This window comes from Eleutherodactylus coqui, chromosome 2 (genome assembly GCF_035609145.1).
Source record: "Eleutherodactylus coqui strain aEleCoq1 chromosome 2, aEleCoq1.hap1, whole genome shotgun sequence".
Taxonomy (NCBI): Eukaryota; Metazoa; Chordata; class Amphibia; order Anura; family Eleutherodactylidae; genus Eleutherodactylus; species Eleutherodactylus coqui.
In genome coordinates, this window is record NC_089838.1 from 202,946,091 (window position 1) to 203,062,699 (window position 116,609).

General features: G+C 44.9%; 2 protein-coding genes across 2 annotated transcripts; both read left to right on the top strand.

Moving 5' to 3' along the window:
- Positions 1-9,911: 9,911 nt before the first annotated feature.
- On the top strand, positions 9,912-106,532 carry LOC136612123 (TRPM8 channel-associated factor homolog). Its single transcript, XM_066592244.1, has 9 exons — positions 9,912-9,994; positions 37,802-38,428; positions 39,743-40,695; positions 43,483-43,577; positions 43,705-43,918; positions 45,245-45,484; positions 47,551-47,885; positions 48,572-49,175; positions 106,362-106,532. Exons 2-8 carry the CDS (start codon positions 37,812-37,814, stop codon positions 48,821-48,823), a joined length of 2,706 nt encoding a protein of 901 aa, XP_066448341.1. The 5' UTR covers positions 9,912-9,994; positions 37,802-37,811; the 3' UTR covers positions 48,824-49,175; positions 106,362-106,532.
- On the top strand, positions 91,714-106,532 carry LOC136612122 (TRPM8 channel-associated factor homolog). Its single transcript, XM_066592243.1, has 8 exons — positions 91,714-91,851; positions 94,993-95,619; positions 95,754-96,706; positions 98,364-98,458; positions 98,614-98,827; positions 100,310-100,549; positions 104,610-104,944; positions 105,771-106,532. The coding sequence occupies exons 2-8, from the start codon at positions 95,003-95,005 to the stop codon at positions 106,020-106,022; spliced, it is 2,706 nt and encodes a 901-aa protein (XP_066448340.1). The 5' UTR covers positions 91,714-91,851; positions 94,993-95,002; the 3' UTR covers positions 106,023-106,532.
- Positions 106,533-116,609: the final 10,077 nt, after the last annotated feature.

The following is a 116,609-nucleotide window of genomic DNA, read 5'->3' on the forward strand; positions in this document are numbered from 1 at the left end:
CAACCTGGACAATAAGTAACTAAAAAGTTGAAACAGGAAAAAAAGCGACCACCATGCCTGTCTAACATAACTAAACCAAAAGGAGGAATCTCTTCCTAAACAATACCCTTTATTCCAGGAGCAAGCCCTGCCTAACTGGCAGGCCGATCATTCTGATAAGTGCGGACCCACGCGTGTACCTAGGACACTGATAAATCCCTACCAGGGAGCCCTGAATACAATAAGCAATGCAAGGTAAATAACTGTGGCACTTATCTGTAGCAGCAGACTGGAGCAGGGAAATGGAACTCCAAAGACAGGCTGTGCTCCTCATAGCAGATCCAGGAGCAGACTGAAATTGACCAGCACTGAGTTCAATTCTAAAACAGATTATATAGGGCAAGGCCACTAGAAACAGGTGAGAACTGATATCACTCACCCAACACCACGCCCCTCATTCCCAGGAAAGGCAGAGACACTGTTAAAACTTGATCCGGCCTGAAAGCAAGATGAAGATCTTAGAACAGGTGCAATAACTGCTTTCACCACCAGTCCCCTAAACTCCAGGCGAGTCTGTAGGACAGGAGGCTGGGTTTTCTCTCCAACAACCCTCCTGTGGCTGATGGATGTAGACCTCACTGCTCTATCTAGCCTTTTTAAATTGGCCAACTCAAAAACTCGTAGATTAGACAATGTACCCATTCACTGCCATCTACTCTTTCAGGCCCTCTTACACCAATTCTTACAAATTCTCAATTTCCTGGAACCACCCTCAAAACAAATATCTTAGGCCCAATAAGAACCATTGTCTCTCGTGCATGTTATTATTTACAAGTTAACATTCAGTAACATGGTAAAAAAAGACAAAATGGCAGCCATGGGAATATTAGATGCCCTTCCTATCAGTGCATGATCGCTGTGAGTTATGATGGATATTGATCATTATGCATATTTGCATTGGATTTAGGATGTTGGAATTAATATTTATTATGTAAAGTTAAGTTTACTGTATTATTAGTCCTGTTTTACTTGAAAGATGTGTCCCATTAGGAACTTCTATTAAAAGAGAAATGCATTGGGTGGTCAGGGTGATCCAAAGATATAGAGACAACTAAGTAAACAGAAAATGGTAGTTGGGAATACTATCTTGTGTGGGGCATGTTGCTAAGGAGAAAGGGTCAAATGTGAGAGGGGTGGTGTCCAACAGGACGGCCATTTTGAAAGCTGCCTTCTTCAACCAAATCAATATTTTTAAATGGGAAGGGATGCATGTAACATATGTATCTGATAATGAATTTGATGAGGAATCCAAATCTGCGCTTAAATCTCATGTACAGACTATACAGGCTATATGCCATATCTCTCTTCCTTTACTCAGGTGTCATTTCCAGTTGCTGGGATGCTAGTGCAGACATTTGCAAATGCAGTGGGCTGGAGTTGGCAGGAGTAGCTTGAGCGGGTACTCTAACTTCAGCTTGTGTCACGGTGGTGGCTACTCTACCCAGAACGAGGGCTCGTGCAGCAGGCGGATTACACAAAAGGTTTTAGGCGGTAACAATGGTGTATATGCCATGTAACGCCAGTGCCTGTTAATGTAATGTACCATTGAAATAAAGAGACCCGTCCATATAAGTAGTAGTAAACGGAAGACACACAGTTTACTTAAAGCTGGCAGTTTGATGATACAATACACAGTTGCAAATTGAACACTTGGTAACCGTTTCAACACTTCTCGATCCCTTTACATCAAGTACAATCTTCCCTCAACTCTGTCTCTTATTTGAAGGTTACTTGTGGAGGAATGGAGAAAGTGGAGCAGGCTCTCCTGTGGTCTTGCTAGCTTCTGCTTCTGCAGGGACAAGATAACTCACATATTCCGCAGGGTCCTGCCCTGGTTTAGGTTCCCACTTAAACAGGGAGGAAAAAGGCTCTCCAACAACTGGCTCCACAACTTGAATCCTAGCTTTAGCTGAAGAGGAATCGGCCTAGGTTAAGCCGAGCTTGACCGGTGCTAGGCTCAGACTGGCTGGTCTGAGCCTAAGCTAGACTCGACTCCTCTCTTCTCCCTCTCTCTCATTTTCCTACCTTCTTATACACTGCCTTAGGTCGCCGCTTACCATAACTCCTCTCCCTAACCAATCTTGAGCTTGACAGAGATGACTGACAAGACACAGAACAGGCTAGGGTGAACCAGGCACTGGCATAAACAGATTAGTTGACACTGACACCAGACAATGACCTTTTGATGACCTGGGTAGGTCAATAAACATAACTCAACCACAATTAGCAGAACAGACATAGAGGCATAGACATTCCACATGAGATAGCTAATAGAGTTAAGCGAATGTACTCTGCCGAGCTTGATGCTCGTTCGAATATTAGCATACTCGAACACACACGAACCAAAAAAAAAATGCTCGAGTCTCTCATTGTAGTCAATGGGGTTCATTACTCGAGCAGAGCTCTCGAATTTTATGAAAAGCTCGACTCGAATAACGAACACCCGAGCATTTAGGTGCTTGCTAGAGATGAGCGAACGCGTTCGTCCGAGCTTGCTATTCGTGCGAATATTAGGGTGTTCGGGATGTTCGTTATTCGTAACGAACACCATGCGGTGTTCTGGTAAATTAAACTTTCTTCCCTGAGACGTTAGCGCTTTTTTTTGGCCAATATAAAGACAGGGAAGGCATTACAACTTCCCCCTGCAACGTTTAAGCCCTATACCACCCCCCTGCTGTGAGTGGCTGGGGAGATAAGGTGTCACCCGAGTATTGAAATCTGCCCCTCCCGCTGCTCGCTATGGATGCATTCTATATGCGCTCAATGGGGCCAGCGGCAGCAGCGCTGACCCCATTGAGAACATATAGAAGACAAATCCTTCTTCTCTGGCACAGCTGTAACAGCTGTAGCAGAGAAGAACGATGTTTGCCCATTGAATTCAATGGAACCGGCAATACAGCCGACTCCACTGAATGCAATGGGCTGCCGGCGATCGCAGGATGAATGGTCGGAAAGGGGTTAAATATATAACCCCTTTCCTGCAATTCATCCAGAAATGTGTTACACTAAAAATATATACCGGCGTATAAGGCGACGGGGCGTATAAGACGACCCCCCAACTGTCACCTTATACGCCGGTAATACAGTGGAGCAAAGAATAAAAAGCATTACTTACGTTTTTAGATGATCTGCGGCGCTCCTGCAGGCTGTCACTCCCTCCTGGTCCACGGCAGACAAGCTTTCTCCACGAAAGACTTTAAATCCCTGCCTCCAGAAGCACATGTGCCTTCAGCCAATCACAGCCAATGACAATGATGTCATTGAATGGCTGTGATTGGCTGTGTTTCTGGAGGCGGGGATTTCAAGCCTTGAAATCCCCGCCTCCAGAAACACAGCCAATCACAGCCATTCAATGACATCATTGTCATTGGCTGTGATTGGCTGAAGGCACATGTGCTTCTGGAGGCAGGGATTTAAAGTCTTTCGTGGAGAAAGCTTGTCTGCCGTGGACCAGGAGGGAGTGACAGCCTGCAGGAGCGCCGCAGATCATCTAAAAACGTAAGTAATGCTTTTTATTCTTTGCTCCACTGTATTACCGGCGTATAAGGTGACAGTTGGGGGGTCGTCTTATACGCCCCGTCGCCTTATACGCCGGTATATATTTTTAGTGTAACACATTTCTGGATGAATTGCAGGAAAGGGGTTATATATTTAACCCCTTTCCGACCATTCATCCTGCGATCGCCGGCAGCCCATTGCATTCAGTGGAGTCGGCTGTATTGCCGGTTCCATTGAATTCAATGGGCAAACATCGTTCTTCTCTGCTACAGCTGTTACAGCTGTGCCAGAGGAGGACGATCTTTATGCTGACAGTGGGGGGGGGGGGGGGGCACTCTTGCCGCTATTGTGGCTTAATAGTGGGACCTGTGAACTTGAGATGCAGCCCACCATGTAGCCCCTCGCCTGCCCTATCCGTCACTGTGTCATTCCCATCACTTTCCTGAATTGCCCAGATTTTCACACATGAAAACCTTAGCGAGCATCGGCGAAATACAAAAATGTTCCGGTCGCCCATTGACTTCAATGGGGTTCGTTGTTCGAAACGAACCCTCGAGCATCACGGGAAGTTCGTTACGAATAACGAACACCCGAACATTTTGGTGTTCGCTCATCTCTAGTGCTTGCTCATCTCTAATAGCTAACTAAGTGCTGTGGGGGCCCTAATTCTGGGCCAATACACAAATTTGGACACATTATATATACATGAGCAGGTAATACATACCTATCCCCCGACTAAGCTACTGTTGATAGCAACACATGTGGGACATTTCTTTCTCAGTTAGCCCTTATTTGTACATTGCTGACTTTTGCTGCTTGGCAGTATTCCCAGTATTGGGAGATTTGGTAGTATAAATTCATGTATTAGATGCCATGTTATTGGATTAGTCTTCTACATCATATAAATTACTTATTGCACTTTATATGCACTTTATTAATATTATTGTTTACAATTGTATGATAGCTGTGGATATATTTTTGTATATGGATTTATCTTACATGAATTGAGTGTTATTTCGGTCACTATATTTATTATGATTTTTTACCACATTTTTTCTGAGCTTGAGGCTACGCCTGTGAATATAGCTTATTTTATGTCTTATTTTGACGGGCTGCATTGGGTTTGTGCCCCTTAATATATGTCTTAATTTTATGTCTTATTTTGACGGGTCTTTCTTGGCTTTTAGATGTTTTTATATTTCTTATTTTTTGTGTCCTTTGTTTAATAAAATGATAGAGAATCATAGAGTTAGAAGGGACCTCCAGAGTCATCTGGTCCGATCCCCTGCAGTAAGTGCTAGAGAGGCAAGGTGTTATTATTTTCTTACTGCTGTATTCTATCTTATTTCTACCACAACCATGATAATAAAGCTCACTCAGTGTCAGTTTGAAATATATTCCTGGTTATTCGCTCCATGATTGATGTGAGTCCTTTGACTTCAGCAAAAGCGATCCTGGGCTAATCCTGCCACAATACAAACACGGATCCATAACATTGAGGGCTCAGTCAAACGGGCGTTTTTAACGTGCCTTTTTCCGCACGTCAAAAAATTTGTACTAGATATAACCAATGCTTTTCAATAGCAGCGGTCACAAGTGTGAATTTTACATGCGGAAAAACGCCTGCGGCGAAAATGATAGAACACTGGTTCGCAGAACGCATGTAACTGTGGCAAACCGGTGTTCTATGTTTGTGAAACCCCTGGATGCTTTTGCATCCAGGGGTTTCACCTTGCACTCAATGGGGCCGGCAGCAGCAGCGCAGACCCCATTGAGAACATATACTGAATATTGCTGTATTGCCGGCTCCATTGAATTAAATTTGAGAACATCGCGCTCCTCTGCCACAGCTGTGACAGCTGTGGCAAAGGATTTCTTCATCTCCGCGGGGAGTCCCATTGTCACTGGACACTGTGACAATGCTGTCACAGTGTCCAGTGACAATGGGACTCCCAGCGGAGACGAAGAAATCCTCTGCCACAGCTGTCACAGCCGCAGCAGGGGATAGCGGGAAATGCCTGTGTGACCGAGCCCTTTTTAGTGTTTTTTCCGCCGTGACGCCCACTTAGGTCACGCAAATTTTTGAACGCATCAGTTATGCATTCAACAATTTGTGCGTCAAAATGCCCGTGTGACTGAGCCCTAAAGCTTCTGATAGGGAAAGTGAATAACCTTAATTATATTGTGACAATAGCACCTGTTAAGGGGTGAAATATTTTAGGCCTCATGCCCACGGCCGTGACAGACTCCACCAGCGGAATGTCACAGCGGAGTCCGTCACGGCGCCCCCCAAAGACCCCATACGTACCTCTCCGAATTCGCAGCTTGAATCCCGTACGGTGAGCCGGCACGCAAGTGCAGTACAGCGCATGACGCATCGGCAGTGGGGGATGATGCGTCCGGCAGTCGGCGGTGACACGCAATCACGTGTGCTCATAGCGGAAGTATCGCATGATGGCCGACTTCCATTGACTACAATGGAAGCCGGTCGCACATTTTCCCGCGGCATATAGAACATGCAGCGGTTTCTTTCACGCTGCGGAATTCCGCGGTAGAATTCTGCAGAGTGAACATTGAGCTATTAAGTTTAATAGAACCTAATATCTGCAGCATAACGCCGTGGATTTCCGACGCATTTCACGTGGCAGGAATCCGGCCGGGGGCATTAGCTCTGAGGTAGCAAATTAAGTCAGTTCTTGAAGTTGATGTGATGGAACAGGAAAAATGATAAGCAACTTTGATAAGAGTAAAAAGTGGTGATGGCTAGATAATAGCAGATCCTGTGGGGTGTACCCAGAATGCAGTGGTTAGTACCTACCAAAATTGGTCCAAGAAATTATAACTGGTTAACTGGGAACAAGGTCTTGAGCGCTCATTGATGCACATGAGACGTGAAGGCTAGCACCTTTGCTCAAATTCCACAGAAGAGTTATTTTAGTACAAATTGAGCAAACTATTACTGCTGGCCATGGTAGATGATCCACGCTAAAGAAGGATTAATATACTATCATAAATATAACACAAAAATATAACTTAATCGCTTGAAAAAGACAATTTAGATACAACACATTTTGAAATATGATCATCACTAAAATACCATACAGAAAGACACAAACACCATATAAATCTAGAAATAAAATACTTAGGATGTAATCATAAATAAATACCCAGGTTAGAACATTGTGCATCTAGCAAGTATTTGCCTCGTAAGGTATAAGTAACTGATCAATCAAAAAGCTGTAAAATATATTATACATACCGCTGTCTTATTCTTATCCATATTGAGAATAAAGGTGCACCCACACTATGTGGCTTCCCAGTGAGTGAATCACTTCCTCAGGGAATACATACTAGTTGATGTTGTAGTTCATGGCCTATGCTGAGGATAGACCGCCAATTTCTACAACCCAGATAACACCTTTGAAATTAGACAGTGGCCATCTAACCTATATCATTAGATTTTTAGGAGGACCATTGGTTTCAGCGATGCTGTGCAGGGCAACATCTGTAATCTGTGACTGATTCAACCTTATGAGCTGCGTCCAGGCGGGCAGGCAGAAGCCTCTGAGAGACCCATGGCGGCACAGTAGGATGGGCAGAGACCATCAGTCACTTTGTATTTCCAACTACAGCTGTGGGGAAATGTCTACTGCTATTTATATGTATTTGCTTGGACAGTCTTGTGTGTGACCCAGTTTGAGAAGGCTATATCTGGGGGGTTGACACTGACACAAAAGGGCCTCTGCAAGAAGTATATATGGAATCCTTTCTCCTCAATGTTAAGAAAACCACAGGATAGGTCATCAATAGCAGATTGGTTGGGGTCAATTGCCTAAAACCCCTGATGCTCAGGCCTAGTGTTTTACTGGTGTTTGTAAATACCAGGTCTGCCCGAAGAGATCTGGCAGAGATTGCATACGGCTACGAGTGTACTGTGCATGCCCGCGTACCATGTGCACGCCATCATGCACAGTGTGACTTTATTTTTTTTAAATTCCCTGCTCTGTTTTATAGCTGGGTTGCGTATGAATCACTATCCATATGCAATGTATTGCATAAGGACAGAGTTTACATACGCTGCCTATACAAAAGTATATCCATTTCTCGTGCGCATTTACATGCAGTGTCTACACGCACATGTATCAATGAAAGTCCATTGACTTTCATTGACTCCATTCACCACATATCACATAGTAACATAGTAACATAGTTCGTAAGGCTGAATGAAGACAATGTCCATCTAGTCCAGCCTGTCTAGCCTCCTGTTTTGTTGATCCAGAGGAAGGCAAAAAACCCTAAGAGCAGAAGCCAATTAGCCCTTTTGGGAAAAAATTCCTTCCCGACTCCCTAATGGCAATCAGACTGCTCCCTGGATCAGCCCCTAATAGTTCCTACCTGCCTGTATACCCGGATTAACAAATAACCTTAGATTTATAGCCTATAATATCCTTCCTCTCCAGAAAGACATCAAGTCCCCTTTTAAACTCCTCTAAGGATTTTGCCATCACTACATCCTCAGGCAGAGAGTTCCACAGTCTAACTGCTCTAACAGTAAAGAACCCCTTTCTATGTTGGTGATGAAACCTGCTTTCCTCTAAACGTAGCGGATGTCCTCTTGTTACCGTTGCAGTCCTGGGTATAAACAGATCATGGGAGAGATCCTTGTATTGTCCCCTCATGTACTTATACATGGTTATTTGGTCGCCTCTTAACCTTCTTTTTTCTAGAGTAAATAGTCCCAATTTGGATAGCCTCTCTGGGTATTCCAGTCCCGTCATTCCATGTATTAGTTTAGTTGCCCTTCTTTGAACCCCCTCCAATACCGTAACATCTTTCCTGAGCATCAGTGACCAGAACTGTACACCGTATTCCATGTGAGGCCTGACAAGTGCCTTATATAATGGAAGGATAATGTTCTCGTCCCTCGCCCCTATACCTCTTTTAATGCATCCCAAAACTTTATTTGCCTTTGCAGCAGCTGACTGGCATTGGTTACTACAGTTTAGTCTACAATCCACTAGTACCCCCAGGTCTTTTTCCATATCACTTTTCCCTAGCAGTACACCATTTAGTGTATATTGGTGACATCCGTTTCTCCTGTCCATGTGCATAACCTTACATTTATCAACATTGAACTTCATTTGCCATTTTTCTAGCTTATCTAAGTCAGTTTGTAGCCGCACATTGTCCTCCGTTGCATTAATTATATTGTATAATTTTGTGTCATCTGCAAATATTGATATTTTACTATGCAGTCCCTCTATCAGGTCGTTGATAAATATATTGAACAGAATGGGGCCCAATACTGAACCCTGTGGCACCCCACTAGTGACTGTGGCCCAATCAGAGTGATTTCAATGAGAACCATGCCTGTAATTACTACCGCCGGCCGCTACATGGGAGGTCGGTGCAGAGGCTTCGCTCTGACCTCTGTTATTGTGGCGCTGACATCATGAGCCTGCACAGCTGATCGGTCAGAGTCCCAAGCAGCGGACCCCAGCCAATCAACTATTGATGACCTACCCTAAGGATAGATCATCAATAGTATTTGCATGGAAAACACCTTTAAGGCATTTCATTGTCCTAACTGATTCTTCGTCTGGTACAACACATCAGGAACATTACTTGGGGTTGTACCTGATGAAAAAGCTGGAATGACTTCTAACTATTTTACTGTAAAACAATTGAAGTCAACTTTTCAATGGAACATCTGCCATTTCAATCTAATTGAAAATATCTCCACATGTAACAGTGCCAAAAAAGGTTCATCTTTAATTTCTTCAACAGATTTCTGATCACACCAGGTCTAATGCACAGTTACAGCTTTGTGTTACATTAATACATTTGCATGGTTGTTGTGCCCTTACTGCATACCAACACTAGGCAGGAATACTAAAGTTATTACCAACTGAACGCAGACTATACCCTATGATGGACTTATACGTGGCACAAATGCGCTAACGCCCCTGTGTGAAGCCAGTCCAAGAATAGTTCATCAATATTTATGTCCTAACATATCCTAATAAAGTGTAATAACATTTGATATTCAATATTTGGATGGTGCATATCCGAAGCTTTATTTTTCGTATACTTTATATTGTATAATGGTGATATTCTTTATTTGCACCTATATTACATTATCCTTTTCTTGTTATTACCAAAAAGTGAAATAAAAATATATTGATAAAAATAATTCTCATAACATAATAACACAGCAGATATAGCTGATAATCAGCTGCTCCAACGACACAGAGAAAACACATGTACAACACATGATTCTTCTCATATACATAATGTTAAAAAAACCTTGTCATTATTTTATGCAAACAACTACTTTCCCAGCACCATCATTATCTTGTCCCCACCCTTCGCACTCTTGTTGCCTATATAGTATGAGGAAACAGACCCTGTTCATCAGCTGTGTCTCACTTTTCAGACTGAAGAGCTTCTGATACAGGTAATGTACATAAGATAAAGCACATGATGAATAGCACTGTTTGTTCTTCAGGCATTTTTCTATTTTCCCTTTTGCTGTCTGATTTGTCCTAAAGCCCATTTCATTCCTTAGATTTTGCTGCGGTTTTTGACAAGACTGGGTGCAAGACTGGTCCATGGGATATGCAGATAGCACACGACCCAACATTATGGACATGTGTCTTGGCCCTTATGCAAAGCATGAACTGGCCATAAGATATACCAATGAAGCTTTGCATCTGTAAGGACTAGAGATGAGCAAGCACCAAAATGCTCGGGTGCTCGTTACTCGGGACGAAATTTTCGCGATGCTCGAGGGTTCGTTTCGAATAACGAACCCCATTGAAGTCAATGGGCGACACGAGCATTTTTGTATATCGCCGATGCTTGCTAAGGTTTCCATTTGTGAAAATCTGGGCAATTCAAGAAAGTGATGGGAACGACACAACAACGGATAGGGCAGGCGAGGGGCTACATGTTGGGCTGCATCTCAAGTTCACAGGTCCCACTATTAAGCCACAATAGCGGCAAGAGTGGCCCCCCCCCTCCCAACAACTTTTACTTCTGAAAAGCCCTCATTAGCAATGCATACCTTAGCTAAGCACCACACTACCTCCAACAAAGCACAATCACTGCCTGCATGACACTCCGCTGCCACTTCTCCTGGGTTACATGCTGCCCAACCCCCCCCCCCCCCCCCCGCACGACCCACGCACAGCAGAGCCAGGAAAGAATTTTGCGCAAGCCTGCTGTAACACTTAGCTGGCTGCATATGAATTAGGACAACTACCCCCAGCAGAGACGCAGTACACTGAGGACGGTCACAGGCAGCCCAAATAGATTTTTTTTCCCAAATTTTTTTGGAAAAGACCACTGCCTATATAGACTGTATATGTCTTCTGTCCCTGCCTCACCACCACTACTGGCCCTGGACTATGTAAAATTACTGCAGACTGTTTCACTGTGGACAGGAATACAGCGGTGATGTGACGGGCAACGCAGAGCCAGGAAAGAATTTTGCGCAAGCCTGCTGTAACACTTAGCTGGCTGCGTATGAATTAGGACAACTACCCCCAGCAGAGACGCAGTACACTGAGGACGGTCACAGGCAGCCCAAATAGAATTTTTTTCCCAAATTTTTTGGGAAAAGACCACTGCCTATATAGACTGTATATGTCTTCTGTCCCTGCCTCACCACTACTGGCCCTGGACTATGTAAAATTACTGCAGGACGCAATGCTCTGGAAGCAATGCTCTGCACGGCCGATATACAAAAAAAAATGTGCAACACTACAAAAAGCAGCCTCAACAGTACTGCACACGGTCAGATGTGGCCCTTAGAAGGACCGTTGGGGTTCTTGAAGCCTAAAATACTCCTAACGCTCTCCCTATAGCAGCTCCAGCAAGACAGCACTTTCCCTGAACAATGTCAGAATGCATCTGTGGCGAGCCGCGGGAGGGGCCGATTTATATACTCGGGTGACACCTGATCTCGACAGCCACTCACAGCAGGGGGGTGGTATAGGGCTTGAACGTCGCAGGGGGAAGTTGTAATGCCTTCCCTGTCTTTCTATTGGCCAGAAAAGCGCGCTAACGTCTCAGAGATGAAAGTGAAAGTAACTCGAACATCGCGTGGTGCTCATTTCGAATAACGAGCATCTCGAACACGCTAATACTCGAACGAGTATCAAGCTCGGACGAGTACGTTCGCTCATCTCTAGTAAGGACTCCACACAAATAATTTTTTAGAGTGTCTTTAAATTCTTGTAAAAAAAATGCCATGAATTTCACGTGTGCATTACTAGCATTATTTAAAGTGTTTTTTTGTAATATGTAACACAAAATATGTTAGTAGCAACACTATATCCTGAGAAAGCAGTGTTTTGAAAACAAGAAGAAAATGCCACAAACCCTGATTCCCCCTTTTTCAATAATTTGCCATATAAGTGAACCCCTTAAAGACTAGAGTTAGAGATGAGCGAATGTACTTGTTTAGGGCGATTTCGCAGCACCGCTTTTTGAGCACCGCTTTCTTCGGGGGTGAGCGGGGGGTTGCAGAGGGGAGTGGGGGGGGAGAGAGAGAGCTTCCCCCTGTTCCCCACTGCTACCCCCCTGCTCCACCCCCCCCCCCCCCCCCCCCCCGGCGCCCCCTGAATCTTTTCGCCCAAATAGTCAGTTACTCGAAAAAAGCGGTGCTCGATTGCGAAATCGCCCTAAACGAGTACGTTCGCTCATCTCTAACTAGAGTATTTTGATACTAAAGGGTCATGCACTTTTTAGCAATTCTAGGGTACGTGCACATGGATGCTTTTCATGTCGGATTTTCGGACCGAAAAAACATCCAAAGATTGGAGGCAAATATTCACATTGGCTTTTTACTCAGAAGAATAGTCTGAGAAAAAAAGGTGCAGCATCTCCCATTTTTGTCCGATTCTCGAACAAAAATATTATATGTCAATGTGCAGTGTCCCACTAATAAGACAGCGCATGGACAGAATGTCCGTGTTCTCTTCAATCTGAGTTGTGCCCGAGAATTTCAGCCACAACTTTTTAAATGTCAGTGTGTAAGTACACTTATACACGTGGAGATTTTATGACGCTATTTTTTTCAAAGATTGCCAAAATTATTTCTGCTGCGTTTTCCTTTTGTGACCTTTTTTTCACTGAAATGTTTTTCTTTTTTTTGTTTTATTAGGGAAAACATGTACTAATTCAAAATAATAAAGATTTTTTTTACATTTATAGTCCTGTATATTTAAAATTAGTATATTTAAGCTAAAATAAAGTACAGTAACTGGTTCCCCATGTTTGTTTTGGACAGTTTTATATATAATATGTGTAGTCTCGGATTACAGGGCAGATATGGTGACGGTTGAGGTTGGCGTGGGCAGTGGGTTGTTTTCTCTTTTTTTTTAATATATTTCAAACTCCGCACCAGAGGGGCTGCCTGATCTCGCCTGATCTCTCCTGTACGTATTTAAGCTATGTGCAGGAAAGATAGGGCAGGTCCTATCTTTACCAAGCCATACAAATCATGGATGGGAAAAGAGGTGGTGAAAATGAAACCACTGAAATCCCATAAGAAGTCAGTGGTTTTGTTTTGTCCCATTATACGGCTGTGATTATCACAACCGTATAAGGGGACAAAACAACATTTGTCGAAAACTGCCCAAATGTGAAGAATTAAATACAATAGAGCAAATGTACTACTCCTGTTTGCCAGAATATTGGATGCCAAAAACCACAATTTCGGTGAAAGTGTGAGACTTGCAACTTTTTAGGGGTGTGTGCTGGGCCTTGGAACTTTTTTGAAAAGTAAGCAGGGCATAGTATTAGGCAGCATACAGTATAGGTTTCAGTCTGCACTACAAGGTGCCTTTAACCCCTTCCCTCCATATGACATAAGGGTACGTCATGGCAGTGGGGTACTTCTCGCAACTGGACGTACCCTTATGTCACGTAGATAGTGCGGGATCAGAAGAGATCTCGGCTATCCGGCAGCGGGAGCTGGCTGTCACCAATAGCCGGCCTCCCGCTGCAACAGTGGGGGTGCATCAGAGATACGCCCCCCGCTGTCAACCTCTTTCCCTGCCACGATCTAGGTAGATCACAGCACAGGAAGGGTTCACAGAGGGAGCGCACTCTCTCTGTGATGTTATCGGGCTCTCGCGATATATAATCACGGAGAGCCTGGCTAGTTGCCATGGTAACAGGATGCCACCTACAGGCGTCTTGTATGGCCATTGCCTATGATCGCTGTAATAAGCGATAAGGCATTGCAGGAGAGAAGTCCTGCAATGCCTTATCCTAACGATTATTGGTGCTATGGGGGGGGGGCTTTTTCTCATATTAACGTAAAAAAAAATAAGAATAAAATAAAATCCCACATATTTGGTATAATTGTATCCTTTACGACACGTACAATAAGTTGAACATGATTTTTGTCCTGCATGACAAAAAGTGTAAAAGAAATGCCAAAAATTGAGACAAAATGCAAATTTTTAGCATTTTGCCTCCCCAAAAACGCAGTAAAAGTGATCAAAAAAGCCGTATGTACCCCAAAATTATACCAATAAAAACTACAGCTCGTCTTGCAAAAAACAAGCCCTCACAAAGCTCTGTCCATGGAAAAACAAAAAAGTTATAGGACTTTGAATGCAGCGATTTAGAAAAAAAAAAAGATTTCCAAAAAAAGGGTTTTTAATAGAGATGAGCGAACACCAAAATGTTCGGGTGTTCGTTATTCGTAACGAACTTCCCGTGATGCTCGAGGGTTCGTTTCGAACAACGAACCCCATTGAAGTCAATGGGCGACCAGAACATTTTTGTATTTCGCCGATGCTCGCTAAGGTTTTCATGTGTGAAAATCTGGGCAATTCAGGAAAGTGATGGGAATGACACAGTGACGGATAGGGCAGGCGAGGGGCTACATGTTGGGCTGCATCCTAAGTTCACAGGTCCCACTATTAAGCCACAATAGCGGCAAGAGTGGGCCCCCCCCCCTCCCAACAACTTTTACTTCTGAAAAGCGCTCATTAGCATGGCATACCTTTGCTAAGCACCACACTACCTCCAACAAAGCACAATCACTGCCTGCATGACACTCCACTGCCACTTCTCCTGAGTTACATGCTGCCCAACCGCACCCCCTCCCCCCCACAGCGCACACCAAACTGTCCCTGCGCAGCCTTCAGCTGCCCTCATGCCACACCACCCTCATGTCTATTTAGAAGTGCGTCTGCCACGACGAGGGACCGCAGGCACACACTGCACAGGGTTGGCACGGCTAGGTAGCGACCCTCTTTAATAGGGGCGGGGCGATAGCCCACAATGCTGTACAGAAGCAATGAGAAATACAATCCTGTGCCACCGCCATCAGGAGCTGCACACGTGGGCATAGCAATGGGGAACCTATGTGCCACACACTATTCATTCTGTCAAGGTGTCTGCATGCCCCAGTCAGACTGGTTATATGCACCTTAACAGTAACCGCGTTGGTGGTAATGTGGTGGTGACTGCGGACCTAGTACCACGGTTGTATTTTGTTGGTTTTCGGAATGTGGCCAGGATTAAGTGGGCCGTGGCGGGGGGATGGTGGGGGGGCTCTCTTGTAGTGTCGGTAAAGGTGAAATTCTTGGACTGCCGCCAGACGAACCAATGCAAAGGCATTTGCCAACAATGTTTTCCCTGTTGGAGGAGGAGGGGGATGTTTTTGAGGCACTACGTGTCCTCTCCACGTGTCCGTGGTTATATGCACCTTAACAGTAACCGCGTTGGTGGTAATGTGGTGGTGACTGCGGACCTAGTACCACGGTTGTATTTTGTTGGTTTTCGGAATGTGGCCAGGATTAAGTGGGCCGTGGCGGGGGGATGGTGGGGGGGCTCTCTTGTAGTGTCGGTAAAGGTGAAATTCTTGGACTGCCGCCAGACGAACCAATGCAAAGGCATTTGCCAACAATGTTTTCCCTGTTGGAGGAGGAGGGGGATGTTTTTGAGGCACTACGTGTCCTCTCCACGTGTCCGTGGTTATATGCACCTTAACAGTAACCGCGTTGGTGGTAATGTGGTGGTGACTGCGGACCTAGTACCACGGTTGTATTTTGTTGGTTTTCGGAATGTGGCCAGGATTAAGTGGGCCGTGGCGGGGGGATGGTGGGGGGGCTCTCTTGTAGTGTCGGTAAAGGTGAAATTCTTGGACTGCCGCCAGACGAACCAATGCAAAGGCATTTGCCAACAATGTTTTCCCTGTTGGAGGAGGAGGGGGATGTTTTTGAGGCACTACGTGTCCTCTCCACGTGTCCGTGGTTATATGCACCTTAACAGTAACCGCGTTGGTGGTAATGTGGTGGTGACTGCGGACCTAGTACCACGGTTGTATTTTGTTGGTTTTCGGAATGTGGCCAGGATTAAGTGGGCCGTGGCGGGGGGATGGTGGGGGGGCTCTCTTGTAGTGTCGGTAAAGGTGAAATTCTTGGACTGCCGCCAGACGAACCAATGCAAAGGCATTTGCCAACAATGTTTTCCCTGTTGGAGGAGGAGGGGGATGTTTTTGAGGCACTACGTGTCCTCTCCACGTGTCCGTGGTTATATGCACCTTAACAGTAACCGCGTTGGTGGTAATGTGGTGGTGACTGCGGACCTAGTACCACGGTTGTATTTTGTTGGTTTTCGGAATGTGGCCAGGATTAAGTGGGCCGTGGCGGGGGGATGGTGGGGGGGCTCTCTTGTAGTGTCGGTAAAGGTGAAATTCTTGGACTGCCGCCAGACGAACCAATGCAAAGGCATTTGCCAACAATGTTTTCCCTGTTGGAGGAGGAGGGGGATGTTTTTGAGGCACTACGTGTCCTCTCCACGTGTCCGTTCCATGTAAGCAATAGTAGCACTCAAGACAGGCCCCAGTAACAATTCTGAAGCAGCAGTATAGCGGGAGCGCAGTCTTCGTTCCATGTAAGCAATAGTAGCACTCAAGACAGGCCCCAGTAACAATTCTGAAGCAGCAGTATAGCGGGAGCGCAGTCTTCGTTCCATGTAAGCAATAGTAGCACTCAAGACAGGCCCCAGTAACAATTCTGAAGCAGCAGTATAGCGGGAGCGCAGTCTTCGTTCCATGTAAGCAATAGTAGCACTCAAGACAGGCCCCAGTAACAATTCTGAAGCAGCAGTATAGCGGGAGCGCAGTCTTCGTTCCATGTAAGCAATAGTAGCACTCAAGACAGGCCCCAGTAACAATTCTGAAGCAGCAGTATAGCGGGAGCGCAGTCTTCGTTCCATGTAAGCAATAGTAGCACTCAAGACAGGCCCCAGTAACAATTCTGAAGCAGCAGTATAGCGGGAGCGCAGTCTTCGTTCCATTTCAGTAGCCTTAGTATAGCCAAGGCACAAGTGACATTTATGTAGCTAAACTGTAGGCCAACCCCACACACCTTTCTGTACCATGAGTGCAGGCGAAGAACATAGAAATTACTATGATTACACTGTAGGTGAGGGCCCCAAAAAATTGGTGTACCAACAGTACTAATGTACCTCAGTAAAAATTGGCCATGCCCAACCAAGATGGCAGGTGAATCGCTTTGGTTAATGTGGCTTAAGTGGTAACTAGGCCTGGAGGCAGCCCAGTGTAACGAAAAATTGGTTCAAGTTAAAGTTCCAACGCTTTTAAGCTAATTGAAACTTATAAAAATTGTTCTGAAAAATTATTTGAGTGAGCCTTGTGGCCCTAAGAAAAATTGCCCGTTCAGCGTGATTACGTGAGGTTTCAGGAGGAGGAGCAGGAGGAGGAGGAGGAGGAATATTAGACACAGATTGATGAAGCACAAATGTCCCCGTTTTGGATGGTGAGAGAGAACGTAGCTTCCATCCGCGGGTGCAGCCTACGTATTGCTTACGTATCGCTGCTGTCCGCTGGTGGAGAACAGAAGTCTGGCGAAATCCAGCCTTTGTTCATCTTGATGAGTGTTAGCCTGTCGGCACTGTCGGTTGACAAGCGGCTACGCTTATCTGTGATGATTCCCCCAGCCGCACTAAACACCCTCTCCGACAAGACGCTAGCCGCAGGACAAGCAAGCACCTCCAGGGCATACAGCGCTAGTTCAGGCCACGTGTCCAGCTTCGACACCCAGTAGTTGTAGGGGGCAGAGGCGTCACCAAGGATGGTCGTGCGATCCGCTACGTACTCCCTCACCATCCTTTTACAGTGCTCCCGCCGACTCAGCCGTGACTGGGGAGCGGTGACACAGTCTTGGTGGGGAGCCATAAAGCTGGCCAGGCCCTTAAAGACTGTTGCACTGCCTGGGATGTACATGCTGCTCGATCTACGCACATCCCCTGCTACCTTGCCCTCGGTACTGCGCCTTCTGCCACTAGCGCTGTCGGCTGGGAATTTTACCATCAGCTTGTCCGCAAGGGTCCTGTGGTATAGCAACACTCTCGAACCCCTTTCCTCTTCGGGAATCAGAGTGGGCAGGTTCTCCTTATACCGTGGATCGAGCAGTGTGTACACCCAGTAATCCGTAGTGGCCAGAATGCGTGCAACGCGAGGGTCACGAGAAAGGCATCCTAACATGAAGTCAGCCATGTGTGCCAGGGTACCTGTACGCAACACATGGCTGTCTTCACTAGGAAGATCACTTTCAGGATCCTCCTCCTCCTCCTCCTCCTCAGGCCATACACGCTGAAAGGATGACAGGCAATCAGCCGGTGTACCGTCAGCAGCGGGCCAAGCTGTCTCTTCCCCCTCCTCCTCATCCTCCTCATGCTCCTCCTCCTCCTCCTGTACGCGCTGAGAAATAGACAGGAGGGTGCCCTGACTATCCAGCGGCATACTGTCTTCCCCCGCCCCCGTTTCCGAGCGCAAAGCAGCTGCCTTTATGGTTTGCAGGGAATTTCTCAAGATGCATAGCAGAGGAATGGTGACGCTAATGATTGTAGCATCGCCGCTCACCACCTGGGTAGACTCCTCAAAATTACCAAGGACATGGCAGATGTCTGCCAACCAGGCCCACTCTTCTGAAAGGAATTGAGGAGGCTGACTCCCACTGCGCCGCCCATGTTGGAGTTGGTATTCGACTATAGCTCTACGCTGTTCATAGAGCCTGGCCAACATGTGGAGCGTAGAGTTCCACCGTGTGGGCACGTCGCACAGCAGTCGGTGCACTGGCAGCTTAAAGTGATGTTGCAGGGTGCGCAGGGTGGCAGCGTCCGTGTGGGACTTGCGGAAATGTGCGCAGAGCCGGCGCGCCTTTACGAGCAGGTCTGACAAGCGTGGGTAGCTTTTCAGAAACCGCTGAACCACCAAATTAAAGACGTGGGCCAGGCATGGCACGTGCGTGAGGCTGCCGAGCTGCAGAGCCGCCACCAGGTTACGGCCGTTGTCACACACGACCATGCCCGGTTGGAGGCTCAGCGGCGCAAGCCAGCGGTCGGTCTGCTGTGTCAGACCCTGCAGCAGTTCGTGGGCCGTGTGCCTCTTATCGCCTAAGCTGAGTAGTTTCAGCACGGCCTGCTGACGCTTGCCCACCGCTGTGCTGCCACACCGCGCGACACCGACTGCTGGCGACATGCTGCTGCTAACACATCTTGATTGTGAGACAGAGGAGGAGGAGGAGGAGGAGGGTGCTTTAGTGGAGGAAGCATACACCTCCGCAGATACCACCACCGAGCTGGGGCCCGCAATTCTGGGGGTGGGTAGGACGTGAGCGGTCCCAGGCTCTGACTCTGTCCCAGCCTCCACTAAATTCACCCAATGTGCCGTCAGGGAGATGTAGTGGCCCTGCCCGCCTGTGCTTGTCCACGTGTCCGTAGTTAAGTGGACCGTGTCAGTAACCGCGTTGGTGAGGGCGCGCACAATGTTGCGGGAGACGTGGTCGTGCAGGGCTGGGACGGCACATCGGGAAAAGTAGTGGCGACTGGGAACTGAGTAGCGCGGGGCCGCCGCCTCCATGATACTTTTGAAGGACTCCGTTTCCACAACCCTATACGGCAGCATCTCAAGGCTGATGAATTTTGCGATGCGGACGGTTAACGTTTGAGCGTGCGGGTGCGTGGCGGCGTACTTGCGCTTGCGCTCGAACACTTGCGCAAGCGACGGCTGAACGGTGCGCTGAACTACACTGCTGGATGGGGCCGAGGACAGCGGAGATGAGGGTGTGGGTGCAGGCCATGAGGCGGTAGTGCCTGTGTCCTGAGAGGGGGGTTGCATCTCAGTGGCAGGTTGGGGCACAGGGGGAGAGGCAGGGGTGCAAACCGGAGGCGGTGAACGGCCTTTGTCCCACCTTGCGGGGTGCTTGGCCATCATATGTCTGCGCATGGTGGTGGTGGTGAGGCTGTTGGTGTTGGCTCCCCGGCTGAGCTTTGCGCGACAAAGGTTGCACACCACTGTTCGTCGGTCGTCAGGCGTCTCTGTGAAAAACTGCCAGACCTTAGAGCACCTCGGCCTCCGCAGGGTGGCATGGCGCGAGGGGGCGCTTTGGGAAACACTTGGTGGATTATTCGGTCTGGCCCTGCCTCTACCCCTGGCCACTGCACTGCCTCTTGCAACCTGCCCTGCTGATGCCCTTGACTCCCCCTCTGAAGACCTGTCCTCCTGAGTAAGCGTTGCACACCAGGTGGGGTCAGTCACCTCATCGTCCTGCTGCTCTTCCTCCGAATCCTCTGTGCGCTGCTCCCTGGGACTTACTGCCCTTACTACTACCTCACTGCAAGACAACTGTGTCTGATCGTCATCGTCCTCCTCACCCACAGAAAGTTGTTGAGACAGTTGGCGGAAGTCCCCAGCCTCTTCCCCCGGACCCCGGGAACTTTCGAATGGTTGGGCATCAGTGACGATAAACTCCTCTGGTGGGAGAGGAACCGCTGCTGCCCAATCTAAGCAGGGGCCCGAGAACAGTTCCTGGGAGTGTTCCCGCTCCTGAGCAGGTGTCATTGTAGTGGAGTGAGGAGGCTGGGAGGAAGGAGGAGCAGCAGACAGAGGATTCGGATTGGCAGCAGTGGACGGCGCAGAACTGCGGGTAGACGATAGGTTGCTCGAAGCACTTTCTGCCATCCAGGACAGGACCTGCTCACACTGCTCATTTTCTAATAACCGTCTCCCGCGTGGACCCATTAATTGGGCGATGAATGTGGGGACGCCAGAAACGTGCCTCTCTCCTAATCGCGCAGCAGACAGCTGCGACACACCTGGATCAGGAGCTTGGCCTGTGCCCACACCCTCACTTGGCCCTCCGCGTCCTCGGCCACGTCCACGTCCACGTCCTCTAGGCTTACCCCTACCCCTCAGCATGCTGTATTACCAGTGATTAGATTTCCCAGGCAGGAAATAAATTGGCGCAAGACTGCAGGCCAAATATAATTTTTGCCCTTTTTGGAAAACGAAAGGCCCCACTGCCTCTAGTGAATGAATTATCTAAGTTTAATAACTGTGCTGTGTCCCTGCTTATGTGTCACAGAACGTGAGGGTAGCAGAGTTATTAACTGTGGCAGAGCAGGTATTTTTTTTTCCCAATTAAGGAAAGCAAATGGCGAAGCCAGCAGTAAAGCGTAGCTGGGTGCGTATGATTTAGCAATGTTTTTCACGCAGCTCACACGTCTCCACAGGCGTAAGGACGGACACAGGCTGGACAAATAGATTTCTTTTCAGTTTTTTCCCACCAACAGGCAGCACTGCGTATATTCAATGAACCTGAGAAGTTTAATAACTGTGCTGTGTCCCTGCTTATGTGTCACAGAACGTGAGGGTAGCAGAGTTATTAACTGTGGCAGAGCAGGTATTTTTTTTCCCAATTAAGGAAAGCAAATGGCGAAGCCAGCAGTAAAGCGTAGCTGGGTGCGTATGATTTAGCAATGTTTTTCACGCAGCTCACACGTCTCCACCGCCCGTAAGGACGGACACAGGCTGGACAAATAGATTTCTTTTCAGTTTTTTCCCACCAACAGGCAGCACTGCGTATATTCAATGAACCTGCGAAGTTTAATAACTGCGCTGTGTCCCTGCTTATGTGTCACAGAACGTGAGGGTAGCAGAGTTATTATAACTCTTGGAGAGCAGGTATTTTTTTTCCCAATTAAGGAAAGCAAATGGCGAACCCAGCAGTAAAGCGTAGCTGGCTGCGTATGATTTAGCAATGTTTTTCACGCAGCTCACACGTCTCCACAGGCGTAAGGACGGACACAGGCTGGACAAATAGATTTCTTTTCAGTTTTTTCCCACCAACAGGCAGCACTGCGTATATTCAATGAACCTGCGAAGTTTAATAACTGCGCTGTGTCCCTGCTTATGTGTCACAGAACGTGAGGGTAGCAGAGTTATTATAACTCTTGGAGAGCAGGTATTTTTTTTCCCAATTAAGGAAAGCAAATGGCGAACCCAGCAGTAAAGCGTAGCTGGCTGCGTATGATTTAGCAATGTTTTTCACGCAGCTCACACGTCTCCACAGGCGTAAGGACGGACACAGGCTGGACAAATAGATTTCTTTTCAGTTTTTTCCCACCAACAGGCAGCACTGCGTATATTCAATGAACCTGCGAAGTTTAATAACTGTGCTGTGTCCCTGCTTATGTGTCACAGAACGTGAGGGTAGCAGAGTTATTAACTGTGGCAGAGCAGGTATTTTTTTTCCCAATTAAGGAAAGCAAATGGCGAAGCCAGCAGTAAAGCGTAGCTGGGTGCGTATGATTTAGCAATGTTTTTCACGCAGCTCACACGTCTCCACCGCCCGTAAGGACGGACACAGGCTGGACAAATAGATTTCTTTTCAGTTTTTTCCCACCAACAGGCAGCACTGCGTATATTCAATGAACCTGCGAAGTTTAATAACTGCGCTGTGTCCCTGCTTATGTGTCACAGAACGTGAGGGTAGCAGAGTTATTATAACTCTTGGAGAGCAGGTATTTTTTTTCCCAATTAAGGAAAGCAAATGGCGAAGCCAGCAGTAAAGCGTAGCTGGGTGCGTATGATTTAGCAATGTTTTTCACGCAGCTCACACGTCTCCACCGCCCGTAAGGACGGACACAGGCTGGACAAATAGATTTCTTTTCAGTTTTTTCCCACCAACAGGCAGCACTGCGTATATTCAATGAACCTGCGAAGTTTAATAACTGCGCTGTGTCCCTGCTTATGTGTCACAGAACGTGAGGGTAGCAGAGTTATTATAACTCTTGGAGAGCAGGTATTTTTTTTCCCAATTAAGGAAAGCAAATGGCGAAGCCAGCAGTAAAGCGTAGCTGGCTGCGTATGATTTAGCAATGTTTTTCACGCAGCTCACACGTGTCCACCGCCCGTAAGGACGGACACAGGCTGGACAAATAGATTTGTTTCCACTTGTTTTTCCACCAAAAGGCAGCACTGCGTATATTCTATGAATAATAACTGTGTTGTGGCCCTGCCTATACAATTCTTTCCCTGCAGTATCAATGGAGGGTGGAATGCTCTGCAGAGGCGATTTTGAGAAGCCCAAAAAAAATGCAGCACAGCCAACAGCAGCCTGGACAGTACTGCACACGGATAAATATGGCCCTAGAAAGGACCGTTGAGGTTCTTGAAGGCTACACTCACTCCTAACACTCTCCCTGCCTATGCAGCACTTCTGTCCCTAATGCCAGGTGCAACGGTCTGCAGAGGCGATTTTGAGAAAAAAAAAATCCCACTGCTAACAGCAGCCAACACACAGCTATCAGTGGCCCTAATAAGGACCTTTGGGGGGTCTTGAAGCCTACACTAACTACCAATTCTTTCCCTACAGCAGCTCCGGTATAAACAGCACTGTCCCTCATCTAACTCACACCGCATCTGAGGCGAGCCGCGGGAGGGGCCGACTTTTATATTAGGCGAACACCTGATCTCGCCAGCCACTCACAGCAGGGGGGTGGTATAGGGCTTAAACGTTGCAGGGGGAAGTTGTAATGCCTTCCCTGTCTTTCAATTGGCCAGAAAAGCGCGCTAACGTCTCAGGGAAGGAAGTGAAAGTAACCAGAACACCGCATGGTGTTCGTCACGAATAACGAACATCCCGAACACCCTAATATTCGCACGAATATCAAGCTCGGACGAACGCGTTCGCTCATCTCTAGTTTTTAATTCAGGAAAGTGGAAAAACCTAAAAAAAAAAAAAAATTTTGGTATCGTTGTAATTAGAGATGAGCGAACGTACTCGTTTAGGGCGATTTCGCACTCGAGCACCGCTTTTTTCGAGTAACTGACTACTTGGGCGAAAAGATTCGGGGGGCCCCGGGGGGCGGCGTGGTGGAGCGGGGGGTAGCAGTGGGGAACAGGGGGGAGCTCTCTCTCTCTCCCCCCCCCCACTCCCCTCTGCAAGCTCACCCCCGGCGCCCCCCGAATATTTTCGCCCGAGTAGTCAGTTACTCGAAAAAAGTGGTGCTCGAGTGCGAAATCGCCCTAAACGAGTACGTTCGCTCATATCTAGTTGTAATCGTACCAGCCCGTAGAAAATATGTATTGTGTCATTTATGCTGCATGATTGACGCTGTAAAAACAAACCCCCCAAAATCTATGGCAGAATTGATGTGTTTTCTCTCCCTGCGATCATAAAAGAAAATAAATAAAGTTTTACAATATAGTCTATGTACCCAACAATAGCACCAATAAAAACTACAGTTCGCCACGCAAAAAACAAGCCCTTAAACGGCCGTGTCAATGGAAAAATAAAAAAGTAATGGCTTTTGAAAAATGCAGATTAAAATCCACCAAAAATCGTTGCGTCCTTAAGCCCAAAATAGGCCATGTCCTTAAGGGGTTAAATGTGACAAATGCATTAAGAGGCTTGCGCCTTTTAATACATTTTTTGCACTGATCCCAATACATACTATAATTAGACCAAAGTATGAAATGCGGATCTGAGTAAATATACCCAATATATATTCTGGCTTTATTAGCTAGCTTGCATATTTACATGATGTCTGATTTTCACATCTGACTTTCTTCATTGATCAGCTTCAGCATTGAGAAGAATTAGATACAGCAGATATATTGAAACATTTCCAGTTTTCTGGAGCAAATTGGACCAAGAAAACTGTCATTACATTTATGATGTGTTTTAGACACTTACTAAAAAAGGAGCGTGGCTTCATGAAAAGTAGATATAGACTTAATTCCTACTGTGCACCAAAATTTGCGCTTACATATTGGTGCAAAGTCTGGCAGAAACTAAGCCAACTAATAGGAGGTATAAGCTTAGAATAGACAGCATAAAGATTTGACAGATCTGTCATCCAGCAGACTTACTGTGATAAGCTGGCGCATTTTAAAACTGGTTGGCCTGTCTGTTAGCCAGGATTAGTAAATCTTCTCATATTGATGCTGACAAGCGAAGAAAGTCATATATCATTTGAGTTTGTAATCTGATAGCTAGCTTGCTATTTTATACTGAGTAATACTAAGGCCGGCTTCACACGGCCGTGACAGGCTTCGCCGCGGCAGAATTCCGCGGCGGAGCCCGTCGCGGCTCCCCCCAGAGACCAGAGACCCCAGTACTTACCTCCGGATCTGGCATCCTACGTCCCGCATGACACTTCAGCGCGCATGCGCAATAGAGCGCGTGACGCACCGCAGCATCATGTGACGCGCCGGCCGCTTCATATGACACGCCCACAGCATGAAAGATAGCGTGACTGACGGCTTCCATTGACTGCAATGGAAGCAGTCCGCGCGTACACCCGCGGCAAATAGAGCATGCCGCGGGTGAGGATGGGTGATTTTACGGTGCGGAATTCCGTGGTGGAATTCCGCACTGTAAGCATTGTGCTATTAGGTTCAATAGAACCTAATAGCTGCGGGCAACACAGCGGATTTCCGCCGCGTATTACACGGCGAAAATCCGTCCGTGGGAAGGAGCTGACGTGTGAAGAAATGCAGGTGTCAGACTCAGATGTTAGACACCGGTGTCAGTCAATACAATCATAGAACTGTAGAATTGAAAGGGACATCCAGTGTCCCCCTGCTCAATACAGCATTCACTAAATCATCCCAGACAGATGTCTGTTCAGCCTTTGTTTGAACACTTCCATTGAAGGAGAACTCACCACCTCCCATGGTAACCTGTTCAACTCATTGATCCCCCTCACTATCAGAAAGTTTTTTCTAATATCTAATTTGTGTCTCCTCCCTTTGAGTTTCATCCCATTGCTTCTAGTCTTTCCTTGTGCAAATGAGAATAGGGCTGACCTAGGGCTGACCCCTATGCACTGTGACAGCCCTTCAGATATTTGCAGACGGCTATTAAAGGGGTTGTCCCGCGAAACAAAGTGGGGTTCAGCACTTCTGTATGGCCATATTAATGCACTTTGTAATGTACATTGTGCATTAAATATGAGCCATACAGAAGTTATTCACTTACCTGTTCCGTTGCTGGCGTCCCCGTCTCCATGGTGCCGTCTAATCTTCAGCGTCTAATCGCCCGATTAGACGCGCTTGCGCAGTCCGGTCTTCTCCCTTCTGAATGGGGCCGCTCGTGCCGGAGAGCGGCTCCTCGTAGCTCCGCCCCAACACGTGTGCCGATTCCAGCCAATCAGGAGGCTGGAATCGGCAATGGACCGCACAGAAGACCTGCGGTCCACCGAGGGTGAAGATCCCGGCGGCCATCTTTACAAGGTAAGTAAGAAGTCACCGGAGCGCGGGGATTCGGGTAAGTACTATCCGTTGTTTTTTTTTAAACCCCTGCATCGGGTTTGTCTCGCGCCGAACGGGGGAACTATTGAAAAAAAAAAAACCCGTTTCGGAGCGGGACAACCCCTTTAAGTCTCCTCTCAGCCTTCTTTTTTGCAATCTAAACATTCCCAGATCCTTTAACCGTTCCTCATAGGACATGATTTGCAGACCGCTCACCATCTTGGTAACTCTTCTCTGAACTTGCTCCAATTTGTCTATGTCTTTTTTAAATTGAGATGCCCAGAACTAGAAGCAGTGTTCCAGATGAGGTCTGGCCAAAGAGTAGAGGAGGATAATTACCTCACATGATCTAGACTCTATGCTTCTCTTAATACATACCAGAATTGTGTTTGCCTTTTTTGCTGTTGCATCACACTGTTGACTCATGTTCAGTCTGTGATCTATTAGTATACCCAAGTCTTTTTTACATGTGCTGCTGCTTAGCTCAATTCCTCCCATTCTGTATGTGCTTTGTCATTTTTCTTGCCCAGATATAGGACTTTGCATTTCTCCCTGTTAAATACCATTCTGTGAGTTGCTGTCCAATGTTCAAGCTTGTCTTTTTGAATCCTCTCTCTCTCAGTGAGGTGTCTTAGGGTTCCTTCACACGAACGTACAGTCATGGCTTATTACCCGGTCAGGTTTTGCGCACATAATATGCTATATTAATGAGCTCTGGGCTCCCATGTTACTGCTCATTAGAGATAAGCAAGCCCACTCGTCCAAACTTGATGCTCGTTCGAGCATTAGGATACTCGAGATAAATACCACGCGGTAGTCGAGTCAATTGCATTTCCTTCCCCGCATGTTTAGCGGCATTTTCTAGCCAATAGACATGCGGGGAAGGCATTATTACCACTTCCTGCTGTGACATGCCAGCCCTATCCCACCCTACAGCAGGAAGTGGCTGGCGAGATCAGGTGACCACCGAGTACTTCAACTGGTCCCGCCCGCGGCTCGCCTCAGACGCATGCTGGCAGTGGTTAGGGATTGTGATGCTGCTGATATAGGGAAAGTGTTAGAGTAGGATCCAGTCTTCAAGAACCCCAATGGTCCTTCTTAGGGCTACATCTGACCGTGTGCATTACTGTTGTGGCTGGCTGGGAGCAGTAGTGCACCATTTTTTTTTTTCATCTCGGGCTGTACAGGCCATTTCATCTATAGCGTTCTCAGTCTGCAGTGTATTATGCAGAGTTTAGGGAAAGAGCTGCTGCTGATATAGGGAACGTGTTAGGGTAGGATCCTGTCTTCAAGAACCCCAACGGTCCTTCTTAGGGCTACATCTGACCGTGTGCATTATACTTGTGGCTTGCTGGGAGTTGTAGTGCATCCATTTTTGTATTACGCATCTTGGCCTGTTCCCAGCCTGTCAGTAATAGCGTTCTCAGGCTGCTGTGCCGTACAACCAGCTCTCACCGTAAAAATGTACTCAAATATTTCCTAGCCTACTGCAAACTACTTTATTTATACCGTTCTGTGTCTGCAGTGCATTAGACAGAGGTCTTACCGCTAAACAGTATTGTAATACTTTCTGGGCCACTGCAAAGTATTTCAGCTCTGCCGCTGTGCAGAGCGTCTCACAATACCCTTTCCTTGGTGGGGTTGACATAGCCGCAGTTACCAGCACTATCCACTGGCTTTACACTCTTCTCCCACTCCACACAGCCTCTATAATTTACAAGTCTCTGCGAGCGGTAAATTACCCCTAGGTATCAGCGCAAGACAGCGGGTTACTTTTTTCAAGTCACAGCATAGAGCCTCCGCTATCTACAAGTCTCTGTATGCGGTGAATTAAGCCACAGTTGTCAGTGCTGTACAGTGGGGTAATTTATTTGGGCCCTGCTCTATTCTTAATCCGCCATGATGAGGAGTAGGGGTAAGGGTCGAGGACGTGGACACGGACGTGGATGTCCAAGTGAGGGTGTGGGCACAGGCCGAGTTCCTGGTCGTGGTGAATCACAGCTGGCTGCTGCGGGATTAGGAGAGAGGCAAGTTTCTGGGGTCCCCAGCTTCATATCACAGTTTATGGATCCGCGTGGTAGACCTTTATTACAAACAGAGCAGTGTGAGCAGGTCTTGTTGTGGATGGCAGAAAATGCGTCCAGCAATGTATCGACCACCCAGTCTTCTACGCAGTCCACTACTCCCGGCCTAGGGACTGAGACTCTGAATCCTTTGGCTGCTGCTCCTCCTTCCTCCCAGCCTCCTCACTCCATGAAAATGACATATTCTGAGCAGGCAGACTCCCAGGGATTGTTTTCGGGTCCCTGCCATGAGTGCGAAAAATGGTACCTCTCTCACCTGAGGAGTTTGTCGTGACCGATGCCCAACCTTTGGAAAGTTCCCGGAGTCCGGGTGATGAGGCTGGGGACTTCCGGCAACTGTCTCAAGAGCTTTTTGTGGGTGAGGATGATGATAAGACACAGTTGTCTGTCAGTGAGGTAGTAGTAAGGGCAGTAAGTCCGAGGGAGGAGCGTACAGAGGATTCGGAGGAAGAGCAGTTGGACGATGAGGTGACTGACCCCGCCTGGTTTGCTAAGCCTACCTAGGACAGGGCTTCAGAGGGGGAGGCAAGTGCAGCAGCAGGACAGGTTGGAAGTGGCAGTGGGGTGGCCAGGGGGAGAGGCAGGGCCAGAGCAAAGAATCCCCCAACTGTTTCCCAAAGCACCACCTCGCGGCAAGCCTCCATGCAGAGGGCTAAGTGTTCAAAGGTGTGGATGTTTTTTAGTGAGAGCGCAGACAACCGACGAACAGTGGTGTGCAACCTGTGTCGCACTAAGATCAGCCGGGAAGCCACCACTACCAGCCTCACCACCACCAGCATGCGCAGGCATATGATGGCCAAGCACCCCACAAGGTGGGACGAAGGCCATTCACCGCCTCCGGGTCACACCACTGCCTCTTCCGCTATGCCCCAACCTGCCACACAGATCCAATCCCCCTCCCAGGACACAGGCACGAGCGCCTCCCGGCCTACACCCACACCCTCACCTCCACAGTCCTCCACTCCATCCAGCAATGTCTCTCAGCGCAGCGTTCAGCTGTCGCTAACACAAGCGTTGGAGCGAAAGCGCAAATACGCCGCCACCCGTGCACATTGCCAAATTAATCAGCCTGGAGATGCTGCCATACAGGCTTGTGGAAACGGAGGCTTTCAAAAACATGATGGTGGCGGCGGTCCCGCGCTACTCATCCCCCAGTCGCCACTATTTTTCCCGGTGTGCTGTCCCAGCCCTACACCAGCACGTCTCCCACAACATAAATCGTGCCCTGACCAACGCGGTTACTGGGAAGGTCCACTTAACCACGGACACGTGGACAAGTACTGGCGGGCAGGGCCACTATATCTCCCTGACGGCACATTGGGTGAATTTGGTGGAGGCTGGGACCGAGTCAGAGCCTGGGACCACTCACGTCCTACCCACACCCAGAATAGCAGGTCCTACCTCGTTGCTGGTATCTGCAGCGTTCTATGCCACCCCCTCCAGACCCTCCCCCTCCTCCTCCTCCGCCACCTCTCAATTAAGAAGTGTGAGCACATCGCCAGCAGTCGGTATCGTGCGGCGTGGCAGCACTGCTGTGGGCAAGCATCAGCAAGCCGTGCTGAAACTAATCAGCTTAGGTGACAAGAGGCACACCGCCCCCGAGCTGTTGCAGGGTCTGACAGAGCAGACCGACCTCTGGCTTTCGCTGCTGAGCCTCCATCCGGGAATGGTCGTGTGTGACAACGGCCGTAACCTGGTGGCAGCTCTGCAGCTCGGCTGTTACGGCACTCTGACCCCCCGAGCGCCCGGTGGGGTGCCCTGAACTTCCCGCACCCCACTGTGCCTGCCTACTTGCCTCGGCCCTGGCTAACCCCAGGCGGACAACTGGACGGTGGTCCCTGCGCTGGCTAGGGACCTGGCGACTGACAAGAAGAAACTAACTGATGGGGGGACAGAGTGCCGACAGAGAGGCAGATGGAAAAGACCAACCGGACTTACAAAGCAAAGCAAGGCTGGAGATGGAAGCTGAAAGGAGACTGACTAGCAACTAGTACTGACTGAAAATGGCTGACTAGATGCAAGCAGAACCAATAACTGGCAGTGAGCTCAGGTCACTGCCAGCCTTATAAACGAAAGACTCCGCCCAGGGGCAGAGAGTGGGAGGAGCTAGCTCCCCCATTACTGCACAAGAGAGGTGGAGGAGTGCGGGCGGTGCCCTACGGGCGGACACGCCCACGCTGCCGCACACCAGCCGCTCCACATCGCCGGGAGAGCCCCGACGTCAGGGCTCCAGGACGCCGGAGCCGACGCCGGGGCGGCACGTGCTGACCACGGGACCCTGCGCCGCCCTGCATGGTAACATCAGCAGCCTCACACACGTGCCATGCCTGGCCCACGTCTTCAATCTGGTGGTTCAGCAGTTTCTGAAAAACTACCCGCACTTGGCAGACCTGCTCGGCAAGGTGCGCCGCATCTGCGCACATTTCCGCAAGTCTACCTCGGACGCTGCCACCCTGAGGACCCTGCAACATCGGTTTCAGCTGCCAGAGCACCGGCTGCTGTGCAATGTGCCCACATGCTGGAATTCTATGCTGCACATGTTGGCCAGGCTGTACGAGCAGCGTAGAGCAATAGTGGAATACCAGCTGCAACATGGGCGGCGCAGTTGTAGTCAGCCTCTGCAATTCTTTACTGAGGAGTGTGCATGAATGGCAGATATCTGCCAGGTCCTCGGAAACTTTGAGGAGTCTACCCAGATGGTGAGCGGCGATGCGGCAATCATTAGCGTTACCATCCCGCCGCTTAGCCTGCTGAGAAGTTCGCTGCAAAGCATAAAGGCCGACGCTTTGTGGTTTGAACAGGAGACGGGGGATGACAGTATGTCGCTTGATAGCCAGACCACCCTCATGTCCATATCTCAGCGCATTTTGGAGGAGGGGGAGGAGGAGGAGGAGGAGGAGGAGGGGGAAGGGACAGCTCACCACACTGCAGAGGGTACCCATGCTGCTTGCCTCTCATCTGTTCATTGTGTATGGGCTGTAGAAAAGGAGGATCCTGAAAGTCATCTTCCTAGTGAGGACAGCGATGTGTTGCGTACTGGTACCCTGGCACACATGGCTTACTTCATGTTAGGCTGCCTTTCTCATGACCCTCGCGTTAGACACATTCTGACAAACACGGATTACTGGGTGTACACTCTTCTCGACCCACAGTATAAGGAGAACCTTTCCACTCTCATTCCCGAAAAGGAAAGGGGTATGAGAGTGATGCAATACCACAGGGCCCTGGTGGAAAAAGTGATGCTAATCTTCCCATCTGACAGCGCTAGTGGCAGAAGGCGCAGTTCCGAGGGGCCAAGTAGCAAGGGAGGCGCGGGGATCAGGCAGCATGTCCAGCACAGGCAGGGGAACACTCTCCAAGACCTTTGCCAGCTTTATGGCTCCCCAGCAAGACTGTGTCACCACTGCCCAGTCAAGGCTGAGTCGGAGGGAGCACTGTAAAAAGATGGTGAGAGAGTACATAGCCGATCGTACCACCGTCCTCCGTGATGCCTCTGCTCCATACAACTATTGGGTGTCAAAGCTGGACACGTGGCACAAACTTGCGCTGTACGCCCTGGAGGTGCTGGCCTGTCCTGCCGCTAGTGTCTTGACAGAGACGGTGTTTAACGCAGCTGGGAGAATCATCACGGATAAGCGTACCCGCCTGTCAACTGCCAGTGCCGACATGCTTAAACTTATAAAGATAAACAAAGGCTGGATTTCCCCAGACTTCTCTTCTCCACCGGCGGAACCTAATGATTCTTTTTGCTGCAACTGGAGAAAAAAGCATTCTCTATCACCGGAAAAAAAAGGGGGAATTAGCTTTGTCAATCACTCTCGGATATTATTACTCCTCCTCCTAAAACAGCATGTCATCATGCTGAACTGCCAGTTTTTCTGCGGCCCAAAAGGCTCTACTTATAATTCTTTTACAATTTTTCAAAGTTTCAAAAGTATTGATACTTTAACAGAAAACAATTTTTTCACAGGGCTGCCACCAGTCTCTGTTACAAATTAAGCAACAGCGAGCTGTATCTTTAAAAAGTGTTTATGGGTTTCACCTGCCCTCGCGGTTGAGCAATTTTTCAGGGGTACACTTGTACTCTTGGTACACCAATTTTTCTGGCCCTCGCCTATACTGTTATCTAACTAATTTTTCCGGCCTTCGCCTACACTCATGGTACACCAATGTTTCAGGGGTTCGCCTATACTCTTGCTACAGAAATGTTACAGGGGTCTGCCTACACTTCTGCTACAGAAATGTTACAGGGGTCTGCCTATACTTCTGCTACAGAAATGTTACAGGGGTCTGCCTATACCTTTGCTACAGAAATGTTACTGGGGTCCGCCTATACTTTTACTACAGGAATGTTACAGGGGTCTGCCTATACTTCTGCTACAGAAATGTTACAGGGGTCTGCCTATACTTCTGCTACAGAAATGTTACTGGGGTCTGCCTATACTTTTACTACAGGAATGTTACAGGGGTCTGCCTATACTTCTGCTACAGAAATGTTACAGGGGTCTGCCTATACTTCTGCTACAGAAATGTTACTGGGGTCTGCCTATACTTTTACTACAGGAATGTTACAGGGGTCTGCCTATACTTCTGCTACAGAAATGTTACAGGGGTCTGCCTATACTTCTGCTACAGAAATGTTACAGGGGTCTGCCTATACTTTTGCTACAGAAATGTTACTGGGGTCCGCCTATACTTTTACTACAGGAATGTTACAGAGGTCTGCCTATACTTCTGCTACAGAAATGTTACAGGGGTCTGCCTATACTTCTGCTACAGAAATGTCACAGGGGTCTGCCTATACTTTTGCTACAGAAATGTTACTCGGGTCCGCCTATACTTTTACTACAGGAATGATACAGGGGCCTGCCTATACTTTTGCTACAGAAATGTTACTGTCGTCCGCCTATACTTTTACTACAGGAATGTTACAGGGGTCTGCCTATACTTCTGCTACAGAAATGTTACTGGGGTCTGCCCATACCTTTGCTACAGGAATATTACAGGGGTCTGCCTATACTTCTGCTACAGAAATGTTATAGGGGTCTGCCTATACTTTTGCTACAGAAATGTTACTGGGGTCTGCCTATACCTTTGCTACAGAAATGTTACTGGGGTCTGCCTATACCTTTGCTACAGAAATGTTACTGGGGTCTGCCTATACCTTTGCTACAGGAATGTTACAAGGGTCTGCCTATACTGTGGGTGCACAAAGACTTCCCATTGCGGTGTTTTACCTATATGACACAAATACACTGACTGACTAGGGCAGAAATGTGGGTCGAGGCCAAGGTCCTTGGTGCGGTGAAACTCTCCCATGTTTGGGCACTCTGATTTCTTCCTGTGAAATACCATCTTTGTGCACTGACAACATAGGCGAGCCCAAGGAACGCAAAGACTTCCTTTTGCGGTGTTGAGCTATCTGACACCTACACAGAATGAATTGTGTGGGGACACATGGATTTCCCATTGCTATGTAACTCAGGGCACCTTGGGTAACACAGGGTGGAGGCTGGGATCGAGCCTGACCCTTGGCCTGCTCACATACTTCCCACACAGACTATTGAGGGTCCTACCTCGGTCATGGTTCATTGGCCTTGTTATGCCACCTCCTCCTCCTGCTTGGGGTCAGGGGATCAGCACTGGACAACATGTATTTTCTCTCGTGTTACCACAGCTATCTGAGACACTGGTTTGGGCCAAACAAAAGGAACGTTACTGCATTAATGAGACATTCACAGATGTACTAGCATCGGAGTCCGCTTTATGCCCACGATTACTGAGGGTGTGAGCTGAGGTTGAGGTCCTTGGCAGGGTGAAACTGTCTTGTTTGGGCGCTGTGATTTCTTTATGTGTAATACTTTCCTTGGGTTCCTTTGGCTTGCCTATGCTGTGGGTGCGCAAAGACTTCCCATAGCGGTGTTTTACCTGTCTGGCACAAATACACTGACTGACTTGGGTTGGGTGCAGAGTGCAGATGGCTTTCCCATTGCGTTGTTCAGCTATCTGACACCTACACAGAATGAATAGTGTGTGGACACATGGATTTCCCATTGCTATGTAACTCACGGCACCTTGGGTCACACAAGGTTGAGGCTGGGATCGAGCCTGACCTTGGGCCCGCTCACATACTTCCCACACAGACTATTGCGGGTCCTACCTCGGTCATAGTTTCTTGGCTTGTTATGCCACTTCCTCCTCCTGCTTGGGGTCAGGGGATCAGCACTGGGCAACATATATTTTCTCTCGTGTTACCACAGTTATCTGAGACACTGGTTTGGGCCAAACAAAAGGAGCATTGCTGCATTAATGAGATGTTCACAGCTGCACTAGCATCCGAGTCTGCTTTATGCCCACGATTACAGAGGGTGTGAGCCAAGGTTGAGGTCCTTAGCAGGGTGAAACTGCCTTGTTTGGGCGCTGTGATTTCTTTATGTGTAATACTTTCCTTGTGTTCCAGGGGTTCGTCTATGCTGTGGGTGCACAAAGACTTCCCATTGCGGTGTTTTACCTGTCTGGCACAAACACACTGACTGACTAGGGCAGAAATGGGGGCCAAGGCCCTTAGCAGGGTGAAACTCTGCCATGTTTGGGCACTCTGATTTCCTCATGTGTAATACCATGCTTGAGTTCCTTGGGCTTGCCTATGCTGTGAGTGCACAAAGACTTCCCATTGCGTTGTTTTACCTGTCTGGCACAAATACACTGACTGACTAGGGTAGAAATGTGGGCCGAGGTCCTTGGCGGGGTGAAACTCTGCCATGCTTGGGCGCTCTGATTTTTTCTTGTGTAATACCATCTTTGTGCACCGACAGCATAGGCAAGCCCAAGGAACTCAAAGACTTTCCATTGCGTTGTTGAGCTATCTAACACCTACACAGAATAAATTGTGTGGGGACACATAGATTTCCCATTGCTATGTAACTCGTGGCACCTTGGGTCACACAAGGTGGAGGCTGGGACCGAGTGTGACCCAGGGCCCGCTCACACGGAGGTGGCACGGGATTGGAATGATGATTGTACGTCAATTTATCATCCATGCTCAACAGCATTGTGGGCTATCACCCACAGTTTCAAAGAAGGTCGCTGCCTGCCCCTGCCAACCCTTTGCAGTGTGTGCCTCTGGTTCCTCCTAATCCAGTATGCGTTTATAAATAGACATGAGGGTGGTGTGGCTATGAAGCGAGAATGTTGCATGAGGGCAGCTGGACGCTGCGCAGGGAAACTTTTGTGTGCGCTGTGGACGCAGGATAGTTCGGGTGGGTTGGACAGCAATGCCAGCATGTAACCCAGGAGAAGAGGCAGCGGTGTCACCCACAGGCAGTGATTGTCCTTGGTTGCAGGTAGTGTGGTGCTTAGCTAAGGTGTGCCTTGCTAATGAGGGTTTGTCCGAAATAAATTGTTAGGGGGGTGATGCCGGACTCTTGCCCCCATTTTGGCTTAATATTGGGACCTGGGAGCCTCAGATGCAGCCATGCACGCTGCCCCTGCCCTTCCCTATCCGTTTCTGTGGTGTTTCCATGACTTTCTGATGTTTTCTGGTGTTTGACAAGTCATCAGCTATGCGGAGCATTGGTCCCATACAAAAATGCTCAAGTCGCCTATTGACTTCAATGGGGTTTGTTACTCGAAATGAGCTCTCAAGTATTACGAAAAGTTCGACTCGAGCAACGAGCACCCGAGCATTTTGGTGCTCGCTCATCTCTACTGCTCATACATATTGCATGAAATACCTACGCAATAAAGATTGCAGCATACTCCATCTTGGCGTGTATTACGTGCACATACATGCTAAAATAGTGCATGGTGATTGGCGACGCCCAGCAAGTAGGCAATGTATTTGAGTACTTGTTGCATGACTGTGTCATGCAGGTGGAACTCAGCAAATTACACTTGGGTGAAGCTGCCCTAAGTCAGATGTTTGATACCTGACTGACATCTGAGTCTGACACCTGACTGACACCGAAATGTAAGTGAGAAATTAGCTTCAACTTTCATTAATATTCTGTAACTTTGACATCTGAGGATGTCCTTATATGAAAGAAGTGCACAATGTGTGGAACTAAAACTTCAGTGACATGTGTTACCTCACACAAATAGTTAATATCAAACTGCAGGCTTAGCGTTGTCTCAAGATAGGGTCTATCTCTATGTATGACCACCCAAACTACACACAGAAATTAAAATAGAAAAGAAAAACTGAAAATGTTAACAATTTAATGCAGATTTTTAATTTATGTCTCAAGTAAATATAATTGCCACAGGTGCCTTAAGTGCATTTTAAAATATACATTTTCCTGCTCTGTATTCTAATGGGCATAACTTTTTATATATTGAATAACTTTTATTTATGTATTATGGGGGGATTGATTACAAAAAAAATTTATTCAACCATTGAGGTTTCTACTGGATACGTGATAAATGTTTGATTGCTGAGGGCCTACTGCTGAGTCTCCAACCAATGACTTCAATGGGAGTCCTGAACTTCCTTTTACTTCTCACTGCATGATTCTAGTGAGTATGAGTTTAAATGGAGCGGTAATCCAGCATTCGGCCTTATACTCCATTCACTATCTAGGGAGTGGTGGGTCCCCAGCAATCAGACATTTCTCATCTAGCCTGTGGATAGGTAGTAAATGTACATTGTGATAAAACACCTGTAAGTTTTCAAGAGATATTAATCCAGAATAGAATGACTAATTTAGAATCAGCTGCAAGGAATGTTTCTTGTAGGTCAGATTTTACTTTTTGGTGGCTCAAGCTTTTAAACCTGTCATCGCATGATTCTATCATTTCTATATAATATGTTGTATTCTTCTGACAGTCTAACTACTAATGACCACTTGTCTGTGAGTATGTATGTGTGTGTGTGATTCTTATGCTCCGCCCCCTGGTGATGTCATTGAAGGTCCTACAACATATATAAAACACCGAGTCTGACTCACAGAAGAACAACACAGTTGGGGCTCTTGAAAGGGGAGGACAAAAATAACAAAATGAGAATACAACTGAACCGCTATTATGTTAGACACAACTCAGCAGTACTGACAGAACACACTGACTTATCTCCACCACAGAGAGTCGGTAGACTGAAGGACCTGTGGTGATGTCACTGCTGTGGGAGGAGCCAAGCTGTGTTTGTCTTGTGTGGTAATCAAGCTGCTGTGTGTGTGATGTGTGGGGATCATAATGCATGTACCGTGCAGCAGAGCTGTGGGGCGCATTGCGCCACCAGAAACACTAGTACTATAATTTCCTACACAACTCAGCAGTCCTGACAGAACACACTGACCTACCTCCACCACAGAGATCCGATAAACTGAAGGACTTGTGGTGATGTCACTGCTGTGGGAGGAGCCAAGCTATGTTTATCTTATGTGGTAATCAAGCTACTATGAGTGTGATGTGCCACCAGAAACACCGGTACTATAATTTCCTCATAATTACTAGTCAATCACAAATCAGTTTGGTTTATCCGGGCTGCTACTGCCTCTTGTTTGGCAGTCTTATAGTTAAGTATGCATATTATGATGATTGAACTACACTACAAATTTGAGCAATGACAAAATGTGCTTATCTTGTTTTACAGAACATAGAAAATGGCTGTTAATGAAGATTACAACTCACTGGTCCGTGGTATCGGTAGTTTAGATTTCTCTATTGACAGCATACCTGGCAAACTTCTTCTGACTGGTGACGAGGCTTTTCCAGTTCTGGCAAGTCCCGGAAAACATGTCCTCATTGCTGCCTCTAAGTATGGGAAGGGTAGGATTGTGGTCCTGAGCCACGAGGAATTTCTAAACGCGCCACAATTTATGGATTTCCTAATAAATGCTGTATCTTGGCTGAAACCTTCCTCACAAGTTGTAATTGGTGTAAATGGCAATCTGGGTCATTTGGAACATACTCTTTCTGCTTCAGGTCAAAAGGTTGAAAAGATCTCTGGTCTGAAAAAAGATATAGGAGTGCTCTGCATGGATGGATATAGTGATAGTCAGGCACAGGAAATAGTCTCCTTCGTAAAGGAAGGTGGAGGTCTTCTCATTGGAGCTCAAGCCTGGTCCTGGGTGCAATGCCACAGACAAGACAATGTGCTGTCCCAATTTCCAGGGAACAAAATAACATCTCCTGCTGGGATATATTTCACTGGTCACCCTGCAGAAAGAGGGAATTATGAGGTGACTGAAAATATACCATGGTGTCCCATCTACAAAGAGTAAGTATTATTTCACTATTTATAATAATCTGTAGTGACATTGACTGGCACTACAGAATAGAAGTACTTTACCTGCAAGTTAAGAGCAACTGTTCTAACTACTAATTCACTTAACAAAGGGTAGTTATGCTGGACTTCATTTAATAATAAGAGGGAGTCAGGATAGGAACTAAAGAGTTATGGTTGTTTAGGCAGTTCCCCATCAGAAATTATGCAGCTGCTGAGCTGTGACAAGACCCCCCACCTCGGAGTGAGGAAAATTGAAGGAGTTTCTGGCTCATTTCGTGTTGCGCAGTTAGAAATTATAAGTCTTGGGAGATGGAAGTCAAGGGGAAGTATGGAGTGAGTAGGTAATGAGATCAGTCGCTGTGGAGAGAGATGGAGAGCGAGAAGCAGGGGAAAGGAATGGCTGCAGCTAGAATTTTATGAGTACCAGAGAAAACTTAAAGAATTGTGTTTCATGGTGGGCAATTTACTGTTAGTTTGAAGAAAGGAGTATTTTCTTGTCAGAAATCTCTATAGCTCTATATGCAATTTTTAGTGCTTAAAGGGGTTGTCTCGTGAAAGCAAGTGGGGTTATACACTTCTGTATGGCCATATTAATGCACTTTGTAATATACATCGTGCATTAAATATGAGCCATACAGAAGTTATACACTTACCTCCTCCGGTGCTGGCAGCGCAGACCAGCTCTCCGGCACGAGCACGCCTGAGCGGCCCCATTCAACAAAGCAGAAGACCGGACAGCGCAAGCGCGTCTAATGGAAGGAGAAGGCAGCTTTAGTCGGCGCCATGGAGACGGGGACGCCAGCACCGGAGGAGGTAAGTGTATAACTTCTGTATGCCTCATATTTAATGCACGATGTATATTACAAAGTGCATTAATATGGCCATACAGAAGTGTATAACCCCACTTGCTGCCGCGGGACAACCCCTTTAATATTAATGCAGATGACCACATGTCTGAAAAAAATGGTGTGCCTGTCATTTACCTACATATGTGTGTTATTTCACTACCAAGCGCTTTTAATCCAGGCACTGTATCACCTAATTGCATTAGTCATCCAGATCCTGTTGTATACCTTCAGCTGTGTGTGAGTTTACAAACAGTGTCCTGCACTTATTGCCACCGTGACACGGCTCTTCAGCTATATCTTAGAAACCGCTCATAAGGTGCTGGCCTCTTCCCGCTTGTCGCACGTTGCACATCTAGAAAGTAATGTAGGTCATTCAGTATTCTTTGCATGTCCTAATAAGTTTATCCAATAGAAATAATATTTTTAATTTTTTTTTTATTTCCTTATCTTTACACAGAGTGAACTTTTCAGCAGATTTCAAACAGCTAATGCAAGGTGTTAGCAATTTCGACATAAGTGGACCAAATCTTCCCTCAGAACTACTTCTACATGGACCTCTGACTTTCTCAATTGGTCTGACCAACACCAATCAGTGCTTTTTTGGGGGGGCATATTATGGCAGAGGGCGTGTTGTTGTGGGGACACATGAAGGCAATCTTTGCAAACCAGAGCTCAAAACCTTCTTGCTCAATGCCATCTCATGGCTGGACATGGGAAGACAAGGAAAAATTGGTGTTGTCCCAACACTGGCCAATTTTGCAAATGTCCTAAAGACTGAAGGCTTACAGACTGTGGTGTCTAATTTAGTTCCTGGGCTTAGTGTCTACTGCTGTATGTCTTATTCTGCTGATGAGGCAGAAAAAATCCAGCAGTTTGTGGCAGAAGGTGGGGGCCTCCTCATTGCCGGCCATGCCTGGTACTGGTCTTACTCTAATTCAGATGTTGTTTCCCAGTATCCAGGAAACAAGGTCCTCAATAAGCTTGGAATCAGCATTTTGGAGAGACAAGCTACACGGGGCATTTATCAGGTTTTGGATCCTCAGGCAGAAGCTACTACTTACCATTTTCCTAGAGCAGTCTGTCAACTCTTAGATTACTTGAAGACTAGAGCAGAATTGACCCCACCTCTGAGCAACTGGCAGTTTAAGCTAAATCAAGATGTCGCTAATTTCATGAAATTGCCAGCCAGTCCTCTTATTTCATCTCTACAGGAAGAACTGGTACAGTTGGTACATTGCTGTAGTATCCCCAATGTCAGCAAACAGTGTCCTGTGAAAAGCTGCACCAAAGACGCTTTCATGATATGTTTGGCCCAAGATGTTAGCTGCGTGGATAGACTACAAGACCTAGATTGTGATGGTGTTTCATGCGAGCCCCCTGTCACAGTGGAGATTGATGCAACAAACCCTGGTAGAGTATTTATATTATATTTTAGAAACAAAGCAAATTAAGATGTATGGAACAGATTTCAGCCACAGAAATTTTCTAAACATATAAGACACACATGAACTAAGGCCAATTTCATATGAGTTTAAATTCGGGCGCAATTTTGCAGTTGTAATACAGCTGTTGGTCTAATGAGCAGAACTAACAGATCATTATGACACTGTTAGCTTGGGTCACCAGACTCCACTGGGACTCAGACTGAGACTTGTAACCATAAGATGGAGGCATAAATGTGTCCATATTATATCCCTATTATATTGGCCTAAGGCTCCATGCACATGGCCAGTATGGTTGAACAAACGGGCCAGTATGGTGGCCACCATATAGCACAGTCAGCAATGTTTCTGGGGGAAAATAAATACAATTAGGGTAGTTTTACACATGCAAGTTTTTTCAGCAGTTTTTTGTTTGAGCCAAAGACTGCAATGTACTCATAAGGAATGAGAAATAAAAAGCATGGACTTGTATCTCTCCTTGCTGGTGCATCCACTTCTGGCTTTGACGCAAAAATCTGCGTCAAAAACTGCCACAAACTCCTGTATGTGAGACCACACTAAGGGCTCAGTCACATGGGCGCATCGGCGCCCGTGTTCCTGCAGGAGGAAGACGGCCGTACCTCAAGACGGATGTCTCTCTGCAGCGCAGGGAGAAAGAGCATGTGACCGGCTTCATTGCCGGTCATGTGTTCTTTCTTCAGCGCTGTAGAGATACGTCCATCTTGAGGTACGGCCGTCTTCTTCCTGCAGTAAGGGTTCAGTCACACGGGCGCATTGGCACCTGTGTATGGGTGCCGATGCGCCCATGTGACTGAGCCCTTAGGGTGCATTCATGTATAGCAGATTTGGTGCAAGTTTTCCATAGCGGAATATCTCCACCAAAATCCATGTTAAATCAACATCAAAACCTACCAGCAGGGCGGTTTGACAGGGGCGTATTTGAGCACCAAAGGCAGAGAATAGAACCAATTTTTTTCAAAAATTTGCAGCATGCTCTATTTTAGTATGTATTTGCGCACCAAAGGCACCATAGGAGTCTATGGCGGTGCAGAAATTTACAGCCGATACCCACGTAATTGCGCATTACACTGCCCAATTTCGCAGAAAAATCAAACGCATCTTGTACTATGTAGGTTGCATAGACTTTTAAACAATGGGAGAAACTCTGCGATCCTTCGTCTTCCCCAAAGTTATGTGAGGTGGTTTTGACATAAAAACGCCTCACATCTGCAGGGAATTCACATGTCGGTGAGTGCGATATCGGGCCGTGAAACATGGCCCAATATCATACTCACCTGTGTGAAATAAGCCTAAGGCCTTAGTCAGACAGACGTTTCTTCGCCCGATTTGCGCATGCGCATGCTCCCGGTGATTTTTTAAAACCATTGCTTTGCAATGGTATCGGACACATGAGCGCTTTTTATGCGCTCGTCCGATAAATTATAGAACAGAAATCGCAGATCGCACCTATCTGCGATCTGCGATTCCTGTTCTCTTCTCTATATGCGCTCAATGGGGCCGGCGGCAGCAGCGCTGACCCCATTGAGAATATATAGAAGACAAATCATTCTTCTCTGCCACAGCTGTAACAGCTGTGGCAAAGAAGAACGATGTTTGCCCATTGAAAGCAATGGGCTGCCGGCGTGCGCTGGATGAATTTTTGGGAAGGGCTTAAAAATATAAGCCCTTCCCTGCAATTCATCCAGAAATGTGTAAAAAAAATATATATATATATACTCACCTGGTCCCGGCAGCCGGAGTTCAGCGCGGCCGGCCTGCAGTGGGTGTGAAGGGGGTGTGAGTCAGACCTGCCCCCTGATTGGCTCAGCGCAGGGAAGGGCTTATATATTTAACCCCTTCCCGACAATTCATTCCGCGATCGCCGGCAGCCCATTGCTTTTAATGGAGCCAGCTGTATTGCCGGCTCCATTGAATTCAATGGGCTAACATCGTTCTGCCGGGACAAGGTGAGTATATATATATTTTTTTTAAACATTTCTGGATGAATTGCAGGGAAGGGCTTATATATTTAAGCCCTTCCCGACAATTCATCCCGCGCTCGCCAGCAGGCCATTGCTTTTAATGGAGCCGGCTGTATTGCCGGATCCATTGAATTCAATGGTCAGTGCTCGTTTAATCGAGACGAGTACCGCGTGGTGCTCGTCTCGCGTAACGAGCATCTCGAGCACCCTAATACTCGAACGAGCATCAAGCTCGGACGAGTATGCTCGCTCATCTCTAGTAACCATTCATTTTAATGGTTTCAGCTTGACTAGTGGGAATGTCGTGCGTTAATACTACACGTCAAAAAAAGATAGGATTTGCCTTATCTTTCTCATAGGGCAAGACCTATCCCCCCCCCCCCTTTTTTTTTTTTCAAACTTGAGCGCAATAATGTGGAGTTTGAACAGTAGAAATAAAAATTAACAGGGTTCATGTGCTAAAACACTCTGTAGCGGCGAGTGTATTAGCGCAAGCGCCCGTGTGCTTAAGGGCTCCTACCCACTAGCGTTTTTTTAACACTGCAATATCACTGCATTTTTTTATGCACATGTTAATGGGACTTTCTAATGTTAAAATCACATTGCACAAAAATCGCAAGTTTGTGCAAATGTCCCATTGACATTTGCATTTAAAAAAAACACAGTGATATCGCAGCGTTAAAAAAACGCTAGTGGGTAGGAGCCCTAAGCCTTCATAGTGCATATGACATGACCCAAAAAGACATATTATGACATGAGTGTTCTGTTCCCAGATTTTGATGCTTGGAGAAGTACTGGACTCTATTTGCCTCCTCGGAAAACAGCAACACTTGTGTTCCCAGCCTCAGCTGTGGGTAAAGGTCTCCAGGTAATCTCCAGGAATGTTATTAATGCTGTTACATAACAGCACATACTGTAAATCCTTACAATGTACCTCTGTTTTGTGTTATAAATGGTCACTTTTGAGAAGTAGTAAAGTCCTATATTTATTACAGGTCCAGGTTGGCTGTCACTCAGATGACCTTAGTACTGCAGAGAAGTTTTGCCGTGCCCCAGTGGTCATTCGCAAGAAGGATGTTGATGATGAGAAGGTTTCAATATCCTGTGTCTGGGGTGGACTGCTATATGTTATTGTCAAGGCTAAGAGTCAACTGGGCAATGTTCAGATTTCAGTGCAAGGAGCAGAGCTAGCTCCTATGTTTATAAAGGGTAAGTATAGGATGCCAAAATATTCTCTAAAATGTACCAAAGTTTACAGACACAATGAATGGCAGTACAGTGCGTCTTAGTTAGATTTTCTATAGTTTGTAGTCTGCGTTACCGTATTTCAGGAAAGGTAATGTCAATGAACTCCCATGAGTGGTGCGGTTGGCAAGTCACCACACAGTGGGTTCTTCATCTTACAAATAATATTTTTTTATTCCATCTAGCACTTTTGCATTGCCAACTCAATCAGGGGCATCGCTAGGGTCTTAAAAGATAAGGTGCATGGGCCCCAAGACATATGTTGCGCCCTTTCCCCCCCAAAAGGCATATATATACATGTACTTATCACATAACATTGCTGCTGTGCCGCTACACCAGAACCGAACATTACCACTACAGAGTAGTTAAATGTGCCTATCCTACTGTTGCTGAGCAAAACACACTATACAAGGGGCAATGATATCAATAATACAACTATACAAGGCCCAAATAATACTGCCACACCATGACCACTACCATTATCACTAAATACTGACTAAATAATCTTACCATAGTGTTACTGAGTAAAAACACACTGTACAAAGACCAATGTTATCAACTACACAGAGCCCAAATTATTTGTATATTTATTATTTTATATTATACAACTACACAGCACCCAAATATTACTGCCACACCAAGCTCACTTCAATAATACCACCATACTGTTACTGAATAAAATTCACAGTACAAAAAAACAATATTCACATCATACAGGGATCATATGGTGGTAGGTACCAGTTTTGTACAGGTGCTCTGCAGATCATATAACTAATTACAATACTTTTATCACTAGTGATCGCAGGTGATGTTCTCACTGGTGTTGTTGACTTTTCTGATCTTTCCCTTCTGACCGAGATTTCCATAATAACTTCTTCTAGCCTCGACTTTTACCTGCAAAGTTTGCAAAAAAGACTTTCTTGACTCCTCACTTTCCCAGTACCCTCCCTACTATTTACGAATCTACACAAACTCTATCCCACTACTACCCCTAATTCTGTCTTTTACTGAATCTGATATGTGAAACGGTGCCCCCAAATACCATACTTCAGTTATAATGTTGTTATACTTCTAGTTGCTCCCCAAAAATAGTGCCACACAGACAGCAGCCCCTGGAAACAATAGTGTCAGACAGGTAGTGCCCCATATTATGCCCCAGTTATGCTAACAGTGCATAACACAAAAGTTTCATTGTTGTACCTCAAACAGTAATAGTTTTCTCCACACCAAACAATGAAACCCACAGATGTTCTAAAAAAAGTTCTCAGAAATTCTTACTTTTTTTTCAAGGTAAGACTAGCAATTCATCTTGGGTGGAAAAAATACGGAATTATCAATCTCCTTGGGCTGAGCTCATTACAGAAAACGTTATTTTAACTGTCCCCTCCGATGTGATCCGCTCACTAGAAGATCCAGATGCTTTAATGTCCATGTGGGATAAGATGATGAAAGCAATAACTGATCTTGCTTCAATTCCCAAAAAATTTTCACGTCCAGAAAGATTTGTTACTGATGTGCAATTATCACTTGGTAAGTACAGTACAATCCGTCACAGTCTTCTCATAGACATTAGAGTGACATTTTGATTTTGCCAATAGTTTGCAATTTTGAACTAGATTTTAAAGAATAGTTTAATTGTGGTAATGCTATAAGGATAGAAGATTTATTTTTTATTATAGCAGTGTTATAGTAAGGATATATGTATTTTATTGTATATATCTTTTCATATGTTTCTCACATCAGTCTACGTAAACACCTGTAATTAGGACTCGAGTATGTACCTGTCTGGTCTCTGCACCTGACTTCTATAAGAAACAAAGGGAGGGACTGTTATAGTAAGAATATATATGTTCTATTGTATATATCCTTTCATATGTTTCTCACATCAGCTTATGCAAACACACACACACACACATATATATAGCTATATCTATCTATCTACCTATCTATTTATCTATCTATCGATAAATAAATAGGTAGATATAGGTATATTTTCCTTTTTAGCAAATAGCAGCAGCTAAATGGTTAACTTGTTCAATATTATACACTAGAATGTGTTAGATTCTTGTATTCACTTCCCATAAGCCTTTCTCATGAGAGAGGCCTAAATTCTGATAAAAGAAGCTACTCATCCCCTAAAGGGGGTAATGTATTACTACAATTGTAGGTGGGGATTGAGTGTTAATAAAATCAGTGTATAGCATGCCAGCTACAGGTATGTGTATGTAGCCAAGCTGTGTTGCAGCAGGTATTGGTTTTCATTCCCGGAAGTCTAGTTTATGTTTTCGATTTTCCTCTCAACTTTCTCTAGCACTGGTGCGAGTGTTTACGGGAGGGTTTTGCTACCTGTTGCACCTGCCTAGAAATTAGGGAAGCCTTTTATTCTTGTCTTGGCTGTAAACCTATGCTGATTATTCTCAGTCTTCATCTGATGGTTGTTGGAATCAGAGCTGGATCTTGGTCTCCTGTTTTTACCTGCTCATTTCAAGCTAAATACTGTGGTTACTGGTGATAGTTGTAGTCTTAGTTGTTTATGCCTGTCTCTGGTAGGGAGAGTAAGTGCCGAGGAACGTGGGTCGGGTGCGTTATTTTCAGGAAGGGACATCCGCTATAGGCAGCTACAGTCTTTTATTCTGAGTCATAATGGGAAAGTTATTCACTCAATCTGTTATTCCACATGTTACCTGTGGTGGTTTATGTTCTTTGTTTCACTGTGTAAACATAGCCCGGGTACTGTTCAGGGGACCGGTTTTGGTAAATCCTGGTCAGATGTGACAAGCTGTTTATGCGTGTGTATGAACAGAGCTGTATATGTGTGTTTGCATGTAGCACAGCTGTATGTGTATATGTAGCAGAGATGTTTATGCTGCAGAGCTATGTGTGCATGTTATAGAGCTGTGCATGTACAATGTGTGTGCAGTAGTGCAGCGTATGTGTATAATGGTAACTTATGTGCTACACCATTGTTTGAATGGACACAGTAGGTTTAATAGCAGCTGATTGTTAACTATTAACCCCTTTTTCTATACTAGAACACCAAATTTAATGATGGTAGACCTTCCACTTTGTTAGACTTTCAGAGACATTTAAATTAACCCTGTACACCTCCGATGTCAGAAGACGTCTGGCAGGGTATTCTTATTGTATATAACTGGCCGCTCTGTTGTCGGGGGCCTCTCCGGCATGTCATATACTGCAGTACTGGCTCTAGCCAGCAGATGGCGCCATTGTAAAATGGCAGAAAGAGAAAGCCCCTAGGAAACTCTGAATCCAAAATTGAATTGCAAAGGGTTAATATTAAATATTTTTTCCTGCTGTCTCAATCTGGGGTGCATCTTATAGTCTGAAAAATATAGTAACTCCATCCACTTTATCAGAAGAGCTGCACTCATGCATGGCAACTTCTCCAATGAATAGGATGAGCAGAATCTACTTGTTTTTCACACTGGCAAAGTCCCAGCTGCTAGATCACCAGTATTGTGACTGATTATGTTTATCTTGTTGACTGTGTCACATTTGAATACCCCTTTAGCTTGTCCAGGATAAATTGAATTCAGTGCTCAAGAAATGAATAATGTTTTTATTTCTTACTACAGGATGGATGCATTCTGGATACCCAATAATGTGTCATGTGGAATCAGCACCTGATTTAGTAAATGTTGAAAAGATAAAGAAAGGTATGTGGGGATTTATGCATGAACTTGGTCACAACCAGCAGAGAGAAGTTTGGGAATTCCCTTCTCACACCACAGAAGCCACCTGTAATCTGTGGTCAGTATACGCGAATGAAACAGTGCTGGGAATCTCAAGGGATAAAGCTCATTCTTCTCTCAGACCACAAGAAAGAGAAAGCAGAATCAAGGAGTATTTGAAGAATGGAGCCAAACTGGCAGAATGGAATGTATGGACAGCGCTTGAGACTTATCTTCAGGTACTTTTATAAAAATGACTTGTTTTTATAATTATAGTAAAAATAATTGGAGCAGCATATAGTATATCACATACGATACCAAGACTCTATTATACATGTGTTGCATTCATTGCAAACAAACAGTTGTAGACATGTACCAAATTAGACAGTAAACTGTAGCTTTTAAATTTGTTGGTGTGTAAGGCCCCCCTCACACAGGTGCTCTTTTCCACGACCAACATTGCGCTTTTAGCGCTGCGCTATTCGTGGTATAACGCTCCCATTGTTTTCAATGGAGCCTCTAAGACAGCCACTCGGTCTTGGCGCTTTTGAACACCACGATTTTCGAACGCGTCTGTTCTATTTTTGACATTTAGCACACCTTGTCCATGATGAGGTATGCTAAACTCCTCTGTCATCCGCGTCCGAAAGTGAAGCCGTGGCAAAGCATCGCTATTGAAATCGTAGCACTTTGCCGAATGCCTGTGTGAGAGAGGCCTGAGACAATATTATAACAAAATATCTTACCAGATTTTACCCTAAAGTAACCTATTTTTGTTAGCCAACTGGTATAGATTACAATACTTAAAAAATTTAAAGTTTTGTTCTATTTTCATAAAGAATAGCGGTCTATATGTGTGTACAGTTTTAGTTAAATACTATGTAGTAATTCTAATAACATACTCTATACTCTTCTGGTTTTTCAGCTACAGGAGGCCTTTGGATGGGACCCATTTAAACAAGTTTTCTCCGAGTACCAAAAAATGACAAATGTCAGCAAGGACAACGATGTTAAGATGAATCTTTGGGCATTGACATTCTCTAAAGCAGTCAATAAAAATCTGGCCCCATTCTTCAAGATTTGGGGATGGCCTATTGATGATGCAACCACCAACACACTGTCCACATTGCCCCTGTGGGATAAGAATCCTATGATAGCTCATGTAATTTCAAAATAATCCTAACAACTCAGAACATGTGAAAATGAATTGAACACTGCCACTTATTTTCATATTCATTCTGGAACCCAACTAGCATGTGATGTCCTGTTCAGCTGTTATATTATACACAATGCTTCCTATCAATGTGGATTATTCCCACCACTGTAGAGATATGCATCCCATTTCATGCTGTAATTTATTGTAATTTGGCTTTCATCAGTATGGGTCCCCTTAGAGATCACCACTGTAGAAACTACTGTATTAAATGGTACATTAAATTGTGCCATTAAAAAAGACAGACAACTCGCCCTGCAAAACACAAGTCCTCCCATAACTAGGCCAATGGGAAACAAGTTATGGTTCTTGGAAGGTGGTTAAAAATAAAGAAGACTGGCTGTCAGGAAGCAATTACAAGAGACAGTTCTGTCAGAAATGGGGTATTTTTTAAGTTAATATTTATGGAAAACTATTTTTTTTCTATAATTTTGGCAGTTTTTTTCCTTGTAATATACAAATAAAAATTAACCCCTTAACACCATAGGATGTAAGTTTATGTCATGAACGCATGTTACTTGGCACAACAGGACGTAAACTTACATCCTGTATTTAAAATGTTGCCACAGTGGCAATTGCGACAACACTGTCGTGATGGCTAACATAGTTAGCACTAGAGATGAGCGAGTATACTCGCTAAGGCACATTACTCGAGCGAGTAGTGCCTTAGCCGAGTATCTCCCCGCTCGTCTCTAAAGATTCGGGGGCCGGCGCGGGTGACAGGTGAGTTGCGGCGGGGAGCGAGGGGGGGAGAGAGGGAGAGAGAGATCTCCCCTCCGTTCCTCCCCGCTCTCCCCCGCCGCTCCCCGACCCCCGCTGGCCCCCGAATCTTTAGAGACGAGCGGGGAGATACTTGGCGAAGGCACTACTCGCTCGAGTAATGTGCCTTAGCGAGTATACTCGCTCATCTCTAGTTAGCACCCCATCACTATTTGCCACTGGGGGACCGTTCATAGCGGTCCTGCCCCAGCGATTATTGTGATTGGTCAGTCAGCACTAACTGACCATTTAGACGGCAGCATCCCAAGTTAGCCCTGTTTACTGTGCAAGCTCTCTCTGCAACCACTGCAGTGAATTATTGGTGGTTGCAGAGAAAGATCTGAGCGAACATTGTGTGAAAAAAAGAAAAATTACAGCAATCCTCGTTAGTGTAGTGTAGGTGTGGTGTTAGTGTAAATAGTGTAGTGTAATCAGTATATTAATGTAGTTAGTAAAGTGTGATCAGTGTGTCGGTGTAGTGTTAGTGTAGTGTGAGCTTTTGGTATATTAGTGTAGTTAGTAAAGTGTGATCAGTGTGTCAGTGTAGTGTTAGTGTTTCAGTATATTAGTGAAGTTAATAAAGTGTGATCGGTGTGTCAGTGTAGTGTTTGTGTAGTGTGAGCTGTCAGGATATTAATGTGGTTAGTAAAGTGTGATCAGTGTGTCAGTGTAGTATTAGTGTGGTGTGAGCTGTCAGTATATTAGTGTAGTTAGTAAAGTGTGATCATTGTGTCAGTGTAGTGTTAGTGTAGTGTGAGCTGTTAGTATATTAGTGTAGTTAGTAAAGTGTGATCATTGTGTCAGTGTAGTGTTAGTGTAGTGTGAGCTGTTAGTATATTAGTGTCGTTAGTAAAGTGTGATAATTGTGTCAGTGTAGTGTTAGTGCAGTGTGAGCTGTTAGTATATTAGTGTAGTTAGTAAAGTGTGATCATTGTGTCAGTGTAGTGTTAGTGTAGTGTGAGCTGTTAGTATATTAGTGTAGTTAGTAAAGTGTGATCATTGTGTCAGTGTAGTGTTAGTGTAGTGTGAGCTGTTAGTATATTAGTGTAGTTAGTAAAGTGTAATCAGTGTAGTGTTAGTGTAGTGTGAGCTATCAGTATATTAGTGTAGTTAGTAAAGTGTGATCAGTGTAGTGTTAGTTAAGTCGGTGTATTTAGTGTAGTGTCTGTTCCTGTCAGTGTAAAAACAAAGAACACAGAAACAAAAAAGAATTCCCTTCTCCATATCCTGTAGTTACCCAAGTTACCCATCCCGTGGTTAGTCAGTGTAGTGTCAGCATATCCGTCAGTGTAGAAAAAAGACATTTCCTGCTGTGTTCCCATTTGGCAGTCACTCATCCTGTCGTCAGTCAGTCAGTGTAGTGTGTGGTTAGTCAGTGTAGTGTCAGTGTATCCGTCAGTGAAAAAAAAAAAAACAACAAAAAGCAAAAGTTCCTGCTGTGTTCCCATCCCTGTCCTGTAGTCACCCATCCAATCATCAGTGAGTGTAATGTCAGAATATTTGACAGTGTAAAAAAAAGACATGAAAACCCAAACTTCCTGCTCCTGACCCCGTCCCATTGTCACCTCATCCCAGTTATTACCCAGTGTCCTGTGGTCATCCACACAATAAAAAATTTTTCTTGTGCTTTTTAAAAAAATGTATACATGTATAGTATGGCCCGCAAGAGATTTACTGCATAAGAGGCTTATGCAGTTATTGCGTCTGAGTCAAACTAAGGTAGTGAGGATGACCTGAATTTTCTAGCATTATCCTCCTTCTTATCAACGAGTCTGAACCCCTGTATCCTGACAAGGCATCCAAGGACTGCCATTTCAGAGGACCCTGATTCATCTGATACTCAGTAGATAACCCCAGAAATTTCAGAGCTCAGATCCCTTACTTTACTGGGAACTCATGGATACTATTTAATGCAACAGGGCTGCAAGAGGGGGACCTTTTAAGTTTGTTTTTCTTTTAAGATGATTTTATTGCCCATGTTGCTACCCAAACTAAGTTATATGCCCAGAATTTCATCTGAGAAAACTCCAACTCTAGTTTTACAAGAATCCACATGTTGACCTTCATGGATGCATCAGAAATTGCAAAATTCTATTAAAGAAGCCCAGAATTAGGACCTACTGGATCATGGATTTTTTTATACCACACCCCAATGTTTTGCATGACTATGTCAAGGATGCGTTTTGAAGTGATCATAAAATTCCTACATTATAATGATAATATGCAGTGCCCACCCAGTGAAGACCTCGATTAAGATTGCTTATATAAAATCAGGTTGGTAATAGAGCATTTTAATGCAATGTTTGCCCAAGCATACACCCCTGAGAAAAACATTTCTGTAGATGAGTCTCTGGTACATTTCAAAGGGAGGCTTTGATTACACCAGTACCTGCCAAGCAGAGGCTTAGCTAAAGGCTCATGGGCCCGAATGCAAAGATGGGCATGGGAGTCCCCCACAAGTTTCCTTTGCATCGATGCAAGACTAGCCGCCAGGGACATTGCTAGAATCTCATAAGATTAGGCAGAAACTAAGCATAGGTGACCCCAATGCAAAAACTGTAACATGGGCCTCCAACCATCCATGTGCCATTTATAACACTTGTGTTTTCTTATATGATAGAGAGGCCTTTGGACCACCTAAGACTCTGGGGCCTGGTAGTGACTGCTACCTTTGCACCCTCTATAGCTACGCTCCTGCTGCCCAGTAAGAGGGCAAAGTATGACATGAAAATGTACATGTATATGATTTACCTTATACATAAAGCCACATGCTGGTCCTCTCCTTCTGAGCCTGCCATGTGCCCAAACGATAGTATGCATCCACATGTGGGGCATTAATAAAAACTGTAGATACAGAATAATACATTTTGAGTTGTGTTTCTCTGTTATCGCCTGCTGGTTTATAAAAAAAAAATTTTAAATTGAAAATCTAATTTCTGATGCACTTTTGTTTAATTCCCATGAAATATCTAAGATTAATAAACTTCCTTAATTGAATACTTTGAGGGTGCAGTTTTTAAAATGGCGTGTGTGTGTGTATATATATACAGGCTCTTAAAATCCATGGCAGAACTGGTTTGCTAATTAAGACAACTTTTGAAATTTGCTAGTAAATGGGAAAAATTATTGCTAAACCTGCTGTATATACTTTATGGAGTCCTAAAAAAATAACAGTTAGAAAATGATTGCGATATAAAGTAGGCTTATGGTAAATGTTTATTATTAACTATTTTTTGGTGTTTGAAAAACTCAAAGTTTGAAAATTGTGAATTTTTCTGAATTCTCAGTAATTTAGATTTGTTTATTAACCCCTTAACGACCGGGCCATAGTCTTTTTACGTCCTGCCCAAGTGGGCTTTATTCTCTGAGGACGTAAAAACATGCGGGGGCTATGGATGTCACAGCTCCATGCTGTCGGTGCCCGCAGGTAGCCGACAGCATGGAGCTGTCATCCCGGGCTGCGGGGACCCCCCCCCCCCGGCATTGCGATCGGCGCTATCCAATGGATAGCGCCGATCTCAATAAAGTAAATAAAAGTGCTTAAAAAGTTAAAGTTTCAGCTGCCCTGATGGATCGGATCCATCAGGGCAGCTGAAAATACTCACCCGCCTTCTCCGTGCTGCCCGCTGAAGATCTGGTCCTCCCGGACCTGCCGCCGCTCTTCTGCGCATGCGCGCCAGACGATGACGTCACGCGCATGCGCAGAAGCCCGGGAGCCCCCGGAAAATTCAAAATCTCCTGGCTCCCGGCTCCTGACAGTAGCCGGGAACCAGGAGGTGTTACCGGGGACCGCGGTGAGCGGTCCCCGGTCCCATGATCGCCGCTATCCAATGGATAGCGGCGATCACGAAAAAGTTCTAAAAAGTTTTTTAAAAGTGCTAGTTTCACCTCCCCTCATGGATCAGATCCATGAGGGGAGGTGAAAATACTCACCTCAGGTCTGCCGATGTCCCCGGTGTTCCAGGACCCGAAGTCCCCCTCTGCGCATGCACAGAGGGGCTCAAGCCCCGGGAAATTTAAAATCCCTCTGCTCCTGGCTGCCATGTGTAGCCAGGAGCAGAGGGATGTCACTGGGGACATGATTGGATGACAGTGATCATGTAAAGTAAAAAAAAAAGTGTGAAAAAGTAAAACAAAAAAACGTTTAAAAAAGTTTTAATAAAATCCCTCAAATACTTGGGAATACAACTGCCGAAGACCCCGCAAACTTGCACGACCTAAACTTTAAGCCCTTCTTAACAAACCTAGAGAGAGACCTGGGGAAATGGAGTCCCCTCTTCCTATCCTGGGCGGGAAGGGTAAACGCGGTCAAAATGGATGCCCTACCAAGGTTCCTTTATATAAGCCAAGCATTCCCCATAAAACTGCACAAAGCCTATTTTAAGCTTATCCGCTCCCTGATCACAAAATTCATTTGGCGAGGCCGCAGTCCCAGACTTAAATACAGAACCCTGACTAGAGACAAACTCAGGGGAGGCCTGGGCCTCCCAGACTTTTCACTGTATTATAAAGCTAACATAGCGAATTGCGTGCTAAACCTGCTCAGGAAGGTCCAAGCTCTGGGTCGAACTGGAATATGACCTAGATGCCAGGCAGACCCAGGGAATATTCTGGATCCCACAGACCTTAACCAGGCGCCTTCCAGTAGCGTCCCCACTGCTGAACCAGCTAACAAGAGCCTGGTCGGGCTTCGCAAGAGATACAGAGCTGATCTCAGTTCCAGGCCCCCTTACACCCCTACTAGCTAACCCCCAATTTGAGGCCTTCCTACACCGAAAAACCCTAGCGACCACGTCAATAAACCCCGCGCCACGACTAAGAGACGTAATGACAGGAGATAAACTGAAACCATTGACGGAATTATTTGAAGGACGCATCGTTCCCCCAGGGACGTGGCTAGAATACTTCCAGCTGAGGAGCGCGATAGACACCCTGAGTCCCGAGCCCCGGGGGGGCAGGAGACCCCACCGACTTTGAGAAATTGTGCACGTCCACGGCCCCCATCAGCCACCCAATTTCAGTGCTTTACAAGATGATGCTGGACCGGGAGATGGGGGACGGTCCCCCAGACTTTGTCCACGCATGGGAAGAGGAACTAGGAAGACGCTTGCAGCCGACTGATTGGGTCAAAGCCTTTGCTCTGACACACAAGGGGTCGGTATACTCCAGACTCCAAGAACTAAATTTTAAAATAATCTCTCGCTGGTACAGAACCCCAGCCAGGCTGCACAAAATGCTCCCACAACTCAACCCAGCGTGCTGGAGATGCCCAAACTCTACCGGAAGCATGTCTCACATTTGGTGGAACTGCCCGCCGATAGCCTCCTTGTGGAGAGATGTAGTTAGTCTATACAACAAATTGAGTGGCGAAGACATGCAACCCACTCTTGAGCTGGGGGTATTGTCTATATTCCCGGGCTCCATATCCAGGGTAAAGAAAGGCCTCTTGCGCTTTTTTGTACAGGCGGTCAGACAGATTATACCGAGGTTCAGGCGGTCTGATGCCGCTCCCTCCAGGACACATTAGGTCGAAGCCATTAATGAACTAGCTAGATATGAGGAGTTGAGAGCAAGCAAAGTAATGAAAATTGAAGCTTACTTCGTGCTCTGGCGCCCCTGGCTGGAGTTTAGATCCACCACTGAGGCCACAGAGTGGGCAACCCGAGGCTTGCTGTCTCCCCGAACGCCCAGAGGGTCCGCCCCTTCTCTCACTTGATTCCTAGTCCGGGGAGTCACCTGGCCGAAACTCGAGAGAGAGGGTCTGATACACCACGTGAAGAAGCAGGGAAGCCTGCACACTGAGACCCCCCAACGCCAACAGACCCAAACAACAAGATAGCCAAACAAGAAAGGTAGGGTGACCTGTCCTATCCCCCCCCCCCCGCACCCCTCTCCCCCTTACTCTTCTCCTCTCTCTTTCTTTCTAACTGTTGTCCCCCCTCCCCTGAAGTTCATTTTGTAGTTGTACCAGAACATAAGCTCGAGTCTAGAAAATTATTGTTATCTTAAAACTGAGGACAAATTGATTTACCTCACCAATCGGGTGAAGGAGGGGCGAACTAAGCAAAAGTTCCTATGTCAAAATGCACTGAAATTGATGTGTAATTATTGCATATGCCCTGTTATACTAGAATATTATCTGTCCTAATAAAAACTTATTGAACCAAAAAAGTTTTAATAAGTTTAAAAAAAGTTTAAAAAGCGTACGTTTCATCTCTCCTCACGGATCATATCCGTGAGGGAGGATGAAAGTACGTACATAAGGCCCCCAGATTTATCCGCGGACCTTACCCCAGCTTCTGCGCACACGCCCGTCGCCAAAATGGCGGACTCATGCGCAAAAGCTGTGGATTGCCAGGATAATTGAAATTCTCCCTGCTCCTGGCTACTAAACTGAGCCAAGAGCCTGGATATTTTACGGAGAGCCGCGGTGAGCGGTTCCTGGTCATGTGTTCACCGTTATACAATGGATAATGGCGATCACGTAAAAGTTTTTTAAAAAATTGAAGTTTCATCTCCCCTCAACGATGCGATTGGTGAGAGGAGATGAAACTTTTTACCAGAGGCCTCCGTATTTGCACCCCGACGCGATCCTCATCCGTGAACTTACCCGGATTCTGCACATGCGACCGCCGGCAAAACACCGGACACATGTGCAGGAGTCGGGGAGCCCAGGAAACTTAAAATCTCCTGGAGATCATCATGGAGCAGTGACGGGTGTCCTCATTGAGCGGTCCCCGGTCACGTGATAAAAAGGTAGCGATCTAACATAGGTCGATCTCACATGACTGGATAGAATTACGGATTCCGCATCCGTTTGATCCGCGCTAATACGCAGATCAATCGCATTGGATTACACAATTCCGCTCACATTAGCGGGTTGGAATTGTGTAATCCACTCGCAGAAAAGAGAACGCAGCAGGTTCTATTTTACTGCGGATATCCGCAACATAGAGCCCATTGTGCCCCATGGTCGCGGATATACCCGCAGCCCATACGCTACTACATTGTATACGGGCTGCGGGTACCCATGTCATCGCTAAGTGACGGTGCAGGAAATACAAACAAAAAAAAGGTGTACTGCGCATGACCGCCCGTGTAAGTACGCAGTTATGCGCAGTACATTACGCGGCCGTACATAGGGTTACAGCCGGGCTCAAAGCTGGGATTCGCTGCGGGCCTCCGCAAGCAGATTCAGCCTACGGCTGCATGAGCCCAGCGTTATTCAGACCACTACCTGTAATAAGTATTTTACAAGAAGCCCCAGGAACGCTTGCCTTCATGCAGTTCCAGGAGCAGCTTGTTGAGCGCCTTCTATGTGAGACCGCCGCACCTCATCAAGCTTACGGAGAGTCACAGAACGCCACTTTTTACACCCCATACCCGCCACTGAGGTCAAGAAATGACCCCCAAAAAGCATGAGAGGAGGGGGGAAACCGGTTTTATTGCCCCATGGGCCCATTCCAACCAGCCTCCATACTTACCCCTGTCTTCGGAAATACCACACAGTTCACATTATTACTTTTATCTAAGATTTGCGAAGGCCAAAAAGGGCGCAGAGTGTGTGTGTATGTGGGGGGGGGGGGGGAGGGAATTTTTAGGGAGTCAATTTTTATTCCGTACAAATAAGCAATGGGGTCTGGAATTTATTCAGTTGTGCCCTGAAATCCAACGGGTGTTCCCTCCTTTATAGACCTTGCCATGGGTCCTATAAGTAAATTAGGGTCACAATGGGTATGTTTCTGAACTCTGGACAAATGGGGGTATACATTTGGGGGTGAATGTCTTCATTCCTATGTACCCTGTACAAAAAAACAGTTTTTAAATTTAAAAAAGTGCCAAAAAAATGAAAATCGTAACTTTTTCCTTCTGCTTTGCTTAGATTCATTCAAATACTGTGGGGTCAAAATATGCAGTACCCCCTAGATGAATTTGTTAAGGGGTCTAGTTCTCGAAATGGGGTCATTTTAGGGGGTTCTTTATAGTTTTGGCCGCTCAATGGCTCTATAAGTGGGCACTGGGGCCTGGAATTTAGTCAGTTGTACCCTGAAATCCAACGGGTATTCCTTTCATTGTAGGCCTAGCCATGTGTCCTGTAAGTCTATTAGGGCCACAATGGGTATGTTTCTGAGCACGGGACAAACAGGGGTATCTATTTTGGGGTGAAAATCTTCATTTATATGTGTGCTGTACAAAAAAAAACCTGTTTTTAAATTGACGCAATAGCCTAAAAAAATGAAAATCGTAATTTTTTCTTACTGCTTCTCTTAGAGCTATTCAAAAATTGTAGGGTTAAAATACACAGTACACCCCTAGATAAATTCGTTAAGGGGTCTAGTTTTCAAAATGGGGTAATTTGTGGGGGTTCTCTATGGTTTTGGGTGCTCAAGAACTCTACAAGTGGGCAATGGGGCCTAAAAGGACTTCAAGCAAAATCTATGTTCTGAAAGCCATCGATTACTCCTTTCATTTTGGGCCCCGTTGTGCATGCGGACATAATATTAGGGCCACAGTGGGTATGTTTCTGAAAACAGTACAAACAGGGGTATCCATTGTGGGGTGCAAGTCTTCCTTCATATGTGTGCTGTACAAAAAAAAATGGTTTTAAAATGACAGAATTGCCAAAAAAACGAAAATCCTAATTTTTTCCTTTTGCTTTGCTTGAATTTATTCAAAAACTGTGAGGTCAAAATACACAGTACACCCCTAGATAAATTCGTTAAGGAGTCTAGTTTTCAAAATGGGGTCATTTGTGGGGGTTCTATATGGTTTGGGGTGCTCAAGAACTCTACAAGTGGGCAATGGGGCCTAGAAGGAATTCAAGCAAAATCTATGTTCTGAAAGCCACCGACTACTCCTTTCATTTTGGGCCCCGTTGTGCATGCGGACATAATATTAGGGCCCCAATGGGTATGTTTCTGAAAAGAGTACAAACAGAGGTATCCATTTTGGGGTGCAAGTCTTCCTTCATATGTGTGCTGTACAAAAAAAAAAGCTGTTTTTAAAATGACAGAATTGCCAAAAAAAAACAAAAATCCTAATTTTTTCCTTTTGCTTTGCTTGAATTTATTCAAAAACTGTGGGGTCAAAATAAGCAGTACACCCCTAGATAAATTCGTTAAGGAGTCTAGTTTTCAAAATGGGGTCATTTGTTGGGGTTCTCTATGGTTTTGGGCGCTCAAGAACTCTACAAGTGGGCAATGGGGCCTAGAAGGAATTCAAGCAAAATCTATGTTCTGAAAGCCACTGACTACTCCTTTCATTTTGGGCCCTGTTGTGCATCCAGACATAAGATTAGGGCCACAATGGGTATATCTCTGAACACGGAACAAACAGGGGTATCCATTTTTGGGTGCAAGTTTTCATTCATATGTGTGCTGTACAAAAAAAGCTGTTTTTAAAATGACAGAATTGCCAAAAAAATGAAAATCACAATTTTTTCCTTTTGCTTGGCTTGAATTCATTCAAAAACTGTGGGATCAAAATATGCTGTACACCCCCTAGATAAATTCCTTAAGGGGTCTAGTTTTCAAAATGCGGTCATTTGTGGGGGTTTTCTATGGTTTTGGGCGCTCAAGAACTCTACATGTGTGCTATGGGGCCAAAAAAGACTTCAAGCAATAGGGCCACAATGGGTATATTTCTGAACACGGGAGAAACAGGGGTATCCATTTTGGGGTGTAAATCCTCATTTTCATGTAAACTATAGGAAATAAATATGTCTTTAAAATGATAGATTAGCAAAAATATGAAATTTTACTTTTTCTCCTCTAAATTGAATTAATTCCTGAAAAAAAACTGTGGGGTCAAAATACTCATGACACCCCTCAGTGAATACACTAAGGGGTGTAGTTTTTAAAATGGGGTCATTTGTGGGGGTATCTATTATTCTGACACTCATGAGCCTTTCCAATCTTGGCTTGGTGTAGGAAAACAAAGTGTTCCTCAAAATGCTAAAAAGTAATGTTAAATTTGTACGTCTCCTAAATGGTTAAAAAAAAAAACGAAAGTTTTTCCAATGTGCGCCCAAAATAAAGTAAACGGGTGGAAATATAAATCTTAGCAAAAATTTCTATATTATGTTTGCACATATTTAAGATATTGCAGTTGGAAATGTGAAAAAATGACGATTTTTTTCAAAAGTTTCGCAATTTTGGCGCTTTTAATAAATAAACACAAATTCTATTGGTCTACTTTTTCCGCCTAAATGAATTACAACATGTGGCGAAAAAACAATGTCAGAATCGCTTGGATATGCAAAACCTTTCTGGTGTTTTTCCATGTTAAAGTGACACATGTCAGATTTGCAAAATTTGGCCTGGTCATTAAGGCGCAAACAGGCTTGGTCACTAAGGGGTTAATAAAGACAAAATTTATTGATGAAAATTTACAACTAACAAACTACAATATGTCACAAAAAATAATCACAGATTCACATTGCTAAGTAAAAGCATTCATAAATTATTACCACATAAAGTGACAAATGGCAGATTTGAAAAAAGAGGCTTTGTCCTGGAGGCCAAAATAGGTCATGTGTTTAAGGGTTTAAATTCAAAATATTGTACTTTTGTAGCAGTCAGCAGAGCTAATTAAGGCCGCCTGCACACGGGCGGAAATCCCGCGGCGGGATTTCCCGCGGGATCTCCGCCGCTCAAAGCCTGCATAGGAGTGCATTACAATACGCACTCCTATGCAGACGGCCGTGGTTTGGCCGCGCGAAATCTCGCGCGGCAAACAAACCGCGGCATGTCCTATTTTTGTGCGGCGCTCGCAGAGCCTCGCACAGAAACGTCACTCACCCGGCCGCCGGCTCCGGTCTGCGCATGCGCCGGCTGCCCGGCAGCAGGCACATGAAAGAGCCGGGGCCGCCGGGCGCTGGTGAGTACGTGCTTGTCTCTGCAGGCGCTCGTGTCGGGAGCCGCGGCGAGAATTCTCGCCGCCGGATCCGACCCGCTCGTCTGCAGGCGGCCTAAATGTCTTAAAAGTAACCAACTGTCAATTTACTGATGCTGAAAGGGGAAGATGTTACAATAGTAGGTGGAAGACTGGAATAAGGCTGGCTGTCCACGAGCGTTGCGATATACCGCAGCGGATTTCCGCCGTGGGGAAGCATTATGTCACCGTGATTTTCCGCGTTGATTATCCACAGTTATCTTATGAAAAGCGTTCATTGCATTACCTGCATGCGGATGATCACCGTGCATAACACAGTGCAATATCACCTGTGGACAGGAGGTATAACAGTTTTATTGTCCTCGTGCTAGACCTAGATAAAGAAGGTTTAGCAAAAAAATGACTGGAAACATCCTTTAAATGTATATATACTACTTAAACATAATTTGTATCTACGACTATGACATAATGTGTGTGTGTGTGTGTATATATATATATATATATACATATAAATAAAATGTATATATATATATATTACTGTATGACATAACGTATATATATATACTACGGTAATATAATGTATATATGCACTACTTTGTCATTTTATATATATATATATACTTTTATATATATACACTGTCACATAATGCATATATACTGTGACATTTTTCTATAAATGTATATCTACTGTGACATAAGCACAATAGCGCAGACTATAAAAATAGATGCATAAACATTATTGTGAAAGTCACAAACAAGCCCCCCATAGACATACACACAATAGTGATATACATCAGGGCTACAGAGGTATGGCCAGCCACCTGATGCACAATCTCCCTTAGCCTGCTTCCACACAGGCATCTATTAAAACGCTGTGTTTTACATAGTATTTGAACAGCGTTTTCAAAAGGGGTTCGACTGAGTTTTTCAAACATCATTGTAATGGATGATGTGCTGCGTTAAAAAATCACTGAAACGCCCTAAAATAGAGCAGATAGCATTCGAAAAACGCGGCGTTTATAACGCTAGATTGAGAAGCCCCATTGTAAACCTGTGTGCCCCCCGAGGCAGCTGTTTAAACTGCACGATGAGCGATGATCTTCATCGCTCATGTTTTAGCAGCACAAAAGATGAGCGATGACGATCATCGCTCATCATGCAGTTTAAACAGCCGCTGTTCAATAGCGAACGGCGCCTGTGTTATGTGAATGGAGAGGGGCAGGGGAGCGAGAGGAGAGAAATCTCCTTCACTGCCCCCTGCTGGCCGCTCCCTGTGCGAGCCAGCTGTGCTAGCTCCCGTGCAGGAGCATGGGAGAGCGGGGATACAGGGACGAGTGTCAGGCATCGTTGGCCCGACACTCGTCCAATGTAAATGGGCTTTAAGAAAGACAAGACAATTAAAGGGAATCGGGCACAAGATTAAAGGCCCATTTACACATAATGATTATCGCTCAAAATTCATTCAAACGAATGTATTTGAGCGATAATTGTTCAGTGTAATTGCGAAAAAATTGCTCACTTGTGAAAATTCAGCTTAAAAAACCTTGTTGGTTTGCTTGCTTCTTGTGCTGTGTAAATGCTCACCACTCAGCACTTCCCATAAGAGGTGAAGCTGTGAGTAAGGCCCCCTGTCCACGGCCGTGATGGAATATCGCCAGCAATATTCCGCCGCTGGGGATGAGGGGGAGCACTGAGGGGTCTCAGCAGTGAGCCTATCTGACAGATAGGCTCACCGCGGAGAATTGCGCCATGCCATGATTTGAGTCCCGCAAGCAGAGAATCGCTATGATTCTCTGCTTGTGGACAGGGGACTGCACTTTCCATAGCAACGCTATGGAAAGCGTGCACTGCGTTACTCACGGACGGATTATCAGTGTGAGTAACGCAATGCACAATCGCCCATGGACAGGAGCCCTAGGAAGCAGATGAGAAGCCAAAGATCTATCAGCAAGTCTTTCAGTTTAAATGCTCTGCACGAGCACTGACGACCTTAGCGGTGACTCATGCAGTCATTTGATAGACTGTCAGCCCGTGTAAAAGGGCCTTTAGGCCGTCCGATCTGAGGGCAGCAGAAAGTAGTGACAGATACCGAGAGTATAGCGGTGTGTCACTTGCTGATTATCTTGCAGTATTTTCCGTAGAATCACACTATAATAGGTGCAGCATGAGCCATGCACAGAGTTCTTGTATTGGTGAGCAGCGTGCTCCTCCCGCAAGTTAATGACGGCTTTTTCCCTTTTGCAATGAAAAGTAAAAAAGCTGCCAAACTGAGGACGGCAGGCGGGGCAGCCTGCTCATTCTGCGCCTTAAAAAAAAGTGTGATTTTATTGAAAGTGCTGCAAGAACACCAGGAACGTACCGCTATAATCAGGATGTATATTTCTACTTTATGCTGCCCTTGGATAGGACAATGTAAACCTCGTGATTGATTTCCTTTAAAGGGGTTGTCCCGCGAAAGTAAGTGGGGTTATACACTTCTGTATGGCCATATTAATGCACTTTGTAATATACATTGTGCATTAAATATGAGCCATACAGAAGTTATATACTCACCTTCCCTGCGCTGGCGTCCCCGTGTCCATGGTGCCGTCTAATTTCAGCGTTTAATCGCCCGATTAGATGCACTTGCACAGAAGGGTCTTCTCCCCTCTGGTCGGTCCGGGCACGAGCGGCGTTCTGGCTCCGCCCCTTCTACGTGTCATTGCGTAGCTCCGCCCCATCACGTGTGCCGATACCAGCCAATCAGGAGGCTGGAATCGGCAATGGACCGCACAGAGCCCACGGTGCACCATGGGAGAAGACCCGCGGTGCATCGTGGGTGAAGATCCCGGCGGCCATCTTGGAGGAAAAAAAGGAAGAAGTTGCAATAAGGGGATTCGGGTAAGTAAATTTTTTTTTTAAATTTCAACACATCCCTTGGGTTTGCCTATGCAAAAAAAAAAAAAACATTTCGGCACGGAACAACCCCTTTAATGAGCATCTTGTTATATTTCTGAAATATTTGATATAGGCAGCCTGCACTCGAGCGTTCCGGATTCCGCTAGCGGATTTTCACGCGCGTATGGTACCTAAATGTGCTTGCGGATGCGTGAAAAATCACGCGCGGATATACGCGGATGTGTTGCGGGAAAAAACGCGCAGAAAAACCAGCAGACGCCTCTTATTGTAAACCCAACCCCTAGAGAACTGCCCATTCCTTGGAAAACAGCTTAAAAACCAACACCCAGACTCCGTTTTGTCCCTCTTGCTTGTGCAAGCACCGTTAAATTATTCTGGCAACATGCTTTCACCCGGTGAGCAGATGTCTTTGTGGGCATGGTTGATCCATGTAACTTTTTTCGGACGTACTGCGGTAACGGAGGAGGAAGAGCCCCCCAGGAAAAAAAGGAGGTACTGGGTGCACCCTTTAGTGTCACAACGATATGAAAAGGGGCACTTCCAAGCTGCATGCGTAAAAGTCTGATCTATCAAAGTAATGTATGATTTACCCTGCACGATGAATGTGGAAAAAAAAATAAAGAAACTACGCCCGAAATGCACTTTTTCGGTCAACCTATTTCCGAGAAATAATGTAATAAAAGGGGATCAAAAAGTCAACTGTATGCGAAAATGGTACCAACAGAAACGTCAGGACATACCGCACAAAATGAGCCCTCACACAACTATGTCGCCAAAGAAATAAAAAAGTTATTGCACGCAGAAAATGGACAGAAAATAATTTTAAAAAATTAAATATATAAAAAAAAAATAATACAAGTACTACATCAAAAAAAATACTATATACGTTTGGTAACGTAGTAATCATACTGACCCATAGAATAAAAATATCAGGTCGTTTTTGTTGCACTTTGCGCGCTGCAGAAACAGGACTCACCGAAAGATGGCGGAAAGTCTTTTTTTTTCTCTCCGATTACAATTTTTTAAAGGTTTTCAGTAAATTATATGGTACAATAAATACCATACTTCCTGTAGTCATAGCAACCAGTGACTCCATCCGCAGCTGCACTGCGGATGTACTGCGTGAAAAAACGCACCCATTCACTTGTATTGGAGGCTTCACGCGCATGATCCGACCCAAATTAGAACAGGTCGCAGATTTTTTCACGCGCGTGAAAAAACGCGATACACATCCGTCCGTCTGGGAACAACTGCGGATCCTCATAGGAGTATATTGGCTGCGGTCTGGGGCGGATTATGTGCCTAAAATAACGCGCTTGAAATTCTGTTCGTGTGCAGGCACCCATACTTGGAGCACTACAAGTTTATAAAAAAAAGCCATCTCCAGGAAGATTTTAAAGCATGAAAATCTGGGTGTTATTCTGCGGACAAGTTCTGATGGGAGGGGGAGGTTTGCACAACTCCGAGATCTAAAGAGGAACAAAACTAGATGTCACGTACCATTTCTGCGGGTGGCACGTGGCAGAGCAATGTGTATCCGTTTTTCTAGAGTGTTCCTACTAGCTTCAGATTATATTACCTTGGATTACTTTATTTTAGGTGAACCGGCAGTATACATGGTAATAAAGGTAACCGCTGGTAGAATTAACCCCTTAGTGACCACAAAGTTTTTGAGTACATTATATGGTACATTAAATAGTACCATGGAAAAATACAACTTGTGCCGCAAAAAACAAGCCTTCATACAGCTATGTCAATGGATAAATAAAGGAGTTACGATTTTTTAAAGGGGGGGAGGAAAATACGAAAATGGAAAAAAGCAAAAAAGTGTGGTCACTAAGGGGTTAAACTCTGTGGTTATAGACACTGACACACATCATTTTAAATTGCCAATAATATAAAAATGCAATGAATTACAACATATTAACCCCTTCCCTCTCCATGATGTAAATTTTTTCCCGATGGGCAGAAGGGCTTTGAGGCGATATGCTGTAGATTCACAGCATATTGATAGCACAGCATCAAGGGCTAAGGGCTCAGTCACACGGGTGCCGATGCGCCCGTGTTACTGCACGATAAGACGGCTGCACCGGGTGCGGACGTCTCTCTGCATGACCGGCTCCATTGCCAGCCTTGTGTTCTATCTGCCGGCCTGTGCGGAGAGTCGTCCGCACCCGCAGTGCAGTGGTCTTATCCTGCAGAAACACGGGCGCATTGGCGCCCGTGTGACTGAACCCTGAACCTTCACCATTAGCAGCAAACAATGACTTGTCACAATATACTGCACTACATTAAAAAGTGCAGCATATAATGTAAGCAAATGTCTCTTGTGGAACTAATAAATGTTTAAAAAATAATCAAAAATTTTTTAATATTCACATAGTTGCTATTTTACCAATCAAAAAAAATGCATGAGAAAAAAAAATTACTCACAATTTGTATTGCTGCTATTGTAACGACTCGTACTATAAAATTATCACATTATATATCCCGCACAGTAGATGCAAAAAAACAAACAAACAATGCCAATGCCAGATTTATCATTTTGATCATCCCTCCTTCAAAAAAAATGGAATAAAAAGCAATCAAAATGTCATATGTACCCCAAAATGACACCAATGTAAATGTCAACTCATCCTGGAAAAACAACTTTGCATAGGGAAAAATAAAAGATAGGACATGGTATTTAAACAGAAAAAACACTCAACAATGCGAGAATCGCAGGGTTCTTTTTGTTGACTGTTCATCCTGCCTCCAAAAAAAATTCAGATAAAAGTGTGAACTCATAAAAAACAAGCTAGAACACTTAACTACTAATTGCAAAATAAAAAATTAAGTCCAAAAAACAAGTTTAATGTCGACACAGCTCCTACTCCGAATGCTTATTTAGGGCTTATTCACAGAATCTCACACAAGTTTGTGCATTGTGAGATGCACAACACTCACATGAATAGGTACTGCAATCATTTGAATAGCCTTATTCGGCATGACTTGATAGAATTCCTGTCAGATTGCAGTATAATGTAATGCAGGAGCGATCAAAGCATCACAAGTTGTTGTCCCCTCTGGGGACTAAAAAACAAAGTAAGAATAAGATTAATAAAGTTTTACTAATTATAAAAAAATAAAAAGTAATAAAAGTTTATACAAAACCCTTTTGCCATATTTATGTTTAAATGATCCAAATAATAAAACAAAAATACTAGAGATGAGCGAGCACCATAATGCTCGGGTGCTCGGTACTCGAGTCAAAGTTTTCGTAATGCTCGAGAGCTCGTTTCGAGTAACGAACCCCATTGAAGTCAATTGGTGACTTGAGCATTTTTGTATGGGACCGATGCTCCGCATAGGCGTTGATTTGTGAAACAGCTGAAAACATCAGAAAGTCATGGAAACACCACAGAAACAGATAGGGAACGGCAGGGGCAGCATGCATGGCTGAATCTGAGGCTCCCAGGTCCCACTATTAAGCCAAAATGGGGACAAGAGCCTGCCGGTCACCCCCCTAACTATTTTCTTGGGACAGACCCTCATTAGCAAGGCACACGCGCTGGCACATCTTAACTAAGCACCACACTAGCTGCAACAAAGGACCATCACCGCCTGCGTGTGACACCGCTGCCTTTTCTCCTGGGCTACATGCTGGCATTGCAGTCCAAACCCCCCCCCACCCCCACCCCCCGCACGACCCTGCGTCCACAGCGCACACAAAATTTTCCCTGCGCAGTGTTCAGCTGCCCTCATGCCACACGCTCGCTTCATAGCCTCATGTCGATTTATAAGTGCGTCTGCGATGAGGAGGAGCCGGAGACACACACTGCAGAGGGTTGACAGGGCTAGGCAGCAACCCTGTTGAAAGTGTGGACGATAGCCCACAATGCTGATGTCAATTGATGATAAATTGATGTACGATCATCATTCCAATCCCGTGCCACCTCCGTCACAAAATTGTCAGGAGCCGCAAATGTGGGCATAAAGGGGACTCAGGTGCCAGCTCTTCTACACATCTCCACAATGCAGCAGCGCATACCAGCACCAAAGATTGGTTTGAAGCCGGAGGTGCCACAAAAGTAGCCACCACATGTATACAGTGACTCGGATAACTGTGGTAATTTGTAGCACGAGAGATAATACATGCCAAGCAACGCTGATCCCCAGACCCCAAGCAGGAGGAGGAGGTGGCATAATAAGCCCGGGAAACCATGACCGAGGTAGGACCCACAATACTTTGTGTGGGAAGCATGTGAGCGGGCCCAGGGTCAGGCTTGGTCACAGCCTCCACCTTGTGTGACCCAAGGTGCCGCAAGTTACATGGCAATGGGAACTCCATGTGCCTCACACACTTCATTCTGTGTAGGTGTCAGATAGCTGAACACCGCAATGGGGGAAGCCTCCTGCGCCCTAACAAAGTCAGTCAGTGTATTTGTGCCAGATAGGTAAAACACCGCATATGGGAAATCTTTGTGCACCCACAGGATAGGCGAGCCTATGAAACTCAAAGATGGTATTACACATAAGGAAATCACAATGCCCAAACATAGCAGAGCTTCACCACACCAAGGACCTTGTCCCTGGCCCATATTTTTGCCCAATTCATTCTTTGTATGTGTCAGATAGCTGAACAATGCAATGGGGAAGCCTTTGTGCACCCACAGTATAGGCGGGCCCCTGGAACCCAGGGACAGTATTAAACAGGAAGAAAAGAGAGTGCCCAAACATGGCAGAGTTTCACCCCGCCCAGGACCTCGGCCCATACTTCTGCCCTAGTCATTCAGTGTATTTGTGGCAGATAGGTAAAACACCGCAATGGGAAAGCCGTTTGCACCCTAGCCAAGTCAGTCAGTGTATTTCTGCCAGACAGGTAAAACAATGCAATGGGAAGTCTTTGTGCACCCACAGCATAGGCGAGCCCATGAAACTTAAAGACAGTATTACACCTAAAGAAATCAGAGTACCCAAAAATGGCAGTTTCACCCCGCCCAGGACCTCGGCCCACACTTCTGCCCTAGTCATTCAGTGTATTTGTGGCAGATGGGTAATACACCGCAATGGGAAAGCCATCTGCACCCTAGCCAAGTCAGTCAGTGTATTTCTGCCAGACAGGTAAAACAACGCAATGGGACGTCTTTGTGCACCCACACGATAGGCAAGCCCCTGCAACCCAGGGACAGTATTAAACAGGAAGAAAAGAGAGTGGCCAAACATAGCAGAGTTTCACCCCGCCAAGGACCTCTGCCTCGGCTCACACCCACAGTAATCATGGGCATAAAGTGAACTTGGACGCTAGTACAGCTCTGAACATCTCATTAAATCAGTTACGGTTGCTTTCATCGCTCCAAAGACTGGATGAACCACAAAGAAGTTCCACAGGCCAAACCTGGCGCAGTTGCCCCCCCCCCCCCCCCCCAGACTTTGGCCTATGCCCACACCCTCAGTAATCGTGGGTGTAAAGCGAACTCGGATGCTAGTACAGCTGTGAATGTCTCATTAAATCAGTTACAATTGCTTTCATCGTTCCAAAGACTGGATGAACCACCAAGAAGTTCCACAGGCCAAATTTGGCGCAGTTGATTCTTCCCCCCCAGGACCTCTGCCCACATTCTCAGTAATCGTGGGCCTAAAGTGGACTCGGATGTTAGTACAGCTGTGAACTTCTCATTAATTATTTTGTTTGGTCCAAACCAGTGTCTCAGATAACTGTGGTAACACGAGAGCAAATACATGTTGCCCAGCGTTGATCCCCAGACCCCAAGCAGGAGGAGGAGGTGGCACAATAAGGCCGAGAAACCATGACCGAGGTAGGACCCGCAATACTCTGTGTGGGAAGTACGTGAGCGGGCCCTGGGTCAGACTCGGTCCCAGCCTCCACCTTGTGTGACCCAAGGTGCCGTGAGTAACATAGCTAAGGGAAATCCATGTGTCCCCACACACTTCATTCTGTGTAGGTGTCAGGCAGCTGAACACCGCTATGGGAAACCTTTGTGCACCCACAGTATAGGCGGACCCCTGAAACCTTTCTGTTGCAAGAGTATATGCGGACCCCAGTAACTTTTCTGTAGCAAGAGTATATGCAGACCACAGTAACATTTCTGTAGCAAGAGTATCAGTGAATCCCTCAAACCTTTCATTAGCAAGTGTATAGGCGAACCCCAGTAACATTTCTGTAGCCAGAGTATATGCAGACCCCAGTAACATTTCTGTAGCCAGAGTATATGCAGACCCCTGTAACATTTATGTAGCAATAGTATAGGCAGACCCCAGTAACATTTATGTAGCAAGAGTATATGCGGACCCCTGTAACATTTCAGTAGCAAGAGTATATGCGGACCCCTGTAACATTGGTGTACCAAGAATATAGGCGAACACCTGAAAAAATTTGGTTACCAAGAGTGTAGGCGTAGGCCAAGAAAATTAGTTAGATAACAGTATAGGTAAGGGCCTGAAAAATTGGTGTACTAAGAATACAAGTGTACCCCAGAAAAATTGCTTAACCGTGAGGACAGGTGAAACCCATAAACATTTTTTAAAGATACAGCTTGCTGTTGCTTAATTTGTAGCAGAGCCTGGAGGGAGCCCTCCGGAAAAATTGCAGTTAAAGTATAAAAACTTTTGAAACTTTTAAAAATTGTAAAAATTTTTTAAACAGAGCCTTTTGAGCCGCAGAAAAATTTGCAGTTCAGCGTGATGACATGCTATTTTAGGAGGAGGAGGAGGAGTAATAATATCCGAGAGTGATTGACAAAGCTAATTCTCCCTTTTTTGTTGGTGATGGAGGATGCATTTTTCTCCTGTTGCAGCGAAAAGAATCATTAGGTTCCGCTGCTTCCCGCCAGTGGAGAAGAGAAGTCTGGGGAAATCCAGCCTTTGTTCATCTTTATGAGTGTAAGCATGTCAGCACTGGCAGTTGACAGGCAGGTACGCTTATCCGTGATGATTCCCCCAGCTGCACTAAACACCCTCTCTGGCGGCAGGGCAGGCCAGCACCTCCAGGGCGTACAGCGCAAGTTCGTGCCACATGTCCAGCTTTGACACCCAATAGTTGTATGGAGCAGAGGTGTCATGGAGGACAGTGGTACAATCGGCTATGTACTCCCTCACCATCTTTTAACAGTGCTCCCTCCGACTCAGCCTTGACTGGGGAGTGGTGACACAGTCTTGCTGGGGAGCCATAAAACTGGCGAAGGACTTGGACAGTGTTCCCCTGCCTGCGCTGGACATGCTGCCTGATTCCCACGCCTCCCCTGCTAGTTGGCCCTCTGAACTGCGTCTTCTGCCACTTGCACTGTCAGATGGGAACTTTAGCATCACTTTTTCCACCAGGGCCCTGTGGTATTGCATCACTCTCATACCCCTTTCCTCTTCGGGAATGAGAGTGGAAAGGTTCTCCTTACACCGTGGGTCGAGAAGAGTGTACACCCAGTAATCCGTGTTGGCCAGAATGAGTCTAACGCAAGGGTCATGAGAAAGGCATCCTAACATGAAGTCAGCCATGTGTGCAAGGGTCCCAGGTCACAATACATCGCTGCCCTGACTAGAAGGATGACTTTCAGGATCCTCCTCCTCCTCTTCAGCTCATACACACTGAACAGATGAGAGGCAAGCAGCATGTGTACCCTCTGCAGTGTGGCCAGCAGTCTCTTCCCCCTCCTCCTACAAAACACGCTGAGATATAGACATGAGGGTGGTCTGGCTATCAAGCGACATACTGTCATCCCCCGTTTCCTGTTCCAACTGCAAAGCATCAGCCTTTATGCTTAACAGTGAACTTCTCAGCAGGCAAAGCAGCAGGATGGTAACGCTAATGATTGCAGCATCGCCGCTCACCATTTGGGTAGACTCCTCAAAGTTTCCGAGGACCTGGCAGATGTCTGCCATCCATGCCCACTCCTCAGTAAAGAATTGCGGAGGCTGACTACTACTCCGCCGCTCATGTTGCAGCTGGTATTCCACTATTGCTCTACGCTGCTCGTACAGCCTGGCCAACATGTGCAGCGCAGAATTCCAGCGTGTGGGCACGTCGCACAGCAGTCAGTGCTCTGGCAGCTGAAACCGACATTGCAGGGTCCTCAGGGTGGCAGCGTCCGTGGTGGACTTGCGGAAATGTGCGCAGGCGCGGTGCACCTTGCCAAGCAGGTCAGACAAATGGGGGTAGTTTTTCAGAAAGCGCTGAACCACCAGATTGAAGACATGGGCCAGGCATGGCACGTGCGTGAGGCTGCCGAGCTGCAGAGCCACCACCAGGTTACGGCCATTGTCACACACGACCATGCCCGGTTGGAGGCTCAGCGGCGAAAGCCAGAGGTCGGTCTGCTCTGTCAGACCCTGCAACAGCTCGGGGGCCGTGTGCCTCTTGTCACCTAAGCTAATTAGTTTCAGCACGGCTTGCTGACACTTGCCCACCGCTGTGCGCCTTGCACTAGCGACTGCTGGTGACGTGCTCACACTTCTTAATTGAGTGGTAGACGTGGCGGAGGAGGGGGAGGGTTTGGAGGAGGTGGCATAAAACGACACAGATACCAGCACTGAGGTAGGACACGCTATTCTGGGTGTGGGTAGGACTTGAGCGGTCCCAGGCTCTGACTCGGTCCCAGCCTCCACCAAGTTCACCCAATGTGCCGTCATAGAAATATAGTGGCCTTGCCCGCCAGTACTTGTTCACGTGTCCGTGGTTAAGTGCACCTTCCCAGTAACCGCGTTGGTGAGGGCACGATTTATGTTGCGGGAGACGTGCTGGTGTAGGGCAGGAACGGCATACAGGGAAAAATAGCGGCGACTGGGGACCGAGTAGCGTGGGACCGCTCCCCCCATCATGTTTTTGAAAGCCTCCGTTTCCACAAGCCTGTACGACAGCATATCCAGGCTGATTAATTTGGCAATGTGTACGTTTAAATTTTGTGCATGCGGGTGGGTGGCGGCGTATTTCCGCTTCGCTCCAACGCTTGCGTTAGCGACAGCTGAATGCTGCGCTGAGAGACATTGCTGGATGGAGTGGAGGACGGTGGAGATGAGAGTGTGGGTGCAGGCCCGGAGGCGCTCGTGCCTGTGTCCTGGGAGGGAGATTGAATCTGTGTGGCAGGTTGGGGCACAGGGGAAGAGGCAGTAGTGTGACCCGGAGGTGGTGAATGTCCTTCGTCCCACCTTGTGGGGTGCTTGGCCATCATATGCCTGCGCATGCTGGTGGTGGTCAGGCTGGTAGTGGTGGCTCCCCGGCTGATCTTGGTGTGACACAGGTTGCACCGCTGTTCGTCGGTTGTCCGCGCTCTCACTAAAAAACATCCACACCTTTGAGCACCTATCCCTGTGCACGGAGGCTTGCTGCGAGGGAGTGCTTTGGGAAACAGTTGGGGGATTCTTCGCTCTGGCCCTGCCCCTGGCCACTCCACTGCCTCTTCCAACCTGTCCTGCTGCTGCACTTGCCTCCCCCTCTGAAGCCCTGTCCTCAGTAGGCTTAGCAAACAAGGTGGGGTCAGTCACCTTATCGTCGTCGAGCAGCTCTTCCTCTGAATCCTCTGTGCGCTCCTCCCTTGGGCTTACTGCCTTTACTACTACCTCACTGACAGACAACTGTGTCTCATCATCCTCATCCACAAAAAGCTCTTGAGACAGTTGCCAGAAGTCCGCAGCCTCATCACCCGGACTCCGTGAACTTTCCAAAGGTTGGGCATCGGTCACGACAAACTCCTCAGGTGAAAGAGGAACTGTTTTTTTCCACTCAGGGCAGGGACCCAAGAACAGTTCCTGGGAGTCTGCCTCCTCAGAATATGTTATTTTCATGGAGTGAGGAAGCTGAGAGGAAGGAGGAGCAGCCAGAGGATTCAGAGTTGCAGTCCCTAGGCTGGGAGTAGTGGACTGCGTAGAAGACTGGGTGGTCGATACATTGCTGGACGCGTTTTCTGCCATCTACGACATGACCTGCTCGCACTGCTCTTTTTGTAATAAAGGTCTACCACGCAGACCCGCAAATTGTGATATGAAGCTGGGGAGGCCAGAAACTTGCCTCTCTCCTAATCCCTCAGCAGCCGGCTGTGATTCACCACGCCCAGGAACTCGGCCTGCGCCCACACCCTCATTTGGACGCCTCCACGTCCTCGACCCTTACCCCTACTCCTCATCATGGCAGATTAAGAATAGAGCAGGGCCCAAATAAATTACCCCACTGTACAGCACTGACAACTGTGGCTGATTCACCGCACACAGAGACTTGTAGATAGCGGAGGCTCTATGCTGTGACTTGAAAACATTAACCAGCTGTCTTGCGCTGATACCTAGGATAATTTACTGCTCACAGAGACTTGTAGATAAGAGAGGCTGTATGGAGTGGGAGAAGACTCTAAAGCCAGTGGATAGTGCTGGTAACTGCGGCTATCTCAACCCCCCAAGGAAAGGGTATTGTGAGACGCTCTGCACTGTGGTAGAGCTGAAATAGTTTGGTGTTAAATTACCTCGGTGTAATGCACTGCAGGCTGATAACGCTATAACTGAAAGGCTGGGAACAGGCCTAGATGCGTAATACAAAAGTTGGTGCACTACTGCTCCCAGCCACAGTGAGATGTAGCCTAAGAAGGACCATTGGAGTTCTTGTATAGAGGATCAGGAGGACTGTAAAACTTTCCCTGTATAAGTAGCTGTGTCCCTACACTCTGCCTTATGCACTGCACACACAGAACAGTATAGCTGAAATGGCCTGCACAGCCCTAGATGCTTAAAAAAAAGAATAGGTGCACTACTGCTCCCAGACAGCCACAACAGTAATGCACACTATGAGGAGTAGCCCTAAGAAGGACCGTTGGGGTTCTTGACGACAGGATTCTATTTTAACACTGTTCCTATATCAGCAGCAGCACTTTTCCTAGCCACTGCCAGCATGTGTCTGAGGCGAGCCGCGGGCAGGACCATTTTAAGTACTCGGCGGTCACCTGATCGGCCCAGCCACTCACTGCTGTTGGCGGGCAGAGGGTTGGCACGTCACAGCAGGAAGTGGTAATGCCTTCCCCGCATGTTTATTGGCTAGAAAATCGCGCTAAACATGTGGGGAAGGGAAATGCAATTGACTCGAGTACCGCGTGGTGCTTGTCTCGAGTAAGGAGCATTTCGAGTACCCTAATACTCGAACGAGCATCAAGCTCGTACGAGTGTGCTTGCTCATCTCTAAAAAAATACATATTTGGTATCGCTGCATCCGTAAAAGTCCTATCCATCAAAGTAATGCATAATTTACCATGCACGGTGAACGTCGTCAGAAAAAAAAATAAGGAATGCCAGAATTGTGCTTTTTTGGTCACCCTATATCCAAGAAAAAATGTAATAAAAAAAGATCAAAAAGTTCTATGTTATTGCAGTCAGAAGATGGTAAAAGAAAATAATTTTAAAAATTAAATAACTTTGAAAAAATAAAAATAGTACAGCAATAAAAAACTATATAAGTTTGGTATCATAGTAATCGTACTGACCTATAAAATAAAAGTTATTATGTTAATTTTGTTGCAGTGTGTACGCCATAGAAATAAGTTGCACTCAAGGATGGCGGAATTTCATATTTTTCCATTTCACTCCACTTACAATTTTTTAAAAGTTTTTCAAGTACATTATATGATACATTAAATAGTACCATTGAAAAATACAACTTGTTCCACAAAAAAAAAAGTCCCTAGACATCTACATTGACGGATAAATAAAAGAATTATGATTCTTTAAAAGGAGAAAGGAAAAAACACGAAAATGGGAAAAAAAGGGTTGCGTCCTTAAGGGGTTAAGCAGTGGAGCCAGAGGCATAATTAGAAGCTCTTGTGCCCTATTGCAAAATCTATAACAGACCCTCCTACCTATTATGTGCTGTTTGTAATACTGGTTCTTTCTTATATGATTGACGAGCCTTTGGGCCCCCTAAAGCTCCATGGCCCGGTAGCAACTGCTACCCTTGCATCCCCTAGAACTACTCCCCTGAATGTACAATTTGCACAATATTTCTGAGTTTGGTTATATGAATAAGGACTTGGCAAGGAACTACATAATTTCTACCATGCATGTTCAAGAAAAAAGTTACTGAAATTGAGGTGCTGGTTGCAAATGGGTGTAAACAGGTTATTAGTAGTTAAAAGTATATTACTGTAAAAACATTTTATATTCCACTAGCTTGTTACCCGCGACTTTGTCCGCATACAATTTGTATTTTTTTAATCTAATCTGTGTTTTGCTGTATATTGAAATGTAAAAAGTTGAACTAGTGAAAAGAATGTAGCTGCAATCTGCTGTCAGCACAGTCCTGTACACTACGGTTTTGGTCTTGCCCTCCTTTGCTAGGATATAAAGGTTTTGTGGGCTGTATACACGTGAGCACGCCACATACAGTTGCCCATGGGAAAAACATATTTTTTCTAAATGTACACCTGCTACCTTAAGTGTTTGCCCTTGAGCCTTATTGATCGTCATCGCAAATGCTATTTTTTAATTGAAAAGGCAAATCCATTAGTATTATTGGAATGCATGAAATTAAAATACTGCTGAGGTAAAAGCTGTACTGTGATTGGTTCCTATGGGCAACACAGATTTTCTTTAAATTCTTAATCCATGTTAATGTGACTTTGCTTCAAGTTTTAATCCCAGGCATCGTTGAATATCCCTGCTAGTTTAATAATTGCATAGATGCCAATGTCTGCCCGGTTGGGGAGGCCTAGGTTATGATGTGCACCCCCTTCCCCTCCGCTCCGCTTCACTTAATAATCACATACGTGCGGCAATGACATCTGCCCTCACGTGTCTGCCCATTTGTGTAAGCATAGCTTATGATGTCCAGCCCCTTCCCCTTCACCACCACACCTCCGCTCCGGCGGCGGAGTGGAGGTGTGCCTGCACATCATCAAATAAATCTGTTTTGTCACTTTATAAATTTTCGGGATAGGCGAAATAGCTGTTTCTTTCTTAGACTAACCTATTAAACTTTACAATCAGTAGTAACAACTATATATACAGAGATATACTGAATATTCAGAGTCTGGAGTTATAGAATTCATTCTTCTACACAATGTAACATGAACCAATTTTTTCAACAGGGCTGCCTACAGGCTCTGTTACAAATTAAGCAACAGTGAGCTGTATCTTTCAAAAAATATTTATGGGTTTCACCTGCCCTCTCGGTTGATAAATTTTTCAGAGGTACACTTGTATTCTTGCTACACTTATTTTTGGGGCCCACGCCTACACTCTTATCCAACTAAGTTTTCCGGCCTTCGCCTACGCTCATGGTATCCCAATGTTTCAGAGGTTGGCCTATACTATTACTACAGAAATTTTACTAGGGTCTGCCTGCCTATACTTCTGCTACAAGAAAGTTACAGGAGTCTGCCTATACTGATGCCACTTGAATGTTACAGGGCTCTGCCTATACTTATGCCACGTAAATGTTACAGGGGTCTGCCTATACTGCTGCCACAAGGATGTTACTAGGGTTTGCCTATATTGCTGCCACTTAAATGTTAGAGGGGTCTGCTTATACTTCTGCCACGTAAATGTTACAGGGGTCTTCCTATACTGCTGCCACAAGGATGTTACTGGGGTCTGCCTATACTGCTGCCACATAAATGTTACAGGGGTCTTCCTATACTGCTGCCACAAGGATGTTACTGGGGTCTGCCTATACTGCTGCCATGTAAATGTTACAGGGGTCTGCCTATATGTCTGCTACAGAAATGTTACTGGGATCTGTCTATACTGTTACTACAGAAATGTTACAGGGGTCTGCATATACTTCTGCTTCACAAATGTTACTGGGGTCTGCCTATACTGCTGCCATGTAAATTTTACAGGGGTTTGCCTATACTGCTGCCACAAGGATGTTACTGGGGTCTGCCTATACTGCTGCCACTTAAATGTTACAGGGGTCTTCCTATACTGCTGCCACAAGGATGTTACTGGGGTCTGGCTTACTGCTGCCATGTAAATTTTACAGGGGTTTGCCTATACTGCTGCCACAAGGATGTTACTGGGGTCTGCCTATACTGCTGCCATGAAAATTTTACAGGGTCTGCCTATACTGCTGCCACAAGGATGTTACTGGGGTCTGCGTATACTTCTGCCACGTAAATGTTACAGGGGTCTGCCTATACTGCTGCCACGTAAATTTTACAGGGGTCTGCCTATAATGCTGCCACTAGGATGTTACTGGGGTCTGCCTATACTTCTTCTACAGAAATGTTACTGGGATCTGTCTATACTGTTACTACAGAAATGTAACAGGGGTCTGCGTATACTTCTGCTACAAAAATGGTACTGGGGGCCTGCCTATGCTTCTGCTACATAAATGTTACAGGGGTCTGCTTATACTGCTGCTACAGAAATGTTACTGGGGTCTGTCTATACTGTTACTACTGAAATTTTAGTAATACTGGGCTCTGCCTGTACTGCTGCTACTGAAATGTTACAGGGGTCTGCCTATACTGCTGCTACATAAATGTTACTGAGGTCTGCCTATACTGTTACTGCAGAAATGTTACTCGGCTCTGTCTATACTGTTACTACAGAAATGTTGCTGGGGTCTGTCTATACTGTTACTACTGAAATGTTACTGGGGTCTGTCTATACTGTTACTACAGAAATGTTACTGGGGTCTCCCTAGACTTCTGCAACATAACTGTTACTGGGGTCAGCTTATACCTTTGCTACAGGAATATTACAGGGGTCTGTGTATACTATGGGTGCACTAAGTCTTCCCATCGCGGTGTTCTACCTATCTGGCCCAAAAAAAAACCCAGACTGACTAGGGCATGGATTGTGGGCCAAGGCCAACGTGTATTTTCTCTCACGTTACCACAGCTATCTGGGGCACTGCAATGGGATTTCTTTATGTACTGTCTGGTGGTTCCTGCTAGCCACCCATGCTGTGGGTGCACACAGACTTGCCATAGCGGAGTTGTACCTGCCTGGCACTTTGAAAAAAATCCAGACTGACTAGGGCATGGAGTGTGGGCCGAAGCCAACATATATTTTCTCTCACGTTACCTCAGCTATCCGGGGCACTGCAATGGGATTTCTTTATGTACCGTCTGGTGGTTCCTGCTAGCCACCCATGCTGTGGGTGCACACAGACTTGCCATAGCGGAGTTGTAACTGCCTGGCACTTTAAAAAAAATCCAGACTGACTAGGGCATGGAGTGTGGGCCGAAGCCAACATATATTTTCTCTCACGTTACCTCAGCTATCCGGGGCACTGCAATGGGATTTCTTTATGTACTGTCTGTGGGTTCCTGCTAGCCACCCATGCTGTGGGTGCACACAGACTTGCCATAGCGGAGTTGTACCTGCCTGGCACTTAAAAAAAAAACAGACTGACTAGGGCTTGGAGTGTGGGCCGAAGCCAACATGTATTTTCTCTCACGTAACCTCAGCTATCCGGGGCACTGCAATGGGATTTCTTTATGTACCGTCTGTGGGTTCCTGGGAGCCACCCATGCTGTGGGTGCACACAGACTTCCCATAGAGGTGTTTTACCTGTCTGTCCCCAAAACACTGACAGACTTGGGTAGGGTGCAGAGTGCAGATGGTTTACCCCTTGCATTGTCGATGAGGTATCCGACACCCAAACAGAATGAGTAGTGTGTGGACACATGGATTCCCCATTGCTATGTCACTCGTAGCACCTTGGGCCACACAAGGTGTTTGCTGGGACAGAGGCTGACCCAGGGCCCGCTCACATACTTCCTCCACCGAGTATTGCTGTATTATGGAGATGTGTAGAAGTGCTGGGCTGGCAGCTGAGTCCCCTTTATGCCCACGTTTGCAGCTCCTGATGGAGGTGGCACAGGATTGGAATGAAGATCGAACGTCAATCTATTATCAATTCTCAACAGCATTGTGGGCTATCGCCCCCCTCCCCCTTCAAAGAGGGTCGCTGCCTGGCCCTGCCAACCCTCTGCAGTGTGTGCCTCTGGTTCCTCCTCATGGCAGACACACTTATAAATAGACATGAGGGTGGTGTGGCTATGAAGCCAGCGTGTGGCATGAGGGCAGCTGAAGGCTGCACAGGGACACTTTTATGTGCGCTGCGGACGCAGGGTCATGCGAGGGGATTGGGCATCATGTAACCCAGGAGAAGAGGCAGCGGTGTGTCCCGCAGGCAGTGATTGTGCTTTGTTGCAGGTAGTGTGGTGCTTAGCTAAGGTGTGCCTTGCTAATGAGGGTTTGTCCGAAGTAAAAATTGTTAGGGGGGAGGCAATCTTGCCGCTATTGTGGCTTAATAGTGAGACCTGGGAACCTGAGATGCAGCCCTGCATGTTGCCCCTCGCCTGCCCTATCCGTTTCTGTGTCGTTTCCATCACTTTCATAGGTTTTCCAGATTTTCACAAATGAAAACCTTAGCGGAGCATGGGTCATATACAAAAATGCTCGAGTCGCCCATTGACTTCAATGGGGTTCGTTACTCGAAATGAACTCTTGAGCATTGCGGATAGTTCGACTCGAGCAACGAGCACCCGAGCATTTTGGTGCTCGCTCATCTCTATTTTTATTCTACCCAACCCTGCTTTAGCTCTACTGAATTTAGATGCAGACCAATACTCTATGCACCCTGATTATGCACATCTTGATTGCATGCAGATTAAATATTGCTTAACACTGGAATAGTAATTCCAACCCCACTATCTTTGATATAATCAAGTTAGTTAATTATAACTGCTGGTATCAAGGCATGCATACTACCATAGTGCCTTTAACAAAAAGGAGTGGTTCAGACGAGATTGGACAGCTTTGCTCTAGAGCTTTTACTTTTGTTTCCCTAATCAAATACTCTAATGACAGTTCTTATACATATGACCTGTCTACCCAGTCACTTTACCCTAATTTATCTGGTATAGGAAGCCCTATTTTGACCAGTTTACTTACAAACCAAGCAGCATTGATAAGGAGGTAAGAGTACAGTAATAATTTTTCTTTTGTCACATGTGTGTCAGGCACATTATTATGGGGGCTATCTGTGCATGGCACATACTGATGAGAGATAATGTGCACATCACTTGTTAACAGAAGTGCATTCAACATCCGAATTCACAAAGTGCAGTTGCTGCATGCATTTTTTTTAAAGCCAGAGCCAGTATCAAGTTTAAGGGCGGCGTCAGATGACTGTAAGCGCTATGAATGAGGTTTGATGAGGTAGATTTGCGCGCTTATCAGCACACAATACTGTACTTTGTGCATGTAGGGCCTTTTCTCATGCGACACATCCCTTCCGTGATTTAAAAGGCTATTTACCCTAAAGAGGTCCTGATTTGTCCTTTGTCCGTAGAATTCTGTAGGGTATTGGGCATTTGCACGCTTATTGAATGCGCATTTGCGCACCTCCCATAGATTTCTATGGAGCCCATGATGCGCAAATACACAGGAAAATAGAGCAGGTCCTATTTTTTGGGCTTGACCCAAATGCATGCAAATAAAATGTGTTCATGTGAAAAAAGCCACTGACATCAATCGGTTCAATTCTCTGCGTAATGCGTGCGCAAATACGTTTATCTGAAACCACCCTAAAAGTGTACCTTGCCATAAAATGTTGCCTCCTCCCTTTGTTAACGCCATGATGACTATTGATGAGTTGCAAGTGTTAAATCACATTGATGGTCGGTCGCATAGATGGAACAATTATGGCTGTTATTAGTACTAATTTCACCATAAGATCAGTTTTAGATGAGCGTACTTTAACTCCAGATTTGGTCCATGTTTTGAGGACTTAATACAGAGCTAATGTAACTTTGTATCTACGGTATTCACGTGGCTGCATTTTTCGAGGCTGTTTTTTAAAAACACGGCATGACCTAATATTTGCGTTTCTTCCTCCATATTGCTATTTTTTTCTGTTAAAAGATACGAAAAACTCCGGAGGCAAATAATGATGACATACGGTTGTACTGTCATCTGTCACATATTTAAATTTGCTCGACTGAAAGCAGCCTAAGGCTAGTTTTACACGGGTGATCACGAATTTGCCATGGAAAAATTGCATCTTTGTCTCTGCGATTTTTGTGTGGCAGCGTTGCTTTTCTTTAGAATAATCTCGCATTGCATTGCTGCCGCCCGCGATAGAATCGTGCATTTTTTTATCGCGAAAGTCAATGGGACTAATCTTAAAATCACATTGCATTGCAACGCATGTTCGTAGCATTGCAATACGATAAAAAGGAGGCTCCATAGGGAATCGTGGAAGATTTTTAAAAAATCGCACATCGCTGAAAGATAGAGCATGTTGCAATTTTTTGTTCTCTCAACATTGCATCAGTGAAAACATCTCTGATGGGAAGGAAATGATTAAAAATCATAGGTTTCCCAATCTGCTTATTTGCTGACTATCGCATCAGGTGAAAATCACGCAAAAATTATACGATTTTCTTGCCCGTGTGAAACCAGCCTAAACGTGCATTTTAGTAAAAATACATCACACATTAATGACTTTCAGAATTTTTTAATGTTAGAACATGACAAAAGGGAATCAGAAAAAACATTCAACCTGTCAGATCTGTGTCCCCGGGGCCCCAACATCAGACTGCGGAGGAGCATCCTGTATGCAGTAAATGTGATCATAAGGATGTTACTATTTCTGTTTGCTCATATATTAATCCTGGGCTAAATAGAGAATCTTGTACAACCAGTTCAGCTAGTAATATTCTTAGCTAAGAAAGACAAGACAATTAAAGGGAATCTGGCACAAGATTTAGGCGGTCCGATCTGAGGGCAGCAGAAAGTAGTGACAGATACCGAGAGTATAGCGGTGTGTCACTTGCTGGTTATCTTGCAATATTTTCCATAATATCACACTATATGAGGTGCAGCATGAGCCATGCACAGAGTTCTTGTATTGGTGAGCAGCGTGCTCCTCCCACAAGTTAATGACGGCTTTCTCCCTTCTGCAATGAAAAGGAAAAAAGCTGTTAAACTGTGGACGGCCTGCTCATGCTGCACCTTAAAAAAAAGTTTATTGATTTTATTGAAAGTGCTGCAAGAAAACCAGGGACATACCGCTATAATCAGGATATATATCTCTACTTTATGCTGCCCTTGGATAGGACAGTGTAAACCTTGTGATTGATTCCCCTTAGGGCTCAGTCAGACGGGCGTTTATTCGCGCGTAAAAAAGATCGCACTATGCGCAATAAAAAAAAAACCGTGACCATGTCCATTGCCACCCATGTGTTCTATCTTTTGTAGGTGCGAATTTTATGCGCATGTAAAATTCAGACATGTGACCGCTGCCATTGAAAAGCATTGGTTCTATATAGATGCGGATTGCAAACGCACAAAACATACGCACATAAAAACGCCAGTGTGACTGAGGCCTTAATGAGCATCTTGTTATATTTTTGAAAATATGTAACATATTGTTAAAGAATATTGCATTTAGCCCATGAGAGAGATGTGATTTATAACTATAGTTTAGCTACAATACCTAGTTTGAGGTAGTCTGGAACACTTCCACTCCTCTTCCCCGTATGTTCATTGGTTCAAGCTGCAGAGGAAGCAGCCTAAACTAGTGATGAGACAGGGATTGTGTCCCAAACTACTTCATATTAGAAACTAACTATAGTCACAGATCACACCTCTGTCCTAATGGATCTGAGCCAAAAAGCAGCCATGGAGCAATATCTGAGGAAATACAGTAAATAATCATTCTTTATCAATTTTAAGCTCCTGACCAGATGATCGCTTAAATGCTATAAAGCAATAGCTAAACCAATTTCAACAAATGCAAATAATACATTTTTTATAGTCCAGTTCATGCCAAACAAGCTCAATAGGGTTTAAGTCTGGAGACTGCTATGCAGGTCATTCCATTCTCGGAAGCTCACAGACTTCTTCTTATCATTTTAAGTAGTTTTGACAAAACCTAGAAGTATGTCTTTCTGTAATATAAACCTCTGATGCAGGGGCGTAACTAAAGGCTCAGGGGCCCTGATGCAAAACGTGAGCTGACCCCCCCCCCCCCTCTATCTGTATCTGTACTCGTACCCATACCAAAACCATGCTGCACAGTTTGTGCACACTTTGTGGGCCCCCTAAGGCTTCTGGGCCCGGGTGCAACCGCGTCCCCTGCACCCTCTATAGTTACGCCCCTGCTCTGATGAACTAGGCATACAGCAGAAGGCATCAAAATGCTGTGGTAGCTCTTTTTGTCCAGTGTGCCTGTAACCCTGTGCAAGTTACCGACTCCGAATCCAGTAAAAGAACACCAGACCATCATGCTTCCTTTCCTTTTCCATGTTTGACAGTTGGTGTCATGCACTTAGAAACCATCCTTTCACCCCCTCGATAGCATACAAAAACCCTGCGTAATGTACCAAAAATGTAAAGTTTTGATTCATTAGTCCAGTAGACCTTCTTCCCCTCTTCAGTAGTCCACTCTGGAGGTGCTGCTTGGCCCAGGAAAGTCTTTTTTTATTTTGCAGTCGTAGCAGTAGATTTCTTACTGATACTCTACCTGTCAAACCTGCAGATAGAAGTTTTCTCTTCACAGTTAGTCTGGGTTCACACGGGGCAGATTTGCCGCGGTTTTGCCGCAGAAGAACTGCTTCTGCGGCAACACCGCTTCAAAGGTTAATTTGGGCTTGCGTTTTTTGCTGCGGATTTTCGTGCGGAAAAATCCGCAGCGCTTTTTTACTTTTTACGCGTATTTGGTACGGTTTGGCTGCGTCCATAGAGGTCTATGGACAAAAAAGCGCTGCGGAAAAGACCGTAGAATGAACATGCTGCATCTTTTAAAACAGCGACGCAGTTGCATTTCAGCACTGCGGCTGTGCAGAAAAAATCTGTCCTGTGTGAACAGCTTTTTGGCAAATCTCATTTGTGCTGCATTGCACTGCAAACGCAGCGGTTTTGCTGCAGAGCGGATATGCAACGGCAATCCGCAGCAAAACCGCGGCAAATCCGCCCTGTGTGAAGCCAGCCTTAGAATGGAAACTTGTTTATATTGTGTTGCATTAAGCTGTGCTTGAAGATTTTGTGCTGTGCAACAAACTGTTGATTCTCAAAAACTTGTCATCTGATTTTGTAGTGGCCTTTGGTCTGCCAGACCTCTTAGGCCTCCCTCACACAGGGCGTTTTCAGCAGCGTTTTCAGCAGCGTTTTCAGCCCTGTGCTAAACGCTGTACAACACTCCCATTCATTTCAATAGGGCTGCTCACACAGGGCTGAAAACGCTGCTTTGAAAAACGCTGTGTTTTGAAAGCGCTGCATGTTCTATTCTTGGGCATTTTCAGCTGAGTCTCCCATTGAAATGAATGGGCAGCCTCTTCAGCTGGGCTGAAAAGGCGGCTGAAAGCTCGGCTGAAAACTCGGCTGAAAAGGCAGCGTTTTGCAAACGCCCTGTGTGAGGGAGGCCTTACTGTTAGTTTTCTCCCGTTTCCAAGTGCCTTTAGATGGTATAGGAAGCTATACTGACTGACACCTTGGATTTCTTGGCAATTTCTTTGTTGAACTGACATACACTTCTAAGGGTTATAACTGTCTGTCTGTTTTCCTTGGTTAATTGCCTTTTTTCTTACCATTATGACATTGTTCAAACATTGGCTATATAGAATCATAGGGCTTGAAAGTAATCTACAAAATTTAGGACACCTGTAGGAAAAATTTGCATCCAGTTTCGAACCATAATTTGTTTTTTGTGCTGTAAAGTAGCTGTCCTTGATGTGTTCCCTGAAAAAGGCCCTTTGGTTAAAATCATAAATTCAGACTATTGTTGCATTTGTGTGATTTAGAAAGAAATAGAAGTTTGCTCAGGATTGCCATGACGACCCAGTGACAGTATTCGCCCAGAGGAGAAAGGCCAACTATAGTATTAAATTCTCCTAGTTGTATTAATTGTGTTGTTAATTATGGTTCAGAAAGCAGACAAAAAGTCCAGGTAGACATACACTGAACATAGCATACGGCCTGAATTGTTACAGATGTACAAATCTCATTGGGGAAGAGTGTCCGCCTTAATGAAAACCTCACATGAGATGATAGAGCCTTTGTAATGGTTAGATTATTTTTATGTACTTTTCAGTATGGGTGGACGATCTAGGACCATGATGCCACTTTATGCTGCTTCCAAATATGGAGATACAGTTATATTATTTATGTACCAGGGTATTATTGTATCTTGTCACCACCGGAAGCTAGTGGTTTGACAGGGCTTGGATAGAGGAACGCCCCTGTCACAACCCTAGCTCCCGATTGGTCGACATTTTTCAGGTCCTGGAAGGTCCTAGCAGCATGGTGATCTTCATCCCGCTTCTCTGCAGCTCACACTCACCCCTTCCTGCTATCGGCAATGTGCTGCCCTCCTCCGTGTGCCCGGCCATCGGCTATGTGCTCCGCTGGCCTGCCCCCCCCCCCCTCTGCTGTAGCGGATGTTTTTTGCGCTCCTCTGTCTCCCCAGCCATCAGCTATGTGCTCCACTGCTGCCTAACGGTGAATGAACGCTGCCGCCGGCACTCTCCTTTGCTCCGCAGTTAGAGGGGATGCGGCCGCTGGTGGCTACTCCGCTCCCCTGCCTCCTCTCCCTTCAGCACTTGTCAGCGGCGTCCCTGTTGGGAGGCAGCTGGGGAGTGGAGTAGCCCTCAGTGCTCACATCTCAGCGCTACAGCACGGGGTACAACAGCGGCGTTGGGGCGTTTGTCACCCAGCCAAAAAACTGTGTTCCTGGGCAGCCGGCCGGTCTGCTGCACAACATACTCTGTGCTACACCATGGGGGAGCACAGTGTCAGTATTGATTTTACTGTGCCCTGAAGGGTTAGGGTTAGAGTTGGGTTTCCAGTTTGGCTTATAAGCTCTAAATGTTTCCATGTTACCGCTGTAACATGGAAGCATTTACAGCAAATAATGTAAGCCTAAATGGAATACTAATCCCTAACCCTCCAGGGCATGGTAAAATCAATACCGATGCTGGTAGGACCTTCTAGGACCTGAAAAATGTCTACCAATCGGGAGCTAGGGGTGTTCCTCCATGCATGCCCTGTCAAACCCCTAGCTACCGGGTTGTGACAAGATACAATAATACCGTGTACCAGTAGTTCAGATAAATGACGCAGAGAACAAATGACAGCTTTGTTCTATTTTTCCTGAACTGATCATAGATATCAATTTAGTACTTGGAAGTTACAGGTGAGCTTCCTCTAGTGGTTGTTCACATGTATATTTATGTCAGGGAAGTAGAGGGGTGGCAAGAAGCTGTGACAGTACTCATGATGCACTGTTATGGGGAAACTGTGTGGCTGGCACTCTTATGGGGAATCTATGGAGCTGTCTATGGAGAGTTCTATTGTGGATCTGCATGTGTACAACTCTTTCCGCTTTTTGGGGGGGGGGATGAAACGCTTAAGGCGCTTTTAGATGTCAAGATAAATTGGAAAAAACATGAAAGCATGTGCCCAGTGGTGACATGGCGATCATATATTGTTCACTTGGCATGCATTTACACTGAACAATAATTGGGTAGTTTTGATCGCTCATTGGATCATAACTACGTCTCTAGTCAAGCCTTCTGCCACTTCTTTCTATTCTGCAAATTGTACCAGATGATGCAGCGGCAGACCAACTATTATTTTCAGGTCCGCATGAAATATCTGATCAGCAATAATCTAATGATTTATCTCTGAAAGTTCATTGTACGAGTTTACACCTAACAATTATTGTGCAATCCACTCGATCTCATGAATTATTGCATGACAATCGCTACGTGAAAAAAGGCTTTTAGCTGGTTCTGTAACTCCCATGAAGTACAATTGAGATAGATAGATACATGGGAGCAGGAAACCCCTATTCTCACAAGTGTCTGCATGCACCATCTTGTACGCAGAGCAGATGCTAGGGGGAGAGGTCAGCAGTCACAGACTCAACAGCGGATGAGTGGAATGCCTGTAGGGATGCTGCCTTGCCAGAAGCCAACAGAGGGGTTTGCTATTACTACTGAGACTACTATGGGGGGCACTATTATTACTCAGGCCACCAATATAGGGGACACTATTACTACTTCGGCCACTGTTACTATACAGTCTTACAATTACAATCGGCACTTTGAAGACAGCAATAGGACTGATGTAACACTTGGTTAAAATGAGTTTGACACCCCTGTTTTATAGGATCAATTCACTTTTAATACTCACTCATGTGCCAACTACCATCAGCAACTCTACTAACAGATCTGCAGACTATAAAGAAAGAGGGAATATGGGGCCCTATACACGAACTTGGGTACAATCAGCATGAGGAGAAGTCTGAATTCTCTTCTCACACTACACAAGCAACATGTAACCTGTGGTTAGTATATGTGCATAAAAAGTGTTAGGAATCCCAAGGGATAAAGCTCATGATTCTCTAAAGCCAGTAGATAGGGATGCCTGTATCAGATAGTATTTGAAGAATGGAACAAATCTGGCAAACTGGAATATGTGGACAGAACCTGACACTAATCTTCAGGAAAGACACAGAACCTACATGTGGTTCACACACATACGAGAATGTACTTCCTGCTCTCCCACATTCCAAATTATGTCAAATGATCTTACTCTAGAGCTAGGTCTAACTTATTAGTAGGCTTTTTCTACTGCACACTGACCAGAATAAATTGCTTGTTATGTCATGTTCTATGCAGTTTGGGTCACATCTCTAATGACCGTATTGAGAATTATGCCAATCAAATAGTGATGCCTATCCTGATAAGGTGGTACATAGGGCAATATCAGTCTACCAGATTACACAGTGCCAGGAATGGCTAGCCTGAGGAAAAGACAGGCAAGACTCACTCGATACTGATTAACACGCCTAAAAACTATGCTAGGTTTTCAGAATATGTGCACCTTCACAACCCTTTTTCTTGCTCCTATGCCTCTAGAACTTATTAAAAATTAAGAAACTTTGCAATACGGTAAGGCTTTATTAAAAATTTCCTATTGTTTTTCTACAGCTCCTATGCAGACCTATGTGTCTCCATGGCAATAAATAACAAATAAACTGTGTAGTCTGATTTTATAGTCATACTCCCTTCCAACTATCCCCTGCATATATTTCATAGGCTAGCAAATATTAGGGGGCTGATAAAATGAGTCTTGATGGCAGGATCAGACTACACAGTTTGTTAAATGTTACTAATGGCAGATATATAGGCAGCTTGGACAGCTGCCCATAGCACAGCAGAACAATGGAAGTTTTAAATGCTAACCCATTTGATTACCGTGTGAACCCTCTCTTGGGGAACTACAATTCTCAGCATGTACCGACCACTGCAGACCTTTAGTGCGTGCTGGGAGTTGCAGTTTCTGTATTTATGCAAGGAGCAATAGGGTTATTGGTGTGGATGTTTACTCAAAGGTGTTATCTGAGGGCTGTAAGGCTGTAAGGGACCTTTCACAGGAGACGGGATTAGTGCGCACAGACATTTCTGAGTTACAATGTTATTCCTATGGGGTTTGAATTCCACATCTGTTATAATCTGGGCCTTTTTACTTCAAAACCGCAGGATTAAATTCCGCAGTGGAAAAGCTTTCTGCTGCAGAATTAAGGACATCTTGCAGAATTGTTCTTGCAGATTTCTACCATAGAGGAGATATAATTCTGTAGTTAAGCTAACTTTTTATGGGAGGCGTTTTTGTTTCGAAAACGCTTTGTATCACTTCGGGGACAGTGATGTCAGAGGCTGTTCTGCATATGCATTTTACAGTAAGCAGAACAGCGCTCCGATAGAGCATACTTATGCAGAACAACCTCTGGCATCGGAGAGCTGTCCTGCATAGTGTTCTAAACGTGAAATGCAGTTATAGGATGCCTCTGTATGGCAGTGTATTACAGATAGACAGCTAGATAATCATTACAGAAATGAGAAAATAATAGTATAATTACTATATAAATGTATGTAATATCAATATAGATATATTTTCAGGATTATTACAAATGGTCTTCCTGATGTGAAACACTCATAACTGTCATTTAATTTTCAAAAAAGTGCTAATAAAATCCCTATGACTGTTCATTTTTATGTGCTTCTGTTGAGTAATTCCAAGGAATCCACAATGCGCTTTCCCACCCAAAATAAATAAGAACTGGGGAGTGTGTAGGTGGCAGGGAAACTGGATTGGAAAGGGTTAACATACACAGCAGATTTGTTGGAGGAATTTATGCAAATATCACATTCATGTGAATGTGTTCTTCAGAGATTCACTTACCTGCTGGAGAAAAAAACCCATATGAGATGTACTGTATGAGACTAATTTTCCATTGCAGAAATTTGGGGAATACATCTGCTACTTGGAAGGATTTGTATCACTTCCATGTTTTTTACCTACTTCTGCTTTTGGCGTACAAATACTGATGCAAAATGCTGCTAAGTAAATGTGGTCTTGGGATCACTGAACCTTCAATCTACTGTGTCTGTATCAATATTTGCTGAGCAGTTGGGTGTTTTCCCTTGGCGCCAGGGAGCAGCCATTTCAAAGGGAGGAGGCACCAACTGTTGTGTTCTTCAATGGCAGTGACAGGGAGGCAAGAAAAAGGTTTCAACATTGACCATTAATTTACCCCATATAGAGAACCACTAGAGTTATATATGATAAACTGAAGTTATATTACTGCTGACTTTGTTTACTGTTTTTGTTAACTAAACCATTGGACCTGATGCTAGCGGTTATCCTTTCTGTGACATTTGTAACTAGTTTTTAGTACTTAGAATATAAAGGAAAAATATGAGTCAATAAACAGGTCGGGTTTATTAAAGGGGTTTTCCAAGTTATTTATTTTATATGGATTTGGGCTCATCATAGCCCAAAGCAAATTAAAGAAATATACTAAACGCAGTGGTAGACCGCAGTTTCGTCACCTGTCCATGTTCTGTGACAACCTGTAAGCCTGTCACATGGGCTTATAGAATAGGGAAGCATCGGGAGGCGAGTGAGTTTTTTATTCTATACATGCCTTGTCCTATTTAAAAATGCCAGAAAACCTCTTTAAATATATTAAGTTGGTATTTAGAGTAATGAAGTCAAATAACGCCAACACCCTGCCTTATCTACATATATTCTATTTTGTCCTCAGAATTCATTTGCCTGTGAAACAAAATCTGCATAAATAGCCAATTGTGAATCATTATGCTGTCACACCTAAATTAAATTGTCCTGATAAACATCAGTCATACTTTTTACATGGGAAATGTTACAACATCCTTTTCTCTGTTACAGCTTATTCTCTACATGCCAAGCAAATAAAAGGGTCTCGGCAGAGAACAGTGGGCTCTTTTCATAAAGACTGTCAAGGAGTGTTGGCCATATTTATAGGACATTTTGCATGTTTTCAGTTTGGTGTGTGGGTTAATTTGTATAACTTTAGAAATTGTGTTTCTATCAGGGATCTGATCTTAAAAATCAGTGCCAGTATACTGTCAGAAGAGGAACGAAGCAGTGGAGTCAGAGGCTTATCTAGAAGCTCTTGTGCCTCTGCAAAAACTATAACTGACCCTCCTACCTACCATGTGCTGTTTAAAATACTAGTGTCTTATGTGATGGAGGGACCTTAGGGCCCCCTAAGGCTCCAGTAACCGAAATTGAAGTGCTGGTTGCCAACAGGTTCCACTGTAGATTAGTTAAAACTATATTACTGTAAAAGCATTTCAAGTTCTATTCAGCCCAGAACTGAGCAAAAGCTCTGACTTATCATTAATAATTATCAAATATTAATTGCTGTTCCTGGGGCGATGCTGGGGTCTTAAAGTCCAGAACATCCTAAAGTTATCTGTGATTCTTCAGTATGATTGTATTTATATATGGAGTGCTTATATGTATACTTAGGGAATTTGTGTATTTGTATGTATGCATGAAGCAATTTATGACACGTGTATGTAGAATATGCTGTATGTCTGCTTATATATAATTTGTGGATAATCAGTAGTAATTGTGTATGTGTATATAACAGTATATATCTGTTTGTACATAGCAAGTGTTTGTAGCTGTTTCTTAGACTAACCTATTAAACGTTACAATCAGTAGTAACAACTAAATATTGCAGCTATATAAAAAGCAGAAGATATCATACTGAATATTCAGAGTCTGGAGTTATAGAATTCATTCTTCTACACAATGTATCAATCCATAAAGCACCGTTACATGGGATAAATGAACTGTATACTCTTGTGGTTGTATAGCTGAATTATTACACATTGTACTTACTGCTCCTGCCCATGAGAACTACTAATGTTTCATTCACCAAAACAGTGTATCACTGTGCAGTTAGGAGGAAACTTTACTTCCTTGTCTTTGCTGACGTAATCTATCCATGTTTTTGGTGCCAAGTCCTCTCTGGGCCAGCCCACAAATATCCCTACACTGTGAATGATTTGCTGGACAGTACAGACGACTGGTCACACCCTTTCCGAATATAAAATGTGTGTTGTCACAGTGGGTGAAGCTTCAGCTCCACGTTCTTTGTTGATTTTCAACAGTGACAGGTATGTAAGTTATTACTAGTCTTATATAACATGCAGGCATCTCTATAGTACATTAGAACTTATAGTATATGGTAAACTCATGTGTCCATGTAATATCTGCTCATAAGTCTGGATTCATAGCCAGGTTGTGATAGAACCATCTACAAAACAGAGAGTTTGTTACAGACTTAATCTATTGGTATAAACTGTTTGACACTAAAACAATCAACCTCTTTAGATTTTCTTCACTCTTAGTTTATAGTTGCTGTCATATACTGCATAGATTTGGATATTCTGACTTAGTGCATACTACTGTAGATGATAGTTTTATTACTCATTGCAGGAATGTGTACTTGTGGTATCTGGAGGCTATAGAAAGTTTACTCCTCTTGTACCGTAGAAAGCTAGTTTTATAAGCTCACTGTTGCAATCATAGGATACATTGTCACAGTGGATTTTGCTACATAATTACCGCTGCTCACTGAGTTCTCCAATGGAACTGCGCAGCAAACAATCTGCAGATTTAAAATCAGACCGCGTGTCAATTCCGCTGTGGACTCCATGTGGATTTGTTTCACACCATGTGGATTATAGTTGTTAAAATCTCATCCATATGATTTGTACTATAAATGCTCTGGATTTTCTGCAGGCAATTTTGCTAAGGAAAATCTGCAGTGAATATGCTATGTGTGAACATATGCTTACAGGAGCTTTGTTGCTAACTAGAGATGAGCGAACTTACTAATTTAGGGCGTTTTTGCACTCGAGCACCGCTTTTTCTGAGTAACTGACTACTCGGACGAAAAGATTCCGGGGGCACCGGGGGTGAGCGGGGGGTTGCAGAGGGGAGTGGGGGGGGAGAGCTCCCCCTGTTCCCCACTGCTACCCTCCGCTCCACCACGCCGCCCCCCGAATCTTTTCGTCTGAGTAGTCAGTTACTCGGAAAAAGCGGTGCTCAAGTGCAAAAACGCCCTAAACGAGTAAGTTCGCTCATCTCTATTGCTAACACTACAATAATGGAAAAATGTACTAAAGGTTTTATGTATTTATATCCTCCTGGGGAAAAAATTGGAGATAAGTACTTGCATACCCACATCACATAACAATGCGACTTTCGAAAATGGAGATTTACTGGTTCAATTAGTGCATGGGATGCATTACTATGGACTGACAACTTTATGGGCTATACCATTATATTGTGCAGACTGGGGCTAGAGAATTTTAAATACATGTATATTAGCAAATTGTATGCTTCCCTATTCTAAAACTAAATGATTGAAAATAATAAAAACTGTACAACCCCTTAAAAACTAAAAAACTGAAGTGTCACTCAGCCAGTTAGCTTTGTAAATAGGCTTTAATTTGTCACACGCAACAGCAGTAATATTTATACCAAATGGCTTTAAAAATGCAGCATGATAAAAAATATTTCCAGTATTGTAAATTTGTTTGCGGATGGTTCTTCATACAAAGAATTCAATTTATAATGAAGGTTTGCAGGTTTTGGAAAACTTACTATGCATTTAAGTCTGGGTCCACACCTGCATTAGTATTTCTGTTTTTCTGTTCCATCATAGCAAAAGAAAAACTAGAATAACTGCAGTGTCTGGTCTGTTACCATCAGACACCAAGAGCGCCTGACAGATCCCATTGACCAGAAGGGGTCCAATGGCTTTCCGTCACCAACATTAATCAAGCCCTTGAAATAACTATTCATTTAAAATGCTCCATTTTAATGACTAATTAGTGTTCACACCAACAAATATAGAAACCTGCATCTAGGTCAATAGAATTCCACTGCTAATTAGAGTCCATTATCAAATAGTCCAATCTAATCTAAGTTGCAAAATATAAATTCCTTTATTAATTGTTATATTTATCTCTTTCACATATATTACAACAGTGGAGATTAGGGTGACCCCAGTGTCAGATTGGGGTGCTTAGGGCCCACCAGTGAAATTGATTCTGGGAGTTGACTCTATGGTTACATGAAGATATTGCATGTTCATTTGTAGGCCTTAGCACATATAAGCATGGTGCCAAACAAAATTACTTTGGTGCCATATATCCTATCCTTAGGGTAGGCCCACGGCTTTGATTGCAGAGGTTCAGATCTTCATGTTCTCCTTCCTCTCTTTATAAATAGTACCCCTTTTGTGCCAGTAAACATTAAAAAAAAATTAAAAAATCTTAAACTCATTTCTTCCTGTTTGCACGGTGCTCCACTGGGACCTCTTCTGATCTTTTCTGTACACTGTCCTGCTTAGATGGTGGCATGCAGTGACATCACTGCGTTGTCAGCATTGGGTCATGGACATCATCAGCATCGGAGATCCTGGCAGCAAATGTAGAAGAAAGTAACATATCTGCCTTTCTGGCTTCACCCCTGACTTCTAATAGATGAGCCACCCATAACAGGCATGACAAATCTTGCGGCTACAGGGTAGACTAAAGCAGGTCCACTAATGATTTGGCGGCTCACCAGATATTCACCAGCTCCCCGTTGATCAGTCTAGGCCTGCATAATCCTTTTAAACATTTATACTCACACATAAATCTGTTAGCAAATTAAAGAGGTATCTACAGGATATGTGATAAATATCTAATTCCTGAGGGCCCACCGCTGGGTCTTCAACCAATGACTTCAATGATAGTTTTGAATTCCCTATTACTTCTCACTGCATGATTCCAGTGAGTAGGAGTTTGAATGAAGCAGTAGTCAAGCATGCACCCTGATATTCCATTTAATGTCTAGGGAGCTGAGAGAAACAGCTGAGCGCCCGTTCTCCACTTTCTCCATCAGTCCCACGGGCATTGAATGTAGCAACACAGCATTTGCGAACCGCCACTCCATTTAATCTCTTACTGTGATCACTGTAAAGAATGGGGGACTTGCAACCCCCGTTATAGAGAGTGGTGGGTCCTGAGAAATCAGACATTTATCATCTAGCCCATGGATAGTTAGTAAATGTACATTGTGAGACAACGTCTGTAAGTTTTCAATTGTTATATTTTTCTGACAGGCAATCAGAAATCAGTTTAGTTTATCCGGGCTGTTACTGCCTCTTGTTTGGCAGTCTTATAGTCAAGTAAGCATATTGAAAAAAATGAAATACACTACCATTTTGAGGAATGACAAAATGTGCTTATCTTGTTTTACAGGACATAGAAAATGGCTGTTAATGAAGATTACAACTCACTGGTCCGTGGCATTTGTAGTATAGACTTCTCTTTGGGCTGCATACCTTGCAAACTTCTTCTGACTGGTGATGAGGCTTTTCCAGTCCTGGCAAGTCCTGGAAAACATGTCCTCATTGCTGCCTCCAAGTATGGGAAGGGTAGGATTGTGGTCTTGAGCCACGAGGGATATCTAACTGTGCCACACTTTATGGATTTCTTTAAAAACGCGGTATCTTGGCTGAAACGTTCCCCAGAAGTTGTAATTGGTATAAATGGCAATCTGGGTCATTTGGAACATACTCTTTCTGCTTCAGGTCACAAGGTTGAAAAGATCTCTGGTCTGAAGAAAGATCTAGGAGTGCTCTGTATGAATGGATATAGTGATAGTCAGGCACAGGAAATAGTCTCCTTCGTAAAAGAAGGTGGAGGTCTTCTCATTGGAGCTCAAGCCTGGTACTGGGCGCAATGCCACAGACAAGACAATGTGCTGTGCAATTTTCCTGGAAACAAAATAACATCTGTTGCTGGGATATATTTCACTGGTCACTGTGGAGAAAAAGGGAATTTTAAGGTGACTGAAAAAATGCCATGGTGTCCCATCTACAAAGAGTAAGTACTATTCCACTATTTATAATCACCTAGAAAGTAATGTAGGCCATTCAGTATTCTTTGCATGTCCTAATAAGTTTATCCAATAGAAATAATGTTTTTCCAAATTTTTCTATTTCCATATCTTTACACAGATTGAACTTTTCAGCAGATTTAAAGCATCTTATGCAAAACGTTAGCAATTTGGACATTAGTGGGCCAAGTGTCCTCTCAGAACTACTTCTGCATGGACCTCTGACTTTCCCAATTGGTCTGACCAACAGCAATCAGTGCTTTTTTGGGGCAGCATATTACGGCAGAGGGTGTGTTGTTGTGGGGACACATGAAGCCAATATTTGCAAACCACAGCTCAAAACCTTCATGCTCAATGCCATCTCATGGCTGGATATGGGAAGAAAAGGAAAGATTGGTGTTGTTAAACAACTGGCCGGATTTGCAAATACCCTTCAGACTGAAGGCTTTCAGTCTGTGGTGTCTAATTTAGTTCCTGAGCTCAGTGTCTACTGCTGTACATCTTATTCTGATGCTGAGGCAGAAAAAATCCAGCAGTTTGTGGCAGAAGGTGGGGGCCTCCTCATTGCCGGCCATGCCTGGTACTGGTCTTACTCACATCCAAATGTTCTTTCTCAGTATCCAGGAAACAAGGTCCTCAATAAGCTTGGAATCAGCATTTTGGAGAGAACAGTTACAAACGGCATTTGTCAGGTTTTGGATCCTCAGGCAGAAGCTACTACTTACCACTTTCCTAGAGCAGTCTGTCAACTCTTAAGTGACTTGAGGACTGGAGCTGAATTGAAGCCACCTCTGAGTAACTGGCTGTCTAAGCTAAGACAAGATGTTTCTACTTGCATGAGGTTGCCAGCCAGCCCTCTTATTTCATCTCTACAGGAAGAACTGGTAGAGCTGGTACATTGCTGTAGTATCCCCAATGTCAGCAAACAGTGTCCCGCAAAAAGCTGCTCCAAGGAGGCTTTCATGATGTGTTTGGCCCAAGATGTTAGCTGCCTGGATAAACTACAAGACCTAGATTGTGATGATGGTTCATGCAAACCCCCTGTCACAGTGGAGATTGATGCGACAAACCCTGGTAGAGTACTTTTTATTATATTTGAGAAACAAAGCAAATTAAGATGTATGGAACAGATTTCAGCCACAGAAATTTTCTAAACAAATAAAAGACACATGAAGTAAGGCCAATTTCACATGAGTGTAATACGGGCGCATTGTAATACAGCTGTGAGTCCCAGCCCAACCGTTGGTCTAATGAGCAGAACTAACAGCATTGTAGATCATTATGACACTGTTAGCTTGGGTCACCAGACTCGTAACATAGTATGTTAGGCTGAATGAAGACAATGTCCATCTAGTTCAGCATGTTTCAACCCGTAGTTGATCCAGAGGAAGGCAAAAACCCCAATAGGCAGAAGCCAATTAGCCCATTTGGGGGGAAATTCTTTCCCAACTCCATAATGGCAGCCAGAATAATCCCTGGATCAACCTTGATAGTTCCTACCTGACTGTAAGACCCAGATCAACAACCCGCTGATCACCTAATGTCTATATCCTGTAATATCCTTCTGCTCTAGAAAGGCATCTTGTCCCCTCTATGGATTTTGCCATCACCATGTCCTCAGGCAGAGAGCTCCACAGTCTCACTGCTCTTACAGTAAAGAACCCCCTCCTGTGTTGGTGATGAAACCTGCTTTTTTCTAGACGTAGCGGATGTCCTCTTGTTACTGACGTAGTCCTGGGTATAAACAGATCATGGAAGAGATACTTGTATTGTCCCCTCATCTATTTATACATAGTTATTTGTATTTCATAGTCAGACTGAGACTTGTAACCTTAATACAGGTGCATAAATGTGTCCATATTATATCCCTGTTATATTGGCCTAAGTCTCCATTTACATGGCCAGTACGGTGGCAAAAACTTCAGAGCTGTACTCAATGTGTGCCACCATATAGCACAGTCAGGAGAAAATAAATACAATTAGGATAGTTTCCCACGCAGGTTTTTGTAGCAGTTCTTTTGAGACAAAGCCAGCAATGTATTCATAAGGAATGGGAAATATAAAGGAAGGACTATCTCTTCTTCCTGCTGCATCCACTTCTGGCTTTGGTTAAAAACCTGAATCACAAACTGCTGCAAACACCGATGTGTGAGACAAACCTTAGGATGCATTCATGTATAGCGGATTTGGTGCGGTTTTCCATATCAGAATATTGCCACCACAATCCACGTTACACTTTGAGTCAAAAACCGCATCAAAAACCTAGCATAAGCGTACGTTTACACGGGGGCGAAAATGCTGCAGGATGTCCTCAATGGAAATTCCGCTGCAAATTCAGTAGCATTTCCACATCTAGTTTTTTAAGGTGGATTTTGTTGCATATATGCAGCAGACTTCAACTCTTTAACTAAAAGGATAACATCTGCAGTGGATTCGCATCAAGATCCGCCATGCCTGAATGTACCGTAGTCAATCTGCATTTTTGAAAAATGCAGTGGATTTCAAATTTGGAAATATAAGGGTTAAAATCCGCGGCTTTACTGCAATTTAAAAATGTGGCCAAATTAGTACCATTTAGGTATGGATTTGGCAACTGTGGTTTAATGCAGATTTTCTGAGGGTTTTCCATTGTGGAAAGCCCAAAGCCAATCCATGCCATGTGAAAACAGCCTTATAATATATACAACAGGGCCCAAAAAGACATATTGATACATGGGTGTTCTGTCCCCAGGGGCTGATGCCTGGAGAAGTACTGGACTCTACTTGCCTCCACGGAAAACAGCAACACTTGTGTTTCCAGCCTCAGCTGTGGGTAAAGGTCTCCAGGTAATCTCCACGAATGTATCTCTGTTCCTATCTTCTGAGAAATATATGCCAGTTATTTACATAACAGCACATACTGAAAAACCTTACAATGTACCTCTGTTTTGTGTTTTAAATGGTCACTTTTGAGAAGTAGTAAAGTCCTATATTTATTACAGGTCCAGGTTGGCTGTCACTCAGATAACCTTAGTAATGCAAATGAGTTTTGTCGTGCCCCAGTGGTCGTGCGCAGGAAGGGTGTTGATGATGAGATGGTTTCAATATCCTGTGTCTGGGGTGGACTTCTTTATGTTATTGTCACGGCTAAGAGTCAACTGGGCAATATTCAGATTTCAGTGCATGGAGCAGAGCTAGCTCCTATGTTTATAAAGGGTAAGTATAGAATGCCAAAATATTCTTTAAAATGTACCAAAGTTAACAGACACAATGAAAGGTGGTATAGTGTGTCTTAGTCAGATTTTCTATACTTTGAAGTCTGCTTTACCATATTTCAAGAACAGTAATGTTAATGAACTCCTATGAGTGGTGCGGTTGGCAAGACACCACACAGTGGTTCCTTCATCTTACAGATAATATTTTTTATTCCATCTAGCACTTTTGCATTTCCAATCAGGAGCATTGCTAATGTCTTAAAAGATAAGAGGCAAGTTCCCAAGACATATGTTGCACCCTCTCCAAAAGGCATATTTATAGTTACCACATAACATTGCTGCTGTGCCGCTATACGAAGACCAAACATTATCAGCACAAAGTAGTTATATGTTCCCATTCCACTGTTACTGAGCAAAACACACTATACAAGGGGCAATTATATCAATAATACAACTATACAAGGTCCAAATAATACTGCCACATCATGACCACTACCATTATCACTAAATACTGACTAAATAATATTACCATAGTGTTACTGAGTAAAAACACACTGTACAAAGGCCAATATTCTCAATAATAAAACTACACAGTGCCCAAGTATTGTTGCCACACCATGCTCACTTAAATAATACCATACTCTTACTGAATAAAATTCACAGTACGAAAACCAGTATTTTCATCATACAGAGATTATATAGTGGTAGGTACCAGTATTGCACAGGTGCTCTGTAGACCATAACAGATTGCAATACTTTTATCTCTAGTGATCACAGATGTCCTCGCTAACTTGTTTTGTTCACTTTTCCTTCTGACCCAGATTTCCACGATGACTTCTTCTAGCCACAACTTTCATCTGCAAAGTTTGCATAAAGACATTTTTGGCTCCTGACTTTCCCAGCACTCTCCCTACTATATATAAATCTACAAAAATGCACTATCTTGCTGCTACTCCCAATTCTGAAGCTTTTGCTGCCCAATCTGTCCCTATCTGCTGTGTGAAACAGTGCACCAAATAACATACCTCAGTTATAATGTTGTTATACTTCTAGTTGCTTCTAGAGATGAGCGGGCGTACTCGTTAAGGGAAATTACTTGAGCGAGTATCCCTTTTTTTGAGTACATGCCTGCTTGCCCGAAAAGATTCAGAGGAAGACGGGGGAAGGAGATCTCCCCCCCGCTCACTCCCGCAACTCACTGCTCACCCCCGCCGGCCCCCAAATCTTTTCGGACGAGCAGGCATGTACTCGAAAATGGCGATACTCGCTCGAGTACTTTGCCTTAACAAGTACGCTCTCTCATCTCTAGTTGCTTCCCAAAAGTAAGAAACAGCAGCCCCTGAATAAATAGTGTCAGACAGATAGTGCCCCATCTATTGTACCCCAAACAGTAAGAGTATTTTCCACACTAAACTATAAAACCTGCAGATGTTCTAAAAAAAAGTTCTCATAAATTCTAATTTTCTTCTTTTATTTTTTCAAGGTAAAACTAACAATTCATCTTGGGTGCAGGAAATACGGAATTATCCATCTCCTTGGGCTGAGCTCATTACAGAAAACATTATCCTAACTGTTCCCTCCGATGTGATCCGCTCACTAGAAGATCCGGACGGTTTAATGTCCCAGTGGGATAAGATGATGGAAGCAATAGCTGATCTTGCTTCAATTCCAAAGAAGTTTCCACGTCCAGAAAGATTTGTTACTGATGTGCAAATATCAGCTGGTATGTGCAGTACAATCCGTCATAGTCTTCTCATAGACATCAGAGTGACATTTTGATTTTGTCAATAGTTTACTTTATTAGACTTCCAGAGGCATTTAAGTTAGTATGAAATATTTTTTCCTGCTGTCTAAATCAGAGGAGCAGCACTCATGCATGGCAACTTGTCCAATGAATAGGATGAGCAGAACCTACTCGTTTTTGCCACACGTAAAGTCCCAGCTGCTAGATCACCTGTATTGTGACTTTTATTGTCCATCTAGTTGACTGTGTCCAATTTGAAAACCCATTCAAATTGTTCAGAATAAATTGACTTACAGTGCTCAGGAAAACAAGATTTTTGTACTTAACATAAATTCTCTTTCGCGTCTCGTTCATTGAGAGATACAGCTTTGACCATAGAGAGATGGACACTAAGCAGAAAGTGTTAGCTCCTCCTGCTTGCTATATCCTGCCCACAGGTGCCAAGCTTATAAGTCTGATTGCAAGCAAGCAGTAGGTGCAACTAAGCAGGGAATATAAAACAACACAGTTAAAACAATACAAAACTATAACTCAGGGAAGCACCATGTGTGACAACAAAGGGAACACTGACTAGGAGGGATAAATGTAAAAAACTTAAATGACTCTAGCTGGGTGGGTGCTGTGTCCCCTAATGAACAGGACGAGAAAGATTTTATGGCAAGTTCAAAGATCTTGTTTTCTCGTTCATATCATTAGGGGACAAAACTTTGACCACGGGACATTCAAAAGCAGACCCCGGGGTTGGGAATATGTATCAAGATGCATGCGAACAGCCTAACGCTGTCTGCAAAATCCTCCACCCCAGGGAGGCGTCTGTAGCTGAAAATGTATGTACCCTGTAAAGTTTTGAAAAAGTGTATAATGAAGACTACGTAATGGCCTTACTCACTTGTGTAGCTGAGGCCCATTGCGCACCACCCATGAAACTTTCACTTCCCAAGTGGAATGCGCTGTAACACAGAAGGGCAGTGCCCTGCCCTTGGCGAAATAGGCTTCAACCACCGTGGATCGTATCCAGCGAGAAATGATGAATTTGGAAGCACTGTTCAGGTCTGAGAGTCCTAAGACCAGGCCATGAATGTCCATAACTTGTGTTTGATTCTGTGTGCTATTAGGTCAATGTCCTGATGGCCCCACCTCTGACATATTACCTAAAATACTTAATCTGAGACGTGGGCAAGCTAGATCTTCCCGAACAGGAAACGTCTCCCCCCATTCCCCAACCTAAAAGAAGTGGTGAGTGGAGGATTTGTTGGAGGATAATTTTGGGCGCTGGAGATGTGGATGCCAGAAGAGTCCAGGTTTGAAAAAGGGCCTTTTCCTTTGGTTCTGCGATGCTTTTTTGCCATCTGCATCACCAGGGGCTGCTGCAGCGAAAGGAATGAAACTGAGAACTCTTTTGCTTTGTGGCTCTCGAATGCCTGGGTTGGTTTTGTGGCAGGTGAACACTTTTGCCACCAGTGGCACTGGCGATAATATCATCCAACTTGGCACCAAAAAGCCTATCGCCAAGGAAGAGGAATTTTGTTTAGGTCCTTTTGGATGAAGCATATGCGTCCCAGGACTTTAGCCACAATGTACAGCATGTGGCTAGAAAGGCAGCTGACAAGCGAGCTAAAAGCCTGGCCACGTCCAGGAAAGCTTCACAGACAAATTTTTCTGCCTGCTCTATCTGATGCACAATATCTGCTAATTCATAAGATAGGGAACCAGGCAGGATACCTCTGCGCAGTTGTTTTTCCCACACAACTGAGGCCTTACTCACCCAGGTTGAGGCAAAAATAGGCCTGAGAGCCAAACTCACTGCCTCAAAGAGAGGTTTTGATTGGGGATTTGATTTTACAGTCATGTGCGTCTTGGAAGGACGAAGTGTTTGACATAGGAAGTGTGGTATGTCCCGCCAACTAAGACACTGGCAGATCCACTTGTGGTGAAGCTTACTGATTCTTCACTACCTCCTCTGGGAAAGGATACATGGGGCCTAAGCGCCTAGGCATAGAAAAACGTATGTCACACAAGTTATATTCCCTGGTTATGACCTCCTCAAAATCCCCATAAAGAGGAAAGGCTTTCAGAGCGCGTCTTGGGCATCTGAAAGAAAATGACACCGCGGGCATAGAGGGAGACAGATCTGATACCCTGCAGGGTATCTGTTATGGCAATGATTATGCTATCTAACATGGAGGAATATTTTGAAGCCTGTTCTTCTTCAAGATCATAATCAGAGGCAGACTCAGATCGTTCGTTCTCAGAGCAACTTTTGTGCCTGGAATAAATTCCATGACGTCAAAGCAGGGTACCAGACAACTGCATTGAACGAGATGGCCTAAGCCTCTTTAGTGAACTGCCACAGGAGGAGCCCTGAAAATTGGAGTTTTCTCCGTCAGATATACTCTGACCAGGTGGACTAGAAATATGGTCCAACTTCTCAAAAATCGCTGTAGATGTCCTGGAAAGGTCTGAGACTACCAGGGACAGGGGAATGTGCCAACATCAGTTCATGGATCTGAGAAGGCTGAATGGGGGGGGGGGGGGGGGGGGCAGCAACGGGATCTACGACCATCTGTCATGACAAAGTACTGCCCATACAAAATGGATTGGACTGTCACAATGAAAACCTTGTCTTACAGCGAAAGCATGATCATATGTAACACTGACTGATCCCTGTTTGCAGTCCTTAGCCCTGGTGTTAGACATGGTGCAACAGATGCCACAGACAGTGCTACAGGAGGGGTAACAAGTAGGTGAGCTTTCTGCCAGGCAGAGCTTACCCAGGACCAAAGCGGTTCTTGCAGTGACTGGTCATATGGATCAACTGTCACAACGTAGAACCACAAGTTCCAGCACTTCAGGCAGCACCACTTGATCCAGAGCTGAAAAATGCCACCTGCGACACCTTCTTAATGAACAGGACGTGAGGGGGCAGGACTTATCTTTAGACAATCAGTGCTGCTGCCTCGATAGAAGAGAAGAGGAAAAACAACCCTACGGTGCCACGTTAACAGCCTTATGCTGGGGAAGTGGCCAAATGCAGGCCGAAGCCAGGGACTAAATTTGGCAGCCAGCTGGAGCCCTGCTAGACTCCTATTCGCCATGTGACATGGAAGTGCACCCCGTATACTTGCACCAGCACGCAGGAATCGGCAGCAGCAAGTCACAACTGCCGGCGAGCAGCAGGCAGGAAGAACAATCCCGGCAGCCTCAAGCCACTGCTAAACAATGGGTGGGCCAGCGTGCAACCATGCAACTCCAACGCTCATCCACCACAGTTTCCGGAGTAGCCACCATCATGCAGCCCAGAGAGCACCGAAGCAGGAGAGCATAAAATAGTGCCTGAAGTGCCCATTAACCCCTGGTTCCTGTGGCTGCACTTTTGGCAGGGAAACACAGGATTGAAACGGTGCCTCAAAGCACCCTACTGAACCTCTCTGGCTGTAGTGTTGGGTCAGCCACCACCACATTAGCCCCCTTCCCTCACCGCTCCACACAAACGCACAGCCTAACATATGGGGGAGCTAGAGGCAGCCAAAGGTGGGGAATCTGGGATACAGGAATACTTACATAAGGAGAGTCTGGGCACCAACATACTTAACTTTGTCATAGGTGGCATGTGCCATTTTGCTGCCTTTAAATGAGTGAGTGCTTCGGGAGACAAAAAAGGAGGGACACTATGGTTGGCAGGGCACATACAAGTTAAAGCTTGAACATGCCTCCTGCTCTTTGAATGGCAGTAAACAGAACGGTGAATTCAGTTTTGTTCACCTACCTCAGTGGCGAAACAGGGAGAGTCCTGTCTCCCCGTTATTCCCCAACTCCAGAATGGTGCTTGAAGACCAGCGAAAAGACAGGTCTGCCTTCTATTGACACTAAGCTAAAAACTGATTAGCTTAGTGCCTATGGGAGGGCTATAGCTAGTGGGAGAAGCTAACACTTTTTCTGCTTAGTGTCCGCCTCTTAGTGGTAGTAACAATACCCATGGTCAAAGCTGTGTTCCCCAATTATATGAATGAGAAATTAATGTTTTTATTTCTTACTACAGGATGGATGCATGCTGGGTATCCAATAATGTGTCATTTGCCATCAGCAGCTGATTTAGTAAGTCTTGAAAAGATAAGGAAAGGTCTATGGGGACCTATACATGAACTTGGTCACAACCAGCAGAGAGGAGTTTGGGAATTCCCTTCTCACACCACAGAAGCCACCTGTAATGTGTGGTCGGTATATGTGCATGAAACAGTGCTGGGAATCTCAAGGGATAAAGCTCATCCTAATCTCACACGAGAATCCAGAGACTGCAGAGTCAAGTCTTATATAACGAATGGAGCCAAACTGGCACAATGGAGTGTATGGACAGCGCTTGAGACTTATCTTCAGGTACTTTTATAAAAATGACTTGTTTTTATAATTATAGTAAAAATGGTTGGAGCAGCATATAGTATATCACATACGATACCAAGACGTTATTACACATGTGTTGCATCCATTGCAAACAAGCAGTTGTATACTGCATGCAACCTTTATTTTTCTTGTGTTTTAATGTAAAGTATTGCAGTAAAATATTAAACCAATGTTTGTTAAGATGTCCTGTACTAGACACATAAAGAAGAAAGGCAGACATAGTGCAAGCTTTGAGGCGGTGTGTGTCAAGATAATAGACGTGTGACAAATTGAAGTTTTTAAATTTCTTGGTGTGTAAGACATAATTTTAACAAAATCTCGTATCTTACCAGATTTTGCCCTAAAGTTTCCTATTTTTGCTAGCCAACTGGAAAAAGATTTGAAACCATGATAGCCAGTAGAGCAAAATGTGATTGTTCTCAGTAAGAGAAAACAAGTAATCTTGTAGATATACCTTTTAATGGTTAACAAAAACACATGATGTTATTGCAAGCTTTCGGACCTCTCTGGATCCTTCCTCAGGCATAATGAAACAGATCTGGATGGGGCATATATGTATATATATCTATCTATATATATTTTTTTGTTAGCCATTAAAAGGTATCATATCTACAAGATTACTTGGTTTCTCTTACTGAGAACAATCTTGTTAGCCAACTTGTATAGATTACAATACTTATTATAAATTGTCCAAGTGTAGCTCTATTTTCATAAAGAATAGCGGTCTATATGTGTGTACAGTTTTAGTTAAATACTATGTAGTAATTCTAATAACATACTCTATACTCTTCTGCTTTTTCAGCTACAGGAGGGCTTTGGATGGGACTCATTTAAACAAGTTTACTCCGAGTACCAAAAAATGACAAATGTCAGCAACAATAACAATGTTAAGATGAATCTTTGGGCAGAGACATTCTCTAATGCGGTCAATAAAAATCTGGTCCCATTCTTCAAGAATTGGGGATGGCCTATTGATGATGCAACCAGCAACAAACTGTCCACATTGCCCCTGTGGGATAAGAATCCTATGATAGCTTATGTCAATTCAAAATAATCCTAACAACTCAGAACATGTGAAAATGAATTGAACACTGCCACTTATTTTCATATTCATTCTGGAACCCAACTAGCATGTGATGTCCTGTTCAGCTGTTATACACAATGCTCCCTATCAATGTGGATTATTCCCACCACTGTAGATACCATTTTATGCTGTAATTTATTGTAATTTGGCTTTCATCAGTATGGGTCTCCTTAGAGATCACCACTGTAGAAACTACCGTATTAAATGGTACATTAAATTGTGCCATTAAAAAAGACAGAAAACTCACCCTGCAAAACACAAGGCCTCCCATAACTAGGCCAATGGCAAACAAGTTATGGTTCTTGGAAGGTGATGATGAGAAAAAAAGGATAACGAAAAAAAGAAAACTGGATATCGGGAAGCAATTACAAGGGACACTTCTCTCAAAAAGGGACATTTTTTTAAATCAATATTCATGAATTTTTCTGCAATTTTTTTCTTGTACTATGCAATTAAAAATTAAATGCATGATATATTGTACTTCTGTAGCGGTCAGCAGAACTAATTTAACATCCTAAATGGAAAGGTAACCAACTGTCAATTTACTGATGCTGAAAGGGGTAAACTGTTACAATAGTAGATGGAAGACTGGAATGACAGTTTTATTGTCCTCGTGGCAGACCTAGTGTAGCGTTTCAGGTGATAGATTGGAGCCTTGGGTGTAGTAGCTATGCAAGACCGGGAGTAGTTCAGAGGAAGCCGGAGGTCATCAACGGATAGTCACAGTTTGCAGAAGAGGAGCAGGTTTAGGAGATGAAGCTTGATAAAGGCAATGGAGCACAATAATAATGCAAGGTACTAGAGGAAGTGCCAGGCTTTTATAGTATGTGCAATTAGCGTCGTTGAGTGTAAACATCGGCCAAGATTCATTTTATGCAAGCTTAAAAATAGTGGTTCTCATGACCTGTGAACAGACGTCATTTAGTCATTCACATTTACTACTACAGTGAATGTGACAGACGGAACGGTTTACGAACACACTTCCAAATGCAGTTGTGAACGATTCATCTGCCTGAATAAACAGGCTGCACAAGTGAACTGTCATCATTCACACCATTGTGTGAATGATTTATCTCTCCCTGTGAAAGGAGTTTTACTTTCGCACAAGCTCAGTTCTTGGCAACTGGTTCTTAAGATGGCACAGTAACTACAAAGAGGGGGCAGCTGGCAGAAGCACTGATAGCATCACTTGCAACATGAAAATGGTAATGTGAAGGGGAAGGGACTGTGGCCGATGCACACAGATTATAGGGCTGACGTGCAGTTACAGATGTGTGTTGGACACATTATTGGGGCTGTCTGTGGCTGGCACATACCTATGAGAGATATTGTGCATGTCATTTGTGAATTCAGATGCCAAATGCACTTGTGTTAAAAAGTAATGCAGGTAGCAGCTGCACTTTGTTAAGTCAGAGCCAGGATAAAGTTTAAAATGAAGCCTCTTCCCTATGTTAAAGCCATTATCACTATTGATCAACGTGCCAGAAGTGTTAAATCACATTGATTGATAGATTGATCTTTGCTACCACATTAACCCCTTAGTGACCAAGCCTGTTTGCGCCTTAATGACCAGACCAAATTTTGGAAATCTGACATATGTCACTTTGACATAGCATAACTCCGTAAAGGTTTTCCTTATCCAAGTGATTCTGACATCGTTTTTTCGCCACATATTGTACTTCATTTAGGTGGTGAAAATAGTCCGATAGAATTTGTGTATATTTATTAAAGCGCCAAAATTGGGAAAATTTTGAAAAAAATTTCATTTTTTCACATTTTCAACTGCGATATCTCAAATATGTGCAAACATACTGTACAAATTCTTGATAAGATATATATTTCCATCTGTTTACTTTGTCCTGGGCGCACATTAGAAAAAGTTCAGTTTTTTTTTAACCATTTAAGAGACGTGCAAATTTAACATTGATTTTCAGCATTTTGAGGGACACTTTATTTTCCGGCACCAAGCCAAGATTACAAAGGCTCATAGGTGTCAGAATGATAGTTACCCCCACAAATGACCCTATTTTAAAAACTACACCCCTTAATCTATTCACTGAGGGGGGTCGTGAGTATTTTTACCTTACAGATTTTTTTCAGGAAATAATGCAATTTAGAGGAGAAAAAATAAAATTTCATATTTTTGCAAATATGCCCTTTAAAAGATGGGATTTTTTTTCTATAATGCACATGAAAATGCGTATTTGCACCCAAAATGGATACCCCCGTTTGTCCTGTATTCAGAAACATACCCATTGTAGCCCTAATCTTCTGTCCATATTCACAACGGGGCACAAACCGAAAAGAGAAGACGGTGACTTTCAGAGCAGTCATTTTGCTTGAAGGCGATTTCAGCCCCATTGCCCAATTGTAGAGCCCTTGATGGACCAAAACGATAGAGAACCCCCACAAATGACCCTATTTTAAAAACTAGACCCCTTAACGCATTCCTCTAGGGGTGCACTGTGTATTTTGACCCCACGGTTTTTGAATGAATCTAAGCAAAGCAGAAGGAAAAAATTACGATTTTCATTTTTTTGGCAATCATGTCACTTTTAAACCCGCTTTTTTGTACAGCACACATATGAATGAAGACTTGTACCACAAAATAGATACCCCTGTTTGTCTTGTGTTCAGAAACATACCCATTGTGGCCCTAAAATTATGTCCGCATGCACAACGGGCCCAAAACGAAAGGAGCAGCCAGTGGCTTTTAGAACAGACATTTTGCGTGAAGGCGTTTTAGGCCCCATTGCCCTTGAGCGGCCAAAACGACAGAGGACCCCCACAAATGACCCCATTTTGAAAACTAGACCACTTAACGCATACACCTAGGGGTGTACTGTATATTTTAACGCCACAGTTTTTGAATGAATTTGAGCAAAGCAGATGGAAAAAATTACGATTTTAATTTTTTTGGCAGTTGTGTCATTTTAAAAACATTTTTTTTGTATAGCGTACATAAGAATGAAAAAGTTCACCCTAAAATGGATACCCCCTTTTGTCCCGTTTTCAGAGACATACCCATTGTGGCCTTATTATTATGTCTGTATGCACAACGGGGCTCAAAAGGAAAGGCGCATCAAATTTCAACTGTCTTAAATTTTACGTAATCGCCATTATCTATTGGATAACGGCGATCACGTGACCGGGGACCGCTCACTGAGGCCCTCGGTCACTGCTCCAGGCTCTTGGCTACATTTAGTAGCCAGGAGCAAGGGGACTTTGAATTTCCAGGGCCCTCAACAGCTTTTGCGCTTGCGTCCGACATTTTGCTAATGGGCACATGCGCCAAAGTTGGGGAAAGGTCCGTGGATAAAGATCCCATCGGGGGACATCACCGGAGGCCTTAGGTAAGTAATTTCATCTCCCCTTACAAATCTGATCTGTGATTGGAGGTGAAATTTTCCCTTTTTTTACTTTTACGTGATCGCTGTTTTCAATTGGAAAACGGTGATCACGTGACCAGGAACCGCGTTTTGCGAGCCCCGATGAAATCTCCAGGCTCTCGGCTACATTTTGTAGCCAGGAGCAGGGAGATTTTAAATTACCCTGGCAATCTGCGCCTTTCGCACATGCGTCCTCCATCTTGGAGGCGGGCACGTGCGCAGAAGCCGTGGTGAAGTCCACGGATAAATGCAGTGCCTTAGGTACGTTATTTCATCTCCCCTCACGGATATGATCCGTGTGGGGAGATAAAACGTAAACTTTTTTTTCTTTTTTTAACTTTTTAAAAACTTTTTTTTACTTTACATGATCGCTGCTAAGCGATCATGTGACCAGGAACTGCATACAGCGGCTCCCGGTGACATCCCTCTGCTCTCGGCTACACATGGGAGCCGGGAGCAGAAGAATTTTTAAATTCCCCGGGACGAGCGCGCCTTCTGAGCGCGTGCCTGACGTATGACGTCTGGCGCGCATGCGCAGAAGGCGCCAACGGGACCTGGAGGCTTGGACACCGCCGGTCATCGCAGAAAAGGCGGGTGAGTACTTTCAGCTGCCCCGATGGATCCGATCCATTGGGGCAGCTGAATCTTTCACTTTTTTTAACTTTTTACTAACTTTTATATGATCACCGGCATTCTGTAAATGCCGGCGATCATGTGACCGGGGGAGGGGACCCACGGCCCGGAATGGCAGCTCCAGGTTGCCGGCTACCTCTGGGAGCCGGCAGCATGGAGCTGTCACGTCCTCAGCTTGCAGGGCCTTAATCCCTACAGGAAACATTATTCTACGTCCTCAGGAAATAAGGCCCAGCAAGGGAGGACGTAAAAAGACTATGGGCCGGTCGTTAAGGGGTTAAGTAATTAGGGCTAACTGTCAATAGTACTAATTTCACTATAAGGTCAGATTCAGACGAGCGTATTTAAAGGAACATACCACGGAAATCTGGGTGTTATTCTGCAGACAAGTTCTAGCGGAGGGGGAGGTTTGCACATCAAGATCTAAAGAGCACCAAAGCTAGATGTCATGCACCAATTCTGCGGGCCACACGTGGCAGAGCAGCGTATCCGTCTTTCTAGAGTGTTCCTTCTAGCTTCAGATAATATTCCCATGGATTACTTCATTTTAGGTGAACCGGCAGTATTCATGGTAATAAAGGTAACAGCTGGTAGAATTAAACCCTGTGGTTATAGACAATGACACACATCATTTTGAATTGTCAAGAATATAAAAACGCAATGAATTACAACATATTAACCCCTTCTTTCTCCATGATGTATATTTTTTCCTGATGGGCAGGAGGGCTTTGAGGCGAAATGCTCTAATATATTCACAGCAGACTGACAGCACAAGATCAGGAGCTGGATCTTCACCATTACCAGCAGGAAAAGGCTGTAATATACACCCGGGATCCTGCAGTCATGTTTCAGAATCAGAGAATACTCTGATCCTGGCTGTTTAACCCCTTAGACCACTAATTGGTTTACAGAGAGAGCCGTCGGCCGGGGAGTGACAGAGCACTGCACAGAAATAGAGCATGCCGCATTTTGTTTTCCGCGCGTGATTTCGCTCGGACAAATCGCGTCCGTCTGCCTAGGATTGCATTTTCTAATGCAATCCTATGGCAGCGGCCACAGGCAGAAATTCTGCAGGGGGGGCCTAACTGCAAAAAAATTAAATTTCACCTCTATTTATTTTACTTCCCATTAAACAGCTAAAGGGTTAACAGACTTCTTAAATACCGTTTTGAATACTTTGAGGGGTGCAGTTTTTAAAATGGGGTGATTTGTGGGGGAGTTTCTAGTGTACAGGCCTCTCAAAGTCCCTTCTGAACTGAATTGGTCCCTAGAAAAACAGGAATTACCGATAATTCCCTTTCTTGAAGGCATCATGACAGCATACACCTGGAGGTTGCTCACCTGCTGACCTGATGGGACAGGAAGAGGCAGAACATAAAAAGAACCTCCCCTCCATTAACACCAGTGCGTTCCAAATAACCACAGTGACAGTATACTTAACCAGAAGGTGTGTTTTATTGGCACCACACACCTTAGACAAAGAAATCATAAGCATACACATTACCTCATGTGTTAAACAAACAAGGGTAACCGTGTCGGTAGGGGGGGAAAAGCCCGTATGCTGTCATGATGCCTTCAAGAAAGGGAATTATCGGTAAGAAAAATTCCTGTTTTCCCTACGACATCATGACAGCATACAACTGGAGGAATACCAAATAACTGGCATGGGCTTTTTTAGGGAGGGATTACTGCTTGAAGCACCTTCCTCCGGAAGGTTGCATCCTCACTAGATTTTAATGTCCAGCCTGTAATGTTTAATAAATGTATGACTAGAAGTTCACAAGGCCGCGTTACAAATCTGTTTGATTGAGGCGTGCGCTCTTTCTGCCCAGGTAAATGCCACCGCCCGAGTAAAGTGGGCTTTTAAACCTTCTGGGGAGAGGAATGCCCTTGGCCTTGTAAGCCTCCTGGATGGCTCTTTTGAGCCACCTGGCTATAGAATCTCTAGAAGTGGCCTTCCCTTTGGCCTGACCCTGAAATTGAATGAAAAGTTTGTCAGTCTTTCTGCAACTTTCCGTTGCCTGAAGAACTATATTCAGATCCAGGGGGCGCCGTAAGCCTTATAAATGGATGCAGTCTACTCGCCCCCTCTAAGAAATTTCTCAATCCCCTTGTGCTCTGCAAGCGCAAGATCAAAGAATGCCCCCAAAGCCACTACTTGGACTTTGAGGGTATTTGAACTTAACCCTTTATCCAGGCCTGCCTGGAGGAAATGTAAAATTTTACGAATGTCTGACTGGATGTCCTGACCCATCCATTCTGAGAATTTTTTCCTGATTTTGGAATAAATCTTTCCCGCCGAGGGCATAAGGCTCTCGCACATAGTGGAAACCACATTAGACGATAGACCCCTTTCTAAGAATTTTACTTGTTCAAGATCCAGGCCGTAAGCCTGAACTTGTGAACCTCTGGGTAGAGGAGAGGACCCTACAGCAATAGGTCCACTCTTGGCAGAAGATGGAGAGGCTCTCCCACTGACAGATCTCGGGAGAGGAAACCAAGGTCTTTCGGGCCAATAGGGCGCTACTAAAGTTACTGACAGCCTTAACCGCAGTAATTTTCTTACGAGGAGCAGAATCAGCGGTAAAGAGGAAAAAGCGTAAGCTAAGTCCCAAACCCAGGGGTGAGAGGGGGCGCCCGTGCCTAAGGCTTGTTTCTCCAAGTCTCGGGAAACGGGAAGACGGCACTTGGTATTTGCGTTTCACGCACACAAATCTATTTCAGGTACCCCCTATTTGTCCCGAGTAGGCTCAACACTTCGGGATGGAGTCCCCACTCTCCTGTGTCCACTTTCTTTCTGCTTAGAAAGTCTGCGGCTGAATTCTCAGCTCCTTTTATGTGGAATGCTGACAGTGACCTGATTAAGAGTTCCGCCCGCTGAAGTAGAGGATTCCTGGTGATACCCTGGTGGCGAGTGAGTGGCACTGCCATCATGATATCGGAAAAGATCCTCACATGCTTCATCCCTAAACGGTTTGCAGGCTACATAGGGTTTCCCAAGCCTCATTAAGTTTTCTAAAATTAGATAACCTGGATCTCTCATGATGGTCCTATGTACCCTGTATATGGCCACCTTCAAAGTGGACCCCTCACCCTTTGGTGCTGGCATCTGTTATTATCGCGGGGTCCAAATTCCATTCGGATACCCTTGAAAGGTTTCTGAGGACAACCACCAGCGGAGTGAGGATCTAGCCCTTGTGGGAATAGGGATTGTCCTGTCAAGTGAGGACTGACTTGTCCCAATTCTGGAGGATAAGTGTCTGGGGTTCACAGCTGTGGAACTGGCCCCAGGGAACCACTCCAATGCATGGGGTCATTAGCCCCAGGATCCGCATCGCCTCTCTTATTGAAACTTATATAGAGCAGAACATTCTCTAGAATGAGCTGTTTCCTTAGAGGAGGAAGGGACGAACATTGGAGGCGAGAATCCAAAATGACTCCCAGGAATTTTTTCCCGGGTTTCCGGTTCCATGTTGGATTCCAGATCATTAATGATCCAGCTTAGACCTTTAAACAGCTGAAGCGCCCTAGTGAGACATCAGAATAGTGAGAAAATCTGCCACCAGCAGGGAACCATCCACTGAGCTATGCCCCCTTCGAGATGGGGGACGATAATAATTCCGCGATTGCGCAGAAAGGCTACCATTTCAATCACCACTTTGAAAAAGATCCGTGGAGCAGAGGAGATTCCAAAGGGAAGGCGCCATTCTCAACGCAAATTTAGGAACCTTTGTGAGTTGACATAATTGGGGATGTGATGATACTCATCCTTGACGTCAATCGTAGCCATAATGTTATCCCTACCAATCAGGGGGGTTGCGGTTCTGATAGTCTCCATCGGTGGGAGCCATCTGGTTTGGAAACCAGAAAGAGAGGGGAGTAAAACCCTTTCCCCCCATTCCCTCTTAGGGATGGGGATAACTGCACTGAGATCCAGTATGATCTGTTCACCCTTAAGTAGAGCCTGCTCTAGGGTTGGTGCCTGGATGACGGTCGCGGTGGAACCGGAAGCCCGTACTTGGACCCAGGCCCACGCAGTCCCCCCAGGTCTGCACTTATGGGATCAATTCCCGTACTTAGGATAGTTTCCCAGCGTGTGGTAGGCCCCGTCAGTAGTTATGTTTTTCCAACTAGTGCACAAATGAACTAATCTTCTGCCCGCCGGGCATGAAGATGCAGGTTGAGGGACAACAGTAAGAGCCTTGGCCCTTCCTCCGGTCTTTCCTTTCCCCACGTACATTGTAGACGAGGGACGTAGATTGAAGGGGCTTTTGCGGGGTCTGATGACTAACAGCCCCGAAAGGGTAGGGTACACAACCTATTTTTGGAGGTTATGTCTCCTGACCACTACTTTACCCAAAATGCCCTCCTGGCAGTGTTGGATAGGACTGCCTTGCGGGCTCCGAAGCAGACCATCTCCGTAGGAGCTGATCCAGTCAAACTGCCATAGAGCGAGCCACCGAAGTGACCACAATATTAGCTTTATCTCCTCAAGGATAGCCAATAAAAGACGCTCCTAAAAAAAGTTTTTTTAGAAATTAACGGAGCTTGATCCACACAATTCCTCTCTCAATTGTTTAAGTGTGGTGTTTACAGGGAATGTAGATTTACGTTGTGGAAGCAGACCCACAAACATGACGTGACTGCACAGTGCGAGGTTTCCCTGTTAGCGTTTTTCAAAAAAAGAAAAAAAAGATGATTTTTTTTTTCTCTTTTCCCCTTTGCGACACACTTCCCCAAGATCTTCAAGAACAAGTTCTTCCGCCATGTCAGAGTCCGACTCTAACACTGCCGGAGCAGACCTTCTTGGAGGTTCGAAAGGGAGGACTGTTTCTTCCCGCCGGATTTCAGACATGAGGGAAGATTTTTCTTCCTGCAGATTTTTCTCTGAGCAGGAAGCGCATAATGTTTTAGTATAGGAGTCGTCAAGTTTTGCTAAGCATACTGGACACTTTTTACTTCTCCTCTTAGCCTCCCATGGTTTTTGAGTATCCCTGTCGTAAAATGACAAGGGAAAGCTCTGTTAGTAAGAGAAGTGTAGTCCAGGTGTCTGTAGGATGGCCCACAGGACCACTTACAATTTGGAGATTCTCTGGGTCCTCTCTGGCCGACATCCTGCGCTTGTGGAATCCATTCCTGTCTTTAGGATCGATTCCCAGCGTGGAAAAAGCACCAGCTGACTTCTCCTGGTGCAGGGAGCTTTAAATTTTGAATTTGGCGCCAAGTCGCACCAGGCCACGCTTTTGTGTACTATCGAGGCCACGCCCTCTTGCGGAGCGCCGCTACAGCCAGGACCCAGAGATGGTGGCCGCCGCCTGGTTGACGGCCGCGGTGGTGCCAGAAAGTCCGTCCTTGGACCCAGGCCCACGCAGTCCCCGTTTATCACCCAGATGAGGTACTTGCCACTGGGGCAATCGGGGCTGCCAGCCAGAGATGACGGCCGCTGCCAGCATGACGCCCGCGGTGGTGCCGGAAAGCCCGTCCTTGGACCCAGGCCCACGCAGTCCCTGGTTAGCACCAAGATGAGGTACTTCCCACTGGGGCAACGGGGGCTGCCAGAAGAGAGATGCCGCCGCTCACCGGTAAGCCCTGGAACTCCCGGCAGAGGACAGCATCGCTGGAGCTCTGCCGCTGCTGTCCTGAAGGGACTGGAAAAGCACTGGTGTTGGTGGAGGGGAGGTGCCTTTTATGTTCTGCCTCTTCCTTTCCCATCAGGTCAGCATGTGAGCAAGCTCCAGGTGTATGCTGTCATGATGTCGGAGGGAAAATAGGTTTTGGAAATTTGCAAAATTGTTTCTAAACCTATAAATTATCTAACATCCTGAAAAAATAAAAGAACATTTACAAAATGATGCCGCCATAAAGTAGACATATGGTAAATGTTATTAACTATTGGATGACATGGTTATTTTCTCTTAGAACGAGAAAATGCAAATTTTCCAAATATTCTTTACATTTTGAAATTCATCACAAATAAACAAAATGTAACGCTAATAAAGTACAATGAGTCACAGAAACACAAAGTATTCCAATGTTATTACCACATAAAGTTGGCACATTAGAACTGAAAAATCAGGCTGCATCCACAAGGCCAAAACTGTCTGCAACTGAATTCCAGAATTCTGAATATAAGGCGTTATGTGGTTCATGAGCCTCTAACATGATATACCAGTTTTATTTTCTGTTTTCCCACTGTATGTAGTTTTCCCTAAATGTTCTTCTCTCTTGTGTATGCGTTTATGTGGAAGGCTCAGATGATGTAGGCATTGAATTTCCCACCAGGTGAACAGACGTTGGGAAGAATGTTCTAATGCAACATATCAGGTCGGAAATGTATATCCCATCTTGTATTTCTGCACTGTTTTTTCTTTCCTTGTCTGTTTTCTTTGGAACTGTTCCGTTGATAGAATGGGTACGGAGAATATTCCTATTTATGTGCTGCAGCTAAAGGAATGTATAATCTGTTACTGAATAAAAATTGAAAATGATAAAAAATCTAAAAAAAACTTAAAAAAAACTGTCTGCAACTCCAAGA

What these genes read in the sequence shown, in the direction of transcription:
- LOC136612122 (XM_066592243.1), top strand. Translation starts at nt 95,003, where the DNA reads ATGGCTGTTAATGAAGATTACAACTCACTGGTCCGTGGCATTTGTAGT. An exon ending in TGGTGTCCCATCTACAAAGA is followed by an intron (nt 95,620 to 95,753) that starts GTAAGTACTATT and finishes ATCTTTACACAG; the next exon opens with ATTGAACTTTTCAGCAGATT. An exon ending in GATTGATGCGACAAACCCTG is followed by an intron (nt 96,707 to 98,363) that starts GTAGAGTACTTT and finishes TTCTGTCCCCAG; the next exon opens with GGGCTGATGCCTGGAGAAGT.
- LOC136612123 (XM_066592244.1), top strand. Translation starts at nt 37,812, where the DNA reads ATGGCTGTTAATGAAGATTACAACTCACTGGTCCGTGGTATCGGTAGT. An exon ending in CTGTGGGTAAAGGTCTCCAG is followed by an intron (nt 43,578 to 43,704) that starts GTAATCTCCAGG and finishes TATTTATTACAG; the next exon opens with GTCCAGGTTGGCTGTCACTC. An exon ending in TGATGTGCAATTATCACTTG is followed by an intron (nt 45,485 to 47,550) that starts GTAAGTACAGTA and finishes TTCTTACTACAG; the next exon opens with GATGGATGCATTCTGGATAC.